Source organism: Podarcis bocagei (genome assembly GCF_964188305.1).
Source record: "Podarcis bocagei genome assembly, chromosome: 14".
In the NCBI taxonomy this organism is placed as follows: Eukaryota; Metazoa; Chordata; class Lepidosauria; order Squamata; family Lacertidae; genus Podarcis; species Podarcis bocagei.
In genome coordinates, this window is record NC_138139.1 from 52811948 (window position 1) to 52919471 (window position 107524).

The following is a 107524-nucleotide window of genomic DNA, read 5'->3' on the forward strand; positions in this document are numbered from 1 at the left end:
TCAGCTATGCAGAACAGCTCTATCAATGGCAATTGGTCATGATGGCTATAGAGAACCTCCAGGTGAAGGGGCAGGCTATCTTTGAGGACCGACATGCATAGTATTGCTTTTAGGTCCTGCTTCAAGGCTTGCTGGTGGGCATCTGGTTAGCCTCTGCATTAAATGGGCCTTTGGCATGACCCAGCAGAGCTCTTATACCCCAAAGGGTACACAGTCTGGCAGCACATAATTTCCATCATCTTGCTGAAGCTAAGCAGGTCCAGGCCTGGTCAATGCATGGAAGCTCATGGACTCTGCCTTGATTTCTGCTCCAGAAGAAAGGTAGAAAATAAACAGAAGGGAATAAATAAATGCATGTATCAAGATTTCACATCTCACTCCCTGATGCTGTTATGCCCTTCAGGAACCACACATGACACTGGCCAAGGGATGCCTCCACTCTCTCATGGTTTGCTCTCCAGTCACAGCATCAAGTTGAGGAGCAACACAGCTTACACTTGAAAGTAGTGCACATGAAATTGCTGTGCAAGGTACTGAAAATGCCTAAAAAGAGCTTTGAGGTGTGTGGGGGCCGATGGCCCTCCAGGTGTTGCTGGGGAGACTGCCACCAGCCCAGGGATCAGGGATGAGGAGAGTTGCAGTCGAGTAGAAACCAGAGGCCACAGGTGCCCCATGCCCTGCTTTAGTGTCCCCTACAAGAAAAACAGGGAAGTTGTACCGATACATGACCATCGTGCAGTCAGAAGCAGGGTGGGCGACTACCAATTTTGGTTTCTTTTACGTTCCAATTTTTCCCCATCTTGAAACTAGTTTCCCACATTGCCACCACAATCTATGATTGTAAAAAAAAGAAATCCTTCAGAATATTTGTCAGAATTTGCCCCAATAAACACATTGATTAAAACACTTATTTTCTGCAAGCAATTTCTCCTAATGTATTTTTGTACATATCGTTTGGGTGGAGACACACATTGCAAAATTTGGAGCAGCGCAAATTTCAAAGGATAGCTCTGCTTTGGTTTGCGGCTTGGTTTGAGATTTGCAACTTAGGTAGTTTATCCTTAAAATGCAATCAAAATCACATTTCTCCCTACTGAGCACATATTGTTTTCCTTGATTTCATTGAAATCAGCTTAGCTTTGGCTGAGCCAAAGTTTTGTTGGTCTACTTACTAAGATCCTGACACCCAACTGTCAGAAGAAGCCAGTCCTGTTTAACCATCCATGCACTGGTGGAACATGTAGATCCTGCCACCTATGGGTATCTCTGCAAAACAATTCTACAGAGGTTTTGGACAATACTTCAAGATGCGTGTTTATTTCTGTTACAAAGGAAAGGCCCAAAGGGGTCTTATGAAGTAGAAACAAAATCTTTGTCTGTATGGAGCCACTACAAGTAAACAGGATGTCCTGTCCCAGAAAAGAGCTGCAAGATGAAAGCCTTTAATTTTATTTTATTTTTAAATTGAAGCTTTTTTTAAAAAAGCATGTGACATAGATACCAAAGTATTGTAGAAGATGGCCACAGAAAAGGTTCTATTAAGAAAAAGAAAATGGTAGCCATGGCTGCTTATGGAATGATGAATCAACGCTATAGAATTGCAACATGGCAAGAGAAGTATGGCATTCAGAAGAGACTTAAAATTAAGTTGGAATAAAAAGGCCATGGAACACTCCTAGGGGTCACATGTATGCTGCCCTGACTTCCATGTTGGAATATATATATAAATGCTTTCGTAGATTTTCACGGGTACAGGAATGCAAGTTTTGGTGTCTTCGGGTGTCTTCCCGTGTAAGAGTTGGGGTGTCTAGGCGACGTTTCGACGAGGTCTCACTCGTCATCTTCAGGCTGGTGCTTTCGGCTTCTTGTTACTAGAACAGAGCAGGATCTCAGTGTTTGAGTTCCTATAAATACTGTTGAGGGGGTGTGGTGTATAGCCTCCAACGTTCTGGGTAGAGAGGAAGTTCCCAGGTTAGTGTGCCTTTTCTTCTTTTGTTCATTAATTACTTGAGGGATATCTTGAGTGATTTCTTGAGTGATATTCTGAGTACCACTTAGGAGGGTCATTAGGTGTGGATTAGTTGCTAAAGCTTTCGAGGTCAAGACACGAAAGCTTTAGCAACTAATCCACACCTAATGACCCTCCTAAGTGGTACTCAGAATATCACTCAAGAAATCACTCAAGATATCCCTCAAGTAATTAATGAACAAAAGAAGAAAAGGCACACTAACCTGGGAACTTCCTCTCTACCCAGAACGTTGGAGGCTATACACCACACCCCCTCAACAGTATTTATAGGAACTCAAACACTGAGATCCTGCTCTGTTCTAGTAACAAGAAGCCGAAAGCACCAGCCTGAAGATGACGAGTGAGACCTCGTCGAAACGTCGCCTAGACACCCCAACTCTTACACAGGAAGACACCCGAAGACACCAAAACTTGCATATATATAAATATATATATATTCTGCCTTACTTCCAACATGGAAGTCAGGGCAGCATACATGTGACCCCTAGGAGTGTTCCATGGCCTTTTTATTCCAACTTAATTTTAAGTCTCTTCTGAATGCCATACTTCTCTTGCCATGTTGCAATTCTATAGCGTTGATATATATAAAAACAAAGCACCAATTTCAAGTATTGCTTTTAGTTGTCAGAAAAGACGCCACAACAACATAGTTCACACAAGTTCTGCAAGCAAGGGGCAGAAGCTATGTTTTTTTCTACTGCATTCTTTTACAGGGACAAGAAGGTCACAGAATTGTAGAATTGGAGAGTTGGAAGGAACCCCAAGGATGATCTAGTCCAGTGCAGGAATCTCAACTAAAGTACCCATAACAGATGGCCACCCAGTCTCCTCTTTTCCAGGCTAAACATACCCAATTCCCTCAACTCTTCCTCGTCAGACTTGGTTTCCAAACCACTGATTATCTTGGTCCTCCCCCTCTGTACCCATTCCAGTTTATCAATATCCTTCTTAAATTGCAGTGCCCAGAACTGGACACAGTATTCCAGGTGTGATCTGACCTGGAATAGAGTGATACTATTACTTCCCTTGATTGGGAAACTAGACTTCTGTTGATGCAGCCTAGAAACGCATTAGCTTTTTTGCTGCTGCATCACAGTTGACGCATGTTAAGCTTGTGTCCTAGGTCCGATCTCTGACATTTCCAGGAAGAACCAGGAACGCTGACGAGCCACTGTCAGGCAGTGTGGACTGTGCTGAGCTGGTTGCAGCAATGGACTGACTCAGTATAAGGTGGCTCCCTCTGTCTCTAAAAGCAGCGCCTGGAAATGGCAATGAGAGAAGCAGAGTGACAGGGATGAAATCCTCCCATCTTGCTGGCAGGAAAACGAAAGGCGGTCTAAGAGGCAGCTGAATGGAGAAGCAGCAAAGGTCACAGAGCTGTGGTTCTCACGTTCTACTCCTTGGCGCCTGGATCATGTCTAGTAAACTATTCACCGTCCCGCAGTTGGAACACCATCCACGAAGAAGCCATCCCACTCACCCAGCTGCTTTGTGTCCATCTCCGTTGAAGATGAAGAATGATCTGTGACCAAGTCTGTGGCCCCGAGCTGACGCTGGAGCGTAGAAGAAAAAACCCTAACCAGCACCAAATTTGTGTGTTGTGGGCGAGGAGTAAATGTTTTCAGCTGAGCAAAGCTTGAAGCATTGACTGATGAATTATGCAGAATTGGCAAAACTGACGGCTAGACTGCGAGAAAAGGACAACAGTGACTTTGAAAAAGAGTGGGAACCTCTTATATTATACTTGCAGAAACAAAAAAAGAACATTGACTCGATGGTAGGATTTAAATAAACATTCACACCTTTATTGATAGAGAACAATTAATGTGATGAAGGAATAATATGGTGGACTGTAAAAATCAGCAGTATATAATAAGGAGGACAACAAATCAGAAATGGAAGCTGAGGGAAGTCCAAAGAGAGGGAGGGGGTGATGATGTGTAATATGTATGTTATTGATATGAGATGTTTGTAATGATAGAAAAGAAAATCAATAAAAAATTCTATATATATATATAGGACTCTTCCGCTACTTCCCCTCCAATGATAGAGCCCTTTGGCCAGGTCTTTCCTAAACACAGAATGTGCCGGAACTCCTTCACAGGAGCTCCCCTGTCCAGTTCTCAAGAAAAACTCAATTGAATTTGTGTGCGTATTTGGGAGCTGAGCGTGTGGGCCAGGTACTTGGAAGCACATCACGGGGGGGGGGGGGATATGCTTGATAAAATTGCAGAAGTATTACACCGGCTCAAACACTTGAACTTGATTGTGTACATTCTTACTCAGACTGTAAGTTTCAGTGAATGATATGGGCCTTAATCTAAGGTTACCAGATTTTTTTCAATGAATCCAGGGACATTTTTTTAGTAGGAATGATAGGATTTTGTATGGGGACTGATTTGTAAATCCGGGGACTGTCCCCTTACCTTAATCTCGAGTAAGGGCATTTGGCATTGCAGTTCCTTTAGTTTCCCTTCCCAAGTAGAAATTAAGATATCATTTACATACGCAGCAAAATGAGTAGACTATACCTTTCAGAGTAGTGTGGGAAACGCTCCCTCACATCAAGAAAATCAACCTGCCTCCAACGACAAAGAGAAATAACCAAGTTCTGGCGCAGATCCTTCTTTGCAATGTTATTTTCCAGGGGTTTTTTTTGCTGCTACAGCAAAATAGCTAGAATTACTCTTGCATCACCTCGAAAGACTGGTTGAATTGGATGGAGGCTGTGGGTTTTTATCACGCTGCATGTGTTAACTGACTTACAAATGGCAGGATGTCTGGATCATCAACATAACTGGCTGTGTGTGTGTGTGTGTGTGTGTGTGAATATAACACCTGAACTTTTCTACATTTCATTTCCTTTCAATGTCACAGCTTACAATTCACCCCTTCCCCGCCCATGCAATCTCTCTTTCTCTCTCTCTCTCTACTACACCAACTCAGTATAACAATTCATGCATCCGACAAAGTGGATTCTAGCTGACAACAGATTTTGCTATCATGAATTCCTTAGTCACTGCTTCAAGGCTCTTTTGTTTTTTCCTGGAGGTGCTTAAAATTTTACAGGGGACACATAGGGTGCTGCCGCCACCTGGTGGAAGCAGTGTGACACGAACACTTGAAATGTGAGTAAGCAGAGATAGCATTATGGTCTGCAGCTGAAAGCTGTGGAAACAAGATTAGATTGATGCCGAATGCAAATAGCAACTGGAAGAAGCAGAGATGGACTCCTTTCACAGAACCAAGTTAATCTACCCGCTATCCCACTTGTTAAGGGACATGGGTGGCACTGTGGGTTAAACCACAGAGCCTAGGATTTGCCAGTCAGAAGGTAGGCGGTTCGAATCCCCGTGACGGGGTGAGCTCCCGTTGCTTAGTCCCTGCTCCTGCCAACCTAGCAGTTCAAAAGCACGTCAAAGTGCAAGTAGATAAATAGGTACCTCTCCAGCGGGAAGGCAAACGGCGTTTCCGTGCGCTGCTCTGGTTCGCCAGAAGCGGCTTAATCATGCTGGCCACATGACCCGGAAGCTGTACGCTGGCTCCCTCGGCCAGTAAAGCAAGATGAGCACCGCAACCCCAGAGTTGGCCACGACTGGGCCTAATGGTCAGGGGTCCCTTTACCTTTACCCCACTTGTTCCTTGTTGTTGTCTTTTTTAAAAAAACCTGCATTATTTTCTAGTTCCAGTGTGGCTATTTCAGTTTTGGCTAACCTGATGTGCTCCAATTGCTTTAGATGGCAACTCCACCAGCCCCAACTAGCACAATTGGTGGAGGCTGCCTGCGCCATGGAGGGGCAGATGGGGAAAGTAATGCAGATATTCTGGATATTTCATATCTGGAAACATCATCACTGCACCCTGGGCACCTTCACTGGGTCAGAGTCCCACAATAGGGTGTGGGTGCCATCGCCGCTGCAGCTCCAAGTTTATGAAACCAGGGAAAGTCGTCCTTGTCCTCGCTGGGTGTTACTTCGGACACAAAGCTTTTATTGTTAAGAATATTGATGATGGCACCTCTGACCGCCCCTACAGCCACGTTCTGATGGCCAGCATCAATCGCTACCCACGCAAAGTGACAGCAAGCATGGGCAAGAAGATTGCCAAGCATTCCAAGATCAAGTCCTTTGTGAAGATCTACAATTACAGCCATTTGATGCCTACCAGGTACTCCGTTGATACTCCCCTTGACAAGACTGTTGTCAACAAGGATGTCTGTAGGGACCCTGGGCTGAAACGTAAAGCCCGGCGGGAGGCCAAAGTGAAATTTGAGGAGATATACAAGACAGGAAAGAACAAGTGGTTTTTCCAGAAGCTCAGATTCTGAGTGGCATGCATTTGCACCAATAAATATTTTTTTTGGGAAAAGAACAATGGGGGGAAAAGCAGAACCGATCCAGGCATCTTTTGAATGCGGACAAGAGAAGTATTAACCATCCTGAACAGGTAAGGTGGTCGATTTAACTTTCACTGTCAATACGGTAAACAAAACCCAATCAATATGACTTTCCCTACAAATGATGGGTCATCATTACACACCTTTGTGGCAACTGAGCCCACAATGGTTTTTGACAAGAGTTATAAGGTACAACATTTGCAGCCATTGCATCAGGGAAGGTTTTCATGGCACTATGACTTGGGAGAAGCCTCCCCACGAAATCATGAGCTTTGACATGCTGTGCATCAGGCCACACTTCCCCATGCCCACACATAATAGTTGAGTTGGAAGGGACAGCAAGAGTCAGCTAGTCCAACCCCCTGCAATGCGGGAATCTCAGCTAAAGCATCCAATACAGAGGGCCATTCAATCTCTGCTTTGAAAAGCCCACTGAATCCATCTCCTCCTGAGGGATTTCGTTCCACTGTCAAACAGCTCTGATGTTTAGTTGGAATCTCACTTTTTGTAACTTGAAGCCATTGGTTCGAGTCCTACCCTCCAGAGCAGAAGAAAACATCCAGCACTGCAGTGCAGAGGGTTGGTCAGCAGGAAATGTACCTCACACAGGCCAAGAAAGGTGAGCCACCCATTTTATAGAGGACAGGTCCCTGCTCTAAGGAGTTCAACCATCTGAAGTCCAACGCATGGGCAACAAGAGGAAGCAGAGGCAGCAAAATACAGGGAAGCAACAGGCGGCTGCTTCAGTAACCCCACTTAGACTCAGTTACAGCAGGGCAGCCGTTGCCAAGAGATATGCCATCTGCAGTGGGTGGGAGTTGTAGTCCAAAAACTATGGATTTCACTAGGTCAGGGAAGGATGCCATGGACGATGCCAAGGACTGGAGAAGGGGGCACGTCTGCAACCAGTGCTGGTAAGCTCTGCCCCCTCCTCTTTCATCCTCTCTTATTGCAGAATAGTAAGGGAGTGGGTGGCGCTGTGGTCTAAACCACTGAGCCTCTTGGGCTTGCCAATCGGAAGGTTGGCAGTTCGAATCCCCGCGACGGGGTGAGCTCCTGTTGCTCTGTCCCAGCTCCTGCCTACCTAGCAGTTCGAAAGCTTAGCAGTGCAAGTAGATAGATACCGCTGCAGCTCTGGCTTCTGTCAGTGTGTCCCGTTGCACTAGAAGTGGTTTAGTCCTGCTGGCAACATGACCCAGAAAGCTGTCTGTGGGCAAACGCCGGCTCCCTCAGTCTGAAAGTGAGATGAGCGCCGCAACCCCATAGTCGCCTTTGACTGGACTTAACTGCCCAGGGGTCCTTTACCTTTTATTGCAGAATCTAAGCAACCAATTGCATGTTTATCTCTCTGTGTGTACAAATCCATAAAACACAATCCCCAGTGCTAACAAACTATGCCCAAACTTGAATATAAAACAAAAGCCGCAAGGAACAATGGCAGTGATTTAAAATTAAGACACGTAACTCCAGGGCTATGCGTTTTCAAAGTTTATTTTAAAACATTAAACTGAAGCTGAATAGAAACCACAGAAATTACATTTAGAACTTTTTGTTTAGCATTTGCTGAACAAGGGGGGAAAGAAAACCCAAACCAGTAAAAAATGGTTACAGTACAATTTAATAAAACTAATGAGAGGAAAGGGAAGGATACAAAAACAGACTCACTCCTCAGTTTATACCCCCACAAAATTTCAAAACATTTGGGGTAAGTGCAGAACACTTGAAAGCAACTAGTCATGTTCAAAGGCTTAAAAAAATTACACACATATACATGTGTATCTTTATATATGTATAAAGTGGCATGATATACAGTACAGCCATTGTGGTTTTAAACAAAACCAAGTTAGGAGAGAGAGAAAATGTCAGTTTTGTCTTCACTGGTATATTTCTGTGACAGTAAGTCAAAAGGTGAGAGAGAGAAGCCGGAAGAGAGAAGTCCTCAGGCAATTCCCACGTTGACTCTTGCTAACAAAGGATCCAGGACCTATGTTACAGCTAGGGTTGCCAACTGCCCAGGAAAAGCAGCCTGGCCTATTCTTGTGCCTTTTTACAGCATGGGGACAAACACAGTCATCTCCCAATTGTGGCTGCCATTGGTCTGCTAATGTGCTAATGAGAAGCACAGCTACCATAGCTGGTTCATCCTAGTTGGCAAATCCCAGAAGCAAATTTAACAGCACCAAAACACCTGAAGCTGTGTGTGTGTGTGTGTGTGTGTGTGTGTGTGTGTGTGTGTGTGGTAGCAACATTCTTGCCAACTACTTCAACGCTCTCTGGAGATGGAGCGCTTGTGGTGGAGAAATTCAGAGTATAAGAATCCTAACGTAAAATAGAAAAAACCAACATTGCATAGAGAGGACAGTGGTGTTGTTCTTGTTGTCGAAGACACTCAGCACCTAGAATGATCCTGAGGGACTAGAGCAACCCCTCTTTAAATATTGAAAGGAATAACACTTTGCTTTCCTCATAGCTGCCTGCTTAAAAACGGGCCTTTTCTTCCTCTTTTTTGGTGCAAGTGCACCCAGAAGGGGCAGTTTTCTGCTATAAATAAATAAATAAAAGCCCACACCTCTGCATCTTCCTATGCAGGACGTCAAAGCAAAACTTTACCCAGTTGGGCGAGAGGAGAGCTGCCTCATTTACAGAGGAAAAACTGAAGTCTAGTGAAGCCAAGCCATCTCCCCAATCCCACCGCCAAACTCTCATCTGACAACTGCATGTCAATCAAGAATGAAAAAAGTCTAGGCTCTAAGAGATCCCAGCTCTCACTTCCATGGTCCCATCAAGTTTCCCATACACTTTAGAGGTTATGGGAGCTTAAGCCATGGGTTGCCAATGAAGCGCCCTTGAGATCTCCCCCTGCAAGAGCCTCTGAGCCTCCCCACTTGATGCCCCCCTAGATCATTGGGTGATAAGGGTGGTTAAAAGTACATAGAGCTGAAACAGGAAGTTGAAAGAGTGGCTCTTTCCCACTTTCTTTTCAGCACTGAGCACTTCTTAAGGCTGAGATTAATTCTACTGGGTCGTTTTTTAATTGGATCCCTTGGAAAAGTGTGTCTCTGCATCTTCTCTCTCTTGGGCAAGCTCAAAAATAAAGATTAGCAGCAGAGATTCTTTCTTGTTCTAGCAGATAACATTCCAGGAATCAAACTCTGCAGTCCTGCAACTAGCTGTGCATAGCAATTTCTCTCTCACACACACATAAATGGCTAAGATCCAAGAAGCTACTCTAGAGCAGGCTCCCTCAAACTCGGCCCTCCAGATGTTTTGAGACTACAATTCCCATCATCCCTGACCATTGGTCCTGCTAGCTAGGGATCGTGGGAGTTGTAGGCCAAAAACATTTGGAGGGCCAAGTTTGAGGAAGCCTGCTCTGGAGGTTTCCAAAGGCTCTCACATGCCCCATAGACGCCTTTCAAACAGCAATCTCCCAGTGTGGCTCAGGGCCTGCTCAAGACACAAGTTCAAACTGGGTTAGACTTAAGGATTTTGGGGTCCTGGCCAGCCATTAGTTAAAACAGGGTGGGGAAAGCCCTGAATTACAGTTCTCATCATCCATGATGATTAGAACCATTGGCTGGGGCTAATGGGAGTTGGAGTCCAACAACATATGGACACTGGTTTCCCATCCAAGTTACAGATTAATCGTGAGTAACAGAAATGGGAAATATCTAAGGTGAAGAAAAGGGGAACCCAGCTGATTTAATATTGCAGGCAATTCAAAGAGAGCACAATGAATTATAGCCTGAAAATTCAGGAAATGTATGAGATAAATGTTTGTATGGCATAAGGAGTTGAAATCCAAGCCTCCTAGCTATTAATCCTCATGGGAGGCTGCTCCTGGAAAAGAAAGATCTTGCCTGATATTCAAAGCCTTGCTAAGGATGGCAGACAGTCTGTACGCTCCCCTGAAACGCTGGCTGAGAGCAGGCAAGAACAGTGTAAGTTAACACTGGCTTGTATCCATGTGGCCTTTTAAGAAGTATTTTTTGCATGTGAATCACATAAGCTTGCCTCCAGTTCATGAGTACCACACGAAAATTTATGCATGGGACACATTTCACACAACCAAAACTATCCCACAGTATCTCTGTTACAATCTGACACACAGCATTATGTGAAATGGTCCTATGACTCACAACCTTCCATGCTGAAGTAGGAACTTGAACCGCAGGCTAAAGCTGTGTCAAAAGAGAGAAGCTCAACTTTTTTCTCATGGCTAGGTCAGTCACTGCGACATTGATTACTGCAAAATGTAGGTAGTATTCTTCCCCTTTGTGAACACACACAATGCTCATCCTAACAGGGGATAAAGAGCAGAGGCGGCACAGGCTTTCTAAATAGTGTTTAGCACCAAGAATTTCAAGACATGCACGAATTCAAGCCAAGTGAAACTGGCTCCCCATCTGCTTACAGTAAGTAGCCCGCCAGGAGTTTCAACACTGCCATTTCTGCACTTCCAGGCAGGCAGAAAAACAAAACCAGGCGGCTTGTTGAGTGAAGTGTGCTGTTTGGCTTGGTAGGTCAAAAGCTGTATGGCCCAGGTGAATCTAGGCGCCACCAAGTGTCTGGGCTAAGCACTAATGTGGAAGCTTCAATTATTCTTGGAAATCGTACCCTGAGCACACACACACAAACACCTTTCCATGAACATGCAATCTGTGGCTTGGGAAATTCTGGGCCTCCCTCTCCTTCCATCACTGCTAAGCTGGTCACACCCGAGGCACTAAATGAAAATATGTTTCCAGTGGTATTTAACAAGGAATAGGGGACAACAGAGGAGAATCGAACTCCTCAGATCGGCATTACGTGGATGAACGCCAAGTTCGTACACTGAACCCTTCTTTTTCCTTTTTCTTTTAATAAGCAAAAATGAACTCAAAATGGAGTCAGCTAACATTAACATACAGGATACAAAACACTACACTTATTTCCAGGACAGCACACACACACAAAAATAAATTCACAGCCAAGTCTTGATTCAATTTCCTTTTTTTTTTTTTACGATTACAATGCAGTCTTGAACACTGGACGCAGAGAGTCCAACATGCTATATACATTTCACATTGTGGAGATGTTTGTGTGCTTGACAAGGTTCTTGGTTCACAATTGTTTTTTTTAATAAAAAAAGTGCTGTGACAATGTCATGGGGGTTTTTTGGGGGGGGGAGGAGAAGGGGAGGAACATGACCAAATAAAGCAGACAAGCAGATGGCCACAGATGCACTTGGGGGGGGGGGGAGAGAAAGAAAAAGGAGAGTCTTTACCACTCCAGTTTCCCATTCCAATGTCTCACTGCCTCATTTAGATTCTTATCAGGCAGTACTAGGTATCGGTCTTCCTCCCACTCCAGAATTTCAGAAACTAAATCAAAGTTAGGGTGATGGTTCTGAAATGATTTGAGAGTCGCTGAGGAAATCAGCCAGGACACATTCCAAGCAATATGGTCTTGAGATTGTTCCCCCACCCCACCCCCATCACATTACTTAAAAACTCATACAAATTAGGACAGAGAAAAAATAAAGTTTTTTGTGGTTTCACTTGCTATACCAGAGATATTTAAGAGCCCCAACAGGCACCAAAGCCAGCTAAAAGATAAAACCGGCCAGTCAGCAATTTGGAATTAGTCTGTTCGGAAGCTGGCCTGGAGGGCAGGGCAGGGTGGGGTGGAACAAATGACGCAGAGAACTCCTGAGAAGCTGACTCCAGACATGCTGCAACCACAGATGGTTTGGGATTGCACAAGAGACTGCACAGAGTCACCTCACTTGCAGGTCACCACTGTGTGCACTTCTCCTCGTGCCAGTGCAAATGCCCCCACACGCAAGCTTCTTTTTCAGAAGTAGGTCCACTTAAACTAGCCTTGGAAAATCCCCACTTGCTGTTGGTGTCACTCAGGAATCCATATTGGTGTTGTTCTTTTCGTTTTTTTAAAAAAAGAGGTTCAATTAAAAACCAAGTTGAGTCTTGCCCACGTTAAGATATACACCAAGGTCCTGCATTGCATGCAACAAGGCAGTTAGATGCTGCGACTCTACGGAAGTTGGAAAAAAAGTCACATCAAGTCCAGAGTGCCCCAATCGAATCCACACAGTAGAGACCTTGCAGCTTTGCCTTATAGCATCACTTTTTCCCCAAATGGTCTCCTTCCAGAAATCCAATGGAAGATACTAAGCACATCTCCATTTGGCAATTCATGATCCAGCAGTGTACCCGGTTGCTCCTTCCTCTTCAGAGCGTAAGTTGCAGCTACACCTTGGACGAAGGCAATTTCTATAGTGGTTACTGTAATGTTATTGTTGGTCCCTTGGTTAGCATCAGTATGGACAGAAAGCATTTACCGGAGCATCTGCAGGGGTTGGGCTACTTGACCCTTGAGGTCCCTTCCAAATCTACAGTTCTATGATTTCACACTCTGTGAATCTCTTCCTTTCTACACTAGTGGGCATGGGGTGGGAGAGACCTTGTTTGAAGGCCTGCCTTTCTCAAGGCATTAAAAATCATGACTAGGCTACCCAGGGTGCTATTTGGGGGCTGCTTCTCCAGTATAATCTGAAAACTGTTCCATAAATTTAAGATGTTTTAAGTGTACACCTACATTTTTTTTGTTTGAGAAGCATAAACAAACAAATTGTTTCAAAACCATGTACCTAAGCAGAATGAGGATTAACTCCCAACTGAGTGTGCACTCAATGTGGGTTTGCTGCTTTGCAATGTGCAGTATGGTCCTTAGAGTGGGAAAAGAGAACAGTTTTGGAGCTAAATGGAAGGTAATTATCAAGAGGTTGCCGGATGGCAGGGAGGACATAAACATTTACAGTCTTTAACTTTTTGGACCCCTCTCCTAATAGTATTGGGTAGCATATGACCAAAATCTATACCAAGGGGTAAATTTAAAGGCTTACTACGCTGTTCATATACACGTAAATCTTTTTGACAACTGACTGAAGACTGTTTCAATCTTTTCTTTCTATCCTTCTGCAGGCAGCACCCAAAGATCCCATGGTCCTCCAGCATCCTCCACTTTCTCTGTTCAGCCCTGTTCAGGGAAGTTTTTAATCTGTGATATTTTACTGTATTTTTGGTTTCTATGGAAGCCGCCCATAGTGGCTGGGGAAACCCAGCCAGATGGGCGGGGTACAAATAATAAATTATTATTATTATTATTATTATTATTTCTCAGTAAGCAGACTGCAAAAGAGTCACACCCTTGTAGGAAGTAACCTGTTTCCAAGGAGAAGGCATACAAGCCTTCCCCTGAAAGTAGCCCTTTGCTAATGGAAGAGATTCGGGTTATCAAGTGGGTGAACAGCTCAGCTGATTAGAGCGTGGTGATGCTACAAACATCAAGGTTGCAGGTTTGATCCATATGGGGCAGCTGCATTGCAGGAGAGTGGACTAGATGATCCTCAAGGTCCCTTTCAACTCTACAATTCTATCATTCTATGTCTGGAGGAGTTCTCCTCCAATACTGTCCTAGGTGATGGGACAAACTCACTGTGGCTTCTACGTGAACTTAAATGAGGACCCCCCCCAAGTTCTGACAAAGGTGCCACGCAAAAAAGTGATCTGGTATTTCAGCTGACATTGGGAGGTATTTTACCCTGTCTCTAGCCACTTGTTGCGGGATAAGTTACACAGAAATGAAAAATCAAAGTGTTAAATAAGTAAAGGCCTTCCCTGTCCAGTATTTCCTGTTGTCACCCCCCCACCCCTGGCCCCCCATGGTGTTTTATCAAATAGAGCACCTTCAATGCAGCAGCTGTGGGACTGGTGCAGGCATCCCTGAACTTTGATCTCTCTCAATCTGCTGTTGATCTTTGTTGCCAGCACACATCATTTTAAGAGGCAACTGGAATGTGGTTTGTGCAGCCAATATGAGAGATTAGCATGACGGGCCAAAGAGGGTGGTGGGAGAAAAAGCAAATATCAAACCTGTTCTGACATTCACAGTATTTTTGCTCCCCAATTCTGGGATACAGGAGCAGCATAAATCTGTAGATTGATTGTGGAGCTCTCCCAAAGGTCTATATCTGAATCCAACGCTTCTAGGGTCTTGCATGTCCCAATGCTCAGAACAAGCAGTAAGTCCATCTTGCCACAGGGGAACATTTGCACCAAACCTGGCTGGCACTCTTAGTTGCGCTTTCATCATGTTACACTCGTGCCATGCGGCCAACAGCAGAGATAAGATGCTTCTCTCCCCCGTCTAATGCTCCTTAAGCATTGTCCTGAAATATTTTGGCACCAGAAGGAATGCTGGCTCCAGTTTCATGTCTGTACATCAGTGTCAAAGAACATCTGCTGATTGCTATTAGAAAGTCGAGTGGCAAAGTCGAGTGGGAAAATTCAGCACAGCCGATGTGAACTCATCCATGCATGTGGGTGCATGCATAGCGTGTGGGGAGTGAGAATACAGCAGTTGGCAAGGGAAGCCCCCTACTTCTCCCCAGGTGTTTGCACCTAGGTCTAAAGAGAGGGAGAGAGAAGTAAACTTGTACTGGAAGAGGATGATTGAATCAGCAGGCCTTCTCATTCTAACACGGAAGGAAGAGGTGGCCTCCCAGATTTGTCGATCCTGGAATGAGGAGACGTTTCGCTAGAGTAGCACAGAGATGAGAGATATGCAGTAGAAGCTGAGTGCACGTGAACTTTATGACAGTGTGCGCATTAAATATGGCTTCCTCGGATTAGTATGTCACATCCATAGTACTTCTGTAAGATGATCCACTTTTTCTAGGCTTGACTCACGACACCATTTTCGTCCTCAATGAATTAGACAGAGGCCTGGCAGAAAAGGTGGCAAGCGGCTTGCAATTTCCTGATTGGCGGTCAACAAAAGCTGATCCCACACATAGCAGGGCAACATGGGTGAACTGGCGAGTCTCCTGCAGGTGTGCACAGGACCTTGCTTCTCTGTCCACTCCTGTGCACACAGGTGCAAGTAAGTATAGCCTTGATCAGTAATAAGCTTCCGCCTAGCTTTGCCCCAAGTGCACTCCAAAGGGGTGGAGAAGCAAGAAAAGCAACTGAGCTGGATTCAGGACAGAAAAAAAGCAGGGCTGTTCTGCGAGGACAACACAGGATGGCAGCAGTTGGCACGTTTTGTTCCTTATTTTTTTAAACTTAGACCACATTCTAGTTTTTAATGCACACTGCCAGAGTCTGGCCGAGGCTGGTTGGTGGCGAGGTATTTGGCTCTCATGCTGGAGGTGTACTGGAGAAAGAGAAAAAAACACAAAGAAGACAGTAGATCAATTCAGAGTAATCGGCAAGACCTTAAGACTCAAGTATTGCTTGATACATCCCCTTGTATTAAGATTTGAAGTTAAATATCAAATGGTTAATCATCCTTTCCGACACCTTAACAAAAGGTTCACCTAGGCTTCTGACGGATGCCAGAACCAAAACTCCTGGGTGTAGAAAAGGGCTTGGAAGATATATGCATAACAAATCCCATGATTTTTTGAAGGAAAGCCTCGGGAGTTAAGCTGGTATAAAAACAAACCTAAATTTGGAATTTAGACAAGCCATGAGTGATACGCCTATTTACAAAATACTTGCAGTGCTCAATCCAAGTGCTCCCCGATTAAACAGTGAGGAGAAAAAGAGGAGAAAAAGCAGAGATTTGGCTCACCAGATTTCCTCTTTCAATCATGCAAAGAAAGGAAGAGATGAGTGGCAATATATAGATACACTGCTATATCTATATTTTTTTACTATGAAATAAAAAAAATGGAAAATTTAAGGGCACCATATGTGTTGCAAACCGAGGGCTGCCCAGGAACCCATACTGGGAGGTATAAAGCAGGTTCAGGTCTTCTAGAGGCATTGCTACAATCATTGGCACAAGGTGGAAAAGAGGAGCTAGTGAGGGGGACACAATCCTACCTTTCTGTCATATAATGCAACAAAACACATTGATAAGAAGCCGATTATGCATATATATATATATATATATATATATATATAGGCATTTGTTATACACACTTGAACCAGCACATAATAAAAATAACCCAACATAAAAACCAACAGTCCAAACATTGATACAGTCCACCCTACAAATCCATCCATCCATCCATCCATCCATCCATCCATCCATCCATCCATGAGCCAGCTAAAACACAGCAGAGCACCCCTTCAGCTGCAGGGCCATGCCTTTAAAACTGACATTTTCACTTGCCAATGGAAGACCGACAAGGAGGAAGGAACCCAGGCAGATATGCCAGAGGATGGTCTGAGGACACAAGATGTAGCACCCTGAGCTCCCTACTCTGGCAGCTGGTAGTTCTGGGTCTGGGTTGGTACCTGGGCAGTAGACCACTGGAAATCCTTTGCATGCTGCTTTGAATTCCAAGGTGGAAGAAAGGCACAATATTAATGAAATGAAATGAAATGAAATGAAATAAAGTAAAAATAAAAGTGTCTTCCAAGGAAGTGTGTTTCCTCCTTAGAGTCAACTTGGTGTTATCCCAGAGTCACTGTTTTACTCCTTAGCAGCGATCAAATCAACTTAGCTTGCTGAAACCAAGCATGGTGATGGACTCAAGTTAAAATCCAATGCTCAAAAACACAAGATCAAATATCGCTGAGTGAAATGAGGCTTACATGAGTAAACATGGATAGGATTCGGCTATTAAGTGTGGTTTCTCAACACAGGCCTAGAAATATTGCTGTCTCTTCAAGTCTTTGTGGCTAGAGCTTCTACTACAACACTTCCACGCAGGATGTTGGAACACCTGCCTCAATGGGATTAACACCTGTTTTTACTGGAAAGACAGATGTTGTTCTGGGACAGGTTAATGCTCAGCTATAAATGTCAACCAGATCCTGTTCTCAAGGTTGTTGCAGTAGCTCCAGAAGTACCCCTTGCTGGGCAATAGGCAACACAGAGGTGATAAAACAGGCAAGGTCGCTCGTGATGTAAAGTTTTGCACGCTTTCTCTCTCTCTCTGATGTGTGCACTAGGGAAGAGAACATTGATTCTGTAAAGCAGAGCAGGTATTAGGATAAGAGAGGCAAAGTTAGTGATTCAACGGCATTCCTGATGCCAGCTCAATTTCCCATACATTCCCATGTATGAGGACATCTTTTCAGTCAGGTCTTTCACTGCAGATGACTTATGGACAGTCAACCCGACCTTTCAAATTTAATTAGATAAATACCTCCCGGTTAATATCTGTGCTGTTCCCACTGAGACAGATTCCTTTGATTCCCATCTTTCTAAAGAAAAGTTATGTCCTACAGACAAAAATATTACTCTCAAAGTTCTCTTGAAAGGAGAATCAAACCTTACATTTATTATGCTTTTATCACACCCTTTCCCCACGGAGCTCAGTGTCTGTGTACATTATTCTTTCATCCTCTCAACCAAGCCTTTCAGGTTCGGCTGAAATATAGTGCCTGCTCCCCCACCCCCAGATACCCAATGACGTTTAGGTCTACACCATTTCACACTCATATATACAGCGCAAAGCCGTTGTGGCTCAGCAAATGATTGTCTAACAGATGAACAACAAATCACAGTTTGTTCCTCCAAAGCTTGGTTTGCTACCCAACTACTCTTGCCTTGTGCCTGTGTAGCTTGGTGAGCATATGGGGGGGGGGGAGTGGCCAAACAAATCATAGTTAAACAAGGCTGGTGGGTTCAAACAAGATACAAAACCATAGTTAAAACATGCCATAGTGCACAACTCAACCTGCCATCATGGTTTGCTGCTGGGTTCAGACATTCAAACAAACCACACTTTGGCTAAACCAACCATGGCTTAAAGTTATGAGCATGTGGACCAAGTCTTTGGCTGTCTAGCTGAAGTTTAACTTGTGCAGGTCTACAAAACAGTAGTACTCTCTGGATCACCTCTCATTTTATTTATGAAGTTGGCTTGTTAAATTAACCAGAGTTGTTTTAAATGGAGATCTCTCATTCGAACACAATGCTAAGCTGGGATTCTGTAAAAGTGAAACAAGCTCTGCTCCTAAGTCTTCCTCCTAGTTCCTTGGGAAGAGAAGGAGGAAACAGGAGAACCTGAAGCTTGGTTCAACTTTTATATATTATGGATTCATTCACTTATGTAGGCACTTAATATTTCTAAGAACTAGTCTATTTTATTCCTCACTTGAATGACACTGTGAATGTGGGTAGCTTCAATATCTTGCAACTACCATAAATATTTTGCTGATAACCTTTGGCCCCTTCTCAGCAACTGAATTTAAGACAAAATATTCATGCCCATTTTTTTTGAGCATGAGTCAGCCTGATTGGTGCTGATGTTCTGGTCAACATGTACACATTTTGGACTGCTGGAACATGTATCCTATCTTCACTAAACATTTTCACCTGGGAGGGCTCAGTCTGCTAAATACATTTTGGGGACTTTGCTGATCTTTGGAACAATCCCAACCAAAACCTGTGCCCACATGTTCCAAGGAGACGCTTCTTCACAAGGCGACAGTTCCACTTCTCTCTCCCTCTCCCCACCAATCTTCCTACTGCAAGATCTTGAGCAGGAAAATGTCTGGCCCCAACCTGTCTGCATTAGCTGCAACATACTTTTTTTTTAAAAAAGCAGTTTTACTCAGAATTAAATATAAGAGCTTTCCCTTGACCCCCCCCAAAAAAAAAACCATTTTCAAGATGTGTTGGGAACAAGATTAGTTGTTGCAGCTGCTTCCTGTATGTGGTGTTTCTTCCAATTGTTTCTTGCTGTGTAAAATGTTAAGCAGCTCTTTCCCCCTGCTGGTCCTAACCTCAGAGGAATTTTTTCCTTAGAAAGCAAAAGGGGGGAAAAACAGCAGAACTACCAAGGACAGCTGGACTGGTCCTTAGTGGAAATTCAAAGTTTTTCTCCACCAGAACCACACAAATACTACAACATGTCCTTAATCTAAATCAAGTTCTGGGGTGGGGAAGAAGGATGACAGGCATTTTATAGAGGCCTGCCACTTAGGGAGGGCAGTCTCTGCCACCCACATTCAAAATTCATGTATTCTTTCTAGTTAGCTATTGTTAGAAACCATTGCAGGCCTACAGAGTAAGTTATGCATAGAAAACGGAACAAACATTTTTGCTTCAAACATGAAAAAGGGTGAGTGTTTCGCCTGCGCTGATAAACTTGCAGTACTGATCATGCAATTTAGCCTTGTTTATGGTCCCACCAGAAAGTTCTATGCCCCCCCTCCCCAAATTGCAAAATGGTACCCCTGATTATATTCATTTCTTTGAGGTCTTTATATACCGCTTAATTAATCGTAAACATTCAGTGTAACATTTATTTTGTTTTTAAAGTTCAGATAGTGCTCTAATTTCATGAAGTATATTCTGCGCTGTAAAACTATCCTGGGGTGGGGGTGGCTGAAATACAAAGTAGGTAAAACAGAACATTAAAAATACACAATGCAATGGGCAACTGCATACACCCATGAGAATTAGGAAATGCTGCATCCGGGGCTTGGTTGCCCAAGCAAGGCCAATGCAAGACTGCTTACAAGAGAGAAAGATGCAGTAGCATTCTGGAGAGTACAAGCAACATGCATTGAATGACGCACACACCCATTCATGCGCTTGATAAAGAGTGCGACGAGCCAAGGCTGTTTCCTTGACAGGCCAGCCATCTCAAGAGACCCACAAGCATTTGCCAAAGCAGAGCAAGCCAATGACAAGGAGGTGGCAAGAATGAAGACCAGGCAAGTGACACCGGAGAATGGAAGCCAGCGCAGCACAAAAGCCCCAGCAGGAATGGGTGATGTAGAGGCGTAACAGCTTGATGTATACAAACAGGTCTAGGAACAGGATGCAGACTGTGGCTAGTGGGCTGTGCTAACCAACCAACCAGGGAAACAAAAGAAGAACCTGCATCAGGGCAGGCACTTTTTCCAGGGCAGACGTCTTTCAGTTTGCTTCAGTAGATAAAGAGTGCAGGTTGGTTGGTTGGTTGGTTGGGCTTGTTTTAAAGGGATGAACCGCACAGGATTAAGCTCTCCCCAAATATCTGCCTCTAGGATTCAAAACTACACATGGCTCTCAAGAAGCTACTTTGTACTTAAGTCAGACCATTGGTCCATGTGGCCCAGGGCTGGCTACCTGCTACTGCCCGCCAATACCTAAGATCTCAGGCAAAGGCTCTTCCAGCCACACCTACTCACAATGCTTTTGTTATGAATATAAGGAAGCTTTATACAGAGTCACACCACTGATCCATCTAGCTCGGTATTATACATTTGAGTGGAAACAGCTCCCCAGAATTTCCAGCAGGAGCATTTCACTGTCCTACCTAGAGATGCTAGGAATTGAGCAATGCACATGCTCTAACTTTGAACTACAGCCACTGTAGTCCCCTGTCCCCCCAGCTAGGATGCTAGGAATTGAATCTGGACCCTTTGACATATAAAGATGGTGCTCTTATCACCAAACTATGCTTACTCCCCTTTCCCTTTAAAATTCTACAGAAGTTGTTTTTTGATGGATTCTTGCCACTTAGCATCTTAGGAAGAAGAAAGCACCACATGGCAACTGTGTTTACTTGTAATTGATTAAGAAAACTCTATGGCTAATTTGTCAAAGCCAGAGGGGAACCCATTTTTAAACAGGAACCAGAGTAGCGTTCTTCCTGTCAAACCTTGCCTGCAAACATTTCTAATAGAAAGATTGTACGTGCAACACAGCTAGGAAGCTATTTTGAAACATGCAATGGGCAGAATTTTAGTTCTCTGGATTATAGATTTGTTAGGAGAAGCTTTAGTAGCTGTTCTATGCTGGTGGCATTCTTTTTTTTTAAAAAAAAAATGTGTGTTCCACAGCATCAGCTGCGATACCAAGAGATTCATTGAGGAAAGACAAATAGGCATTTCATTAAGAAAGATGCCCATGTTAGCTAAACTGGGTTCTTCTCATGTTTTCAGTTTCAGACACTTGGCAGCATCCAAACTCGAGGCCTAGTTAGAGAGGAGGAGATTCCTCTCCATTACAAAACTCCTGCTAATCTGTTCATCTCCAAGAGGTGTGACTGACTGCCATGAAGACCACAGGAAGCTTTGCCAAGGAAAGATGTTGATGTTGCTCCATTACTAAGCACCAGGGCAGGCCTAGCTAGTGTAAACCCTGGGCAGGAAAAGGATAGGGTGGGAAGTGCAGGGAGAAGGAATGTGAATACTTTGGCACTGGCCTGGGGAAATAAGTGCAGGGATGGCAGGGTGTGGGTGGGAGTTCAGCGAGAAGGACCTTATTTCAGTACCTGTTCCGATTTTGCGGGCGCTGTTACCAGTACGTCCGAGCACTGTCCGAGGGCTTAAGCTGCCAGCTCATATGGCTGCTACTGTCCATGGCAGCCAAATACAACTGTGATGATGCAGGAAAGAGAGAAAAAGAGAGAGTGCAGCCTCAACGTGCATGAAAAACACAGTGCAAGCAAGTGAAACGCTGGGGTGTGTATGTCAATGACAGGGAAGGCTCTACTGTCCTATGGGAATAGACTCTGGAGCAAGGAGGAGGAGGAGGAAACAAGGGAAGGTATGACCAAGGGGACAAAAAGAATAGACAAACAATGAAGACGACGACTCCAGTTCTAGGAGTAGGTTTCCTTGGTTTCCACAACAGAAGCTGAGACAAAATAGTATGAGTACGGACTACGCAACATCATCTTAAAGACTTATTAGGCGTCTCTTATTTACAGATTTCTTACTCCTAAATTGTGGCTAAAGCTGAGTAAAAGGCATTTCCTACAGCTGTGGATTTGAGCCTTAGCTGGAAAAGACCAATGGGCCACATGGCTCAGGGGGAGGACTCACATCCCATCCTCAAAGATTCTGCCTTCTTTTTCTCATCTGAAAGTAATTCATTGCATAGATAACTGCAGGCAAGAAGGTGTCTCTGTTCCCCCCACAACTCAAAAAGTAGGAACCCACCTGAAGTCATTCCTTCTTGTACTAAAAGTATCAATTCAGATGCATGTATGGACATATTCTCTTTTCTTCTTTCATTGGGACAGTGTTATTCTGTCTTCTCAAAAAGTTCAGGTAGGAGATGAAGGATATTCTGCCCATCCCACATCTTCAACAGCGCTCCCACCACACCTGTCTGAAGTCCCCCATCTCCCTCTCCCAAGAAATGCAATTAAGACCACTGCTAGTGAGAAGGGACATTTCTTAATTAGAGAATGAAGACTCCTTTTGCCAAAGAGTAAGAGCTCTACAGCAAGCAAAACTATGGTTTGGCTGAATTCTACAGGCGACTAAAATGATCAGGCTTAGCATGCAGTATTAGGGAGTTATAGTGTTTGCAGCTACAGATCCCACCACCACACTCCCAGTCAGAACAGTAATCAATTCCAAGAATAGATGTTTACATTTCCTCTGGAACGGTAACACCATGGCTGAGAAAAACAGTGTTCTCTGAAACGATATACAAAAAAAGAAAAGGGGGAAAGGCTAAAAAGGAGAATTCTGAAGTTTGTTGCTGAGAGCTGGTCAAGGTAATCAACTAGGGCTGGTAGCACAGACTGTCACAATTTGTTCTTTTAAAATTCTCATTGCTTTTCTTTTATATTTTAGGGTGTATTTGCTTTCAGGAATGGCTAAATGCACTCCCACAAGACAAGTTTAGACATCATCAGACATCTTAAAAAGAAGGAAAAAAGATGGATTTATGTCATTCATATCTCAATTGGGTGCTAAAGCACACTATCAACTCACCAGTGCAAAGGCTGATATACTGCAGGTTATTACAAGCTTGAAACCAAAGAAACTAAGCAGTGAATGAAACAAAGCTGAGCCTGAAACAGCTTCCAGGTCAATCAAAACCTTTCATGAAAGACATTTCCCTATTCTGAAAGTTTGATACAAATGTGAAAAAATTACCAATATTGAAACAGAAGACAAACCCCCTAAACACCTGTATACCTTAAAGGCAGATTTTGGAGAAGGATTCAGTGTTAGTGTCAAAACACAGTTTCCACTACAAGCTCAAGAGTTACTATGGTGATATATCTGCAGATTTACTAGCAGAATATATTTGCAGAATTCTTCTAAAGGTTGACATCTGTGACAACAATCCTCATGTACTAAGCAACATGCATGTTTGTTTTCCTATATGAAAAGGAACCTAGACATTTTACCAGGAGACAAGCTGTGTTAATGTGTATGGGTGCAGGAAGAGCTCATGTTTCTGTTCTAAATAGATGCTTATTCATGAAGTAGTATATAGGAGCTGACTACACATATCTCCAAAGCAGATTTCTGTCTTACCCTTCAAAGCAGTAATTAAAACAGACTTACGGAGGGAGGTGGAGACTCCCGGCCAATCAAAGGTGTGTTCTCACATCGGGGGTTCTGAAAATTTGCATTCTGGCTCCTGAGGGGAAGGCAAGAAAGAGTAAAGCGTGAAAAGGTCATTCACTTTCTGGTTTACAGTATTTGTGGAAGTCAAAAATAAGGTGGCTGCATTCGTTGTGATCTTGGAATTGTATACACAGAATGTAATCTGTGAACTGAGCCTTAACAGGCAACTGCTGCTCAACAGCAGATTAGGCTGGCGGATGTTATTTCCTTGGCTCAGTAGGCAGGCAAGAGATGTACCACTCCCATGAAGAGTCATAGCCCTGTGGTTATGTCCAAAGAGGCGCATCATATGCCAGTCCAAAACACGACCAAAACCTGCACATTATTCTGAGTTGTCTCTAGGCAAAGAATTATCTCATATTCCATATTATTAAAGCATGTGGAAGATGTTCCATTCGTTCCATTACAGAGACAATGGTGGAAATACATTAAGCCACGGGTGGTGGAGCCTTTTTCAGTCCAAGGGGTGGTTTCATTTGGGTGGCAACATGGGGGCAGGACAACAAATGCAATGTATCTTTGTACTACAGGGCTACTTTCTTAACATATTCACACACCTGCTTATAGCCCCCATCCAGAGAAGCAAGAGGCAAAAACATTCAGCGTGCAAAGCAAGGCCAGGGAGGAGGGTGGCCTGGGGTGAGTTCTGGGGAACCAGATAGTGAGGCTTGAGAGGCCACATTTGCCCTGGGTCTGAGGTTTCTCACTCCTGTTTTGAACACACAGCATCTTTACTGGCAAGTGTTTCCAATATTTAAGTACCACTGAGTCTTTTCCCATTAAGCTCTGCAAATATCAGTTTATCCACTTGTGATACAGAAAGATATAAATAAACTGGCTTGCAGCTGCAGTCACATACAACTCCTTTTTGGTTCTCCAGTAGTAAGTAACTGCTGCCTTCAACTGCATCCATACATTATCTCTTAAACCAAATACCAGGATCCACTCAGGTACAGAGAGCTGCAGAACAGAGCCTCCCTCCTTCCCTCCCTGTTCATCCTCCCACTGCGACTATGTGAAACTGCCAGATCACAGGCCCATTCAAGGACAGTACTACTGACTGGCAGAGCAGTGGCCCGCCCTGGGTCTCAGGAACAGTCCTGCTACTCAGCTAACACTTTTCAGTGGAGATGTCCCTGTGGATGCACATTACCCACTCTATGCACTGAGCACCATCTACTCACATGTACTCTGTGACGGGAGCATTGCTGACTGTGTGTGCCGCTGCTGGGATGCTGGTCTCGCTTCCATAGCTGCTCCCACAGCTGTAAAGACTAGGCATGTGCACCCTGTACAAGTTGTCGTGCGTTTGCCTGTTCCCTTGAGCAGTCGATTCATCCTCTCCATCATCATCTGAACTCCTGCAGACGGGAGGAAAGTTTCTCTTCAGGGCTGCTGCAGAGCAAACCAGACCAAGCACGTGGTGTTGCTTCTCCTCCCCCCTCTTTTCCCTGCTTCTGAGTATTTCAGTACAGCAACAGCTTCCTTCTCACAGCAACCACCTCCCCACAGAGAACAGAATGACTCAGACCTCCCACAACTGCAGCCTGGGCTTTCAAAGCCTGTCACATTTCTTCCCACAGAGCCTGCCAAATAACTCAGAACCAACAAAGCAGTCTTCCAGGAGCTGGTGCAGGATAGCTGGGGCTGATGGGAATTGCAGTCCAAAACAGCTGGAAGGCATCAGGCTGGGAGAGGCTGGAATACAGGGTGGCAATGAACACAGCCACTAGATGCGTAACTAATCTAAGGGGCCAGTATAATATTAAGGCTGTGGGGTAAGGAGGCGGCCACACAGACACAGACACCTTTTTACAAGTTAGGAGATTTCCACATTCTGTCAGTATTATTAACCAGTACTGAAGAATCTCGGGATTGTTTTATATATAGATAGGCCAACTTCTAGCTTACAGGATCTATTTTGTGTTTGTTTACTGCAATGTCTACCGACTGGAACCTGGGCAAAAATAGTGGTTGTGGCAGAGACAGATGTCAAATGGTGGCTCAAGAGCTGAGGCCAATTGCCTACTGGACTCCAGGAGCCAGCCTATATCCAAGTTGCTGCATTCCAAAGATCCTAGCACAAAACACAAGCTGCCTGGCAGAGTCTCACAAACACTTGGTCAGAAGCAACTAATTCAGACCCCTATTTTATAGAGAAGACATTCTGAGGCTCAGAAAACCAGCCATGGCAAGTTTTGCCAGGTTTTAATGGGTTCATTACGGAGTTGCCAATCCACTACAATCCTTTGCCAATCCACTACAAATCACCCAGAAATCTACCAGTAGATCCCAACTTACCTTCTTTCTATCCTGTTTTTCCTAACCACAGGATTTAATATTTGTATCTACACCTGATATGATAGACAGGGGAAGTATTTCCCCCCTATTTGCAGGGTTTTTTTGGTACAACACTTTTTCAAAACAGCTCTGTAGATATTTAAAGAATAAATGCACACTCCAAAGCTCACAGAAATAATGAGCAAGTGATAGAGACACTTTGAAAAGTAACGCTATAACCAACCAGGGTGGAGGATGGACTACATTGTATTCTGAAAGAAAAGTCACGAGAAAAAACCTACGCAACACAGGCCACAAGTGTGTAAGGGGTCCAAAGCAGGCAATGGTTAGAAACTTTTAAGTAACAGACAGAATTGGCATGTGGCTTTCGCATGTCTGAAACAAGAAAAGGAGGAAGGGCAAAGACTATGGTGCAGCAAAACTCTGCCTGGGCTTATATAACCAGCAGCTTATCTGTGGGACCCAATAACCTTCTCAGGTTTAAGATGTGCTGGTTGCATCACATTCAAAGAGTGATCAAGGAATCTGGTTTCCAAACAGTTAATTGGGTAATTTGAAATGTGTTCCACAAGGTGGCAGTGAACATTTGCTGAACAACAGGAATTAAGGGTCAGCAACACAGCATTTTATGTCTCCTGAACATTTTACAGGTCAATCTTATTAAGTGGTCTTTTTGACATTAAAGACAATCCTAATCGCTCCAGGAAGACTTGCCATCCCATGCCAGTCAGTCCTTCCCAAACAGTCATGACATTTCTCTTTTAATGCATATTTTGCAGCCCACGGACGTCATATCCTCTAAACTTAGCGTCTTGAATAGTACTATTGGGTAGTGTGAGGAGTTGTGGCTAATAATGTCTGCTTGAGATGACTTAGTGGGTGTATTTTAGTCCAAAATCTAAAAGACTTCCTTCCCTGCTCCATTTGGCCAGTTTCTCCCAGGGTTCCACATTGCCCTGCCATGTACTGCTTGGGTAGTTTGCTTACATCACACAGAGCTGTCAGCTCCTTTTCCTCAGCCTCTGGAATCCCAGCACGTGGATGAAACACAACTATTTTTCCTTTTCATCTAATACCAAAGGCACTGCTGTGGTTTTGAATCGCTGCATGGAGACTGGATGGGGTTAAGGGCTAATAAACTGAGGTTTAATCCAGATGGAGACGTTCCTGTTTAAAAACGAGATGGACCCTAGAAAAGAGATTCACTCCCCTTGAAGAATCAGGTTTGCAGTCTGGGAGCCTGCTCCTGGAGGCAGCTTTATACGGTGGTACCTCGGGTTACATACGCTTCAGGTTACAGACTCTGCTAACCCAGAAATAGTACCTCGGGTTAAGAACTTTGCTTCAGGATGAGAATGGAAATCGTGCTCTGGCGACGCAGCAGCAGCAGGAGGCTCCATTAGCTAAAGTGGTGCTTCAGGTTAAGAACAGTTTCAAGGTAAGAACGGATCTCCGCAACGAATTAAGTACTTAACCCGAGGTGCCACTGTACCTGGATGTCCAGGTGGCAGCGATGGTCAGAAGTGTCTTTGGCCAGCTGAGGCTGGTCCACCAGCTGCACCCATTCCCAAGGAAATGGGCATCCAGGTTATTGTAACATAGTCTACATGGGGCTCCGACTGAGGAAAGTCAAAGTGTGGACAATTAACCTTTAAAACTTTAAATCGTTTTTGTCCAGGATACCTTAGGGATCACCCTCCCCCCATATCATCCTGCTTGCTCCCTAAGGTCTGAAGGAGAGGCTCTTCTGTGTCTCAGTGGTATAAGATAGGGTATCTTCACAGTGACTGTTTCCAGATTATGGAATGCCTTGCCCATTGTGTATTGTTTACACTGAGTTGCAACAGCTCTTCAGTGTTTCAGACAGGGGACACTCTAGCCCTACCTGAAGACACCAGAGATTGAAACCTTCTGCATGCAAAGCAGGTGTTCTAGCACTGAGCTATGGCTGCCGATTCCTGTCTCTTTGATTTGTAAACAACTTAAGACTTTTTCTTAAAAATACTGGGAGGCATATACAATTATCTAAATAAATAAATGCATCGTTTTATACATTGTTGCTTTTTATAAAACTGAACTTTAAATGTTGTAAGTAGCTGTGAGTGGTGCTCTTGTACCAGAAAGAAGAGATATAAACGTTTTTGAAAGCAAAATAAAATAGTCTTGAGTGTGAGGCACCACTGTTCCCTCTGTTTGTGTGCATACCTCTTTTGCTGCCAAGTGTGCGGGACGCTGCACACTATAGAACTGAACATGAGGGCAGTGACAAAGGAGAAGAGAACCAGATAGATAAGCCCTTCCACACCATCATAGCAGAAGCCCGTCAGAGATTGTATGTAATCCTAAAAGGAGAGAAACAGAGCAGACTCTTTCAAGCTCAAGATGGAAGGCAACACTGCCGCCTGGCCTCCCACCTGCACAATTCCTCCATTCAAACATGTGTAGTAATACTGTGTTTTATTTTGTGAGACTGTCATGGGAGCTTTTAAAAAAATGGTTCACCTTCTAAAATTGCACTTTTAAAAATGCAAAAATAATGCAACAGTATAAATAATAAGAAAAAAGAAATTCAAACCCTATAGTTCTTGGGTGTATTGCTGTAATACATTAAGCATGTTGTTACTGGTCATAGCAATAATTTATAAATCTCATCTATTTTTATTTTCCAGGTATCACATGAGGATGCTCCAAAGGAAATCAGAACTGAAAGAACTCTAACAAGCAGTAGATGCTGACTTTTCATCCTAATGCTTTCTACAGAGACAAATACATTGAAGTCAACACACAGTTATACGCTTGAGAGCTACCATGGCATAGTAGCCAAGAAGCGAAGCCAGGAACCAGGAAGTCACCAGTTCAAGTCCCACGTCTGCTACAGACTGAACTAGGTAGCCTTAGGTAAGCTGTTCTCCCTCAGCCTCAAAACTATCCACCTGCAACGTGCAGACAATGATAAACCTTGCATGGTTGTTGTAAGGATTACAGAGCTAACACACGCAAGGTACCCCTGAACACTACTAAGTATTATTAAAGTTACAAGAACACCAAAAAGAAGAGGAGAGGCACACTTCTTTCTCTGGCTGTTGCTTTTCAAAATCAGTCTTAGCTAAATATGTACATCATAATCCAAGTGTCCTGCTGCCCTGCCTTCGTGCCCCTTCAAGCTTTACACAGAACCATTATCAAATCATTTCAGTGTATCTTTGCTGCCAAGGAAAGGCCAAAAATGGCATGCCAACATTGTTTTTTCCTCCAATGGGGAAGGCCACCAGATTCAGCTTGTGTAAAAGTATGTGCCGCTCATGGTGTTCAAATGCCCTTGTTGCATGGTGAAGCTCAAGATGAGACAAGCTGCCTTGGACTGAATGCAGTGTTCTCTGTCTGCAAGTGCTCTTGCGCTAGTGGACAAGTGAGTTTTAATGTTGTACAACAAAGGAATCCGGCTTATGCATTCTTGCACAACAACATCCCACTAGTGCGAAACATATCACGAGCGGAACAAATATACTACTAAGTGACTTTAACTTAGCACTACATTTGATACAACCTCTAGTTTCCTTGCAGAAAATACAGTTGGGGCCCACCTGGTTTTCTATATTCTGTCCTTTCGCAGTACACCATATCCCAGCTTTTCACACCACAGCTCTATAGCTACAAGCACCAAGTGATTTACTGTATTTCCTGACCACTGGTACTCACCAAATGGAGACTCCGACAGTCCACCAGGGCAGTCAGGTGCTGCAGGTTGCTTTCGGTGGTATTCAGAACTCCCTGGATTTGACTGATGTGCTCCTAAAAGCAAAGATGTTAGACAGGTGTTGGAATGCAAAGCTGGGCATTTTCTTTACTGGGTTTGTGGACAGGAATAATTCATCAAGCTTTACCTTGGAAGCAGGGTATTCTTTGACAGCAGACTTCATCAGCTCCAGCACATCATCCTGCATTTCTACCAGGACCTTGTGGCTTCCCGACAGCTTCTGCTCAACACAAACATCATACTTCCGTCATCAGGGCCAAGGCAAGTCAGCATGCATGCAATGACTACATCTCGATTTGACAAGCTGCCCTAAATTATTGAAGCACTGTCTAGAAGAGTAGCCACCAGTATCCTACACAGGAGAACTGTAGTGTGTCACACTGTGAATTAGAAGCCGGCAGGATGGGGGTGGAAGGCCCCAGGTTCAAATCCCCCCTCAGGCATAAGGCTTACAAGGTGACTTTGTCAGCCTAAGCTGCCTCACAAGCTTTCTGAGAGAGGAAAGGCAAAGGCCTTTTGTGAAAACAAGACTCTGAAACAAAAAAAAGTCAGTCTTTATTTTGTGCTTCTTTCCAGGTCTGCAGGTTTCCTATGTACATTGGAAAGTGGGTGGCAAAATTCAGAGTTGGTGTTCCATGTTTATAAAGAAAACACACTCCAATTAGCAAACTACAGGCACACCAAAGTTTTCATTACATAAACACACCCTGTGGTTTGCTTGTTTTCCTTGTATTATGATTTATTTTTAAAAATACGTGAAGGAGACACAAATTTCGTAGTCTAAATTGTTTTCAAATGTTGTGCCAGGGAGATTAGCTTTATGTACCAGGCCTTTGGGCTTTTGCTGCAATACCCTGTGTGATTGCTACTCAGATAATTTACCAGAGAGCCTGACCTCCTGAGAGAAGACTGGATGACCAACCAGGTTGCTGTCCCCATAGGGATCATTTTTTGTTTCTGCGCCTGGAAGGGGGTTGTGTGGTGACCTGAATGTGAAGACATGGGTCAGTTTCCATAGCAAATAGCTGTTTTCACATTAATTAAGAGCCCTTCCTTGCTGCTCCCCTAATCAAATATTGGCGAGCGTTTCCTGGCATTTGCTTTGAGAGCAGATGAGATCATAGTGAGACAAGGTGAATGGCCAATCCTCCTGCCCATTGTTCTTACTACATTCGTTTGGGCTCTCCTTTTTAGCAGCAGATGAAAAAATACTTTGACGTTTCGGAGAAGCTAGCTTGTTAAGACTCCTGGTCATGTCAAAGTACAGCTTAGTGAAAGAGAAGTGTGTGGGCTGAGGAACTCACCTGCTGAAACGGATTTAGGGAGCCAGCATTGCAGACAAGATAATAGTTCAGAGTATCTGTCAAAAGGGAAGACAAAAAAAGGGGTAGCAATCAAGGCTTCATATCTGGCTCTGGTTACAGCTTGCTATTCCTGTAATACCTGAATATTTTGTTCTGAACAACCTGCCAAACAGGTATGCCCTAGAAAAATTGCCAGAGGGGTGGGAGGGTGTGGCATGAATTGAAGCTCAATGAATCTTCAAAAACGAATATTCTCAAATGTGATGGTATTTTAAAAATATCGCCACCACACAAAATTTCTCTCCTGTATCACAACTGTGGCACTGTATTAAAAAGAGACAAGGCTATTTTAAAAGAAATTTTTAACTAACCACATGACTTTTCTGGAGACGCTGTTCAAAAGTATCATACCACTAAGAGCCGACAGTCTTCCTCTAACCTCTGCATCAAACATAATGCATGATGTTCTCCCTCCTACTCCTCATGGAGTGTAAAAAAGGCTTTAAAAAACAAATATTTGAACAGATAAAAATGCTGGTATTGGGATGGGGGGACAAAACAGGTAGGCTGACTGAAGAACTGGATGGGGGGCAGAAAAGAGCCAGGAACAAAGTGGAGGGGGGGTTGGACAGAGTTCAACCTGCACCAGACACCCTGCAGATCTCTCTCTCTCTCTCTCTCTCTCTCTCTCTCTCTCTCTCTCTCTCTCTCTCTCTCTCTCACACACACACACACACACACACACACGTGAGAAAGCAGACTTTCTTTTATTCTCAGGTGTATAAGAGACTGAAGAAAAATTGATTACTTGAGCATGAGTTAACTTGAGCTGGCCAGTCATTTCTCGCATGCAGAAGGACTGACATTCCCCACTGTGTAAAGGACAGTGTGCCAACGGCAATAAACGCAACTGCCAATCTGATAAAAGGAAGCCCAACAAAGAGCTGCTTCTTGGGCACCAGCTTCAGATAATTTTTCTGAGAAGGCAAGAGGTGCATTTAGGCACCTAACTTTGGTATAACATCCAGAAGAGGACCTACCTCAGGCTGATACAATACAGAATAAAGTCCTTTTCAAAACATGAGAAGGGCCCTCACACTGCTTTCTCACCCAATTGCATATACAAGCACTACTACTACTAGGTTTCTACATCATTCCTAAATACTGTCACCGAAAAGGAAAGGAAAACGAGCTCATACAACATTTCACAGCCTGGCTTTTAATCCATTCTTGCTATAGCTGCGGTGGGAGTGAGTTATGCACAACCAACCATTTTCTCCCCAATTCGCCCTGTCAGAGCCGTCCTGAACCAGTTTTAATGGGATTCCCATTTCTCACCCTTAGTCTCTTTGGCTCAGCTTCCATGCCTCCTCCATAAGGCACGGTCACGGACAACAGCCACAAGCAAACAAATAAAAAATAAGGAAGCCACAAGGAAGCCTATGGGACTTGTATTTTGGTCTACACACCCTGCACATAGTGAAAAGGAGGTGGGGGGGAAAGCAGTTGTTCTAATTGACCATGGTTTTGTAGGGGAAGAAAAAGAAACAGCCAGAAAAGGGGAGCAGCAGCCAGTGAACAGAGCTGGCCAGACTTCCTCCTTGTTTCACTGCACTTACCATTAATATTGAACACAGTTTCCAGAAACCAGTGCACACGCTGGAGAGACAGCTTCGTATGGGGCCGCCTGCCTGCTAACCAGGGAACCTGACAGCTGTTATTTATAATTCATTAGCCCGCTTTGGGGCTGCTTCCAGCTGCTGCACCTTCTCTCACCCACTGAATTTCTCTTTGGGAGGACTTGTGCTTGCAGCTCAGCTGAGCCAATCCAATGGTAATCAGCAGAAACTGAGAAAGTAGGGGCCTCCTACGTGTATTCCCCAAAAGGGGGTTTGCCATGAATGACTAGGAATGGATGACTATCCATCAGACTACTAAGCATTTGACCCCAAGAAAAAAACCTGTGTATCCAGGTCTGTATTCATGAGCAGGCCTTTCCAGAGCAAGAGCAGAGTCAACATACTAGCACTGCATTCAAAACTATTCCTCTACACATGGCAATGTACTCTCATGTATGCATCAAGCCACAAGGGGAAACAACAAATTCCAGTGAACCTGAACACCCCTAGATTCTACTGATGTTAACTCCTTGGTAAGGCTATGACTTGGGGTAAACATGTGTAAGTCAATTCAAACCTCTACTGTTAAAGAAGTCATTTATTTACAGATTGCCCTTCATCCTACAGGATCGCAGGGCTGTGAACACACAAGACAAAACAATGCAACAATTAATTAAAAATGTAATTGAAACACCACACTGGGCTAATAAAACAATTCAGTAGGAGCATAGCCATGCCCACTTACAGGCTGCCAACAAAGGTTGTGTGAACAGATGTGTTTTAAGCTGTCATCCACAAACCATCAGTGCCAAGGGCAGCCTTTATCTCTAGAGCAGAGGAAGTTCCACAAATCGAAGGGCTGCAGCCCATGATAACTGATTCATCATTCCATGGTTATGGGAATGCTGCTCCAGGCAAGAAACCACAGGACTGACTTTAGGGCACAGACCAGACATTCTTTCAAAATGCCACAAGATGGATTGATGCACACAACACACCCCTTGGATGAGCTCACAGCCAGACGTGGATGGGGAGTGCTGCAGAGAAGCAAGCAGGCTTAGGTAGTCTAGACCTGCCTTAGGTGACCGTTGAACACATCAGTGAAATAAAGACATGCTGCTCAACACAGCATTGGATTAGTAATATGAAGGAGTATCAGCATCACAGCAGATTTGAGAAGCAGGTGCACTCTATTCGTGGAGCATTCATACAGCTTGAATTATATTGTCACGGGCCAGACTCTTAGGTATGCCAAGAATAGCTTGCTATACTTTTCATTCAGTGCTTGAGCGCCGAAGCAGAAACATGGGAAGTGGGTCAAAGCAAGTACCTCACAGAATCCATGTCACACAAGCCGTGTAGCCCATACTGATCCTGTATATTGCCACATGTGATGTAGACATGCAGGGATGGGGTGGGCTCTGGATGCACACCCATCTAAAACAGTGCAGATGTGTCTCTACTGCACACAGACAACTCTGGATGACTTCAGGACACTAGTGTGCTTGCCTGCACCTCAGTGATCCAAAGAGAGCGACAATTCTGATGAGGAGGAGTGAAAAGTCTCTCTTTAATGCCAGTTTTCTGAGAGGGGCATATCAGCAAAGTGGGCTGCTCTTAGGCGAGCTTGGAGAAATCAATAATTCAGTGCAACTACCCAATGCATGAAGAAGTTGTGCTGTGCGTGCGTATGACTTGTCTATTGGGTGGGGGGAAGCCACACTGACAGTTCTGGAAATTGAAATCCTGTTCGCAGAACGTGCATAGCATGAGTGGATGGGAGAACAGGCTGCCCTGTCAGCATCCCTCAAACACCACCTAGAAATCCCCCACCCCCACAATAATTCAGTCTATGCTGTCTATCTGGTACAGTGGCACCTCGGGTTAAGTACTTAATTCATTCCAGAGGTCCGTTCTTAATCTGAAACTGTTCTTAACCTGAAGCACCACTTTAGCTAATGGCGCCTCCCGCTGCCGCCGCACAATTTCTGTTCTCACCCTGAAGCAAAGTTCTTAACCTGAGGTACTATTTCTGGGTTAGAGGAGTCTGTAACCTGAAGCGTATGTAACCTGAAGTGTATGTAACCCGAGGTACCACTGTATTGGGTTCAACATCCAGGGAGACCAGAAAGGTGTTGCGGAGAAAGGGTTATTTTACTTTAAGAGGTTGTTATAATCGAGTGCAAACCTTGATTGAAAGGGGATGGGGAAAGATTCAACAACCTAACAGGGGTCAACAACCTGGCCCCCACAAAGCCTTCCATGGGTGAACTTGGGCAGGCTCCTCAGCCTATGAGCTTTCTTTTCTGTTTTTTAAGTAAGTCTCTAGCCCTCCAAGAAAGTTATGGGACAAAATGTGCAGCACCTTCCAAGCGATTTCTGCGAAATGAGAGTGTAGCCACCTTGTATATCTGTCCTGGTACTAAGATCGTCAGGGGTGGTTCTCTCTCAGTTGCACAATGGGATAGACAAAGGCATATTTAATCAACCCTCATCCTATTCACACTATATAGGGAGCAGAGGTGATTAAAGAGACCCCCTGACTCCATTTCAGAGGGAATGGCTATGATAGGACCCATGAAGCTTAAGCTTATTTTATTTATGTCATAGAATTTGTACACCGTTTGATTGTAAAGCACCTCCAAGCGGTTTGCAAAAATATAGAACAATATGGAGACAAATCCACAACCATACTTTAAAATATACAGAAGTTTAGATGTTGGTGTTCACACAGCACAGGAAGAGGTTCAAACACCAAGAAGAGGTCTGCTTGTGCCTTGCACCTGTCAAAACTTGTTTGCTGCCAAGGGAAGATGGTAATTTAGAGTAGAGAATCAGCAGAGGGAAGAGGTTTTTAACCCTTTCCCCACTTGTTGCTTCTCTGCTCCAGATCACTAGGGAGTGGGGTGTCTGAAGTAAAGGAATGATGGGGTGGTGGTGTAAACTAACCATGCACTTCCCCATTCCAAAGCAATCCCTTGCAAAATGAATGTTTTCTTTAGAAGTAGCATATTGGTTTTTCCGGCTCAGAGGGGATTATGACAATACATGTATGAAGACCAATGGTGATGAGCTCAGAGACCTTGACAACTACTAATTAAGGGAAAGCGTCCCCACGCTCTCTAATTACTTCCCTCCTCCGCCCATCATAGACCTGTTAGAAATGAGAGACTTTTCAGCCCAAATACATGGCGTCTGATGCAGCATCATTCCAGTCAGTTATCCAGACACAAAACATCTTCTTGTACATCACCTCTGAACTTTACTGAATCACTTGGTAATAAAACACAATCAGCTGGAAGGACTGGGGATGGCAAATGGCCTCCTGCCTTGAAAACAAATGTATTGGCTGCACTGGGGTTCCCCTAGCAGTGCAAGATGATTATCCCATCAGCGTCCAACTCTATTGGCCTTATCATACTTAATGAATACTAGATGAGCTGAGCATATAATAATCTAGCCTTCCTGCACACCAAATTGCTTCATTTCCCTCTGCTCCATTCCCCCCCCCCACACACACACACAGCTTGTGGAAAAACAAAACAAAAAGAATCTCATCTCATCTCTAAACTGTGAGTGGAGAAGATGATACACTTAATCAGATTATCTTCTGCGCCATTTATTCTGCTTAGATTTGAAACATGCCAACGTAATTTGGGTATATTTAAAAGCATTTCAATTTCTGCTATTCACTGTTGTTGTTTTCCAACAGGAGGAAAAATGCCACACTATCCTACAATTAAATGCAACTATGGATATAAGGATCATGCATCATACAGAAGATCACATCTATCGGTCTGGCTGGGATGCTATCAAAACAAGCAATTTATATCCCTGATTAGGAAAAGCAAGCTTGATTTTAATTTCAAATTTTCTTCAGTCAAGTTACTTATGGAAAATTCCCCTATCAAAAGCTCTCCAGCTCAAGGATCTCTTCTGTATTTCTTAAACTCAAGTTGCCTTAGCTAGTCCTGGGTCTTGGCAAAGGGGAGACAAATCTGGCCCCATCCATCCACCAAAGTAGGACCAGTTTGCTTCCCCAAACCCTGCCAGAAAAAACAACCCCACACTGAGCTCCAAATGGTAGTTACTTGGGATTGCAGAACTGAAGGGAAGCATTTCTCTGGCCTCTGTCACCAGCTAGGAGACTTAGGACACTAGAAGATTGACTCCCAGGAAGTACATCATGACAAGGGGTAGATCAACGTTGCCTCATCTGTTGGTTGGTTGAAGGAGCAGCTGCTGCCACCCTTGCTTTCCTCTTCCCTCCCCATTCCGTTTTCCTATTGTGTTATGTCTAGCAGATTGTGAGTCTGTAGGCAGAAACTACCATATATAGACAATTATGAAGTTGCAGTTATAGAGCGCAAGGTGCATCTATTTTATGGAATCAGAAAAGCTTCCAGGGCAAAAACAAGCAAGAAAAAACTGTTACTCATGTAGCATTTGATATAATTCTATGGACATTTACCATCTCTTTTAGGGTATGTATCAGGGACTAGCAGCTGAATGGCACACTGAAGTTGCAGGGGGGTTAAAAAAAATAAAATAAACAAGAAATACATATCACTGACTTCCCCATTAGTCAAGTGGGGGATATACGTGGATGGAGTGGCTGCAAGGGAACCTTTGGGCAGCACACCCTTGGGGGAGGGATATTTCCTGGCCTACCCCAAAATAGCTCCTCCACAAAAAAGTAGTCACTGGCCAAAATTTTATATTTGCCCAAATTGACCCAGAATACTTTGGAGTGGTTCTGCAATTGCTGTGCTGCCCCCTTGTGCACTTCTAGTCTCCTTGGCCATAGTATGTGGCTTGGCACTCTTGTCTTGAGTAGAGTCTGGGGACACTGTTATGGAGGCCCCTTTCCACAGCACCCCTACTCTCTTGCTTGCAGCACAGAGTTATTTGTGGGGGGGGGGGTAGAGTAGTCCTTGCTTTTTGGAGCATGTACTGAATGGTTTCCCCACCACCACCTTCCATGTCTAAATACATGGCTATATCATGTTTATTTTTACAGATGGGTTAATAAAATCAGGAGTTGTTTATGCATTATAAAGAAACAAATCTTTGTTGGCAGGGTTAGGGGATAATCTTAAATCACCAGTTACTAACAAATGTTGTTTCCGTGTACACAGTAAGATATCAATGCAGATATACAGTTGCTTAAAAATAAATAAATAGGTAGCTAAACCACATTGTTGACAGAACTATCCCTGCCATGAAGGAAGTCTGCAAAGCCCCATTAGAATCCTGCACAAGCACCACAGCTGTCACCTGCTCACCCAAGGAGCAGTTCAGCCATCTATTCTGCCTCCCCCTTTCCCGCCTTGACTGCTATCGAAGCACCGTTTTGTCAAATGGACCGTTACCTACCGAGACCCAAATTGAAGGCATCATTCATCTGCTACCTTTCTCAGTCTAGATCAGGTGAGGCAAAGCCCAAGAGAGCACATTACTCAGCTAAGGTGTTCAATTACCCCTTTGTCACAGATGTGTCAAGAACCTCTGCTACTAAGCCTAACAAATTAGTACAGAGAGCTCAGGCTTCCCAGGGCTAAACACAGCTGAATGCTGAGTTTATACAAAGACCCTGAGGCAGGAAACCCTGGATTTCAGCATTTGTGAACATGCATGCAGCTTACTGGGGGAAGGATACAAACATTTCAGTATTTCTCTACCCTATCCCCAATTTCTTTGAATTTGTAGAGCAGAAGAACAGAAACATCAGTTAATGCCATTTAACAAATAATCACTGATTCAAATTTAAACCAATTTTAAATCAGTGGTGTCTCCTGCAAAAGAGGGGTTGTCTATAAATAAATGTCTCTTGATTCCGAAAACACATAATAGATGCTTTTCTTATATTTTGTTCAGAATGAAAAACATTATTTGTTAAATGCCTTCAAGCTACAAATTATATTTAGAAATAAGAACATTTTCACTGTTTTATTTCTTTAGTTATAAGCAGTGTTAGAAACTCAGATATATAAGGTAGGTGCCAAATGGCTCCTTATACCCAGGTGTGTGAAAACCTTCAAGATCCAATGATCTCCAGGCAGGCACTGTCAGCATCACCCTTGAGCCAGTGTCACCAACTGGACTCATCCACTTCATCCCCGACTGGGCTAGGCGAGCTGGGTAGCACTTCCAGAGACCACCTTCTGCACAGGAACAGGTCAAAGTGCTGTGGACTCACAGCTTAGAGTTGTGAGCACCGGATTCACTTCCACAAGAAGACAGTTGTCGCACAGCAGAGTCTAGCAGAGTATATAAACAACTCGGAGAGCAGCTCTGTAGAATATCTTCTTTATTCTATCTACAACTATAATACACAACTATATACAGAGCTAAATAGGTCTAAGCATAAATGAATGCTGAACCGCACTGAGTGCCTAAAGCTGCTCTTAGCAGCAACCTTATCTCTACACACGATCTCTAACACTCAGTCTCCCCCCACACACACACACACACTGACTGACTGACTTCGTGCTGGAGCAGAATAAGTAGAGAGCAGAACACGCCTCCTCCTCTCTGGAGAATCAGCAGACTCCTAAGGAGATTCTTGGATATGGAAGGGGTGAAATCTCCTCAGGCACCAGAAGATGTCAGGCACCAGCCTGATGCCCAGGCATCTTCACTTGGTCGCAAGCCAGGTGCAAAATGTGCCTGGCACTTGGCTAATTTCGAATACTGGTTGTAAGCAAGGATTTTTACACTAGAAATCATGGTAGAATGATGGTGCAAAAAACTGTTAGCATACTGGAAATGATAGTGGCTGAAACCAATTTATTTATTCTTGGATTGTAACAAAACATTCATTTTCTACATCATGGGGAGAACTGGACAGCTTATTGTAGAATGTCTATCACCTGCTAACTGACAAAGCTCTTTCAAAAAGGTGGATCTTGGATAATCCAGCAAGGCAGCTAGGTTAATCTGTCTATTTATTTTAAGAATCATGCAAGTCATAGTTAATCTGTGTTAACTGTTAAGAGACCCTGAGCACACAGTTTTGTGTTGTAGATTTAAACACACACACTAGTGGTCTACTGGGATTCTTTCATCGTCTAATGTTTTACTGCTGTTGCACTTGAATCTGAATTTCCAAAAAAATGTCAATACAGTCCCATACTACACTTTTAAGGAAACATATTTCTCTCTTTCTTAATGTTCCAGCCTATTTAACTGCCCTTTCTGGCATGACAGGGGACTGGGTGCTTTTAAATTGAGATGCTCACTCGTTCTGGCTTTTATTTTGCTTTCAAAAGAGATCTCATATTCCCAGAACTACAAAAAGCCAAGATCAATCCACAGAAACATGAATCACAGTTTCAACACATGAATGGATTTCCCGTTGTTTACATAGCCATCATACCAAATCCACTTGCATCTATTTGTGTGGAGTCACCAACACGGTATGAGCAGTGGCTACTTTGAATTATATTTCCACCAACTGGGCTTCTTTCCTTATATACAGAAGTCATTTAAGCAATCGCAGGTAGTTTAAGGAAACTGGTCAAGGCTGAGGCACAATCCCTCAATCAGTCAATCAGATTCTCTCACAGATATCCACACACTCACCCATAAAAACAAAACCTTGCCTATCCCCTGTCTCATATGCTTCCACAAAGACCTTGGACAACCCCTTGAATCATAGAATCATAGAGTTGGAAGAGACCACAAGGGCCATCGAGTCCAACCCCCTGCCAAGCAGGAAACACCATCAGAGCACTCCTGACATATGGTTGTCAAGCCTCTGCTTAAAGACCTCCTTGGTCACTGTCAGGGAACTGCCATCGGAGGAACAGGTGGGGAGAGGGCTCACGGAGGCTGGGAGGGACTCAGCAGCGGAAGCAGGGACCAGCAGGGGGAGAGATGGGTCTCTGGAGGAAAGTCTCACGAGGGCTGAGAGAGACGCAGCAGCTAAAGCAGGAACTAGCAGGGAAAGGGGAGGATCTCTGAGGGAAAGCGAGCAAGAGGGAGGGCTCAGGGACACGTCCAGCGAGAACAGTGGGGAGGTGTCAGAAGCTCCCATAGGGAGACCCATTCCTCGCCGGAAGCTGTCACATCGTGAGTCCAGGAGACGTGTTTCCGTTAAGGAGCTTCTATGCTGGAAGCGCTTCCGAAAACAACCACTGTCGGAATCTGCAAGTGACTAGGGCAGACATGTCTGAGGAGCTCTGTCACGCACAGAGGTTTGTGGAGTTGCACAAACTCTGAGGGACCACGATTTTACGCACAAGCAGCTAATCATCCCATCACAGTCACATACTGTTTTATCGGGAGAACTAGGACTTGGGGGAAGAGATGCTACAATGCCCATATCAGAGGACCTTCTTTGAAGATGCCAATTGTCATTGCCTTGCTGTTCCGCTGCACTGGAAGCCAAGACATCCGGGTCATGCCATGGCGTATTCAATGGAGACAAAAGGGTCAGAGGAGGGGGAAAGGCAAAGGGGGAATACAGTACCCTGACACCAGAGCTTATGCCAGGCCTCGGTTCACTGAGATGAACCAAGATTCTGGTGACATGGGCCACCCTCACACCTCCTACCCTCTTCAACCTAACCCTCCATTTCCTGCCTTTCTACAAAACACAAAATGCAGTCATTTACCTGTACTTAGCACCGCATAATCCTCTACCACTCTGGAGATGTAGGCATCAGGGTTAACGCAGAAGTCACTGGAACCCTAAAGGAGAGCAGAGATGACACAAGTAGTAAGAAACACAGGGGGAGAAATAATAGCCACGCAGAGCACAAAAACGTTTTATCCCCCGCCCCGATGTTACTCTTCCCAATTTGATCTTCAAACGTATCTTTGAAATCATGATTTTATAAAACCATCCAGTTCTAAGACTGTATGGCACTCCTGCAGAAGATCTACACGTTCAGGATGTCAGATTTCTATCCAACCATCTGGATATCATGAAAGATGCACACCTCATCTCATCTACCTGCTTTCCACCCACCCCAACAAATCTCTCTATATGTAGAAGATAGCAGATCTAGGGGGAAATCGGCCAGTTTTTGATGTTCAGGAAGGAGTTTTTGTGGTCAAGCATTCAAATACGGAAACTCCCCACCATCAGCACTAACACATAAACTTTAAGCAGCCCAGTCCAGGAAAACTTTGCCACTTGATTCTGCTGAAAGTATAAAATATAAGTATAAAATGCCTCCCATTTTAAAAGGGGGGCACTGGTAGTAGCAACCCTGTTTCTCCAAAAGCTTTTTGTCAAGAAATGATACATATCAACAGCTCCTTGAAGTGTAGAAAAATAAGGCTTCCAGTAATTTTTAAAAATAAAGGCAAAGAAGCTTCATTGTCTCTACACAGGAACAGTGTGTAAACCACAGTCCCATATAACTGCTACTAGGAGCTGCAGCCTTGATTTACTTACACCATGGGTGTAGCGCTTGGAGCTAAAGCAGCCAACATGATGGTGCCACACTACACCTTCCACGATCCCTGACCACTGGCCAGACTGGCTGGGGCTTGTGGGAGTTGTAGTTCAGCAAACATCTGGAGGGCTTCATAATACAGTGGTACCTTGGGTTACAGACACTTCAGGTTACAGACGCTTCAGGTTACAGACTCCGCTAACCCAGAAATAGTACCTTGGGTTAAGAACTTTGCTTCAGGATGAGAACAGAAATCGTGCGGCGGCAGCGGGAGGCCCCATTAGCTAAAGTGGTACCTCAGGTTAAGAACAGTTTCAGATTAAGAACGGACCTCCGGAACGAATTAAGTTCTTAACACGAGGTACCACTGTACTTATCCCTAGCCTGGAGGAATCCCATTATTCCTGCCCCCCACATATGGGCAGAGGGTAGAGGAGAATTTGAGAGATCTCCCATTCTCCCTGCTCTGAATGGCTTGTGCTACCTTGGCAGGTGCGGGGGGTGGGCAGGGAAGAGGCATGGGCCTATTGGGACTTAATTTTTTTGACTGTTAATTGTTCTATCCAATTTTAATATTGTGATTTTGCACTGTAGTAGTAGTAGTGATAAAAATAATAATACACATGGGTGCTGCTCCTGTGGTACAGGTGGACTGCACCCTAGGTTGTTTTTTATCTAGCAGTAAATAATGCGTCAATGGAGAGAATGGTTCACCTGTAAGCAAACAGCAGTGCAAGGTGTGTGAGCTTTGTATCATAGCCACTTACCACAGCAACAGCTAACTCCAGACCCAGGGACCCCCAGCTCACAATGAGGGCAAGCACCCCTAGAAGACACACTCTGCAGGAGAAAGAGAAACAGGCTCAGTTTGGCAGACACCTTGGCTCCATTCTCATACCTTAATCTGAAGTGTAGCTTCTAATTTAGAGTTCAAAGCAGTAAGGAGGAGGAAATGTTGCCAAACAATTTACGTTTCCATAACTGGAAATCTGAAGGAGTAGCTGCTTCGATAAGCATCCTGACCTCTTTGTTGTTGAATAACAGCGCTATATAAATAATTATTTACAGGAAACCTCAAAGCAGGCCACTTATGAACAGAACAGTTACTTTGCAGTTCATTTTTTGCCCTATGCCCTTCATATTTGGAATCGGTGAATTTTCTTCTTTCCTTCTACACCTGAAAGGCACAAGACCAAATTCTGCTGGCTCACAACTTTGACGGGGATTTGAGGATTGAATGAGCAGGACAAATAGTTTTAGGTTCTCTTGTCCTGAAGATTGGCTGTGAGGAGACACTGCCCAAAGGGTCTGGGACTGCAGTCTAAAGGTGCGAACAGCAAACATACATATTGTTGTGCAAGGAACACTGTGCGGTCCAGCTACTGGCCTGGAGCGGTATTTCACACCCCTGACTTTTAAGAGTGCCCATTAGAAGCCATCGGCCTGACCATTAAACACCAAGCACAACAGTAGAGAAAACACTGAAGTGTGAGAGACTTCTCAACTTCTCACACATTTTTTCTCTTCTTTGCAAGTGAAACTGTTGGCAATTTTTAAAAATACGTATCTTTTGTAATTCTGTAGGGCAGGAAAAAATGTTTTCTGTTATGCGACTATTTATATCCTGCTTTTTTGCCTTAAGACTCTCAATTAACAATGTAATAAAATCAGGTTGTGTGATTAAGCAGGCACTCTGTCTCTTGGTAAAGCAGCCCGGATCCATGACCATCCCGCCATTTTGAGTTGCAAATGCTACAAGGATGATAGGCAACAGAATAGACATATTGCAGACAGAAGAGAATTTTTTTCTAGAAAGCTAACAGGTACCATAATTTTTGTGTTTTAATATTTTGTTAGATGCCGTCCAGAGTGGCTAAGGAAACCCAGTTAGATGGGCAGCATATAAACAATATAATAAATAATAATTAAAAAAATAAATAATAAGTCATTCTTAAAAGTAGCACAAGCAGGATCTGAGTAGCATAAGCCAATTCTGCATGCTCAGGATAGCAGTAGATTTGTGTTTCTATTCCATTCTCACTGGCAAAAAACCCCCTGAAACTAGAGGACATTTAAAAAATAGCTTTGATTGCAGTTTATTTCTAAACTGGCCAGAGAGCTTTGCTGTGCAAACAAACAAACACTGCATTGAGGGGGGACAGTCCAAAAGGGAAAGAGAGCGCTATACACACATCCTCTGACACTCTTACATTAGTTCTTTGGATCTCAGCCCTTATCATTGCTGAAAATCCTTAGAACCGGCGTCTAATTGTTAAGTCCAGGTCTCTGGAATTCTTGAATATTGCCAGTATAAAACACCAGAAGATACTATGTTAATAACAGTCTTTTGAACACCAAAACACAGGTTTTCATTATTGTGTATACATGACAATAAGCAAATCCTGTTATTAAAATGTAGGCACTCCTTTATGCATAGCTAACTACTTTGGAAAACTACACCCAAGCATCACAAAACCCACTGCACAAATAGAAAAAAACACACACAACAGAATTAAAGAGATGGGACAATTAATCAAGATAATGATGACTTGGTTTTGTCATCCCACTGAGTCATGACTGTGATATCTGAATTGATAAGCCATGGTTTGCAAACAGCCTGCAAACCATGGTTTGAAGTGGGTTTAAAGTCATAGTTTGTATGAGCTATGGTCTGATGTGATGATGACTGAATGGACTAACTGTGGATATTTATTTATTAGATGCATTTACTACACTTTCTTCACCAGTGGTCCCAAAGCATGTTGCATCATTACAAAACAGTAAAACACAATACAAAAATGACGAATCACTAAAACAGCTTATTCTTTTTCCCCCATTTGCTTTTATGTTTTATATTGCATGATTAAGACTGTATCTTTGTTTTAATGGATGTTGTTTTTATATTTTACATAGTGTACACTACTTAAAAATGCTTTTAAATGAAGAAACAAGCAGTAGTTACTGCCTTTGCTCTGCCTCCAGGGGCTGCTGCACCACGGATACAGGAGTCAACTCTTGTAGGGGACTGCTGAACAGCTGCAGATATTCCTAGATGACACTGCATCCATGCCAGTCTGGGGACAGGCCTGAGTCTGGGGCTCAATTGTCACCCTGATGGATGGCCTTTGTAGAGAGGAGGACAGGGGGAGCGGATGCTCCTTCTGCTCAATTTCTCAGCAGTTTCAGAATCCCCGCCTCTTGCACACACAAATTATGACTTTGAACTGCCATATGTATTTGCAGCCTGATCCTATGTATAGTTACTCTGAAGTCTTGACCCACTGATTTCATGAGCACATACTCCCAGATCACAGGAAATTTTTGTATTTAGATCAACAGAATTCTGCAGTACCACCAAAACACCAACTGTGTAAAAGAGGTATGCAAATCCTTGAAAATGTCAAGCTCTAGCCACATCTAGTGACTTCCCAAGTCATAATGAAAACCATCACGTGTTATTGTATGATTTCAACTTGTCAAAACAAGGTATTTAATTTACACAGCTTGATCTTTTTTGTGCAATACTTTCACAAGCAATAAGGAAGCTACAGATATGAAATCCTTTTGACTCCATTAATCAACTGTGTGGATAAGTAAGTTTCTCCTGAACCATAGAATGGTAGCTGCTGTTTTGCATTTTGTTTAAGCACCTCAATGCCTTCCTTTATCAGTTTTACCCTTTTGTTTCCCAGAAACACATTCTTCATGGTAAGCATTCCCTGTCTGGCCCCCAAAATGCCTGGATTTAAAGCCTCTGTAATGTGAGATCCATCTCTAAATTAAATACACAAGTTCAACTTCTGAGCGCATATGCAAATGACACTGCAAATGACCAATATGCAGGTGTACAGTGCACGTGAAGGGGCCTCATCATCTTAACCATATTAAAAGGTCTATTACAATAAGCACATCCCCACTGGTAAGATCAAAGCACACCATAGGGACTTGGCAGTTTTTAAGATGTGGCATTTCCAACCCAGACATGCATGGGTCTAATTCTTCACCATGAGGAGTATCTTCAACCAGAGACGCAGTACTGCATTCACCTTTCTTATTCATGGAGTGTACACCAGAGACCATTAGAATTACATTCACTTTGAAGAACATTTTCTCATCTTTCCAAGTTCAAAGATGGACACAAGCACAGTGCAACTGTGTAACTGTTACATGAATGCACTTTCTTGTTAATGCCTCCAAGAAAAAGCCATGGCCCTGTCAGAAAAAAACTCCAAATGACCTTTTTAATGCAGCAAGCATCGCTCACTGAGTAAACACTACTTAACAGTGTATGGAAGACTTGAAGGGCACAGAACTGAAGATTAAAACAAGCTCATTTTAATACCTTCACATGCTGTTTCCACATCAACCTACCCCACAAGAATGGCCTTTGAGTTTCTAATTAGTCCAAATAGCACCAGCAAACAGATTAGGACATGGAACATGAGTAAGCCCAGGTATCCCAGCCACCTGTAGCAAAACCAAAACACAGATTAAAAAACAACACAGGAGACAATTAAAATGCGCAAAAGCGACAAGCAAGTCTTGGACAAGCAGTGCAATATTCTGATTCCCACACCCACTACAGAGATTGAGAAATGAATGCTACAAAGCTCATTTGCTTTGGCTTGGAGCTACATGCCATTGCATCATTATCATCGCATCAATATCGAGGCAATTCAGAATTGGGCTAAGATTACTGGTAAATGCTCAAAAACCTTTCTATTTAAAAGAGTGGGGATACTACCACTTCTAACTACAGAAAAATAGCATAGGAAGCTGAAGCTTGAACACTCAGCCTGAACAAGCACCAAAACAGCATAAAGAACACACATGTAAGAGTACACAGCCTGCTTACCTGTACCAGTCATACAGATCAATACGACCTGCCAGCAATTCTAGAGAGATGTCATCATTCTTCCAGAAAGGAATCTCTGTTGTCTGCCTCACAAGTTCATCCAAGAGTCCTTGGAGCTTTTGAACCACGTGCAGATAATCTGTCTGTTTAGCAAACATTACCTCCAGGAACCCCAAGTTGGGCTCTGCTGTTTTGTTCAGAGCAACTGCAATATTTTGCACCTGTGGATAAAGAAAGACAGGAATGAGTTCTCCACATCAGCACAGGCACACACATAAAAGTAAAGGACTAGCAAGTTGGTCAGCTTCAAGTGAGATGCTCTAAAGTATCAATCATATCCAAAAACCAGCAATGCAGCTAATTGCAATGATATAGATTTGTCCCATTAACACTCTCACACAAATCTGACAATGCATGCAGAAATACATACTAATAATCTCTTCAGGACAGGACAGGCAGGAAGAGATGCTCTGTCTAATAGAATTTCACCAGGCATCCAGACTTTGCTGCTATGTGGCAAGGACAACCTGCTACCACTATGATCTCAAACAAAATGTTGGCAAATTCATCCTGCCTCTTTTACAGGGAGGGTACTTTATTGCTCGGTGGTTGAGGGCTGCTCCAATGAAGAGAGAGAACGTTCCCTTTTCTTTGTGGGCTTGCTGCAGCAAAGCGTATTTCCCGGTACACAGAGGTGGCACTGCTAGAGCTGGCTCTACCACCACAGATCACTGTTGTGCTAAAACAGAGTCTGCAAATCAGCTCAGAAAGCACATCCACAATTCCAAGTGTGGTCAGATTTCATAAGTAATTTATACACAAGTGGATCTGAGCAAGGCTTTCATTCAGTGGACGCAAACCAAACCTTCCTCAACTCCATCACACCATAATAGACTATTACTCACTTGAAGACAAAGCAGGCCATGTGGTTTCACTTCTGTGTGACTGCCTCACATGTTGCACTGAGAAATTATTTGAGATTATTTGTTCCATGAGGACAAATTCCTGCTTTACAATAAAAACAGGTGCTAGAGGTGCCATTTGCAATATCTCCACTTCTAGACTTTCTGAAACAGGAATCCTTCCCACTTAACAATCTGCAACTTACCCTGCAAAAAAGAAGGCTAGCCCTGTTTTTAAGGGTTTAACCTAAGCATCTTCATGTAAGGAATCTCAGATAACTAAGATTGGAAAAGGCGCAGGATTGTTGCTGCTAGAGTATTGGGCTAACTGGATTATTGGTATGGCTCCCTAAGAGGCAGTTCTTTATAGTCTCATTATCAAGCAGTACAGGTGTAAATTAACATTGTGGTTTTGCTGTTTTTTTGTGTATTGTCGCTGCTCAGGAAGGTTGGGGAAAGCATTAACATGCAGCAGCTTGAACCAAGCATAATCGTGATGGAACATTACTTTATTTAACAGGTTTGACTTGCTTGGATATTTTTAGAACAAGGAATGAAAGGAAATAGAACTGCATTTCCTTCTGCTAATGGAAGCTGTCAAGGACCTGTTGGGAAGCAGATAAGAACGGAGAGGCAGACACACAGGTGGGTTCTCACCTGAGGACAAGGTTTCAACAACAGCTCTCTCCCTCTCTGTCTTTGGGGGGAGCCTTCTTTCACTTACCCGGTCTTGGACCCCTGCAACAGTGAGATTGGCGTGCCGCAGTGAAGATGTTAGCCGATGAATGCCATCACTGGTCTCCCCATTTCCATAGAAGCCAACAGCTATGCCAGCGCTGTGGGGAGACAAAATAGGAAAGAGTTTGAACATTTCAATCTATGCAGGCAGCTGCAAACTTATTCCTCATATTCTGAAGTTCTCCACAGGAAGAGAACAGTATACTATGGGCTGTAAGAAAGGTTGCAACTGGATAATTATAATCCCCCAAAGAAAGAATAAGGGGAAAAACACTTCTTGTTTGTTTGCTTGCTTTAGCTCTGAATTCTAGCTAGAAGTGTAATATACAAAGCTGATGGCCCACTCACTACTGAGCATTAGTTTTAAGACAGGGAACATTTTACTGTTCCACCTGCTCAAGTGTTCCAGCACATTGCAGTCGACTCTGAGGCATCTCCAAGGGTGCAGATAGTTCATGAGGGATGGGGAGTAGTAGTAATAATAATAATAATTTTAATAATAATTTATTATTTATACCCCACACATCTGGCTGGAGAAGCCTATTGAGTCTGTATGGACTGACTCACATTTCAGGGAAAGACAGGAAACTGTGGCCAGGCTGCCTTTCAGGGAATGTTGCCCACCATTGCTGATGTCATTGAGGAAGTCCCGATAAACCAAATAACTCCAGATGACAGCTCAGAAACCACTGCTTTAAGAGAACAATGCAGGAGGTGTGGGCTTTCTAGATTTCAAATCAAGGCTTCCAGGCTTTCTACCTTGAACTTTTGGCAGGTTACACATTCTATCCACCCAATTAGTAGAAGAAACCACCTACCTAACACAGGATACCAGAAAGCTTTCAGTTTAAAATGAGACAAGAAACTGCCCATTCCAAAAGAAAACTATCAGCAGCATCACATTTGCTTTTCATGCTCAACACTGAACGATGACCAATAGGGGAAGTTATCTTCCTAAATCCACATTTCCATCTCAGAAATCCACATTTCCATCTCAGAAATACAATGTACCATCCAGAATATTACAGTGGCAGATCTGTACCTCAGAAGTTAGCAAAATGAATGGATATGCTTCTTTGTATCCAGAATACCCCTGGTGTTTCCCATAATGCAGACGGTGTTGCTACAAACAGAGCAGCTATGGAAATCTGGTTCAGTTTGCACACACCACCACCACTACTACTACCACTAATAATAATTTATTACTTATACCCCGCCCAACTGGCTGGGTTTCCCCAGCCACTCTCGGCGGCTTCCAACAAGAGATTAAAAATACATTAAAACTTCAGTCATTAAAAAACTTCCCTAAACAGGGCTGCCTTCAGATGTCTTCTAAACGTCAGATAGTTGTTTATTCCTTTGACATCTGATGGGAGGGCATTCCACAGGGCCGGAGCCACTACTAAGAAGGCCCTCTTTCTGGTTCCTTCTCACTGCTTCTCACAGTGAAGGAACTGCCAGAAGGCCCTCGGCGCTGGACCTCAGTGTCCGGGCCGAATGATGGGGATGGAGACTCTCCTTCAGGCCAAACTCACGGCTTAATATGAAGGCACAAACACACAAGACTGCAGGCTCCCAGAGATGCAGTTGCAGCCATTCTGCTCCTCCTCTGGTTCTGCCTTCCACACTGCTGGAAATATGTCCTGAAGCCAGTGCATATGAAGAACCATCTTCTCTCACAAGAACCAGCCCTCAACCCAAACCATCCTTTGTTGCCACTTTTGGGTTTCCATCTTCTGAGGTCATGTGAGTAGCAACAGGGTTTTTCCCGCAGCAGTGCAACATTTCTGGAATACCTTCCACAAATGTTTGCCTGTGTTGCTTTCATTTAGGCATCAGATGATAAGGCTATAATTTTGGATTTTCAAGTGATTCACTGCTGTTTTAATTTTCCTAATTTGATAAATTGCAAATTGTTCTTTGTAAAAAAATAAATAACTATAGGCCATTTCAAATATCAATGTGGCATAGAAATATTGTAAATAGGAATGAAAGCTGTCAAGTTGAATTGACTCAGGACAGAGAAATTACCCACAATTAATTAAAACATTTCTATACTGCATCCCATGTTGGGCCCTGAGGTGGTGTTCAACAATACTGAAATGTGTATCCAAACACCTAAAGGATGAGCAGCAGACAGCAGGAACAGTCCTTAGGCTGCGTATTTAGGACGGTGGAAGGTCTAAGAATATGAGAATGTAACTATTATAGGTTGCCATCCCAAGCAGATGGAGAAAAGCAAAAATCTGTCACCTGAGGTGACACAAGTCCAAGGGCTGAAATAGGTACAGAAGGCCCTGTAAGATCACAATCTCCTAACTTACCTTTCTCTAGCGAACAAAGGCACATATCTAGTGACGAGATAAGCTTTCATCTTTGTGTCAGGCAAAAAGCGGATAATCCCGACTGATTGTAACTGATCCATTAAAAAAACTTTTTTTAAGGGTTTAACCCACACAGTTGTTGTATGAATTAGACAGAGGTCAGCTGGAGGTAAAATAATGGGCCGCGTGGGGGAGGAAAGCTGTCTTGCCATGTGAAAAGGCAAGGGACCCGATGAGATCATTTAATAAGATATGGCATCAACTGGGAGTTTGGAGGTGTGGCTTGTTTAAAAGACATAGTAGAACTGCATTCTGTAGAACAGTATCCGAAAGCAATACTTAAAATCACAATATTTCAAAAGTCATTATATCGTCATGCCAATATTGTTATTTAATGGTGATTTCTAAGCCCTTATTGAGGTCTAGCTACAAACAGTGAGGTTAGCTTGGGACTGAAAAGAAACACTCAAATTTTATGCTATCATGTGTGGTTCAGGTATTTCTGCAGTCACCATAAAGGTAAAGGTAAAGGGACCCCTGACCATTAGGTCCAGTCGTGACCGACTCCGGGGTTGCGGCGCTCATCTCGCTTTATTGGCTGAGGGAGCTGGCGTACAGCTTCCGGGTCATGTGGCCAGCATGACTAAGCCACTTCTGGCGAACCAGAGCAGCACACGGAAACGCCGTTTACCTTCCCTCCAGAGTGGCACCTATTTATCTACTTGCACTTTGACGTGCTTTCGAACTGCTAGGTCACGGGGATTCGAACCGCCGACCTTCTGATCGGCAAGTCCTAGGCCCTGTGGTTTAACCCACAGAGCCACCCGCGTCCCGCAGTCACCATGTTTCCTCTGAAAGCAGAGAAGGAAAGGTTCAGTAACTTCCAAAAGCAGCAGCCAATAGTCCCACACACCATGATAGAGGGAAGAGATAGTCACTGTATATAATGCTGCGGTAGATGGACCAATGGTTAAGTATAAGGCAGACTCCCATGTTCCTATGGTAATAATAATAATAATAATAATAATAATAATAATAATAATAAGCCCTATATTCTAAACAAAATGCTTGTTTAACCTGGAGGTAGGCTGTATGAATTGTGTATTGATTTGTAATGATTTGTTGGGTCTCTGGACCGTAATAAAGATTGATTGATTGATTGATTGATAATAATTTATTATTTATACCCTGCCCATCTGGCTGGGTTTCCCCAGCCACTTTGGGCGGCTTCAAACAGAATATTAAAATACAATAGTCTATTAAACATTAAAAACTTCCCTAAACAGGGCTGCCTTCAGATGTCTTCTAAAAGTCTGGTACAGAGGTTCTTAACCTGAAACTGTTCTTAACCTGAGGTACCACTTTAGCTAATGGGGCCTCCAACTGCCACTGTACCGCCACCACACGATTTCTGTTCTCATCCTGAAGCAAAGTTCTTAACCCAAGGCATTATCTCTGGGTTAGCGGAGTCTGTAATCTGAAGCGTCTGTAACCTGAAGCGTCTGTAACCCGAGGTACCACTGTAGCTGTTTTTCTCTTTGACACCTGGTGGGAGGGCGTTCCACAGGGCGGGTGCCACTACTGAGAAGGCCCTCTGTCTGGTTCCCTGTAACCTCGCTTCTCGCAGGCCCTCGGAGCCCTGCAGGCCCTGCAACCACCAGAAGGCCCTCGGAGCTGGACCTCAGGGTCCAGGCAGAACGATGGGGGTGGAAATGCTCCTTCAGGTATAGTGGACCGAGGCCGTTTAGGGCTTTAAAGGTCAGCACCAACACTTTGAATTGTGCTTGGAAACGTACTGGGAGCCAATGTAGGTTTTTCAAGACTGGTGTTATGTGGGCTTGGCGGCCGCTCCCAGTCACCATGTCAGGGTTGAATGTCAGGGTTGCTACAAAGTGAACCATGGTGGGGGCCATGGTGGAAAGGCGGCTGTTAGGCACATGGTTCACCCCCGCCAACAGAAAAAGGTTACCCATTCCCAATATGTGAGTGGCTGCCATCTGCTCCTAGAGAAGAAGAAAAAAGCCTATCCACTGCCAGTGCTTTAAGAGAGAGCAAAACCAAATCACCACACCTGATACCAGCCAGCTGTGGTTCAGACATAAATGGAAGGAACACTATGTGGGAATGGGGGATGGGAAATTCTCCATTGCATTTATCACTAAATTACTCTTGTATAAGGTGGAGTAAATTGTATATAGGCTTGTATATAGGCTTTGTTTCAAGAGCTGCCCCTCCCCTCAACCTAATTATGACCATGGGATGAAGAGATTTTCCATTTGGTGGAGGCAATTGAGGTTGTGGAAAAGCCCCCCATACCCTTCATTGACTAAATTTGACAGGCTTTTCACTGGTACTCATTACTGAATAAAAGCTGGGATTTTCAGAAATGAAAACTCCTGAAGGTCACATACAGCCCAGTGAGCACAAATTGCCTGTTGGATAAAAGAAGAGCAAAAGAGAACATGGTTGTATTCTGTTAACTATAATTTTGTGTTTAAGAACTTTGTTATGAGCAGGACCTAGTAGCTATCGGGGGTGGGGGTGGGGGGGGTGGGGAGTTAGGCTGAGTATGGCTGGATATGATTAACAAAGTTCCTTAAGAATCACTGAAATCTGGTGGGGGTTTTCTGAATAAGGGAGTGGATATCAAAAACACGGAAGCAAAGTTGTATGCATACAGGAGATGCTGTGTGTGGCCACTCAAATGACCTGTTCCCCTTATTTAGCACTAAAGTGAGGCTTCAAAATAAGGGCCCAGCAATTAATATATACATAGCCCCTCCTCCCTTTCCTAAGAAGAGACCCACCATCCACAAAAGTCTCATCTTTACAAGTTAATATTGCAGTGGCAGCAAGACATCTTTAATTAAAGGGACTTTACAAGCTGAATCCTTAAAAAAAAAAGAACCTTTGTTACTCCTGGGGACAAGTTAATATTCCCATCTAATTACCACCTTATTCTTCAACATTGGGAGAAAATGCTATTTCTGGTAGAGCTGTAAAAGCCATATTTCAACATCTGTTTGCATGTTATTTCTGCTAAATGCAGTTGTTCAAGACATTTCCCAACGATCAGAACCAATCTGTCTGGAATTTCCTGGACATATCCAGAATCCTGCAGCAGTGTTCGTATGGAAATCGGCTAAATATTCGGAGGTATGGCAGCCCATGCTGGCAGTGTTGTTTTTGCTGATTCTCCTCAGAAATAGCTCAAAAATGTCCTATTTTGGCAAAAAAGCTTAACAACTTTGGCCAAAACCACAAAAAGCTCAACAAACTTTCTGTTGTTGGGAACCCTAACTTTCTCCTCTTGTTTCTCTGGTGTTTTATTATTTATTTACTCATTCATTCATTCATATAACACCCTTCATCTGAAGATCTCAGGAAGGTTCACAATATATAATGATGATGATGATGATGATGATGATAATTCTTCCAATACTTTCCACTATTTCCAAAGATCACAAACAAAGCACACCTCAGAAAATCTACAGCGTCCATAGGTACATTAAAAGTAACAAATGTGTTTTTGGAGGATTGGAATCAGAATTGGAAGGTACCCTGGAATTCCCTCCTCAATTCTTGATCTACCAAGCAAGACATCTGCAGCATTCCTGAGTCCACCCAGGCTCTTCTTTAATACCTCCAGCAAAGGAGACACCAGCTCCTGAGGCAGTCCTGTTCCACAGTCAAACAGTTCTTACCACTAGGATGTCTATCCAAATGTTTAGCTGAAATCTGCTTCACTGCCATTTCTACTCATTAGTTCTAATCCTGCCTATGCATGGCAGCTGCAAGAACACCTGCAGCCCAGACACATCCCACAAAAGACAACAGAGTGCCTTGGTGGCTGCACCCCAAGTCTCTGATGGCTACCTATGAGAAACCCTAGATTAAAGCCATGGTTAGGAACACTCTCCTAAGAGACCAAAAACAAGAATCCTCAAATCACAGTGCTTAAATAAAATTTGCTATAACCACTTTCTCTTCAACATATGCGGGATTGTTGTTGTTGTTTAGTCGTGTCCGACTCTTTGTGACCCCATGGACCAGAGCACGCCAGGCACTCCTGTCTTCCACTGCCTCCCACAGTTTGGTCAAACTCATGCTGGTCGCTTCAAGAACACTGTCCAACCATCTCATCCTCTGTCGTCCCCTTCTCCTTGTGCCCTCCATCTTTCCCAACGTCAGGGTCTTTTCCAGGGAGTCTTCTCTTCTCATGAGGTGGCCAAAGTACTGGAGCCTCAGCTTCAGGATCTGTCCTTCCAGTGAGCACTCAGGGCTGATTTCCTTCAGAATGGATAGGTTTATCTTCTTGCAGTCCATGGGACTCTCAAGAGTCTCCTCTAGCACCATAATTCAATAGCATCAATTCTTCGGCGATCAGCCTTCTTTATGGTCCAGCTCTCACTTCCATACATCACTACTGGGAAAACCATAGCTTTAACTATACGGACCTTTGTTGGCAAGGTGATGTCTCTGCTTTTTAAGATGCTTTCTAGGTTTGTCATATGCGGGATTAAAAGTCTGCAAATGCAATGCTTGATGGTAGATTGAGGAAAGGGAGTAGAGGATAACCCAAAATAACATTCAGAATGGGCAAGAGTAAAGGCAAAAGTTAATTGTGCTATTCAAAGCTGAAATGTTTTGCCCTCTCCAGAGACCCTGAGTATCTCATGCACCAAGGTGCTGCAGATCTGTTGGTCACACAGCAATGGGTTGGTTGCCAAGAAAGGTCCGGTAAAAGGGCTAGAAATACCACCGTTTAAAAGACTGGCAGTGAATTTTTCTAATTGCTCAAGGTGCCAAGAGATCAGAAACAGCTACAAGGACCATTGGCTGAAGTTTTCCCTTTGTAAACTGCTGATCAGTCTTTTGATAAATGCAATTTAAAATGCAGAGAGGCATCAAAATAGCTCTGTGGATGGACAGAGGTCACCCCTGTGTGCTGCAATATAGTTTGAAAGCTAATCTATCTCAAGCTTTGATGCAGAAAGAGCAGAACTTCTGCCCTGTTCACTTTAGAAAAATGCTCCATGAATCATACCTGTCTGTGGGCAAATAAGCTCATTATTACTAATGCTACCAGAATAACCAATTTGTACCAATCATCATCCCCACTCAAGAGCAGAGAGGTGAGGAGCCCCATTCCCTCTACTGTCTGCCCTGTTCTAAATCTCAGGTGGTGAACAAACTTGTTTGCTTGCACTTCCAGCTTTTGCCATTCAAACCCAAGCAAATAAACTCTCCAAGGAATCCAGGGTTTTTCTTTAAATTGTGTGAATTCCATTTTAAAAAATGGGGGTAAGAAGAGTAGCTTACTAGCTGTGCTTAGCACAAAACTAGTAAACAACAAAAGTTTCCCACAAAAATCAAGTCGGGAGAAGACAATAAGGATAAGGCATTTGAAGGATATTTCAGATATTCCTGAAGGTTAGAAAAACAACAAAGATAGAATGCCAGCTTGACACTGCAGAACTACATGTTTGTTTCTATTCTAAGGACAGTATGACCTTGAATGGGGGATTACCTCCACATGCTACTCTCAGAGGAAAGCATTACAATCACTCTTGCAGTTTTTAGTATGCTCTGTGCATGCAGATAACTGATAATCAAGTTAGGACTTGGTGGAAACAATTTCCTCCTGCAAAGATGGGCCCATTCAGCTGGCCTGCCCCCACTGATGGATCCTGGTGGATTCCTGATTTTCTGGGGGATGTGTTGTAGGATCAGTTTCATTTTACATACTCTGATGATGTGGCTTTCTAAGCAATATACAAAGATAAGGTAGGCCTTGCCCAGAGGTTTATGATCTAACAGACACAATGCTAAGCCAACAGTTTCACCACAGATCTACACTGACTTAAGCAGCCCAATGAGCCTGGATCAGGAAGAGACCAAAAGTTTATTTACACTTACTATGGAGCCAGCTAGGGAAGAGAATATTATCTTGTATCATAGACTGGTGAAGGCTATGTTTGAAAAGCTACAACTTTGGGTAGCTGGCTGGGTAAATGTGGCAGCAGTGGCAGAATGAGAAGGCAACTTTATCTCTGCCTTTGTCAGATTAGTTCTGTTTGCCCTTCTGTTAGTCTGGAGGAGGGGGAGGACTTACCTGCAGACCAGAGTTGCAATGATGACACACCAAGCTGTACAGCAGCAATCTGCATTCAGCTGTTCTTCAGTTTTTCGATGGCGACAACATAACCAGAAGGAATAGAAAAGGAGGAAGAGGAGATCCAGAGCAAGGCAGGACAGAGCAACACCACCCAGCAGCAAGAGGGCCTGAGGAAGAGAGAGAGAAAACAGTTAACCGAGAGGCATTTCCATAGCAGGAATATACAAAATCACCTTTGTGGCCCAATTGCTGTGATCTCCACAAGTACTATTGCTCACAAAATCTTGAGAGGCCAGCAAATAAGGAATTCCCTTTTAAAATCCAGATTGAGTCACAGGGGGAGTTTACCTGGACTGTATTTTAAGTGAGGGCTACTTCACATTTACAGCTTATTTCGTTGCATCACTGATTAGAACTGGGGGCATATTTTTGAAGTATGGAGGGCTGAAGGCCACAAACATTGGCTACCACATGAGCTAAGGCTCCTGTCACATGAAAGAGGCTCTTAAACTAAGGTTACCAGATTTTTTTCAAGGAATCCCGGGACACTTTTCAACTTCAATGGATTTTGTATGGGGACTGATATGTAAATCTGGGGACTGTCCCTGGGAAATGGGGATGCCTGGTAACCTTATCTTAAACCCACTCCTCCTCAGTATGAATAGACGAGGCTTTTGTAAAGTCCTTCATTAATGTGCAGTTTAAAACTGAAAGCTAAGCCTGTGAGAAAACATTTTTCTTCATACAGTTTATTGCACAAAGTCATAATTTAGGCTGATGGTTAAGTACACTGGTAGCATACACTGTGGCCACAGAATTCACTGCGCAGCCAAATGCGTCTCTAAACCTCCAAATCTGGGAAGAATGCGTGTAAGTTAGACTTCTTTGCTTTTCTCAGATTGCATGCATGTAGACCACTGAAAAAGCATGGTAAGAGGAGTGCCATCATGGTAGAAGATAAAGGGCTACTCTGGGGGCTACATGGGGAGCCTATCCCTCCCAGACTTATCTTTATTAGCTCAATGCCAGAGTGATGCTTTTAAGAAGTTACGAGATCTTTCCCATAACCCTTTTAAATCATGATACTGTTCTTCCCCTCCACCCAAAATACCTCCCTTTTCTCCTCTTTTTCATTTCCCCCTACTTCTAAATTACCATGCCTTCTTTCTAGATTTGCTACAAGGATTATTTAAGACAAGCTGATCAATTGCATCACATCATGAATGGGATAGCTTTGGCTATGCGACATCACTGAGGGCAAAACAGAGCCAACTGAGAAAACGGGCCATGCTGGAGTAGTTTCTGCAAAGTCCTAACCCCCACACTGCAGCATCTCATTTCCAGTGCAGGAGAAGTGCAAATCACCATTTGCTGGATGAAATGGTAAGCAATGATTGGCTGCAAGCCAGGGAAGGAGGTAATGCATGAGATTGGGGTTCCTTTAAGGCTTTTTCAGGTAGTACCAAACCACAGTTTGGTATTACATCTATACCAACTCAGTATGAGGAACTCAGATGTCATTCTAGCATGACTTATTCAAATTCATTCATTTTCTGCAATTTAAACACACACACACACACACACAAATACTTGAACCAATTGCTTTTTGGACACAAATCTGGAGGTTACTGACTGTAAAATGACACTGAATTGCAAGTCCTGGAATGGAGCCCAAGAGATTTGTGCCAACACAGTAATGTTAGTAACCTTCACTCCACAGACAAATCTGTCCCAGAAATGTGCAATAGAAGGGATTTTATTTTTAATCAGTTACGTCTCTTTTGCCCTTCCTGTCCTCTTGTAATCCTGATAAAATTACAGAAAGTATGAATTTTTAACAATAAAAACTCTCCCTTAGCCTTGGAAATGACATTAAAAATACTACAATTAAATGAAAAGTTAGTCCTAAAAACAGGTTGACTGCCACTATACAATTGAAATACCACAAAAATGCCTGCCGAAAAGAAAGCACAAACATTTGTGCTTATCCTTGCTGGGAAACTGAGCAACACCAAAGCTTTCAGTTAAGCAAATACCACTGATTGCAGAATGACAGGTTGTCTACTACAGTGTTTCCCAACCACTGTTCCGCGGCACACTAGTGTGCCGCGAGATGTTGCCTGGTGTGCCGCGAGATGTTGCCTGGAGGGAGGCGGGCGAGTCGGGTGGCGAGAGGCGGGGCGGCGGCGGCGAGGAGAGGCCGCCCAGCGCGGGGCTCTTGCCGTCTGGCTGCCTGCGAGCTCGGCGGGCAGCGCCTCCGTCCGCAGCGCCCGCCTCGCGGCTCTCATTCCCTGCCCCTGCCAAAGCTCACCCAGCCAAGCCGCGCTCTCCTTCCTGCCTCGCTTTGCTGCCTCCTCCCCCCCACCCCCAAAGCTTGGAGGTTCCACGGCAAGGGGGAGGGGAAAAAATTGAAACTTACACTTTCGTGCGTCCCTCCCGGCGTGACGCTGCGCGCTGACGTCACGGGGCTGTAATGGTGGTGTGCCTCGAGATTTTTTTCATCAAACAAGTGTGCCTTTGCCCAAAAAAGGTTGGGAAACACTGGTCTACTACACTAGATGCCACTCATGTGGCAAAGGAGTTGTCCCAGGATTTCAGAATACAACTAGTTTGGAACAACCTTACCTAAGCTGGTGCCCTCTGGATGCTTTTGGATTCCAATTTCCATCAGCCCCAGTTACTATGACCAAGGTGTACTGAGGATCGGATCTGAAGTCCAACATGCAGGCTACCCCTGGCCCACTCAGACTACGAGCAGCACCCCAGTGTCTTCAAGAAGAGGGAGGATTCTCCCATTTGTGGTCCATTTGCCTGGTGATCTCAGGGACTAAAGCTGCAACCCCCTGCATGCAAAGCATATACCCCAATACTGAACTACAGTTCTGCCTCAAGGAGGAGTCAAGATGATAAATTCTCAAATCAAACCTTTTGTCTGTTGCTCCTGTTTCTCATTTCAATGCAGCACTGCTCAAAGTTATATTTTAAAACAAAACAAGCTGAAGTTGTGCTAAGGCATTTATTATAGAACCTGTGGTCTGCAATAATCATTTTGCAGCAAACTCATCTAAAATAGCATGCTACTTCAAGTTCTCTCTTAACCATGGTTGAGACAGCAGCATTGAGCTGCAGGACTGTGAAAGATTTGAGAGAATTCCCTCCTTTCACAAAAGGAAAGAAAAGAAACAACGCTCAAATGATTCCTACCACAGAAGTCTGCATGCACATACACTCTTAGGAGCTTACTGGAGTTTCCGCTGTATCATGCCAAAGGGTGACATCATCTGCTCCTTGCTCCTTTGCAGCCATTCTCAGAGGTATATTAAAAGGACCAGGGGACAGTGAAATGTTTTTAGAGTTCTACATGCCACATTTACCCTTTGAAGGCAGTGAAGGGCGTTTTATGTTGCCAAAGTGAATGGTAATTCTTTGTAAGATGCACATAGGCCAGGCATAAGCAAACTCCGGCCCTCCAGATGTTTGGGACTACAATTCCCATCATCCCTAGCTAACAGGACCAGTGGTCAGGGATGATGGGAACCGTAGTCCTAAACATCTGGAGGGCCGGGGTTTGCCTATGCCTGACATAGGCATTCACAAATATCAGACCTCTCCACAAACCCAGTCAAACACTGAAGAGAAATGTAGCATGTGGGCAGGCAACCGCAACCTGGGTAGTCTAGGAGCTGGCGCACTGAACAAGGTGGGGAGACCCAGGTTCAAAACACCACTTGGTCACAAAGCTTGATTGGTGATCTACCCCATAGGATTGCTGCAAAGGTAAAAGGGAGGAATCATACACACGTGCCCTGAACCCACTGGAGGAAGGGTGGAACAAAAATACTGTTAATTGCTATTATTATTTAACAACTTCCTACATAAAATGGTGTCAGAATTGGACCAAGAGAGGTTTCCCCATAGTTGAGATGCTGGTATCTTAGCAACCTCCAAGGAGGGGTCACAGGTACCCGATTCTTTCATCACTACCCTAATTTCAAGTATGAACCACTCATGAGTTGTACATAGACTCCTGCAGGGAAGTTGTTCTTTTCCATTTTATCAGTATACTTGCTGAAAGCTTCTCTGCAGAACAATGATTTAGAAAAGGATAATCTCTCCCACTCTCCAAATGCAGTTTGTACTGACACATCCCCACAGACTAAATCTTTATTAAATGAAGCTTAGCTCAAATTTGGCAGGCTGTCAACTGAGCATGCTCACTGAAAAGACAGATTTCCTCACAGAAGCTGCTGCAAGTCCAACAAAATGGATGCTTCAGTTGTTTTGCATTAACTGTGTCTAAGGCAGCTAACCTGTAAGGTAGGAAATGCAGAGTTCAGAAGCAGCTTGTTTACATCACTCTTTGAAGCAGTAAAGCCTCAAATAGATGAACAAGAACCATAAAGATTACCTTATCAGCCTCAAAAGAAATTACTCTCAAGCAGATAGAAAACAGAAGGTGTCCCAATGGCATGTTTACATAACATGGGATGGAAAAACAACATACATCTCTGCTATCATAATTTGCAATCAATGGGATTGGATTGTGGTGTATCACAGCCATCTATGCATCACAAAGCATTACACTGCACAGTGTAAGGAAAGATCTGGCGCATCTCCAGATTCAGGGCGGTGGCGGGGGGGGGGGGGAGAGAAATATTCCTCTACCAAAAAGCTTTGAAAATTCCCTCTGCAACAAGTCTTCTGGGATCGAACTGGGAACCTTGAGCCTAAGTCTTAGTCTAGTGAGGTAACTAGGGAAAGGCATGGGGAAGGGAGAGGTATCCTTTTTCTTTTCATGTATCTGATATGTCCCTGCAAAATACGAGTTTTAACTGTACCAGGACACAAATAAAACAGGCCTCATTTTCTTTTTTTCCAGTGGATGCCTTCAATCTCCAACAACTCAGTTGTCCTCAACATTCTTTTGGCCCTTGAAGTCACTGATCATAAGTCCTTGCTAGGCTACACAATTCTCTTTTAATTTATAAATTAATATGCTTCTGCAGACCTGAGTCCTCATGTACATAGTAATTCAGCACAAGCAAATTTTTGTGGTTTCATTTGAAATCCATCTGTTAAAACTGAAATGAAATTGTCACAGATTCATTTTAGTGGGTTTTTTTTAACTTTTCTAATCAAAATGTCAGAAGTAGTTAAGAGTTGTAAGGGTCTTCAAGTTGGTGGCCTGCAGACGTTTCCAGCTGGTATTTGTTCTCAAGGAAATGAACCAATATTGCAATAGAATAATGAACTGATGCGAGCACATTAAGTCAATATATACATTCACACACCAGACTCAAATGAATCTTCATCAGTGGCATCCACTGTATTGAAAATAATCACAGGATAATTCACTGACATGCTAGCCTGCATTTCCTCCTGCTATATTCAACTAAAGAGTCAAATATAACTGGTCATTTTCTTCATGGTAACCAAATTCAGTTGGAGAGGGTATGAGGAGCAGCAAACACTCCCAGAAAAAGAAAGGTACCCGGTGTGTTGCACATTGTTCATGTGAATAAAGTGCATTCAATGTTGAGGATAGATTCTTGTTTCTGTTGCCTCATATTACTTCTTTTGACTCAAAGTCTTAAACTTGGCAACTCTTGCCTTCAGCAAGATGTTCTTTTTCTGCCTTTCCCTGTAGCCTAGATGTCACTACAATGAATACTTCGACCCATAATGAGGTCTCTCACCTTTATAAAGAGCAACCAACAATGACCCCAGCAAGGGAGGTAACTCCATCCATGTCCCCAGCTCCCACCTGTGGACACAGTATTCAGATTCTTAGCTCAATTACTGCCAAAGGCTTTATTCTAAACATCACTACAATGACCAAACATGATCAGGTTGCAGGTTACATGGTTCTGAAGTTTACAGCACAGTTCTAAGGTACATGGCTAGGCATAAGCTTAGATGCTGTCCCACCACTTGACTGGTCCCTGAGCTTTGTTTAAATGCCTTAAACAAAGCAAGCAAATAAACGTGTGCGCCCACACACACAGAAATATTGACCAACTGGTTAATATTTCAATCAACTCTAACCATTTCCAGCATTTAGATATGAGTGAATGTCAACAAAACATAGGCTTGAGTGACATGTTCCCTACTTAAAGCCTGTTTTTGTTACTACTTATTTATGGAAAGATTTAAAAAAAAATTAAATTCATTAACATCCTGAGTGCATAGATGTGAATTGAGGTTCTTAAAAATACAGGGAACCTTTTAAGATAGCTACTGCCGCTCCCATCAGATGAACAGCTGGCATTACTAAAATGCCAGGGGTGGGAATGCATGATCTAAATAGCCATTTGTTTTTCCAAAGCCCACAGGGCACAACAATATGAAATTACTGGAAATTTATGTTAAAAATAAATTGCTGGGGAAATCGAAAAGGAAACAATCCGATATATGGGGGGGGGGATGCGGAGAATGCTATGTGAGAACTGGAAGAACATGTCAGTGGAAAGCTATCAAGCAAGAATATAGATTTCCTGTTAAACGTGAAAACAACAGATGATCCTCAGGGTCCCTTCCAACTCTACAACTCTTATGATTTTATGCCAGGAGAGGGAGAATTCAATTTGGGGAGAAGCAGCTATGTTAGACTTGCAAGGACAGTGAAGCAAACAGGGATCTGAATCTAGGTTGCCCAGCTCCAAGCGCAGCTGAACCATACTGGTTTTCACAGCAGCAGATGCTGCCTCTTAAAAGATCTAATGTGCTTTTTATAAACAGTGAGATGAGCTAATCTGCTGGAATATTACCAGGAGCAGCTAAAATAAGTGGCTTGAATATTTTAAACGCTCAAAGAAGAATTAAAAACAGAAGAAAGCAGTAGATTAAAAAAAAAAAACCAGCTCAAAGGGATGCTCCAGTCTACAACCTGACGTTGTGTCACATCTAATGTCCTCAGGCTGCCCTAACCGCTACAACTGATTTGGGTGGTGGAAATCTCTCTCTTTAATGTCCATGTTTTCCAAACAGGCTTTAGTACTCAGTCAACCTGGGAGCTCCCTCTTTGTATCACCAACTGCGCTGACTGTTGCAAGGACTGTAACATGCCCTTAGCGACACAGAGACAAAATATTCGGTTGTATTGCGACAAATTCCAGAAGAAGCAGCCATGTTAGTCTGTGGCAACAATACAGCCTCTGAAGTGCTGCAGTGCTTTAGAAGCTAATTGGTTTGCTGTAGCCTGAGTGTTTAGCAAGCCACAGCCTACTCTTCATTTTAACCAAGCCGCAAGCACAAGAGGAATCCCATTTGAGTGTTCTGAAGATGGATTGGTTTGCTAGATTGAAAAGAATTTTAAAGAGGAAGTATTCATGTGTAACCACTGGAAAATGACATATGAAAATGACTGTGTGGAGGACTATTGCCAAATAAGAGGGCTGTTTCATATATTAGCTGCTTTCGACTAGAACCTATTATTTTGGCAGGGCTCATTTCAGAACTCTAAACAAGAGACTCCATTACGAGGATGGATTGGGACCCACAACTGGGCTAAGCCCCAAGCTAAGATCAGCAGCCCTAGCACAACCCATTTTCCTTTTCAGAAGAGAAAAAAATGCAGACCAATACAGGGAGAAAATCAGAAGTGGGTACTGCGTTGCAGGTTGGATATTCTGGAATACGGAGAACACACACAACAGAGAAATGAATTCAACCTGAAAACTACTGTAATTATGAGTCTAATTGTTAGAGGATAAACTATTATTCATTCATTCAATTTTTTACCTGCCGTTCACCGTCAGGTCCCAGGGAGTCACAACCATTCAAAATTCAACATTAAAAACAGATTAAACAAATTATAATGGCAGGAATAGGGTGGGTCTCAGGTGTCCAAGACCAGGGTAAAGAGGTGTGCCTTCAGCAAACATTGGAAACAATAATGAAGGTGCCAGACACACCTCTGTGGGGAGGGAATTCCCAAATGATTTTGCTATTTTGGGATACTCAACTGGGAATGAGAATACGCCCTTAAGTGGATTCATAGGTGGCATCAACCTCCACCAAGGCTAATCGGTATAATGACAAACAAAAGTTTTCAGTGTTGGAGGGGATGGGGCATAAAGAGTTCTTTATAAACATGCCTTGGGAGTGCCCTAAGATTCTTTATAATGGGAGATGATTTTCAGAGAAATTAATGCTGCCACCGACCGAACTTAATACGAACTCCTGCAACTGGCACTTCAAAACCTTTGGAAGGGTGAAAATTAAGATTTAATACATGAAATGTTGATTTCCATTGCTGCTAGCAGCATGAATTGAAGTTGCAAAAAGTTGGAAGACAGCTGACAATAATTTCAGTTGTAGATCCACAGGAATATGGCTATGGTGGAAAAATTTACCTTCAGTATAAGACTTTGTAAACTGCTTTCAGGTTGTTGTTTTTAATAATCAGTTGGTATATAAATAATGGAGCCCAAACATAAACAGAACCTACACATATCTAATGCTTTCTTGAAACTCTGGGGCCATAGCTAAAGTATGTTTTGTCATACTTCTTTCTTTTTCAAATGATGTTGTAACTAGGTATACATCCATATTGGGGTGCATGTGGAAGAGATCTATTGGTTACCTAGTTAACTGCCTTGTTATTTTGGTAATCAATAAAATATAGTTTTTTTTAAAAAAAGAAAACCTGCAAGTAGCCCCAGCCAGGGTGGTCAGTAGTAAAGGATGATAGGAGTTGTGGTGTACCTAGAGGGCCACAGCTTCTTCAGCTCTGAACTATATGCAAACTGAAGCTGAAAGCTGAATGCACTGAATTTTAAAATAAACTATTTCAAATTAAGAGCATATCCCTAACGTGATCAAAAGCCAAGTTCCTTCAAGCATTCACCCCAAAAGCAATGACTGCATATATTGCTGTCTCTTTCCATAAATATCCCCTTTTCTGGCTGTTCCCTCGGCATTTCTTAAAAAGAAACATTTGCTTAATGCTGTGTATGTGTGCATCCTTTGAATTTAATAGGGTGCATATGGATTCTTTACATGTGGAGTTGTGTGTCCATAGACAAAGAGAGAGAAAATTGTTCCTGAAAGCAGCCTGGTTGCTGTTGCTGTTTTACTGGTGTCCTTGATTCCAAGTTCATTTCTACCACCATGAACACCAAATACTATTCATCTTCCTTCAACATTAAAGGAACTAACATTCAAATTAAAATCGACAACATACAGGAAACAGATAAAAACCACCCAAGACCTACAACAATTATAGCTGAAGACTGCATTTCTGAACCACTGAGACTCAAACCACTTTCCTCAGTACTGCAGGACCTGACAGGGGCAGGCACTCAGCTAAGAGGCCTTGTTCAGAAACCTTTTTAAATATTTTCAAAAAAGAAATTACCAGTAACTTCTAGCTTGCTTTAAGGAATTGTGTGCATTGTCATGTTTTTCAAGCTGACAATACGAAGTCTAGGTGGCTTGCTGTAATCAAAATGGAAGTAAACATTTTACCGTGAAGAATATTCTGAAAATGGTAACAATGCATAGGTGGTCCCATCTAAGATACAGGGACTTGAAAGGATACTGTTATGTGGCTCTTGAAGGGATGTGGGATTTTTTTATCCAGGTTATCATTTGCCACAGACGATATCTATGTTGCATGGGCCACTAGAAAGAATAGTCTGAGTTAAACAACTGCAGCATTCTTTGAATGATAAAGAAGCAAAACTCTGACGCCACAGTATGTGTGATGGTCCCTAGTTCAATCCTTGGCATCTCTGGGTAGGAATGGCAAAGACTCCTGTCTGAAACAGTACAGAGCCCATATAGCAGACAATACTGAGCTGGATGGAGAAATAATCTGACCTGATTCCTTGATTATTTATCCTGGGAACACATTAACACCCGGGGAACATCGGAACAACTGCAATAGCTAGCAGCTTTTTGAAAAGTGAAACTTGTTTTATTTCTAAGAATAACCACCAGCACATGAATCATTTTCCACATTTAAAGAATGGCAAAGCTGCTTCCTATACTATTTGGAAACTATGTGGAAAAACAGCTGCACCCAAAATTGGCTTTCCACAACAAAGAGTCCGATTTAAATCCCACCTTTCAAACCAAAACAGGAAGCTTAAAGCAGATAACAATCTTTTTTTTTTTTTTTGTACTTGATTTTTATTGATTTTCCAAAAAGGAAAGGAAACGAGAGGTAAAAATTAAAAAGAAAAGAAGAAAAAAAAAAACAACAAAAACACATGTCAAAGAAAAAAGATCCAACCACCCCGCGCGCAGTATACATACATTAAAGATATTTTTCACTTAAAACTTTACATTGTCATTTCTTTATAGACTTCCTTCAGCTTGTCCGTAAATCTTTCGTAGCAATACCCCTAGTCCCACATTTCTCAGTTTGTATTGTCATTGGTCTTCTTTGCTAACTTCTGTTTGCTTAGAACAATAACTCTTAATCTTTTCACAGTGCTTCTCTAAATCCCTTTAACGTCGTTTTTCCCTCACTGATATATTCCAGGTACTCCACATACTTTCCCCAGTCCTTGATAAACTTTTGGTCTCTTTGGTATCTGATCTTCCCTGTCAGTCTATCTAGCTCTGCGTAGTCTAATAACTTTGATCTCCACTCCTCTAACGTTGGCATCTCCTGTTTTTTCCACTTCTGGGCAAGAATTATCCTTGCTGCCGTGACCGCATAGTATACAAATTTACAATCTGCCTTTTCAATATCCTTCCCTAATAACCCTAGCAAAAAAAATTCAGGCCTCTTTTTAAACGTATATTTCAAGATTTTCCTTAATTCGACATATATTCTTTCCCAAAATTCTTTAACTTTCCGGCACTCCCACCACATGTGGTAAAAGGTGCCCTCCTTATCTTTACACTTCCAGCATTTGTTGGATATCTTGTACATTTTTGATAGTTTTACAGGTGTTATGTACCACCTGTAGAACATCTTCATGACATTTTCCTTTACTGTTATGCATGCTGTAAAATTTAGACCCTCTTTCCATAATTTCTCCCAATCCTCGAATTGTATACTATGGCCTACATCTATAGCCCAGCGGATCATTACTGATTTCACTTCTTCATCTCCTAGATTCCAATCCAGCAGCATCCGGTACATTTTAGATATTATTTTTACATCATTATTTATAATTTCCATCTGAAATTTGGAGTCTTTGTCTACATACCCTCTGTCTTTAGTATCTTTCCTGAACATCTCGTTAACTTGACGGTGATGAAGCCAATCATACACATGCTCCTTAACTTGCTCATAAGGCTTTATTTTCCACTTCCCATCTTCTTTAACTGATAATTGACTATATGTCGCCCAATTACTCCTCATATTGATTTTCTTCACACTCATCGCTTCAAGAGGTGAAAACCAGTGTGGGACCTTAGGTTCTAATAAATTTCTGTATCCTTCCCATATTTCGATAATTGGACCTCTGAAGACATGATCTCCAAACCCCTTATGTACTTTCCTTTTCTCATGTCCTAAGTAGGCATGCCAGCCGTACCTATTGTTGAAGCCCTCTAAATCGAGCAGCTCCCTATTCTCTAAGTTTATCCAGTCTTTTAACCAGCAGAGGCATGATGCCTCGTAATACAGCTTCAAGTCTGGCAGGGCAAACCCACCCCTTTCTTTTATATCTGTTAGAAGTTTAAATTGAATCCTGGGTTTTTTGCCCTGCCAGATGTATCTAGAAAGCACTTTCTGCCAATCTTTAAAAATACGGCTCCCCTTAATTATGGGAATAGTTTGGAACAGGAATAGTACCCTCGGTAGTATATTCATTTTGATCGTATTTATCCTTCCCCAGAATGACATTTTTAATCTTCCCCACACTTCCAAATCTTTCCTTATTTCTCTCCATACCGACTCGTAGTTATTCTTAAACAAGTCTATATTCTTGGGTGTTATCCAAATTCCAAGGTACTTCACTTTCTTAACCACCTCTATCTGGGATTGGTGTTGGATTGTATCTATTACACTTTGGTCCAAATTTTTAACTATCATTTTCGTTTTTCTCTTGTTTAGTTTGAAACCTGCCAATTTCCCAAACTGATCAATTTCCTTTAGTACTTCTTCTATTGTAATCACTGGATCTTCGGTCATTATTACTAAATCATCTGCAAATGCTTTGGTCTTATACACATTTTCTCCAATTGTCACTCCTTTTATCTTTTTGTTTTGCCTGATTGAATTTAGAAGAACTTCTAAGACTGTTATAAATAGTAGCGGGGAAAGTGGACATCCCTGTCTTGTTCCCTTCTGTATCTTTATTTCCTCTGTTACTATGTTGTTTATAATCAGTTTGGCTTTCTGTTCCGTATATATTGCTTTAACCCCATTGAAAAAATCCTTGCCCACTTCCATATGCTCCAAATTTTTCAGCATGAAGTCCCATATCACATTATCAAATGCTTTTTCTGCGTCCACAAACATCATTATGGCTTGCTTATCAATCCTGACAGACAGATATTCTAGCATGTTAATTATATTTCTTGTGTTGTCCCTCATATGCCTGCCAGGAAGAAAGCCAGCCTGATCTTTGTGGATAATTTCTGATAACAGCGACTTCAATCTTCTCGCAAGGATACCAGCAAAGATTTTATAGTCTGTATTTAGAAGAGAAATCGGTCTGAAATTTTTAACTTGGGTTGGGTCTGCGTCTTGTTTGGGGATAAATGTAATAAATGCTTCTTTCCAGGTCTCCGGAATTTCTCCTTTTTTCAAAATGTTATTCATAGTCTCCTTCAAAGGATTCACCAGGATAGATTTCATCTCTTTATAGTAACCCGCTGTGAAACCATCAGGTCCCGGGGCCTTTCCTCTCTTTAAGTCTTTTATGACTTCCTCTATCTCCTCTATTTCAATTGGAGTGTTCAATCGTTGTTTCTTGTCTGTTGGGATTTTCTGCACCTTTTTGTCTTTCAAGAATCTCTCTATTTTCCTTAAATTGTTTCTCTCTTTGTCCTTGTAGAGGCTTTTATAGTAATCCAGAAATTCTTTCCTAATTCCTTTTGGTTCTGTTATCTCTTCTCCTTCTACAATAATTTTGTTTATTACACCTTGTTCTTTCCTTTTTTTAATTTGCCATGCAAGCCATTTGCCTGATTTATTTGAAAATTCAAAGTTCTTTTGCCTTAGTTTCTTTATGTTCCACTCTACCTCTCTATTTATTATAGTGGCAAATTGCGCTTGTAGAATTTTGATATTTTCCCTTATTTTCTGGCAGTTGGGTTTCTGGATTAATTTTTGTTCATTGTCCATTATTTGTTCTAGGATTTCTTTTTTCCCTTTCTCTCTATTTCTATTTTTGATCGCATTCTGCTGAATAAAGTATCCTCTTATTACTGCTTTGCTTGCGTCCCATATCACATTGATCTTTGTCCCTTTATCGCAATTATCTGCAAAATAGTCTTTTAGCTTTTTTTGAGCAGTTTCTACAATATTTTGGTCGTCTAGGAGGTATTCTCTTAGCCTCCATCTAAAAGTTCTTCTCTCAAAACTCTCCAATTCTAATTCTATCGGACTATGGTCTGAAATTACTTTTGGTCTTATTTCTATTTGTTTAACTCTTGGGCAAAGCAGATAACAATCTAAAACCTATAAGTTAAGGGGAATCTAAGTTGACTGGTTAATGTGCATAACAACTGGCTATTGTGCACATTCACCAGGTTTCATGGTGAATGTGCACATAATCCTTCCATGAAGAGAGACCTGTACCCCAGTCAATATACATAATCTCCCACAGACCTCAGTAACTGTGCATATATCAGCTGAATTTCATATATTCTCTTATCATTATGCATAATCCCCAATCCTCTGAGAAATGTGTGTATCTCAACTGCAATTTGTACATCCACCAGGTAATATGCACATTCTCCTATTAGTATGCAGTCTCAGCTGTTTCTGCTGTAAGTTGAGCAGCTCAATTCTGATGGAAATTCCTCCATTGAGTTTTACAGAATCATAGAACTGTAGAGTTGGAAGGGACCTCAAGGGTCATCTAGTTCAACCCCCTGCAATGTAGGAATCTCAACTAAAGCGCCCATGACAGATGACCATCCACCCTCTGCTTAAAAACCTCCAAGGAAGAATCTACCACTTTCCAAGGAGGTCTGTTCTACTGTCAAACAAGTTCTTCCTAACGTTCAGTCACAATCTCCTTTCTTGTAACTTGAAACCATTAGTTCAGGTCCCAACCAATCCTTATAGAGGTAAAACTAGTTTGCTAGACTATACTTTGCTAGACAGTACTTTGGCCACCTCACGAGAAGAGAAGACTCCCTGGAAAAGACCCTGATGTTGGGAAAGATGGAGGGCACAAGGAGAAGGGGACGACAGAGGATGAGATGGTTGGACAGTGTTCTCAAAGCTACAAACTGTGGGAGGCAGTGAAAGACAGGAGGGCCTGGCGTGCTCTGGTCCATGGGGTCACGAAGAGTCGGACACGACTAACGACTAAACAACAACAACAGTTTGCTAGACAGCTATTTAAATGATGTGAAATGGCAAAAACTCGCTTTAAGTTCAAGAAATTACTGGATTTCTTTATTAAAAAACAACAACAAACAACCACTTCCATGTACAATACTATTGGACCAACGTGAACTAGAGCTTCCCAAAACAGGCAAATCAGACATCTTCACTCAAGACTAGCAGAACAATATATGGAGACCTGAGATAAAAAGTTCTGGATCTGTGAAGTGAGAAATCCACTTGAAGACGCCAACGCGCTTTTTTTTGAGGTAGGGCTATTTTAGAAGAGGTGAGCACTTGGGGCAAAAGCTTAGCTCTATTCTTCCAAGAGGAAAAGGGTGTCAACAAAAACTGTTTATGCTTCAATCTTGTAAGACAAGTCATCTTAGATTTATTCTCTATTACCACACTTGCAAGTGGCTGATGAATTTCACAGTTGCACAGCAACATGAAAACCTAATGAGGCGAGAGGTTGACTGTCAGAGAAAGCTCAGCGCTCCATCCCTCCTCCACCCAAGGTCTGTCAGTGGAGAAAAACAGACACTGAAATGGCTTCAAGCACACTGACTAGAACTTTGCACATGGTGTTTTTTTTTTCTTTCTAAATGGTTGGGGAATACCAGCAAATACAAAAGGGGGTGGGGTATGCAGAAAGGCAGTTTCACCTTGATTTTATCTGGTCTGTCTCTCCTTGCTGAGTAGAAAGCTGAAGGGCCTTCAGATGATGATTGCAGGGTCCAGGTTGGTTCATATGGGGAGAGGCAGTCCTGGAGGTATTGTGGTCCTGAGCCATTTTAGGCTTTATAGGTCAAAACCAGCACTTTGAAGTGGGCCTGGAAACTAATCTGCAGCCAGTGCAGTGGAGCCACAATCAGTGTAATATGCTCAAACCAACTTGTCCGAGTGAGCAACCTGGCCGCCGAATTCAGCACCATCTGAAGTTTTCAATCTGCTTTCAGAGGCAGCCCTACATATAATAAATTGCAATAATCTAACCTAGAGATCACCAGAGCATAGGCAAGAGAAGTTAGGTTATCCTTGTCCAGGTAAGGGTACAGCTGGGCCACCAGCCAAAGCTGATGGAAGGCACTTGGTTGGTGCCACTGAGGCCACCTGAGCGAGAGCAAAAGATACAGAAGTACCCCCAAGCTACGTACCTGCTCTTTCAGAGCAAATAGAACCCCATCAAGAACAGGCAACTTCCCATCCTTCCAGTCTAGGCAATGATCCACTAACAGTGCTTCAGTCATATCTGGACTGAGCTACAGCTTGTTGGCTCTCATCCATGCTCCAAACCTCTGGATAACTCCATTCGGTGGTTTCATTTAGAACAAAGAAAGTTGCACCTGCCAAAATTCCTGCTTCTGCACAGCTAGGGGCCCTGTCCTTTGTACTTGGTCACTCCAAACACAGAAAACAACAGATACGTGCTGTAAAAAGTGGATCCTGTGCTGCCAATTGGAGTTGAAAGCGGCCAGAAAAGCTGAAGGTTAGTAAATACTCTTAAACATTCAGACAGAGCCAATATTCACAAGTGCAAGCAAATAGAATGGTACTCTTGGGCATATTTATTTAGTAAAATGGGAGTCCCGTAGCACCTTAGAGACCTGCGAAGTTATTGTGGCTTAAGCTTTCAGAGTACCCCAACAGTGTCTGTACCTAAACATGATTATCAGGGGAGAAGGGGAGTGGAGCCAAAAGGCCAAGCAATGCAAGTGATAGTAGTAACCATACACAGTAGAGCCAAAGGGTGTTTTAAAGGCCATCTAGTCCAACACCATGCTTTATGTAGGGAATTCAACATAGAGCATTCCCCAACAGGTGGCTGTCTTGCCCTACATTCTGTCCAGTTTGTGCAACAAACCCAGGGACATGCAAAGCACAACCAGCCATTGATTAGACCGTAGATCTGTGCCTGAGCAGCTGCACAGATATCAAGATATATGCACAGATCAGCCTTTTCCCTTACGTAGACAGAAAAAAGATGATGGTTGATGGAAAGGCAAGGTCAGGCAAGTGTCGTAAGATTACACCACAAACATATGCTTCTTTCTCAATGTTACATTGCTATCCAGTAGTGAAATGTGTTTCAGCTGCACTGTGGAGTAGAAGAAAATATTGCTGGTATTCAGCATTTGCTACTAAGCCTACAGCTGAGATTACAACCGACAGGGAATTCTGCCCCATCCCACCCCCAGCACATGCAAGCATGTGGGGGATGAGAAGAAAGCGCTGCATTTTAACAACTACTTCTTTTAATTAACAAGCAGCACATGCTGCAAAGGTTCATTAAAGTCTTTCCACAATCACCCCTTTGCATTACCACCTGCTCCTGACCCCAGCAAATAAGCAAGGGCAGGATGCAGTCTTTCTGCCACCATTTTTCAGATTCATTTAGAAACAAGTGACATATTGTACCCAAGTCATATAGGGTGTTGGAAATCAAAATCAGCACTTTGAATTGTGCCGAGAAACCATTTGGCAACCTAGGCTAAAATTCTCCCTTTAATCCAGTCTCTAGTTCTGTATGTCAGTCCCTTCCTTCCGGGTCCTTGATAATGCTGATCATGTATGAGAATCTAGCATTTTTTAGGCCCTCCAAAAGGTGCAATGCAATGCACTACCTCCCCTAAAATGACAGTCTTAGAGGAGGTAAGTAATTTTCTAGCTGTCAGACAATTGTATTGTATCAATGAAACTAAGCACAATTTGCAATGGTGGGGAGAATGCCTAAACAGCACCGAAAAGAGTATAACAAAAAAAATAGATCAAGACTGGATTTCAGACTCTCTTAGGACAGCTATAAAAATAAGAGATTTGTAAGCACAATATTATAGAAAGAAAGTGCTGTAAACACACAGAACATGATGCACACATATATTTAATGAGTGTGTCTGAAGACAAAGTAGGTTGACCTTCTGCCACAATGTTATTAGGTAAGTTCTCAAGACTCAAACCATAAATGAATTAATGTAAAACATGCATGGTGTGTTTTAAACAGGCTTCTGACCTCAGGATTATTGAGGTGTTCAAGCAGTACTGTCAAATGTTAACAATAGGAGCAGCAGTACACAAAGCCCTTTTCTGAACAATTCACATAAGCACTGAGCAAAAAACAAGTTGATGCTTTAAAAGTGAAGAGCACGATTTGTGTATATGCAAAAACACTGGCATAAAGTTCCCCTCAAATAGCTCTTAAAACCACTGTAAATTCCAGTCCAGGATTCAAATTTACAAAAGAGCTACTGTCCAATACACAGAATGCTCCCATTCCCAAAATCCATTTTTGAGTGCTCTAAAGTAAAAATGACAAAAATAAACTTCAGTAATTTAAAGCAACCATGAAAAGCAAGATAAAAGAACCAAAAATCACCACTGCTGCTGTAACATGGAAGTTGCTTATTAACACTGATGGACTATGAGAAGCCACAGTAACATAAATTCACATTAATGACAGAGGGGAAGGTGCAAATATATGTTAGAAAAATGGGCTTGGTGTTGTTTTTATATGATGAGTCCTTATATTTTGACAAAAGAGAAGGTAAATACAGTAGCAGTCTGCCCCTGCCTAGGACAATCTCTTGATCGACACACACCAGGCACAGTCTGAACTGGATTTGCCTCATGCAGGAAAAGGCAGTATGCAAGGTGCCAGAAGCATCTGAAACCCCACCTCCAATCTGGAAGGTATTTTTAGGAATGCAGCTCATGCCTCCCAAGATACTTCATGCTGCCACCACTAGAATAATTAGCAGCTTGACGCAGGTGCAAGGTAATCTGCTGTTTTGACAGAGCAATACTTCCTATGATAACATGTCAACAGCTCTTCAAAAAGTGCAAGACCTACTCAGAGCTATATCCTGAGGCAATACCATTCGTGTTCACCCAATAATCGTGATTTGCTAATCTTTTTAAAAAAATTTAATTTCTTGTATTTCATAGATATTTAACAGATTTTCAAACCACCTTTCAATATACATTATCCTTCCAAAGTGGTTTTTATTCTACTGTTTATCTGCTACACTGAGAACCAGTTTTGATGTTAAAAGTTAAAGTTAAAATATAAATACTGTTCCCTGGCAGATTTTTAACTAGCCTGACTTTTTAGGACAATGAATTAGGCTTTTTCTCACAAGTGATTTGTTTAAGCCTGTATATAGTTTAACTATGGTTGCTTTGCTTCTGTATAAGTATTATGTACATAAAATTGATCACAGTGAATGTGCAGAGCTAGCCTAAGGGCTTGTCTACCCAATACATCAGTTTTTAAACTGTACATAATACAAACTAGTTCAATTACAAGTACAAAGTCAGCTTGATCAGTGTTAGAAACAGATATGAAAGCTAAGAGCTAAATGACACCTTAAACCTAGGTTATGAGTGCCACAAAGGAATGTCTAGGTGTGCTTTACTTATAACAAGAATACAAAGCTGAAAATGAATGAATTGCAGCTAAAATCTTATATTCATTTTTCACATGGTCTAGTCCTCATCTGAAGACTGAAAAAAAGCCATGTTTCCCCTGCCCACCCCCCTAATATTTCTATGAGGGTCCCTTCTCCAGTCCTCAGAAAGTGACTGGAAGTGGAGAAGGAGAAAAAAAAGTCCTCCTTTCATTCCAGCAGTGGCAGTTTTAATCTGAAATCTTAGGCGCAGTACTGCACCCAGAGCTCAGAAACTGCTCGCATTAATTAAATTCCCTGCCCCAAAACGCGCCTAGAAGAATGGGAGTTTCGAACACTGAGCTTGATCAATCTTTCTTGCTTTTGGAGTAGCTTTTCTCCATTTCAACAAAGTAGTTAAATAACACATTAACACATTGAGTTCAACAAGTGCCAAATTTGTGTGTAGTACTAAACAAAAAGAGGACGCAGGTGGTGCTGTGGGTTAAACCACAGAGCCTAGGACTTGCCAATCAGAAGTTTGGCGGTTCAAATCCCCGCAACGGAGTGAGCTCCCGTTGCTCGGTCCCAGCTCCTGCCAACCTCGCAGTTCGAAAGCACGTCAAAGTGCAAGTAGATAAATAGGTACCACTCCAGCGGGAAGGTAAACGGCATTTCCGTGCGCTGCTCTGGTTCGCCAGAAGCGGCTTAGTCATGCTGGCCACATGACCTGCATGCCGGCTCCCTCGGGCAATAAAGCGAGATGAGCGCCACAACCCCAGAGTTGGTCACGACTGGACCTAATGGTCAGCGGTCCCTTTACTTTTACTAAACAAAAAGGAAAGTCTCTGAGATGAAAGTAGTGTGAGTTGTATTTGCACACTGATTTCAGGAACAGCGCCATTAAAATGTGACAGCTATGTAATTACTGAACTAACAGTTTCTACAAAATTATATTGCATTACTCAAAACTGCACCTAGTTTGGCCCAGTACATATGCACCCAATACAAATAGTTGGATGTAAGAACTGGTGGTGATGTTTTTTGTCTTAAATGAATGAAGCTGTTGGCATGGCACATACATGCGTTTATCTCTCCATTATTTACCGTATTTTGACTTCTAGCCCACAATATCCCCAGCAATTTGGGAAAGATGTGAACCTAGGAAATTATATCTTATCCACTAGATCAGAGTTCATTTTCCTGATGTGATGGAAATTATGCTAAGGGCTTACAAAGCAACGTTTTGCTTCAGGTTGCATCATCTACAGTTTCCCCCTTAAACATAAAAATGATTTCTATATTACAAGCAAAAGCATGTTTGGAATCTCTCTCTTTTTCACTCTAGAGTCCTAAAGGATGAAATAAACCAATAAGAATAAATCATATATTTAACACTCTATATAAATTCCCTTCAAGCTTCTCTTTAAGAATGTGGATTTCTACTGTAACACCTTAGAAGTGTCATCTCCTGTTGCAAATGCAATTAGCAGGAACTTAAATTTACATCCAAACTACCCTGTTTGCTTCCCAACACATTTCATGCAAACCCCACTTCCTATCCTGCAAAATGCATTAAAAATGATCAAAATAGCCAATTTATTACATGTATATCCCACTTTTATTCTAAGCAGTTTAAGGTGGCATAGAAAGTTCTCTTCCTCCCCATTTTATCCTCACAATAACTTTATGGGGTAGTTGTCAGAAGGAAACAATATCTTACGAGCAGTTTTAAGATGCCATGCTGGGATAAACTAGTAACTGGCTCATTTGTTAAGGCTTTAAAAAGAAAATCTGACATTTTGACCAAAAAAAAATTGGCCTTGTTCTTTGAAGGGTACATGTATAGTTCTCACACAGCAATGGCCTATATCGGCTGTAACTCACAAGAATACTTTCTGGGTCTTTGGAAAGGTATAACCCACCAGAGAATAGAGAGGTTACCTAGCAATCAAGATGGAAATTTTATGGACCACAGAGATTCCCTCTCCCTGGCCCTCCAAATGAGGTTGATGTTGTACCAAATATCCAGATATGTAGTGAGTCAGATCAACTCTGCCCAACTTGCGCCCAGGTCTCAGTAATACAGGCCAGATGGGCTACCTCCTTCCCAATGAAGCCATGGATGAGTGAAATATTAAGGTAAAACAGAGCAATGGAGAGGGCAGAATAAAAGTTGAAACCCTGGAGTATGCATCTGATCATAGCCTTAAGACCTCCTTCCCCTATCCATCTTAAGACTATGACCAAATGCAGACCCCTTGGCTTCAGCATCACCCATCAATCCCTCCCACTGCAACTCTGCTCTGTTCACTGTCTAGTTCAGTGTTTCTCAACCTTGGGTCCCCAGATGTTGTTGGACTTTAACTTCCATCATCCCTGACCACTGATCCATTAGCTAGGGATGATGGGAGTTATAATGCAGCAACATCTGGGCACCTAAGATTGAAAAAGCCTGAAAAAAGTTATGGAGGAACTCAAAAGCTTGCACATTATTTGTGATGTTGGGGCTGCCCTGATATGAATATTGGATTTTTATCACAACATAATTCCTGTAGTTGATTGATACATTTTATCTACAAAGTAAGTGTAATGGTTCCTAAGGGGGTTGCTTGTGCGTAAACAGGTGCCTATCTTCCTGGCTGGGTGCAAACACCTGGCTGGGTTGCCAAAGTGAACCTCCTCTGTCCGGACAGCCACTCGCCCGTGGCTGACTCAATCGCTGGCAGAATCCGTCAGTGGGCGTTTCTTAAACTTCTTCCAGCAAAGAAGTTCTTTGACGCCTAGTCTCCGCCTACCCTCTCTGCGCAGGGAGGGCGTGGGCAACGGATGACCCCTAGTCTCCCCGCTGGTCCCAGGCAAGGAGTCATGGGACCGCCTCGCCACTTCCCCCACCTGCCCCCCTTCTCCACGGGTGCTACGCTGATTCTCTTCCCCAGAAGATGGGTTGCTTCTCCCGATCCCTGGACGCCCTCTGGAATCCCTCTGGCTTTTGCTCTCTCCCTCCGGCACTGATGGCAGTTCCCTGACAGTAAGGGTACATATTTAAGTTTTCTCAACATTTAAGGCATAATTGGTTTATGTGACCCCACAAAGACACTGCTGCTTGAGAATATAAATACCTCCTTGCTAGATCAGACCTAAGTCTAGCATTCTTTGCAACAATTCTAGCAGTCAGGAAATAGGTGATGAACCAGAATAGGGTAGCGGTCCATTTGTGAATAATAGTATCTTCTGCCCACTCATGTAAGCTATAATTAGGTAAAGTGATGTCAAAGACCATGCTAGGAGTACATGCTGAGAAGCAAGAAAGAAAAGAACATTACTTTTATTTCCCTGCAACAGCAGAAGGTAGACAATACCTAGATTTTCCCTGGCATTTAATGGGGTATTTTAAGATAATGAAAGCAGAAACCAGCTCTCTCAAAGGCTTTTCTAAAGATCTCTACACAATGTCACTCCCCACTCCACCTTCTGATTAGAGAATAAGCAGAGAACTAGCATCTCAGAACCTTGGCTGTGGTACGTTACCTATCCCCAAGCCAGCTTTTAAAAAGGAAAGAAAAGGGATTTTAACTGTTGCTCCAGCAAAAGTTCTTTTGTTGAAAAATGCCACACAGGTGTACTATACAATAGAAGTCAGAGAGAGACAGAAAGCACACACACCACACAGACCTTTGGTCTTATATTCCATTTTATTAAGACCTTGAAAGTCATCTTGTTCCATTACACATAGGCTTCCTGAAAAACGGTCCCATATTTCCTCATTACTTCATGTTCTTCATACTGTACATTCAATCCAACACTGAAGACAACCCAAAATATGGTGAACAGCTTTTCATTCAAGTTATGTCCCTTCCAGTCAGATATCAGAATGCTCACAGTTGTTGCTCTGGGATGGTGTACATATACCAGAGATCTGGTCTGGAATTCCAATAATCTTTCTTTTTTCAGATTAAGTTTTTTACCACTTGCAGCTGAAGAAGAATTTAAACACTTGTTGACTAAAACAATAAAATTCTCAGGCACCAAACACTGTTGTACTGAACTTTGCAAGGATCTAAATTCTAGCCAGGAACGAACGAAAATCAAGAAGAGTTCTAGATGCTCAACAAAGCTTCCAACTCGGAACAGTAATCCTACTTGTTGCCTCAAGTGAAACCAGTAAGACAGGAGTTGTCAAGGTGGACTGTGAAATCACATCCAGCTCTATTATTCAAAGTAAAAGAGGAAATATAGTGGGACCAGTGGCGTAGCGTGGATTGTCAGCACCCGGGGCAAGGCAAGTAATTTGCGCCCCCTAGCCTGTGGATTTGCGCCCCCTAGCCTGTGGATTTGCGCCCCCTAACCCGTGGATTTGCGCCCCCTAACCCTAACCCCCAGATGTTGCGCCCGGTGCGACCGCCCCCCCTGCACCCCCCACGCTACGCCACTGAGTGGGACACATGCAAGTCATCACTACCCCTCCAACCATGATTGGTAATCCAAGAACCATCCTTGACTTCAAATTATGGTTTGTTTGGAGTGAAATAAATCACATCCCCCAGTTGATGTTACACTAAGTCAAGGATTGTAGCTTGTTGCACCTGATCACTATTCTATTATACTGATGGAATAATTTTCAGAAGTACTTATCAGATGGTTTAGCGAGTTAATTCCATTGGATATGCATTGAACTAAAGTGTTTTACACTAGACTTTGATTTAACAGTTGCTGATCTCTTTCTCACTTCATCATTTAAAGGAATGATAGAAGGCTTCAGAAACAAGCCCACCCATTCTCCATCATATTATAATGCAACATGACATTAAGGTTCTGCCCCTCCATCAAGTGACAGGTGGATTGAACCTGGTAGGGAAATGCCACTTCAAGTCAGGCAGCTGAACACAAAGGCTTTTGGATGAAGTCATTAAAAATGCCTTTGAATACACAGCAGCTAGATAAAAGTCTGCAAAGTGCTTACTCTGTACATTTGCATTCACTATCTGGCTCTGCACTCCCACCCTACTCTGCAAATTCTAACAATTATAGTTCAGTTTGAGTCTCCCAGAGACCAGGCAAAAATTGAAAACAGATTTCTTCTACAGCACAGCTTGAATTTCATAAATTCCATCAACTTTCTCAGGCTTTCTTAAAAACTGAACTGGAGAAAGAAGGAAAGCAGCAGCAAACACATTACACCCTTGTTCTACTTCTGCAAACCAGCACAATTAACAATAGTCAACACTTCTGGCAACCCACCACCACACATACACAAAAGTGTGAGAGAGAATTCTTACTGTAACTTCTTATGAACTCTCAAGTTCAAACTATTTCTTAAGACAGGGGTGGTGAACCTTCCAGGTGTTGTGGGACTACAACTCCCATCATACTGCTGGGGTTAGTACGAGTTGAAGTTCAACAACATATGTGAAGGGCCATGCAAGTTCCCCATCGTAGCCTAAAGGAGTAAAACATAAACCCTGAAAATCTTAATGTGGGACTCAAAAATGCAGTTGAAAAGATCACACGTTGTCAAGCCAAGATGAAGGCCTTGATAGCAGGTAATCGTTAATGGCACCATAGCACTTCCTAGATAACATCACAGATTAGAGAACCTCTCTGCCATGCCTCAGGATATAATTAAGGTTGCAATCCGGTATCCTCTAACTTACAAATACCGTAAGTCCCACCACAACTCAGTAGGGCTTACCGTAAATTTCGCTCCAAAACACGCACTTTTTTGCTCCGAGAAAGTAAGGGGAAATGCCTGTGCGTGTTAAGGAGCGAATGCACGGATCAGAGCCATGGCTGCCGTCAGTCAGGCAAAGCGGGAGCCACTTACACGCTCTACGAGGCTCTCACTTTGCTTTCTTTAAAGCGACCTGGAGCCAGGAAGGAGGGAGGGAAGGAGAGCCATAGCAGCAAAGCCGGCAGCAGCCGCTTACATGGGAGGAGGGACAGACGCTAGCAAAGGTCTGCGCGCTCTCTAAACAGAGCAATGAGGCTGCAGAGAGACGGCAGGAAAGATAAAATTTAAGCAACCAGCAGCAAAATAAAACCAACCTCGAGCTCTGAGCCAGCGCAGTGAAAACCAGGAAGTAAAAAAAAAGGCTGGGGAGGGCATGAGGGAGAGGGGAAAACTTCGCAAATCCCCGCGTCTCAGCTGATTGGCTGGGATGGAGCAGCTTGTTTTCAGGCAGGATAGATTTGAGCATTGTCTGGGTCCTAGTGCCCCTACCCCTTTTTTGTGCTCCATTCTATTGCTGCTGGTGGCTGCTTATCATTCAGGCTGCAAGGAGGAGCACTTTTACACAGCTAATGGCAAATCCCCTGCAATTCAAGTCCTCCTCACTTGCTCAAATCTATTCCGCCTCAAAACAAGGAGCGGAAGGAAAAGGCTGCAAACTGTTAAATGGAAAAAAAACCCAGGCACAGGGCAAATACCTTAAGTATACCTTTAAAGCAACAGTGCTCTTTCCCTCCCTCCTCCCCGCGGAAAAGCTCCTTGTCCCTTGAGTTCTTTTCCTTCTCTCCCCACTTAAATTGTGGTTACAAAGCACGGATCCACATGGATCCTCAGGATTTTTGCATTGGGCTACCCCAAACTCACTGTCAGATCACATGTCTGTGGCCACAGCATGAACCATAAAAATCATACATCCACTGTTTCATTTAGAATATTTTTTCCTCGTTTTCCTCCTCTAAAAACTACATGCGTGTTATGGTCAGATGCGTGTTATAGAGCGAAAAATACGGTATTTCAGCATAACCATTTATAAGATTGCAGTACAAATAGTGTAAAGGATAAAGTGATTCAAAACACAAGGCCTCAATACTGTACATAAACCAGTGCAAGTGTCGTTTTCAATCATAGTAAAAAGCAGGCTATGATTTCCCTTATGCAAAGACTGCTGTAGTAATACTCAGGAAGATTCAACAAGAGGTTATTCACATTACATTAATGTGGAGCTGTCACTGTTCCAGGTGCCACATAATATTTGTTCTGTTCCTGTAAGAAATGGATCTTTCAGTGTGGCAGCACCCACACTTTGGAAATTCCTACCTACTGATATCAGGCAGGTGCCTTCACTGTACTCTTTTCAAGGTGAGCCAAAAATATCATTGTTTACTCAAGCCTATCCAAACATGGAAAAGTTGACAATGTTTTAATTTGTTTTTAACTATTGCTTTTAATTATATTTTGAATTTTTCAAAATACCTGTTTTTAACCTTGCATTTTATTGACAATTTTAATTTTATATATATTTGTAAACCACTTGCTTAAGAATACAGTACCAGATATGCCTTGTAGGATCAGCTCCAACATGCTATACCAGAATCATAACAACCTGCAGGTTCCAAGTGGTCCACCAATGGACTATGGTCTATCCTTTTTCCATAGACCACATGCATAATGAAAATGGGAAGGGGAGAACCAGAGCTAACAAAAAAGACGACAACCATCCCAATTCTGTCAGTACGAGACAGGCGAAGGTCAGTTTTCCAGCACAGAGTATAATTCACTTTAAGTGACTACTTTGCACCAATTGAGAGTACTGTTTGCTAAAGAATGATGCATTCAAACCTACTGGTTTTCTAATTAGCAGACTCTGAACTACAGTCTCAAGTTTCCAATAGTAGACAGCTCTCAAGAGAGTATTTCAGCACACAGATACAGTCTGACTGAAACAAGTCGATTTGTAGTTCTCTTTTTTTAAAAAAACAAAACCTTTCACTTCCCTATGTCTGCACACCAGATGCTTGTGGAAGATGTGTCAGCTGATACAAACCTGCACTTGAATGAGCTTCCCAAATATATTTCTTTCAACATATGAATTTGGAGAGGCAAATTCCTGGCTATGTGCTCTGCCTCACTGTTGTCACTTTTCCAAGAATACGAAACAATCCTTTATCAGGCATCACCACATTCATCTGTTGACAGAGGGAGAACATCAGTTCTCATTGGAAAGTTTGAGGCAGGAGGGTAGAAGAGCACACCATGTGGGAAATGCTAATGAACTGGAAATCTAGTAATGCTGGGGCAGCATGAGGGAGGGGGGAGTCTGGAAACTGACTTGGCAACTTTCACATCCCTCAGCACAGAATTATGCCTGCAAAACATGAAAGCAAACTATCAGAAAGAACACAATATTTTAAACATGTTTTGTATCCCATGTTTGGAGACAGGTAAAAAGAGGATTTTGAGGAGCTCCAAAAGGTCTGTCCCAACTGAGTGAAAGGACATTAAAATGGCAAATACAATTCACTATAAGAAAGTACAAAACAATGCACACTGACACACACACACACACACACAAGAAAACCTAACTTTGCTCATCCAATTCCGGGGTTTTAACCAGGGAGAAATATCTTGGGGTCATAGTGGATAACTCATTGAAGATGTTGACCCAGCATGTGACAGCCATGAGAAAGGTGACTTCCATGTTGAGAATCATTAAGAAAGGGACTAAAAATAAAACTGCCAATATTGTAATGATGTTATTCAAATCTATGGTGCAATTGCACTTTGTACAGTTGTGATTGGCACACTTCAAAGAGGATTCCGTAAAGCTGGAAAATGTCCGGAGAAGGGCAACCAAAATGATCAAGGGGCTGAAACAACTTCCCTTTGATGAAAGGTTGCTACATTTTGGGCTCATTTAGTTTATAGAAAAGGTGAGAAAGGATGCAGGGATAAGATAGAGGTGCAAAATTATGTGTGGTGTGGAGAAAGTGGATAGAGAAGTTTCCCTTCCTCTCATAATACTAGAACCCAAGGTCATTCAATAAAGCTGAATGTTTGAAAGATTCAGGACAGACAAAAAGAAAGTCCTCTTTCACACAGCACAGGGTTAAACTATGCAATTTGCTCCCACAAGATGTAGTGATGAACACCAACTTGTATGGCTTCTAAAATGGGATTGGAGAAATTCATCAAAAATGAATGGATCTATTCATGGATCTGAGGCAGTATGCTTCTGAATACTAGTTGCTGGAGAGTACAAGTGGGGAAGAGTACTTTTGTAATCAGATTCAGCTTATGGGCTTTCCATATGCATGTGGTTGGCCGCTACCATAACAGGATGCTGAGCTAGATGGGTGTTTGATCTGATCCAACAGGGCTCTTCGTAGGTTATTTGGGAAGATCTCTCAAAAGAAATCAAAGACCCAAGGATGCTTTAGCAGTGAATTTACATGGACTCTTGGGCTGAGGTATATTGTCTACGGCAGGGATAGTCAACCTTTTTATACTTATTGCCCACTAATGCATCTTTCTTGATGGTAAAATTTCGTTACCGCCCACCAGTGCTCAATGGAAAGAGGATTCAGCTTGTTCCATAGAACCCCCTACCGCCCACCTAGAGTCCTGACACCCCTGGTCTAGGAGGTTGATGGGGGGGGGGGTTGTTACTGTTATTGATATGACTTTTTGTATCTTTATTTAGGTATTCTTATGATTTATGTGGAAATTCTTCTATGTGTACTTTTTGATGTTTTATTTATTGTTTGTGACTTATGTTTGCAATTATGTGATTTTTTACATGCAAGTCACCTTGAGCAGGGTTTTAACTATGGAAAGGCAACATACAAAAAATAATAGCTGACGGATTGGTTTGACTGAATGCAAAAGGGAATTACTTTGGAATTCAGAGTACTAAAACACAATATACTCAGTCTAAAAACAATATTAGTGCAATACAAGGGAAAGTGTCAACTCTAGCAACTAGCTTGACATTTTGAAACTCTTTTTAATACTGTTTCATAGCTACTAAATGGATACATATTTTAAGGCAAGCGCCACAGTGCAAGCCATCATGGAAACTGTAGTTACTTAGTTGTATGAAAAACCTGCTACTGTATCCATGATCAGCTGCATTCCAAGTATTTTTTCAAGGTAAAAGCAGACCTTTTTTTAAGGTTCTGCATCTTGAGATTTGGTTCAAATTACACTTTGTGCTGCTTAAGGAAATCCTGGCAGCTATTAAGGACATCGAGCATTCTATAGAGATCCCTAGCTCACTCAGTGACTGCAATTCTCAATATTAATTTGGGCCTAAGAGTTATGACAAATGGACTTAGTGATAGTTTAAATTTGCAACCTATGGACTCAGTGCCAGATGCAAAAGTAGAGGCAAATTATCTACACTTGAAATAGGTGCTCGGGAGTTGAACTACCAGTCGCTTAGCAGATAAGACGATGATACCCTTTTGCTTCCAATTTATTATTCTATTTCCAAAATGTTCACCCTGCTTTATTAGTCCGCAATGCTCTTGAGGTAGTTACAGAAAAACAATGTTTCTTTAGGGCAGGCACGTCCAACAGGTAGATCATGATCTACCGGTAGATCACTGGACGTCTGTGGTAGATGACTGGTAGATCACTGGGTCCCCCCAAAGAAGCTCAACAAGTTTAGCTCCCCTAAAAAAAGCTCACAACTTTTGTCCTGCACCCCCAAAAACAGGGCTTTCCTCCTCCCAAAAAAAAGCTCACCAACTTTGACCTGAACCCCCCAAAGGGGGTAGATCACTGCCAGTCTTTAACTGTGAGTACATCGCAGTCTCTTGGGAGTTGGTCACCCCTGCTTTAGGGAGGGCACTTAGCTTAAAATGAAAATGGTGTCAGTTCAAATTCTAGCATCTTGTTCCTGACTTAAGGGGAAAATCCACAGCGCAGTGGCTGAGTACACAGTTGCATGCAAAAAAGTTTCGCTTCTCAAATCCAAAGAAAGGGTTTCAATTAGAAGGGCTGGGAAAGACTTCCAAGATGCAGACAGTCCTGAGCTGAATAGAAAAGTGATGGCAGACTCTGGAGTTCAACTGTTAAGTTTCAAGACTGAAGCTAGGTGTCAGCAGTGCTTTATTACCATTTTTTTATTACTGTTTTTCCCCTGGTGTACGGAATGCTTTTATAATTCTCATTTAGTTTCTCCTCACAATTTATTTTGGGTTAGCTATACTGGACTTGCCCAAGACCAGCCAGTTGAGAAAAACCTGGAACCCTGATGCCCTGTGTTTAAACACTACATAGCTACTTCATGGCATTTGCTCAGTACAATGAAGACAAATTCCCTCGCTAAAACCAGACAGTAGAGACAAAATGTAGAACAGAATTTGTAGCAGGATCATTTTAAATCTATCTCCAGACATGGTACACAATAGCAGAAATTTTACAGCAACTACTGGTTATCACACACTTGTGCAATCAATACCCAGATTTATATTATTACCACATTTAAGAGACTGACACCCACGACATATAGGGAAACAGAAGAATTTCCAGAGGATAAAAACTGGCCATTTAATCTCCAGTTTGATAGCGAAACAAAGCTGCAAAGGAACATAATTTGATAGTTGTGGGCAGACCTCAAAGTCTGGGCAAAAATTGTATTATCTAATCCCATGAAACAAGCAGCCCTTTCTACACAAAGAGACTAAGTTGCACTGACAAGCTTACATATGGCAAATGCATGGCCTCTAATTAGCTTAGGAGATTTATAAAACGCCATATATCTGGGCACAGTACTGTAGATAAAAACACAATTATAATGAAATATGTAAACAGCTCCTGCCAGGACTCCTGTTACAAAAAAAATTGGCTTAAAGCAACAGTCACTCTTAAGATATTCCATTAGCAACTGCTACACTGATATTTATTTATTTATTAATTTCCTGAACAGGAGCTACTTGCAACTACGGTAATCTGACCACATCTGCTGGAAGCTTCTGTACAGTTATACTCACAGCAAATCAACAGAATCCAATTCACTTTAGCAAAAATTGGGGTGGGTGGGGAAAATATTTATTTGTGTGCATCCCTAGAGGTTGTCTAAGCCCAGCAATGTAAGGCTTGTCATGTCCTACAGATTTTTAAAATCTGTTGGTAAGAAACAGAGCAGAGTATTATTGGCACAAAGTTCTCAGAAGCACTGGCTCTGCACTCCTCCTTATCTTTATCTTTGGGTTTATGATTCACTATTAAGTAAGAAGCCTTGCACAATGACTCAAAGATTAAACTGTGGGGGGAAAGGGAAGAAAATGACTTACATCTCATGATAAATGCCTATACCATAGTGATTCATACTAAATGGGAAAGAAGGCAGAGAAGAAGAAGAAGAAGAAGAAGAAGAAGAAGAAGAAGAAGAAGAAGAAGAAGAAGAGTTTGGATTTGATATCCCGCCTTTCACTCCCTTTAAGGAGTCTCAAAGCGGCTAACATTCTCCTTTCCCTTCCTCCCCCACAACAAACACTCTGTGAGGTGAGTGTAGAGGTTCGTCTTTCAGAATGTTCTACAGAATATGATCATATAATGGAACCATCATATGGATCAGATTCTTAGTCCAATATTATCAACACCAGAGGATACCCAACATGTTGCCCTCCAGATATTATTGGTTGCCATCATCCCATACAATTTGGCAAGCTAGCTGGGGCTGATGGGATTTGTTGTCCAAAAACATCTGGAGGACACCATATTGACTACTCAGATCTGGCAACTGCTCTCCAAAGTTTTAGGTACAATCTTTCCCAGTCCTTTTGCAACAGATTCTTTTTAGCTAGGGGAACTGGGAATTAGGGGTGTATGGGGAGTTAGGGGAGGAGGAGTACCTCTGGTGAGGGACAGGTGATGTACTTTCTGAGGTAATTTGTCCACCTTTGGTCCCCACCCTTCCCTTAGATCTCACATGTGGCTCCTAGAGGCTGTCAGCACACAACAGCAGCCACACCACGGTAACGGCTTGGACTGGCCGGCTAAACCAGGTGAGGGTAGCCAATGGGTCTTAAATCTTCAATGAGTAAGGGAATTCCCCTCAGGGGAAGACAGGCTCCAGTGGATTAAGCAGATAAGACCAATAGTGAGTCCAATGGTCAAGAAGGAAGTTTCTGCATGTGCTGTAGAGGGCAGCAAGGATCAATGGGGTTCATCAACCTGGGAAAAGAGCCCATCGAGGAGAAGGAAAACTTTGATCCTAATCCTCCGCCAGTGTTAGAAACTCAGGTATATAAGCTAGGCGCCAAAGGGCTCCTTAAACCAAGGTTGCAGTCACCCAAGTTATATGTCTAGTTGCCATTTTGGGGCAAGATGACTCTAAAGTCTTATTTTTCAAATGATGAACTGACTGTGGTTGATTCTCAATTAAACATCTGGCTAGTTGAAATGACAACCTTGAGCTAGGTTAAGAGCTTTGAGTACTTCCAAGAAGAAAAGTCACTTGATCCAGGGACAGTCCACATATATACTGGCCTATTCCAACCTTTTTCTCAATGGTGACTGCTGCTCCTCAGGCTGCACAGAAAAAGCAATTTGGTTCCAGAAATTCATTCCAATTGTGCAGATAAAATATAACTGATAGAATTCCACAAGATGGGGTATTAGTATGTGAAACCAGTCCAGATCCAATGATCCTCAGCTGGCGAAGATGTCAGGTGCCATCTTGGCACCTAGTCATCTTCACTTGATTGCAAGTGGTCAAAAGCCAGGTGCAAAATGCACCTGGTGCCTGGCTAATTTTGAATACTGCCCTTCGCTGCCTTGCAGGATATATTTGGGAGAAGAAAAGGCTAAGGAGTAAACCCTTCACAAATCTGGACTCTGTAAGACTTCTGGATGGTGCCTTGCATGCCTCCTTCCGGCAACTCCTGCAGCCAAGCTGGCCCCAAACGTACTTCAAAGTTCAGCAACATCATCTGTCAGGTGAAGCTTGGAGCTTCTCTTGGAAAAAGGGGAAGGATTAAGAATAGCGCCACGACTTTCACCTTCCCACACTCTAACCCTCTAGCGATGATGGATGGAAAAAAGGACATGACTATGGAAGCTGGAGAAGCGGTAAGAAAGGAAAACAAAGGTGTGTGTTCCCAGATGAAAGGGAGATACCTTCATGTGTAGGTAACCATAAGGTAGAAGAACCCTACTCATTTGTACTGGCAGGGATATCAAGATAGTTTCAGAGGCTGCTACCTTTGAATCAGCAGCATCACCTTATATCAATGAAAACGGGAGATATTTTACATCCTTATACTATATGGTCTTGCAACAGCACACAATATAAATGTAGTGTCTGAAACACTGACATTTTGACACATTCATACTGAGGTGAAAAAGAGTGAAGGGACAGTCCTGGGGAAGCCATGTGGGATGGAGGTGCGGTTATGACAAGGAAAAGAATCAAAGGCAGTGCTGATGTTGACATGTAAAGCTTTCACATAGCTTGGATCAAACAGACTAAGCGGACTAGGCTTTCACAATAGAAAAGGTCAACCAAGAGTCACCAGTTAGTTTGCAACTTCATTTTTACAATAAAGATCATATCAGGTCTCAATGGCAGAATGCAGCAGAGCTAGATGCTTAGTACACAACTGTCTCCTCTTTCTCCAGGCAAATTAAAGGCTGCTGAGAGGAGAAACAGAACTACACGCAGTGCAGTCATTCCATAGTTTATCACCAGTCAAAAGCTCAGTGTGCACATGCACACACATAGAACAGCCCCAGGACTTCCTTAAAATAGAGGAAGGGTGCTTACTTCAAAGCAGTAAAATGAGTACAACATTAAACCCCACATATGGTGGGAAGGACATCCAAACTCATTCAGTAACTATATGCTATGCTGGCTGTTTCCTTTACAATGAGGCAAAATATGTTAAAATGATATATTTTACAAAAGTGAACATTTATGCCTTACTATCACTTTAGGAGTTGCAAAAACAAACAAACCAAGCTTTACCTAAAAAGCTGCTTGCAAAATTCATGTCTACACTATAGTTCTCAGGAGATAAAATTGGCTCACTTATCACTAAAAGGCATAACTGAAACCTTAAGCCCAGTTCTAGCCCATAGTTAGATTTAAAAACACTACCACCATATAGAATGTTTCCTGCCACCTCAAGAGACCGCATGAACCATATTTCCTCAAGAGATGAATGAGTGGAGGGGGGCCCTTTCCACATCCTCTCGACCCCCTGGGAAACTCGACAAACCTGATACACCTGTAACAGGGTGTGGAGACTGCTGTGGGCAGCCTGAGGAAGGACCATCCATTACGGGCTGTCCAAAAAAACCAAGTTTAGAGTGAGAGACTAGAGAGATGACTGCTGTTTCCAGGATCTCTTCTCATTCTGAGACTTTTGTGGGTGAGGTGAGAACCTGGACCCTGGGTGAGAACCTGGAGACTGAGAGGGAGGGTCTGTCAGAAGAAAAATGAATTGATCTTGATATATTGGTAACTTTGTAACATTTTTATATGTAACTGTATTTTTGTAATATTTACAGTAAGCTGTCCGTTGTTGCTTAAGTTTTTGGCACACTGCTTAGATATATTTTTAAACATATTAAATAGTATAGAAATTAAACTAAAAACTAAGTAAAATAAATAAAATAAGAGGGCAGCCTTTTTTTCCAAAGTTTGCAACTTAATAAACCCTTAACATGTTTTAAACTTTCAAGCATTCAGTCACAATCAGGGGTTAATGGAGGAGAAAGCAGGTATTATTAACTTTCCTGTTTAGAGATACTTGCTTGGTGTGTTTGTAATGTCAACAGACTGATCTTTAAGGTGGTCTTCTATTGTCTTGCCCACAATGCATGACAGGACATAGAACAGGAAAAAACAGTGCTAGATCTGAAACAGCAAAATACATACAACTGCATCCAGCAGGAAGTTCAACAGAAAATTTACAGGAGATGCAAATGCTTATCTCACTTAAGTGCACAAAAGAGCATCTGAAAAACTGACTCCAAATTTCTCAGCAGGCCAACTTAACTGAAAAAATGTCTCTGCAATAGAAACCTAGTGTTCAGCACAGAAAAGTTGCAAGGGTTTATCATTACAGTACACAAATACACAATCGCACCACTGCAACTACATTCTTCTCTTCTGTAAGGAGATTTTACCCTCAATTTATCCTCTCACTCCCCCTACTCTGGTACTGTTGAAGTAAGGTACAATATACTAAGAATGGGCAAAAGTCCTGAGTTTTCAATTGCAATCACAGATACAGTATAGGTATTTTTTTTCATGCACCAGTTATTGAAATTGCATTCACACTTGTTCAATAGATTATACACATCTTTAATCTTCATAACCTAACCGATTCTTTACATCCAGATCCTTCAAAGGCTCACACACTTAAGGATCTTGCAATACATTTATTGCAACAGAAAACATGAACCATGGAAAACAGCCTAGTGAATCAAGTTTCATATCAATGTAAAATATCAGTTGGGCTATCTAATTCATTCCCCCAAGAAGGTGCCACTTTTTGTATCAATGACAGGCTATAATATTTAGGCCACAAAACTGGTATCAAAACAGAATAAGAAGAATTCCCCTTCACATGCCTCCACATAGCAAATCATTGGAATAAATGAAAGCCACAGAATACACACAGAAAAAAGACTGGGCTGGAAGCAAGGTTCTTAATTATTTTGCACTTCATTTTAAATTTTGTCAACAGATTGCTTTAATGCCTTTCTGCATGAAACAAGGTTCAAGAGGGAGGCATAGATGATACACAACATTTCTATGCTTGGTTTTTGCTGAACCTTAGGTAAACAAGTGCACTAAGAGGTGCAAAATGATGTTTTCCAAGCTAAAGATCATGGCTATACAAGGCAGCAATCATGTTGGCTCCACTCAAAAAATGAAAGGCAGGAAGAAGGGTGCAAAAGTAAAAGGCATTTCAGTTAGAAGGCTAGTCAAACCAAGAGCAGAGATTTCTATTTTTTGTGCAGGTGGGAGAATTAAGTATTCCATTAATAAATCCTTGCAATTTCAACGCAGAGCTATAATATAGTAAGTCATCCATTTTAATAAAAGCAGTATACAGCAAGCTGTTCCTAAGTGACAATAGGCTTCCAAGTAACTACAAGACCAAAGAGTGGGCTCGATGTACCCTTTGCCCAATTCAATGTGAAATTCCTTTTGTTTTCCTAGGTACATACCCAGAACATAAGCCTTGTGAAAGACTAACATCAATACTTGGGTCAGAAGTAAATACACATGATGAAACCAAAGGGTAAAATACAATATGGAAGACTTTCCCACTACCACCAGAGTCCTTCCCAAGTTCCTAGGACGTAATGACATGAACCACTCTGGATTAATGTTCTGCATGCACAAAATGGGTAAAGAGGAGCCCAGTAAAACAGAGACTTGCTTTCAACCTCCAAGCCTGAATTCCGCCTCTGCTACCTCTGCATTTCTAGATTTGAAAAGATGGGAGGCAAAATGGATGGGTTTGCACACCCCTACTTTCATCCCTAAGGAAGCAGGTTCAGACAGGATGTCTCTATGCTACAGTCACTCTTACTCAACTTCTTGTACGGAGGCAAAGCAAATGGGAAGAGGCACTCCTTTCTCAGCAGTAACCTCGTAATAAATATTTGTGGGGGAAAGGGGAACAGCTCTTTTCATAGCCCCAAATACTTTGTAACAGACTTTGGTCTATTTCTCCCAATTGTTTTGGGTAGCAGCAACTGAGTGGGGTGAAAGAAAGGATAAGAGGTGATGACAGTAAATACGAAGGAGCCAAAGCAGAACTGCCTTCAACTGGAACTGCTATAAGAAAGAGAACTGGAGAATTGTAGGAGAAAGATGTGGAGGATAAATACAAGAACTGTTCCAAACTATCCTAAGGCTTGAAATAGCCTTCTCCAACCTGGATTCCAACTCTCACCACCCCAGCCAACGGTTTCAATGATGGAAGCTATAGCCCAGAAACATCTGCAGAGCACCAAGTTGGGGAAGGCTGTTCTGAAGCCCACATTTTTATGTTTGATGGTCAGGCAATCAGAAAACTGCCTGCCAGAATTTGCTCTCAACAAACAAAACTCCCTGCATATAGAAAACAAGCATGCCATGGGGAAAAGGTAAATTTAGCTTTCTCCTCCCCCCCCCCCGCAGTTCAGTGTGCAATTTGTTTGTGGGAACGGTTTGAATGTGTAAACCCCCACTTGGACCTTCAAGTGGTACAGTCTAGAGGGAAAGGGTTTATTCCTTGATTTTGCTGAATATATTATACTTGCCAGAAAGGGGTGGATGGGTAGGAAACTGAAATGATGGAGATCTATGGAGGACAGTGAAAGGTGAAGGTGCATATTAATGCAGAAAATTGTATTACCAGGAAAATGTCTCCTCAGCCTGAACCACTATAGGAAAGTGAGTGTAGAAGGGGGGGGGGGAGAGAGAGATGAGGTTTGGAAAAGATGATTAAAAAGGTAATGGCAAAATTCCTTTGAAACTGACTGCATGTATAAAACCCTATCCTCAGATTATAGAGGCTCTTTCCTTTTCTGACAACCCCCTCAGTTATTATTTTTTAGAAGGAATGCAAAGGGACTTGTCAGTTTCACTATTGCCTCTCTCCTCAAAATTCTAACATTAATTAGGGGAATATGTGGAGGAAATGTTGGTTCTCTCTCTCTCTCTCTCTGTGTGTGTGTGTGTGTGTGTGTGTGTGTGGACAGAGAAGAGACCAGTATGGGGGAGATTGTACATGTGGGGAAATGTGTGCAAAATGGGGAAATATGAGAAAATATGAGGTGTGGATGAGAGGTAGATGAATATGAAATGGGGATAATATGAAACTCCCCTCTGTCTGAACTGAGGTTCCCTGCCTGCATATACAGGGGTTTGGGTAAGGGGGGGGGAGAAGGTACAGGGTTAAATGAGGATAAATAAAAACAGGGGGGTGAAAAAGAAAGATTTCCGGGGAGGGGGGCCATATGGGATAGAATGAGGGAAGTGGTGAGGTTGGAGGTTGAAATGAAGGGATGTGGATGGTCTTTGCCCCACACTTCAGCTGCCACTCACATGGGGAAACGTTATCCTATTTCATTATATGGTGCTCTTATTACTGCATTGTATTTTTTATTATTACATGCAGTCCTGGAAGGGTGGCTTAGGATCTTTTTAAGCAATGGAAATCAAATCAAAGGAAGGGGCTGTTAGAAGAAGATAAATAAAAACAGAGCCGGCCAGTCCTTTCCCCACCAGCAAATCCCTGTATGAAGAAGACCACACAGTTGTACAAAGCCAGGACATTGTGTTCTGAAAAATCACTATTAAGAACGGCGATCGTAAATAAACGAACATATAAAATCAAAAGGAGTGGATGGGAGGAGAGAGAGAAGTCCGGTAATGAATATAAATGTATAAATATAAACAAAGTGGAAGGGTGAGAGTGCACTTGATAATACAAACAAATAAACATAAATAAATAAAGTATGCGTGGGGGGGGAGAGAGGGAGAGGCTGGATAATTTAAATAAATAAATAAAGCAAGCACACAAGCAAGCAAAGGGGGAGATTAAGTGGATGGGCAATGTAAATAAATAAATATAAACAAGTCTGAAAAAACAAAGGGGGGGGAGTTGGGAGCGTGGACTGATAATATAAATAAATATAATTGAATAACTAAATAAATATCAACCAAGCAAGCACGGAGAGTGAGAGAGTGGACGGGTAATGAATGTAAATGAATTAAATATAAACAGACGAAGCCGGGGAGGGGGAGAGAGAGAGAGAGAGAGAGAGAGGAAGGGACTGGCAATATATAAATCTGGTCTGTTGGCTGCAGGTCTCTCTGGGTTGGCTCGGGCGAGGGGAAGCGGCCGGGGGAATCTTCTAATGGGTTCTGTGTAGGTGTATTTCACGGTGTGTGTTGTGGGGGGACACACACACAGTGGCGTAGCGTGGGTTGTCAGCACCCGGGGCAAGGCAAGTAATTTGCGCCCCCTAACCCGTGGATTTGCGCCCCCTAACCCTAACCCCCAGATGCTGCGCCCGGCCCCCCCTGCACCCCCCACGCTACGCCACTACACACACACACACCGGGGGGGGGGGAGCCGGGTCGTGAGTCGCCCCTTCCTTCTCACCTGCTGGTACTCGGCGTCCTCGGGTCGGAAGTCGTCGCCGACGGCCTCCCAGCGGAGGCTGAAGTGGGGCAGGCGGTGCAGGAGGCTCACCCACCACGGAGGAGAGTAGCTCACGCCGGCCGCCGCCGCCGCCGCCGCCGCCATGCCCGGCCTGAGGAGAGAAGGCGCCTCGCCTCCCCCGGTCGCCTCCGCCGCCTCCTTCTCCCCCTCAGGGACGCCGCGCCGCCGCCGCCTCCTTCCTTCCTTCACCCGGAGGAGCTGCCCCTTCCCGCGGCCATGAGGGGGCAATGCGAGCAGCAGCAGCGCCGCCTCAGCTCCGCTGGTTCAGGCGGCCCAGGAGGCCCCGCGGCCCCGGCTTCGGAGGCTCCGCGCCCGACATGGCCCCTGCCCCGCCGGCCCACACGCTCCCTCCGCTCGGCGCGGCTGCCGGCGCTCTTTGTTCGCCTCTCCGCCGCCGCCTCCGCCTCTTCCTCCCCGGATGGCGCCGCCCACACGGACCCCCTTTCGGCGCCGCCCGAGTCGGCCGCCCGCCCGCGCGCGTGCGTGTTCGTGGGCTGGCGGAGGGGGCAGAAATGGCGCCTCAGGATGCAGGGCCTCGGCGCCGCCTGGCCGCCATCCCTGCTGCTGCTGCTGCTGAGCCTAGGGAACGGAGGGGCATCATGGCCACACACAGACACACACACACACAGGGCATGGGCACAAAAAGGTCCCCCCTACACACACGGTGAGAGGGGGATATGCACTAAAAGATCTCTCCCTCCACACACACACACACACACACACACACACACAGAGAGAGAGAGAGAGAGAGAGAGGCATACAGTATACACAAAAGGTATCCTTCACACACAGACACACAAGGATGAGGGCTCTTATACACACAAACAGGCATGGACACAAAAGGTCCCCCTACACACACACACACAGGCATATACACAAAAGGTATCCCCTACACACACAGAAGCACAAGCATGAGGGGGATATACACTGAAGGCTCTTATACACACACAAAAACAGGCATGCACACAAAAGGTCCCCCTACACACACACACACACACACACACAGTGAGAGGGGGATATGCACTAAAAGCTCTCTCTCTACACACACACACAGGCATATACACAAAAGCCCCCCCCCCTTACATACACAATCAGGCAAATAAACAAAAAAGGTTCTACCTACACACAGGCATGTACACAAAAAGGCCCCCTACACACACAGAGAGAGGGGGGGGATATGCACTAAAAGCTCTCTCTCCACACACAGAGGCATATACACAAAAGCCCCCTCCCCCCGCTTACATACACAAACAGGCATATAAACAAAAAAGGCCCTACCTACACACACACAAACACACAGGCATGAAAGGCCCCCTTACTCACAAGCTCTCCACACACATACACACCAATGGGCATAGGCGTCTAAAGGTCCCCCTTCACAGAGAGACATGTGCACACAGAGGCATGCACACAAAAAGTTGCCTCTAAACACAAGACGTCATTGTCCGCATCCATTCGCCTCAAGAGACAATGGGATGCACCTCCAGGGGGAAGTGAATCTGTTGCGTTTGCAGCACCAAAGTGACCTCTCAGGGACACAAACCTGGGCAGTGGGGGTGGGGGGTCCTTAGCCTCCTGGAGGGCGTCTTTGGGCTCTGCACCCACCACGACAGCCTTTGATTCCCAGCCATCAAGTAAGCTTGATCTGGTCTCGCACCCTGTTCCTGATGTAGATGTTCACTCACCCCTTCTTCCCTGGCATTGGGCATTTGTGGTTTGCCGCAGGTGCCCAAAGTCTTCGGCCAGCCCCGTGCGTTGGACACCAAAACCCTACTTTTGAAGACACTGGAGGTATTCAGAAAAGTGTTTTTGAAGAATATTTTAAACCCTGACAGGTTCATACAAGCAGTTCTTCAGGTAACGATATTCCAATCTTTACAGGTAACCAAGATGAGGGTCTAAAACTTCCCAGCAATTCCCTCTCCCCCCTACTTATCATGCTCTAGTTTTCCAGGCTCTGTCCCAGCCCATAAAAGCCTACTTGGTCCCATCCCAAAGTCTCAAATTCTACCTTGCCCCCTCGCCTCACCTGGCAATATTTTGAAAGCCAATGTTTATTATTTATTTATGGCTCCATAACCAGAGTTCTCTTGGTGACAAATTAAAATCCGAAACCATCAATCAATATAAGCACCAGCAGGGAAAACCATATAGAAAAAAACCAAACCACTTCAGAGCCAAGGTTAATGTAGGTTCGGCCACATTCATATAATGAGAACCACAAAACACCTCACACAGCTGAAACCAAATCCTAAAACTTAAGTGAATTGTAGAAATTAAACTGCTCATACAAACAATTTTAAAGGGCCTAGATTGCTATTTTTTTTAAGCTATTTGCCTGATGCTTGGCACTAAGATCTACAGAGGAGTTTTTCCTCTGTCCTGCCACATCTGACATGTTGGGTGGGAACTTAAACAAGAGCCTTCTCAGTGGTTGAACCCAGACCTAGGAACTCCCTCCCAAGAGAAGCTCACTTGTTCCCTTTGATTGTCCTTCTGCCAGCAGACAAAAACTGAAAGTTTGTAGTCACCACAAGATTTGGTTTACTGATCCTAAGATTCAGTGCTTCAGAAAACAGCTCACCTTGATCTAAGGTGCTTCATGGGCTGCCTGATTTGGCTCAGGGACTGTCTAAGTCTGCTCTGTTCCACCCCAGCCCTGCAATTCACTACAGTGAAATTTAAAAACAGCTATAACTTCGCTTTTCTTTTGATAGAAGTGGATGGAATTTGCAGGCATATTATTCTCTTCAGAGTGCATAAGGTTTGCCAAAGTACAGGCAAATAGGCTTAGGGTTGGGAGGGGGGATAACACTTTTAATGTTTTCTTCAAGAGAGAGAGAAATGAAACACCTATAACTTTTTATTTTGGGGCAGGATTGGACAACATTTTCAGGCATGGCTGTCCCTTTTGGGAGCATGAAACCAGCAGAATTTCAGGTTAGCTGCAATGGTTTTCCTGCAAGGGCAGCCATTATTGTTTCAGCACAGGTAAAAAAAAAATCACTTAATCTCTCCTAGTGATTAGGCTAAACCAGCTAGGACCCTATCATGCCGAGGTGATAAGTCTGAATCTCACCTAAAACCCATGTCCTTTGACCTGGAATTTTTCTCCTATCAGTGTGGGACCCAATTCTGAATTACCATTTTCTACAAAGACTTAGGCACGCTCCCTCCTTTCTCTTTCTTTCTTTCTTTCTTTCTTTCTTTCTTTCTCTCTCTCTCTCTCTCTCTCTCTCTCTCTCTCTCTCTCTCCACACACACACACACAGAGAGAGAGAGAGAGAGAGTGTGTCCTGGCACAGAAAACGAACTCTGGGCTTTGGAACCAGCCCATAGGCACCCTGGCTGAAATTAAGCCCTGGTCACATGCTTATCATGGACTCATGGAACACATATGCAACATAAAATTGGCTCTAGGCCAGCCCATTGCTGGAAAAATCCAGAGCCATTCCCAGCTGTGTGAAATTAACCTTTGTTTCAGAATGTAAGGGAAATATATCCTCTTAGGACTAGAAATAAGTTAGCTCTGATTAGCTTCAAGATGGCATAAAGAAACAGAACATGATAACAAGTAGTCATTGTTTTAAAAAATCCCAAATTTACTGCTGGGCCTCTTGCAAAGATTAGTGTGGGCAGGGGAGGTGGGGAGATTCTTTGTGGAAATGTTTTGCATTAGGGAAGAATGTGCCAGATGAAAATTAAATCTGGCTGTATAACATGAGAATTCTTTAAACTTTTCCAAAGTGTGGATCCCATCTCACAGTTCACATGCTTTTCTGCTTGACTTACAGACCACATCTCTTTGTCTTCAGCTGCTTAATAACCCTGTATTCATGTGTTGTGGTGGTGACATACTTAGCTACAGTTAGGACACTGTTGCCTGAGGGGGGGAAAATAGTAACAAAGCCCATACAATGAGATTAGTCAATTTTACATGGACCACGTTCAACTGTTCTACATACTAAAATTGGAAAACTTCTAATCTAATTAAACCAGCTTCAGCAAGAGAACCAGCCAAGCCACAGCAGTCTCTGTCTACCATTGTGGAATTTTAAAACTTTTGAACCATCTTTTAAACTATCAAAAGTTGGTACCTTTGCACAGCTCTTTATCATGGAACTTTGGAGTGTCAGGCATAGCCCTATTGGCTTTAGCCCAAACGTAGCAGAGTTTTCCTGCACAGCGAAGAAGCTAGTTGCGGCAGTAATGACTAGTCAGCTAGACTCAGAATAACTATTTACAGGATTTATTAAAAGGAAAAATAAAACCAGCAGAGTTTCTGCATACAAATAAAAGCAAATAAATCCTATCTTTCTTTCTCTCTCTCTCAAAACCATACACAGCACTTCTAACTCCTAACACACCTCACATCAAACTGTGCTAGCAATCCCTAGATAACAGAGTTGAGTGCTGCTCGCTAACCAATCAGAGTGAGTAGTTTCTAGGTCAAGCAGACCTGGGCTTTCTGCCAAGAGTAAATTGACACTGCCTTGAGTTAATTGTGTGAAGCCAGAATCTGCAAGTTCCCACAAAATCAATTAACAGAACTGAACACCCCCTCACAGATTCTGCTGGACAATTAACATCAAATAACACCTATGTAGGAGATTATTTTTCCAGCAAACCTAAACCCTTGCACATTTGCCTGTTCTATATCTTTGCCAATGGTTTAGTTAATACATCTGCTACATTTTCTTCACTTGATACATAAGTACATGTGATTATATTGTCTTGTACACAGCAACGTACATTTTGGTATTTTACAGAGATATGTTTGGAACGTGATTTGAAACCCTCTGTTTTACTTAAGGTTATACAAGCTTGATTATCAATGTAAACTTGTACTGGTTCTCCACAATTTACATTTAAATCTGCCAACAAATGCTTGAAATAAATCACCTCGTTGCACAATTCACTCAATGCGGCGTACTCTGATTCCGTTGATGACACACTTACAATGTCTTGCTTGCGTGACCGCCAGCTGATTAAAGCTCCACCGACCATTATAACTAGTCCTGTGACAGATTTTCTATCTGGCAAATTTCCCCAGTCACTATCACAGTAGCAACTCAACATTTCGTCCTCGGAAGAATTTAATTGTAACATATAGCCAATTGTCTGTTTGAGATATCTCAGAACTTGTTTTACCCCTTTCCAGGCATTTAGTGTGGGTTTTGAGACCAATCTACTTAATATGCCTACTGCATAGCTAATATCAGGTCTGGACCACTGTGCTATATACAATAAACTTCCAATTACAGAGTGATATACATCAGGATGTTCAAATTCAGGACTCTCATCTATGTGAAGTGTTTTTATGAAACCTGGATCCATAGGCACCGCTGCCCCTTTGCAATCCTGCATCCTGTACGTAGTCAGTAGTTGTTTAACTTTGTTCTGCTGACTAATTAGGCAGCTGCCATCTTGGGCCCAGCACACTTCCAACCCTAGATATGTCCTAACCGGACCTAAGTCCTTTGTACACCCACCTGCAGCCTACAATCTTTGCCCCCTCAGGCGCTGCTACTGGTGTAAAAACCTTGTGCTCATTCAGAGAGGACATCTCTTCCTCCATTGCCTGTTTCCAGCGCTCTGCCTCCTCTTTTGGTAACTTTAACACCTCCTGAAAACTCTTGGGCTCTGCAATTACACTAAACACATTTGCAGTATCAGGAGAAAAACGCACCGGAGGCACTCCTTTGTTTTGTCTTTTAGATCTTCTGGGAGAAAATTTTTCTTCTGACCCACTTTCCTCCTCAGAACTACGACCTCTCTTTTGTTGCTTAGCAACTGGTCTTCCACTTTCTTGAGAGCTCTTATCTGAACTTTCCTCCCCCTCAGACTCTGATTCTCTGTGACTACCTTCAGAGTCATGAAGCTCCTGGGAAGGTTCAAACCAAACCTCAGTATTGGCATGTAGTCTCTCCCAGCCACTATGTTCACAAAAACTGGCATTCCTGGAGATCACAATGCCATTCGTCCCTTCAGCAAAGCGGAAACCTTTTCCCAGCTCCTGGTAACCCACAAACACTAACTGTTTGGTCTTAGGATCTCCCTTCTTCCTCATTTGTTTCGGAATTAATACCCAGGCTTTTGATCCAAACACATGCAAATGGTCAATTTTAGGTTTTTTCTGAAACAATTTAAAGTACGGGGTTGTACCTATTGTTTGATGGAAGAGCCTGTTTTGGAGATAACACGCGGTGAGCATGCTCTCCCCCCAATAAGACATGGGCAAATCAGCATCATCAAGCATGGCAAACATCATATCTTGTAAAGATCTGTTTTTTCGTTCTGCAACGCCATTCTCCTCTGGGGAAAAAACGTTCGTTTTCCTATGCCCAATGCCACGCTTTTGTAACCAATCTCTAAAGGCATTTGACATAAATTCGCCACCTCTGTCCGTCTGAATCCTTTTGAGTTTAATGGACAGAAATCTTTCCACAGATGCCACCCAGCCTTTAAACTTAGTGAACACGTCACCCTTATTCTTCATGGGAAAAACCCAGGAGTAACGCGTGGCGTCATCCACAATTGTTAGTGAAAAACGCGATCCACCCCTGCTTACAGCAAATGGACCAATTACGTCCATGTGAACCAGCTGTAGCGGTGACTCACTAACTCTGTCACTTCTGGGGTAAGAGACTGTGGGTTTTAACCTTTTTACAGACATTACAATCAAGGTACTTGTTACAACTCTTTAAATTACCCCCATCAGCCAATTCAGACATTTTTAGTACACTTTTCCAGCAAGCATGCCCCATTTTCCTATGCAATAAGTGCACACAGTTGTCATGTATAGCTTTGTTAGCAGGCTGAGATTTACTGACTACTGCTGCAACTTGAGATCCTGCTTTAAGCCAAAACAAGCCTCCCTCTGACTTAGCAGTGCCTAAAATCTCACCAGCCTTCTTAATAATGCAACTGTCTCCTTCAAAATACACTTTGAACCCAGCTTTTAGCAAACAATCTACAGACATCAGATTGCTCCTTAATGACGGCACACAAAGTACATTTTGCAGGCATTCACGAAGACAAGGAACAAAAACTGCACCCCCCGAAATCACTTCGGAAGTACTTCCGTCTGCTAGAGCCACCTGGCTGCGCTGTGCTGAGTTCTTGGAAACAAACAATTCATCTGAATTCACGATGTGGCGAGATGCTCCCGAATCGACCACCCAGACCGCTTGTTTCTCATCAGCAATCTTGACCTCGCCGGTCACCAGCTGAGCCGACTGTTTTCGTTTGAAGAATTTCTTTTTATGCTGCTGCTGCTGCTGCTGATCTCGTCTCTGCTCCTGCACCGGCAACTGAGACTCGACCAACTCCGGACATTGTCGTTTTAGATGCGCTGAAGACCCACATCGGAAACAACGCCTAACAGCAAACGCTGACTCCTCACCAGTACGCTGCTTTTGCTCCACCTCTGGCACGGCATGAGAACTCCTTCCAAACCGCCCACCTGTAGAAGCCTCTGCAGCCAACGACCTTTCTTGCCTCTTCTGCCATTCTTCAATCAAACGCCCAGTAACGTAACTGACTGATAAATCATGCTCCTGCATGCCTTCTAGAGACAAAACTAAATTATCCCAGCTTTCCGGGAGAGAACTCAAAATAATAGCCACCTTCTCCTGCTGGTCTAATGCACAGTCTCTTTCCTGTAGCGCAGCAAACTTTAACTGTAAACTGTGTAGGTGTTCCTGCATTGTAACCCCAGGCTGTAACACTGCCTTGTACAATGCCTTGTGAATGAACAGCTTGGAAACCGCTGTCTCACGCACATGGAGTTCTTTAAGTGCTTGCCACACACCTCTAGCTGTCTTGATTCCCCTCACATACGGCAACTGGGAATATCTTCCAGCCCCAAGACAATTGTGGCCCTTGCTCTTTGGTCTTTATCAAGGTCTTCATCATCAGGCTTCGTAGGAAACTTACTCACCACTTGCCAGAGACGATCCCTCTGCAGCACGGCCTGCATGCGTTCCGACCACAGCAAGTAATTGGAGTCATTCAGACGCTCAAAAGCCATCTGAACTGGTTGTGAGGCCATCTTGAGAGCGATGTCCCTGGAACCCGGAACCAGCTACTCACGACCACCGAGAGAGAAAACAGGAACCACAGCACCCAGCACTCACACGCTGCAGCTGTTGTCCTTGTGTCCACTGCGTCACCAGCTCACAACAGTCAGGAACCAGCCAGTGTCCATCTGCTGCACCGACAGGAACAACAACTTCTGGAAATACTGGAACCAACGCCGTTGATGCTGACACCACCACAACTCAGGCTGGCAGCACAATGCCCATAACCTCATGGAACTTTGGAGTGTCAGGCATAGCCCTATTGGCTTTAGCCCAAACGTAGCAGAGTTTTCCTGCACAGCGAAGAAGCTAGTTGCGGCAGTAATGACTAGTCAGCTAGACTCAGAATAACTATTTACAGGATTTATTAAAAGGAAAAATAAAACCAGCAGAGTTTCTGCATACAAATAAAAGCAAATAAATCCTATCTTTCTTTCTCTCTCTCTCAAAACCATACACAGCACTTCTAACTCCTAACACACCTCACATCAAACTGTGCTAGCAATCCCTAGATAACAGAGTTGAGTGCTGCTCGTTAACCAATCAGAGTGAGTAGTTTCTAGGTCAAGCAGACCTGGGCTTTCTGCCAAGAGTAAATTGACACTGCCTTGAGTTAATTGTGTGAAGCCAGAATCTGCAAGTTCCCACAAAATCAATTAACAGAACTGAACATTTATTTCTTAACAGTCTCTTGCAGGCAATTAAATGTCAGAAAGTACTACTAAAGGTATATGGGGATATTAGTCCAACAACATCTGGAAGGCTGCAGTTGCCTCCCACCCCAGCTTTAGAAGGAGAGATCACTGTACATTTCGGGGGGGGGAGTATTTGGGTTTACTTGCAAATATACAAGTAGCGCACAGGTGGAAGTATGCAGCATAACACTCTTAACAAAGAGCAATTCCAGTGTCCCCACAGCAAATTTCTACAGACAGGTCCAGATGCTTAGATAAAGATCTGCACTTCCTGGTAAAGGAATTAATTCAGACTCACCTGTCACTGATCAGAAAGTTGTTTTAACTCTGATTGTTACCCTGCTGTGAAGAATCAATGAAATGCCTAGGTATAATTTAAGAATGATTGCCCATAATACACAAGAACAGACAGGGCCATGAAAAAGCGGCATTATATTACTCCCAGTGGCAAAACATTTATTAAAATCTTTACCAGTCTGCACTTTAAAGGCAGCTTGCAAAAGATTAAAACAATCTCAAAACTGGGAACACAACCTACAAAGTCTATCAACACAGAGAGTGACAGAACACTGTGACATTACAATACATCAGATGTCAACCCAGCTGCAGATTCAAGAGCCCACCCCAAAGACCTTCTGAGGAGCCCAAAGGTCCCAGGCTCTATCCTTGGGATCTCAAGGAAGGGCTGGGGGAGGGCCTCTGCTTAAAACGCTGGCAAATTGGTGATCATCCATGTAAAACAGTAATTAGATGGTGCACCAAGACTTCTCCATCATCACCTTCGAATGACCATCTTCCTGCTCAACTGCTTTATTAGTTGGGGTGGGGATAGGAGAGGTCGTCTCATAATGCTTTGCATACCCAGAACCCAAACATTCCTCACCCTAAGTCAAGAGGTAATGATGGCTTGGAAGCAACAGGTCAAGGAAGAGTTTGGGAACACTGAGGCGAGCCGTTCAACAGCACCCCCACTTTCTGGTGGGCATTTTGTCAGACTGCATCATCACTACACCATGTGGCAAGAAGCGGGCAGCCAGATATGGCGGGGGAAGGGATTCTAATCTCTCGGATCAACTTGATCCTATTTGGGAAATTTTGCTTACATGAAAGCAGATGGTGAGCAATCCCTTACCAATTATGGCTCGGGAATGCGTTCCATTCTCTATAATTGTAAAGGCACTTCCCACGTTGCCACCCTTCTCCATCCACACCTCCTGTCGGTTTTGTCTGAAAACCAAAATGGGAAGCAACAGTTACAGAAGGGGGGGGGGTGTCCTTGAGGCAGCCTCTCTGTCAGCATGTTAAAAAGCAAGCCTAATTTGGAGGTGGGGGTAGGTGCACATAGGAATGAACACTCTCAAGTGTGTCCAATTAGAAGCTGCAACGGGAAAGAGAAAGGAATACAAAACTCATTGGCATCATTTTAAATGTTTGTCTCATTCTCATAAGAAAAGCCCTGCTGGATGAGACCTGCAGGTGGTGAAGGCGATGTCTGCTCCCAGGTCACCTAGGTACTAAGGCATAGCTTCCCTTACTATGGCAAGGCACATTGTATTTCCATTTAATTCATTTACCTCTATGGCTATAAATTAGCATATGCATTTTTGTAATGCAAATCTGTCTCATTTTTTTGGTGGGGGGGAGGTTGATGCATTTTCTCTTTTTTGGCAGTATGCAAGCAGTTACCCTGCACACACCAACTTGCTCCTCCGCTAGCAATGGATAAGATAACATTTGCAAGATGGCTCCATTTGCCCACCACAGACATGAATCCGGTTGCAGAGGAATGTCTGTGTCTCTCCCTTAGGAGCATAATGACCTTGTTGCCTTCCTTGATGTCAAGATTTTTAAATGGACTTCTACCTTTGAGGGAAAGCCCTGTCGCAGCAGTGGTTGTAAAAACTCGTGCAAGATGATGCCATATGGTGATATGACTGCTGATGAGTTCTTTCTGCATGATGTGCCAAAGGCATATTTATTCCCTGTGCGCCCCCCACCCTCACGTGGACCAGCATTTGAGGAGTGGGTTTATCTGTGTTGTGATTTCTCCATGAGAGCTATCAAGATTGCAATTCCACTGCAAACAGCCCACATTTGGGAATGATACATCGTTATTTCCTATGGGTTTGTCCCTATGGTTTTGTACAAGGCCAGAAAAACAAAAACACACACTCTCTTTTGTGTTTATGGAACGTGACTCTCGTTACTGGAGGCAGGGAGCAGTGATTCCATAGCAGCAACCTCACACAATGGAAACCTTCAGCCACCTGGATGCGGATGCCTGTTTTTAATTAAGACCCCTGAAATATAGTTCATGCTACATCAAACTATCTAGCAGTTGCACGATGTGGAACTGAGATCTCAGCAAGCAAAAAATGGTGAGGTTGATTATTTATTTATTTGCATGCTGTTCCCCTGTTTGTGGCAAATGCCAGAAAGTCAGGCTATGACCTTAGCTGCGCCAGGGGATTAGTCAAGAGGAAGTCAGAGAGAGGTCAATGCACCAGATGTCTCCTCAGCACTGCTTTTGGCACCCTGCTCTACTCTTACAACAAACGCAAAGGTTGAAAAATTTCAGCTGTACAAACCAGTCCTTGGCTATTTACACTACCAATTTTTTTTTTTTTTGGGGGGGGTCACATTACTCCCTACTGAATGAAGCATCCTATGACTGTATGGGAGATTTCACAGGGCCATCCAACTTCCCGCAAGAGCTCATGCAAGTATCCTCCGGGGTGGGGGCGCCCAAACCAAGGCAGAAAGCTTAAAAGCTTTTTCTGTGCTGGGTGCTGCTTTGGTTACATGATGCAAAAAAGGTTTATAAGCTCTCGGCTTTGCCTTGGGGAGCAAAGCCTGCTTGGCAGACAGCCTCTGGGAGTGCTGGGCCTGCTCTCTCTCACCCCCCACC

The 107524-nt window shown here is 43.1% G+C and overlaps 1 protein-coding gene, 1 long non-coding RNA gene and 1 pseudogene across 5 annotated transcripts; 2 read left to right on the plus strand and 1 right to left on the minus strand.

Annotated features, from left to right (window-relative positions):
- Positions 1-5935: 5935 nt before the first annotated feature.
- On the plus strand, positions 5936-11543 carry LOC308573097 (large ribosomal subunit protein eL27 pseudogene; annotated as a pseudogene). The gene has a single exon. The product of its transcript is annotated as a large ribosomal subunit protein eL27 pseudogene (transcript).
- Positions 11544-11588: 45 nt separating this feature from the next.
- On the minus strand, positions 11589-96095 carry TTYH3 (tweety family member 3). 2 transcript variants are annotated; one of them, XM_081169567.1, is made up of 15 exons: positions 95781-96095; positions 57081-57250; positions 48628-48739; positions 47002-47222; positions 46518-46613; positions 42914-42986; positions 41358-41433; positions 31121-31176; positions 29944-30036; positions 29759-29851; positions 28265-28401; positions 24943-25119; positions 23696-23771; positions 21658-21761; positions 11589-15641 (listed from the first exon to the last, which is right to left on the minus strand). In XM_081169567.1, exons 1-14 carry the CDS (start codon positions 95922-95924, stop codon positions 21681-21683), a joined length of 1605 nt encoding a protein of 534 aa, XP_081025693.1. In that variant the 5' UTR covers positions 95925-96095; the 3' UTR covers positions 11589-15641; positions 21658-21680. The 2 variants fall into 2 exon arrangements, with proteins under 2 accessions (XP_081025693.1, XP_081025694.1); XM_081169568.1 differs by lacking the exon at positions 21658-21761 and having other exon boundaries at positions 95781-95963.
- LOC308573131 lies at positions 83312-94514 on the plus strand. Of its 2 annotated transcripts, none has more exons than XR_014001946.1 (3): positions 83312-83405; positions 89449-89755; positions 92840-94514. It is a non-coding gene; the product is annotated as an uncharacterized lncRNA (long non-coding RNA). The 2 variants fall into 2 exon arrangements; XR_014001947.1 differs by having other exon boundaries at positions 89449-89736.
- Positions 96096-107524: the final 11429 nt, after the last annotated feature.

Bases quoted from the DNA above. Each gene is read 5' to 3' on its own strand.
- TTYH3 (XM_081169567.1), bottom strand. From the start codon at position 95,924: ATGGCGGCGGCGGCGGCGGCGGCGGCCGGCGTGAGCTACTCTCCTCCG. The intron at 48,740-57,080 runs GTAAGTCCTCCC...GTCTCCCCACAG, and splicing joins ATTGCAACTCTGGTCTGCAG to CGCTGGCATAGCTGTTGGCT. The intron at 23,772-24,942 runs GTGAGTAGATGG...CCTTCCCCTCAG, and splicing joins GCTCCCGTCACAGAGTACAT to GAGCCAGAATGCAAATTTTC.